General features: G+C 33.7%; 2 protein-coding genes across 2 annotated transcripts; one reads left to right on the top strand and one right to left on the bottom strand.

Annotated features, from left to right (window-relative positions):
* The first annotated feature begins 64,464 nt into the window (after nt 1-64,464).
* On the top strand, nt 64,465-112,584 carry LOC149413588 (uncharacterized). Its single transcript, XM_089644558.1, has 8 exons — nt 64,465-65,204; nt 99,745-99,869; nt 101,304-101,445; nt 102,445-102,649; nt 103,646-103,692; nt 105,463-105,596; nt 105,742-105,870; nt 106,678-112,584. The coding sequence occupies exons 1-8, from the start codon at nt 64,598-64,600 to the stop codon at nt 107,863-107,865; spliced, it is 2,577 nt and encodes an 858-aa protein (XP_089500684.1). The 5' UTR covers nt 64,465-64,597; the 3' UTR covers nt 107,866-112,584.
* A 15,426-nt stretch (nt 112,585-128,010) lies between these two features.
* LOC149413587 (uncharacterized) lies at nt 128,011-135,979 on the bottom strand. Its single transcript, XM_089644620.1, has 6 exons — nt 135,873-135,979; nt 132,876-132,976; nt 131,110-131,326; nt 130,739-130,879; nt 129,655-129,882; nt 128,011-128,455 (listed from the first exon to the last, which is right to left on the bottom strand). The coding sequence occupies exons 1-6, from the start codon at nt 135,912-135,914 to the stop codon at nt 128,342-128,344; spliced, it is 843 nt and encodes a 280-aa protein (XP_089500746.1). The 5' UTR covers nt 135,915-135,979; the 3' UTR covers nt 128,011-128,341.
* Nucleotides 135,980-144,179: the final 8,200 nt, after the last annotated feature.

The raw sequence follows: 144,179 nt of genomic DNA, 5'->3' as shown, positions 1-144,179 counted from the left end.
ATAGGCCTGCAGTACCATTTTTTACAGAAAAGAGAATAATATGACCAGATTTAATAAATTAACAATATTTAATTTTTTTCTACATCTCACTCATCCGGAGCTTGCAGTTCTCTTGAAATCGTCAGCCCATCTCATCTGTTGCAGATCTCTAATTCTCTTTTCCAACCTTCGACGCCATCCGGTGATACGGTGATTCTATCAATCAATTGTAAGTTGCACCATATGCCAGCATAGATAATTTAGCATGGCTCTCGTGGTTTTTTCAGGTGACCATTTTCGTTACAACGTTAATAATTAATTAATTACATCTCCTTCCCTTCCACACTCCCTTCGTTTGGGGGTGGTTTTGTATCTTATGCCTTATCTGTTTTCCCGGGTAACCGTTCCGCTGTAATTCTGTCCGAAACGTTGGCTAAAGAAGGAGGTAGCGAGACACGCCATAATACCCCAAAAATGATTCACTATAAATATACTAAGACCTGTTTATATAATATATGGTGATTAATATAAAATAATACGTTAAAAATGTCAACAACGCCCTTATAATTACTACCCAGATTCAATATACGGAGAACGGCAGTATACAATTGTGATTCCGTGTTGGAGTTGTCGCAATAATACGGCAGATATTGTCTCACTGTTGGTTTGAGAAATGTCATTCTTAATGGATAACGCTGGTAGAACTTAAAACAGCCATTTTTAACGTATGATTGTGTGAGATATGGAGTTACCTAGGTAGTTGTTAAAATAATAATTATTGTTCTTAGAAATATCATAAGTTCTTACCCAATCAATCCTCGTCGGCTTAAACAGGTAAAATGCCAAGAGATTGCAAAGAAAATAATCTTTATAAACGAGTTGCTTTCTTATTTACCTAATCTGAGCTGAATACCTCCTTACGATAAGGCATTTGTTACAAACATTGTACACGACAGTTGCAAGTTAAATAAATATATAAAAGTATTAGTTATTTCTAAGCTGTTTGATAAATTTATTTATTTACGCCTATTAAGGCTTTTACATACATATATAACAATATTTAAGAAATTATACTCGTAAATAGTGCAGGAAATAACTGTTTAAAACACATATATACAAAAATATATTATTGAATTTGATACACACAGTATGTAGGTACAAAATATGAATATAAAATATCCAAAATATTTTTTTTGTTTCAGCCGACAAAATACTGTTAACGTGCAAAATACTGTAATACTGTCAATTTAAATATCTTTATCAAAATATTCCCCTACTTGATGAAAAAAATTTCAATAAGGTATGCTTATATAAAGAAATTGATGTACTAAATATATCAACAACATCGGAGTATTTGTTTCCTAGCTGTTGAATCCGTCGCATAGGAGTGTGATATTGGGACGTTGATATAGAATTGCTACAATAATATGGTAGGTACTGTCTTGTAACCGACCTGCTTGGAGTATTAAAAGAGATTACATATAATAAATCAGGGGTATCAAACATTGAATTAATGATTTTATACAAACAGGTTAAATCGGAAATGATTCTACAGTCAGATAATTGCTCGGTATTTACGTAATATAACCTTATTAAGAAAAACATAACCTCTGAAAGTCAATGAAATATAAAACCAGAAAACATATCCTCTGGAAGTACCTAAATGAAATATACAATTGAGAAAAACATAACCTCTGAAAGTAAGAATATAAAACTCAGAAAAATACTCTATAAAGTTAATCATCAATTCCGATAAAGATAATTTTTTCTGGATTTAGAATTTCATATAATATTCATCAGTCATTCATTTTTTACCGTCCGAAATAATACCCACAGTAAAAAAAGATTTTATTTAAATTCAATATGTACTGCAAGTGGAACACATTTTTGCACAAATTCGGAGAAAGCAATTTAATTCATGTATATCTTTTCATTGCAATTGCAAAAAATAAATTATCAGGGCTGTAAAATGTGATGGATATTTTCCTTGGTCAAATTGGCCAAAATAATATTTTTTTAAGGAGATGTGTGAGATGTAGGTTGGGAAATATCTGGATGTTCCTATCCAGATATATATTTTAATTATTTTTTTATTCCTTGCGAATTTTAACACGACTAATTCCATTACAAGCAATTGTTCGCTTACAAATTGCTATTTTTTACAATGGCGATACTGAGAGTATTATGTATGTGTTTTATGTTTATTGATTTATGTCTTAAATAAATGTAATAAATTTTCACAAATTGACAACTGTGCCCAGGAATTTACCGCTCGATCTCCGGGTCATTTATATAAATCAATGCTGTTTAAATTATCTTTGTAGAACTCTGAACTTTGTAGAACATCTCTACATAACATTGGAAGGCAATTAAAGCTATAAGTTAATTGGAAGATTAATAAGGCTGTTCTTTAATTTAGCCTAAGCCCTTTGCAAGTCCTTAAAAATCCTTGAATTTAAAATGAATCCAACCAGAATTCAACCAGTATTCAACCCGAATTTAACCAGAATTCAACCTGATTTCAAAGATAATTTAACCAGAATTCAACCAGTATTCAACCCGAATTTAACCAGAATTCATACAGATTTCAAAGAAAATTCAACCAGAATTCAACCAGTATTTAACCAGAATTCAACCAGTATTCAACCAGAAGTGAACTCGGTTTTTTGAAAATTCAACCAATATTATATAGTAAACCTGAATTCAGAAGAATCTCAAAGTAATGGCATCCCTAATACCAATAATTGGAATAAAATCAAGAAGTAATATCTGTTCATATTTCGTAATGGAAACATTTATTAGTGGTCAAAGTCAACGTTAAATTTATGTTAAAATAATGGGACATATTGCCTGATCATCATAGATATTTGGCTAGGGCTGCAAAAGATTCTTTTTATCGAGTTTTGAGTGGTTTTTGGTGTAGTTTTAAACACTTAAAAAGATTTACAGGTTTTCCTATCACCAATTGTATAATACTCACATAAGGATATTATATGCAATCAAATTGACAATTGAATAATCCATACACGAAGATCCTAGTGCTAAAAATGTCGCCGAAAACATATGTATTGCTGTTTTATTTAAATGTAATGTCAGCTAAAACCATGAATGGAAGAAAAAATGCCTACTTCAAAGCTCTAGGATATTAAGAATTTATTGCGATCAAAATCTGTATTTAAGACATCAATCTGATAATTTATGTGATAAAAACATCCACATATTTACAAGTAACAAAGTCCAGTGATCCATCAACTTTTTTTAAGAAAACGTGATCATTTTATTAACATATTGTTATGTTTATAGTGGGTGCATAAAAAAATTGTAAAAGATTGTTAAACTTTACACAAAACGATTCATTGTTATATTGTTACGACATTTTTCCTGTCGTAATTCTGATGTAGAATTCCTCATAACGAGTAGCTGTGTGTGATCATATTCTCTGAAATTATTCGGAAAATAACCTTGATGATAAATTACGCTTAGCCATATATTATAATGTCAGAGAATAAACAAATTTCAAAATCAAATTGTCGTCGAGAGAGCTAAAAATCGTATCTTTTCTTGAGAGCTTCTTTGCAAATACGTACATATAATTTAATGTTGAGCCCCCGCATCCCAAATTAATAATATGTTTCTCCTGAACACTTTATGTTTTTAAGTTTATAAAAAATATATATACGTTCTTTTGTAAGATAATATCCATACATTTGTAGAGCCGAAACGGTAATTATATGGAATTCCCTCGATAGACAAAAATCGTTTAGTATGCTCCGAAAATGAACGAAATCGCAGTGTATCTTTAAATGCAACTTGGGCATTAATTATTATCGTTTTTTTTATATTAGCGCGCTCCCTCTAATGGGTCTCAATGCATTGGAACAACACGCTGGCCCCACTTGGCCGTTGCATGCGTTGGCCGCGAAAGTTGGCCTGTCAACTCGTTTATTGTCGGTTTTCGTGCACACATCATTGATGTTGACGTTGACGTTGACGTTGTGAGCGCAAAAATCCTTTGGGATCTTGGCGCTCACCACGTTCACACGTTGGCCCGGTCTTCAATTCGCAATATTCTTTCAGCGGAGACAGTAGTGTTGATTATTGCGTGAGTGATTATTTACGTTTATGAATTACGATGATTGATTATTAACCCGTTTATTACTAGGAGACCAAATTTGGTCCCAAACATCATTGCTGTACAAATAAATTGTCGCGGCTGCGATAATTTCTACAATCTTCTAGGTTTGACGGCCTTCGTGTTCGAAGTGTATGACTCTCGACTAGCAATCCAAAGGTCGCGGGTTCAAATCCCGGCGTTTGCAAGTAAACTTTATTTGATGAATTTGTATTATTTCATAATTCATTAATATAAAATAGTATTTTTTAGGGCTTTTACATGTAGGTGGTACAATTTTAATGACAGTTTTGAAACATAAGAAAGAAATAATAAAAATAAAATTACTTTAAAAAATAATATATGCAAGAAAAAAAAATTAAAAATAACGAGAACATAAATTAAGAAATACAGCGATTTGACTGGTTTACAAAAATATAACTTCCATTTAGGAATAGTGTTGAAATAAGTCTTTTACGTAATCCACAAAATTCGCAAAGTTAATATTAAATATTTCGACCTAAGTATTGGTTTTCCATAGTGTGAAACCGTTGTATTGGGGAATTCGCAATGTAATTGCGCTTATGTGTGTTGCAGTGGAATAGTGTATTTTGACGTGTTTTTATTGTAGGTATTCGTAAGTTTATGAGATGCAGAAGTTCGCAACAGTCGAATTTAGAGTTTAGAATCTTGAATAAAAAAGTTAAGTCGTTTATTTTACGCCTGTCTTCCAATGTGTGTATTTTTATTGTAAGTCTTCTAGTGGGATATTTAATTTAAAATTTATAAAACGCAGAATTTTTTTTTGTATTCGCTCAATGTTATTAATGTGAATTTTGTAAGAGGGAGACCAAACTACTGAGTTGTATTCAATTATGCTTCTAACTAGAGATATGTACAACAGTTTAATGGCTTGTATGGAGTTTTTAGTTGTTCTTAATACGAAGCCTAGTGTTTTCATGCCTTTGTTTACAATTTGGTGGATATGATTGGCGTAACTTAGTTTTTCATCCAAAATAATATCGAGATCTCTCATTTCCGTGACTCTTTCTAAAGCTGTATTATTAGTATAGTATAGTATACTTGCGACACGTTCCAGAGTGGAAAATATTCTCAGTATCTCCCTTGTGTAAAACCACCATTTAGAATTGAAACGAAGCTTGAAATGGCTTTAGCCGTGCTTGGTGACCAGATATGAATATCCAGATACTCTTCCACCTTTATTTCCACCATCTCCTCTTCCCCCTACCTTCAGCATCACAACGGATGCCATAGCATCACTGGCTCCAGACGGTTGGGAGCAGTTGGGACTCATGTGCAGTATTCACATTTAAAAAAATAATGGCCAATGCAGAATAGGGTGATTTCACACTATTTTTAATTTAAAAAAAAATAACAATAGTGAAGGTAAATTTATTTGGCTTGTTCACTTACGTCTTTAAGATTCTGGCTTTATTTTAGGGTACTGTCTCATCTCAACAAAAAAACCATAAAGTAATTTCGTAAGTATATTCAAATTGATATTTTTTTTCAGCACTACAAGAAATTTAGAAGAAGATTTTTAACAGGCTCAGTTTTCATTACATATTTTTAAATTTTGTGACTAGATTAATAATCGATTGATTGATTAATTTTATTGATCGAACGTGTTTCCACTTCTCTTATCATTCTGTCTCAATTCACTTAAAAGAAAGCAGTTTTTTTCGTAGCAAAATAGGAGTCTTAAAAAAAGTTGGTTCCGCATCGTAAAACGCATAAAGTTCGAACCATTAATATGCAAATTCTTCAGTTTTTATCTATTGTTGGAGTTATTATAGTCTTTCATCTGTATTTCAGATTCTAAATAATCCAAGAAAACATCTCTTAATTGCATGTTATCTATTTTATTTTCTCAGTTCCAAGTTACAACGGTAGTGAAAATCGTTGAGTTTTGTCGATTATAATCTCTGTGTAATTAATTTGTCTTGTGAGAAGTTACATTTGGCTAGCGTAACGTTAAGTGATAATACTAGTAATTTTACTATAAACTATAAAATTAGCACGGCTTATTAAAGTAATTATTTTTATTAGTAAAATATACTATTTAAAGACACCGATATATGATCCGTTTTGTATCCGTAATGTTCGTTTTTATTCGTTAATTCGGCAGCTTTGTTGACAGCCGTCTTACCAGTTATGGGTGTCTTCTATGTCATAATGACGTTGTAGCCAGTTGGAACCGTTTCTGAATGTGCGATTTTAGATCTGTTTTGAAATCGATAATTTTGAGTGAAAATATTTAGATTAATTAGTGCAGAAATTATGGGACTAACTACCGTATGTATTCCTCTTTGCCCAGAATACTAATGGAGGGAAACAATTATATCATTTTTCAGTAGACATCTTCAATTTATCTTTAAACAAATATAAAATTTTGTTAATGATTCAATTCAGTTATGTACAATAAATAATGTATATTTCTTAATATTCATATTTAAAAGCCCCTAAAAAGGCGTTAATTAAAAAATAAATTGCGTCAATTAATTAATATATTGCACATAAGCAATAAAACGCATTGCCTAGTAATCTAAAACTTCCGGCAACTACCAAAAAAACACTGGCAAAATCTCTTAAAACCTATTTCCTCAGCAGTTTTATTAATGACTGACACATTCTTTCTTTGGAACTCCAAAATAATTTCTGCGTTTATTTACTTTAATGTATCTATGTTGTCTTGTCTTTAATATAATGTTGTCTTTCTCAAAATGAGTTTTGTAAACTCACTGGGAATAATACATTAAAACTTAGTTGTAATAAATAAAAAAAATAAAATAAATTACATATTTAGTACGATAATGTGATCATAAAAAAAGTCATTTTAAATACATGTATGATTACGAAAGATTTTTTAAATATTTATATTGAGGGATCAGTAGGATTTATAGGTTCAATTAGAAGTTCTACCGAGCCGAAACCTCTGATATGAAAATATCTGGAGTCGGTGAATTATTTTCCCATTTGATCTCTGGTGATCTGACGTGTTGTTTTTGTATTATTTTTTATTTGTTATGCTTATATAATGAACTTGCATAATGTGGATTGACTAGCTGACCATTTGTGGAAAAGTGTGTGGTTGGGTTTAGTTTTTCCTGTGGAGAAGATTTAACCCGGATATAAAGTCGGAAAACAAAAAAAACTTATAATCTTCCACACAGTTTTCCACATAGAATTTGAAAATACCTTATTTTGGCATTTACATTTACGCGTTTATAAATAATAATACTTGTGTGAAAGATAGTAACGCTTGCTAATGCTTACTTCAAACGAATAAAAATTGCCTAGTACTTCAGTTACTAAATAACTACGCCGGTAATTAGATACCATAAATAAACCACTCACTAGATCGATATCTTCCGGCTTTTTTTATGAAATAAATTAGTCTTAAAAACCATAGATATGCCAATATATAGACAGTACAATTCTTATTCGGAGCCTACTTATTATAATGTACACCAATGAAAAACGGTTTATTCCATTGACTTTCAGGGTTTCTCATTGATGGATATACAGAGTCTTCCAATAAGAGGTGTTATTTTGATATTCAATCGTAAAAGATCAATGGTTTCGTTGCTTGTGTGGCACGTAGCGCACTTTTTGTTGAAAGTAAACGTTGTCCAGATCAATACCATTCAACTCCGGCCATAAAAAATCATTAATCATCTCTCGATAGCGCAATCCATTCACCGTAACTGTTGCTCCAGCCTCATTTTCAAAAAAGTAAGATCCAATGACTCCGCCGGACCATAAATCGCACCAAACAGTCACACGTGGAAATGGGCCTCATCACTCAAGATGATTTGCATTTGATTCACTCAAGTGAATTTTAATAATTTCAATGCGTTGTTGAAGCGTGTATCGTTCCATTTTTATTAATGGCGTAGTTTCTACTTGTCAAACGTCAAAAAATGACAGCTTCAAAAGTAACATCTACAGAAATAGCGGGCTATTCAAAATAACACCTCTTATTGGAAAACCCTGTAGTAAGGCAATCATATGACGTCACAATATTTCTGTTCAAATTTTCGATCGGAATTATACTCCCCTGGTAGGTACGCTATTACTATAGAGGTCAGAATAACTAAGATGTGAAAGAATGCATAGTGCAGCGATTCATAAGAATTCTCTTATTCAATTTGAAGAATCAATTGAATATAGCAACCTTATTTTCTACTCTAGTATAATGTATCAAAAACCATGGAAATATTTGCAAATCACTTTCCCTATTTTCTGTGTCACGCTTACCTACCTAAATTTTCTAGAATCTACGGCAAAAGTGCTTAAACAAACGCTATTTTATCTATGGTTCATAAATCAGGAAACCGCAAACATTACAACCATTGCAACCCAAAACAAAAACAAAACATTGTAAAAAAACGTATTTCCCGCGCGAACTTGACATTTCGTTCCGTTTTTTGAATCTCTTCGTTCCGTTTATGTAGAAATTAGACCGTAACTAAAGAATGTAGGGTAATTGAAGAATATAATTAACAGTATACGTAATATCACTTCTTCCGATTATAATCTCGCTGGATCTGTAAGAAAAACGTTGATTTCACGCAATATTGTTTTTTATTATGCTTTACGAAGCCGCAATGAATGACTTTGGACGTAAACACGCTTTTGCCGCGTTTTTATTGACAATGGACGATGAAAACAATCGAATGCGTCAGCGATACGCAACCTTGACAAATTATATCAAGTGTGTTTAGGTAAAATCGTGCAAGCAACATTTTTGGGAACGTTCCTTTTCACTGGATTTATACAAGTACAACATGGTTAAGTATTTTTTGCTGGTTAAAAGATATTTTTAATACTAAAGATTAAATTAATGCGTAATTTTTTTTGCTGTGAAAAATACTCAACCTTCAAATGTCTAATAATTATAATTGCAATATTTTACATAAAAAAATGAAAACAAGTAATCACTTTTACATGAACTTTTTTACTAACTTTACGAATGTGTAAATATTCTTTTTTATCGTCTCCTGTAAAATTTTAATTTGTGGCTTGATGGGTTTTACCCAACCACAACTGAATATGGAGTATACAAAAATGAAATGAAAATGGAGCATCAGCAAGTAAAGTTTAAAAATCTAAAGTTTTAAATATAAATATATTGGTTTTTTTAAGAAAAACAAACATTCCCGGGATACGATTGCGAATAACCTGAAAATATTTTAAAATCTCCTACTACTACTACAGTAAGCGGACAATGTTGCTTGTATTATGATGGAGGACTTAGTCAGCTGAGGAATTGAACACACTACGCCTGGGTGGGACCCAAACGCGATGTCAACTGAGCCACCGACCGGTAACATATACTTTTTTGTGTTACCTTCAATATATAAACATTAATATCAAACTACTTCAAATCTGGGGAAACTCGTACGAAACACACACATTCATATATTTACATAATAAAATGATTTTCATCTCAGAACGGTTTTGGAATTTTTTTAAAAATATTAATTATCACAATATTAATTCCCAGGCTCTGTAGATAAACTAATTAGATAATCTTTTTCAGAAACATAACATAGCTAACAAAATGTATCCAACATTTTATCGATCAATGTACACGTTATTTATATTATCTACCTATAACTATATGCAAATGATATTTTTTAAAAAATATAAATTATTTTCCTGGCAGCTGCAAAATATGTTTAAAAAATGTGGGATACGGTGAAATAATTAACAAAAATCCATAATAAAAACTCTAGGCTAGGGATAGCATGAATATTTATAGCAAACATTATAAAACAATGTGTATCGCATGATATGCTCCGGAATCGCTGGTTTTACATCCCTGGAATACGTGATCCTCAGATATTTTTTTTTGTCGAGCTTTGAAAAACGTGCCTTATTTTTTGCAAAGCAATATTTCGATTGGTGATTTTTCAATTTGTTTGTTTGCAAACGTTTACTGTCGAATCAAGCATATTGATTGTCGAAGTAATAGACATAGATTTTCTAGTAGTTACAAACCGGCTTCGCCCAACTATCAGCACAATTTTCCAGTACCTAATCTGTCATCTATCTTATTGAACAATGAGGAAAAAAATATGACATTTTGTAATTTTTGACAGTTTTGAAAGCATAGCTAACTTTGTAAGTGACAATGCAATCCTCAAATTCCGAGCAAAATTTTTTGCACATATTATCATTACATCAAAACACACCGTTCGGGAGTTATTGCTGTTTCAGAAAACTGGTTTATATTTTATAGCTTTGAATATTCTGTCATCAAACGTAATTTATGAAAAAAGAAAAAAAAATGCAACAGACACTCCAAATGTAGCATTCTTCATAATGTTGAACTTACGTAGAAATAAATACATCTACGTGTATAGACGTATTATTGTGGTTTATAAATGTACATACGTCGTATAAAAAGTGACAATATCACACTGTATATACGTACAGTACAGATTCTTTTGTATGACGCTGTCATACTTTAAAAAATCACAGTGAACGTGTATACACGTAGGTACTCTCAAATGTGTTAATCAGTTTGATTTGGTTTTCATTACGCGGTTCACTGTTATCTTTACCCCAACCTAGAATGTTATTTGTAAGCTGTCAAGACGCGGTTCGAACCATTGTTCGAATCCTGTTTGGTCCATTTAGACGAGGTGCTAGTCTCCACTTTTGACGTCTGGTACTAAAGTTACAGAGCCGGATCTGTCATACAAGTCCAGGAATAGGGGTTGATAGCTCCGGCATAACCTCTTTTACTTTCTGACACGGAGAAAACTGACTGATAATGATTTTTCAAATTTATGAAAAAACTGATAAAATTAAAAAAATTGTGTGAAACCGAGGGCACAAAAGTGTTGCCAACATCGTTATGAATACTGGTGTAAAACGCATCAACACCAAACGCATAACTTCTTAGCTACGCCATTTTAAACCTTTCTTTCTGTTACTAGTTACAACCATCGTTTATTTTTTATTATCCAAAAGAGGTGCCTACGAAAAATTACAAACTCTGATCCGCGGAATTCATGTAGACCAATTTTTAAAAATCTCAAACATCTGACAGTGACGGACATATATATAATATATATAATGGACCTGTTAGTTCGATCATCTCCAGAAAATTTCTCACAAAAAAACTCAACACATAAACACGCTACAAGGTTCACAGAAAACTTATTAATCAAACAAGCAAACAAAATATTTATATTTCAAAAAGGACCACACTACATGGCCATTAAAGTATATAAGAACCTTCCACGTGGCATCAAACAAATAACAGAGAAACTTAAATTTAAATCATCACTAAAAGCATTTTTTTTAAACAAATGTCACTACACTTTAAATGAATACCTTACATAAATTATTTACCTATGTTTTTTTATTTTATTTACATACATTTGTCAACATGTAATTGTTGGGTTATGTAATATAATGTGTATTTGTTGGGTTAGCTGGAAGAAATGGGATGTAATCTATAAGCTATATCCTTTGTACTCTGTATTTTTGTGCAATACATATTTTTTTTGAATTTTGAATTTCAAGAAAGAGCTAGGAGTTAAAACGTCAGTACATCAGTATGCTTTAATTCCTGTCCTGTATGGGAGTTGTTGTAGGTAACAACTCCTTTGGTAAATGATCGCAACAAAAGGCCTCGGCTACTGACTCCCGCCTGTCACTCGGTCTAGTATGGTGGCGCAGAGCTCTACAGAACTTATTTACGTTCCTGTTTAACCCGTTCAACGCCGGGCCTAACGATAATTGTAACTGTTAATGAAATTTTGTAAAATAATCTTTTCAAATCCTGACAAACGATTAAATATCTAAACTAAAATATTATATTTAAGGCGATGCCATACGTAGTAATGCAAAATCATGTGTTTTTGGTTTGAAAATTTGGTCGCCTAGAAATGTTTCAGATGCTTTAATTAAATACTGCTAGTAGAATAGATACATCTTGGCCTTTGAAATAATCGAGTATTTTTTAGATAAGTTTTTTTAAGCCCAGAAAAAAATAATGTAAAGGCCTATGAAAACTGCTTTAAAGTTCGAAATCCCCTACTTAGGAACCCATTTTCGGTTATGATTTTATTGTATAATGTGAATAATTAAGTTATTTATAAAATGATCGAAAAAAAATTAAATATTTATGCCTGAACATCCACAAAATAAAATAAAAGGCACTTTTTGGCCATGTTTTTTTCTTGCATAAATCAAAACATGCGGATTGTGTTAAGCGGGAATTTAAACCTTATCGCCATCTACGTATGGGTTGTCATTGATAGCGGCTCAATTTAAAATATTACACGACGTAGTGCATCGCCTTAAAAAAAACGTCTCGACTACCATACCAAACTGGTGACGTCACTACTATTAAAAATAAAACATATAAACAGGTGTTTAAATTAGAAGGTCATTATTGATTTTTTTAAATGACTGATTTCCTTATTTTGCGTTTTGGGTAAAAACAAAAAATGCGGTGACTTAGTTACAATAGCGAAAGCGACAGTTAAAGTTGTACAGGTTAACTGAATGGGTTAAGAGTGACCAGATAATATAATATTGCTGTTGGAGTAGGTTATTATTTGCAAAACGAGCGAGAATCAGATGCGTCTACTAGAATATTGATTCATAATATTATAACTTTCTCTAAAGAATCATTCATTTCTGCTTTCAATAATAATATTATGAATTATCCAGAAAGATATCTAAGATTCTTCTCATCGGTAATTATTAATGTAATTATGGTCGGCAGTATCAAAATCACGTCATTTGTAAACATATTGAGTATCTCTTCGAAATGTCAACTTTCTTGGTCAAGGGGTTAATTAATATTTGAATTATATCCTTCGAAATCGGTGTCATTTCAAGTTTTGGAGCCAACTTCTTAAAAAGCCAATTTCTGTCTCTCTAAAACAGTAAAATTTCTCAAATTATATAAAAAATTAACAATTTTTATTATAATATGGAATTTCCATATAAACGCAACTGTACAACTCATTTTCCATCATGATCTATGGAGCTTCGTAATATCTATTTAACTCTATAAAAATGGACGTCGTAATACTATAATATGAGTAGGTACCTATCCATGTTTTTCAATAGGTGAAAAAGAAAAAAGATTTAGAAAAAACATCGAAATCTCCACCAAGGAATCTCCATAGATGAAAATTAAAATTTTCAGAAACTACATATTTTTTATTATAAGTTGCATAAAAGTTGTATCTATCTGGTTCCGGTGGAACTACGGTATTCTCATGGTTTGTAGAATGTAGGCTAAAAACGAAAAGGAAGTAAATTGGGAAGTGCCGATCTATTTAAATATTCATAAATAATCACCATACATTGCCAATGCCATTTCAAGCAAGTTTCAAGTATAAAAATATGTATGTGATATAGTGATAGCTAAAGACACAGGGACATGCAGCTCTGTAGAGTGCAGAGAAATCTAGAAGCCTAGGTATTTCAACTTACCTATACAGTGTTATTATTTGTCTTAAGATCAGGGTTTAAAAGCGGTCCTTATATGGTAAAGGGCACGAGGAATGCAAGGCCAACAAAGGTATTGCAAAAAGTATGCCCGCTGTACTGGTACAAGAACAATACGGATGCAGATTGCTAAAGTTGTAGTTCAAGTTCTGAATATCCTGGAACAAGAGCATCATTTCATATGTGTAGTTTCACGTATAGATATCTGGTTAAAATGTATTTTCTGGTTTTAAAATAGAGTTCTCTATCACCCATTCATAACACGCATCTTGATAGTCAGTAGACCGACGTGGATTGCTTATACATTCTGAGAGAGACATTATGGTGGTATACAATATGTATGGTATATAAGTCATCTGGTATATAACCTCTTTTGGCAGGCACACTAAAACAACGCTCTGACTGAACTGGAGAGGCTGGCAAAGAAAGATTGCTAGAAGGAAATAGCAATAGGTATATCATCAGAACTGGAATGATTGATATATCTTTTAAAATGGTACGTTCATGGCTGAATAGCCATCGAAAGATGGTAAGAAGTTTTGCCAAGGGAATATTTTCTAAATTGAACCAGCATTATCATCACTTATAAATTCAATAAAAATACCATGGACATAAGCAAGTTTAAGTAAAACCAAAATTCAACAAACGTGAAGATGGTGGTTCAAAAAACATAAAAATGGTGTTCACAAAGATGAAGATGGGGAAATCAACAAATAAGAAGATGACGAAATCAACAAACATGAAGATGAGGTCGACAAACATGAAGATGAGAAAATGAGAAAAGAACTCTTGGTATTCCAGTGTGGGATTTGGCCTCCTCAACATTTTTTTTCCATCGGCTCCGGTGCTTAGCAATTCATCTTAAGTCTAAAGTACTATTGATTTCTCACCTTAGTTCAATTCCATGACGTCAGTTCACCTCTTCCTCAGTCTGCTCCTAGGAAACTTTAAGAGAACCCACTTGGTCATGATAATAGGTGTTATGTCATCTTACATTCTATCCACATACATCACAGTATTTTGAACAAAAAGTTAATAGTGAAAATTCTATTTAAGATGAATTAAATAAAAAAGGTAAACCAAACGCATGAATTCGCCGATGACAGTGGTGAAAAGCCAAAAATAGCTCCTCTTGTGTAGCCTACATAAAGTATATGTACCCTATCCTGCCAGGATTCATACATTTTCATGTCGTAGGTTAGGAATCTGATTGTATAAAAACATGTGTTAGGTTTATCAAAAAAGCTATGGTTCTCATATACGTACAAGGACCCGTGTAATCGGCCATTGTGGTGATTTAATTACTAAACAACGCAATAGAAAACACTGACTTCTGTTTTAGGACGCTCTTGAAACAAATATTCTGATTCCACGGAGCGTAGAAGTATACAGGGTGTCCGGTGGTAAAGTGCAGTAACTTCGGGAGGTGATTCTACGTGATCGTAGGAGTAAAAAAGATAAATAACTTTTTCTGAAATTCCAACTTTTAGATGTACTTTTAAGCTAATAACGAAAAATTTCTCCGACGTGCATAGACGGCATTATTTTTTTCGTCGTTGCCAAATCTACATCCCGCGCCCCTTCCTGCACCCCCCGCTATTGTAATTCAGTAAACAAACGTCTGTGCTTTGAATTGTCACCTAATTTGACGCGCGGAGTAAACAACTTTGAAAATTTAATTTATCTAGTGTTAAAAGTCTCATTTAAATAAAAACTTGTTAATTTAGTGTCTTTATCTAGTGTTTAAGTCTTACTAAAAATTACATCTTTATTCGGTGCGTGTTTTCCTTAAACATCGAGTTTTATTTAGTTTAAGAGTAACCTAACTGTTAAAAATGTGTTTCTTTTGTGCGTAATTTTAATACTGAATTATTGTGACAATGCCTCGCTTTACCAACGAAGAACGGGCAGATATTCATTATTTTTATGGACTACATGGTGGAAATTTTTTATAATAAAAATAATTTATTTTTTATAATAAAAATTGTAACGTGATTTTAGTGCAGTTCTCTTTTTGAATTTGGTAAAATATCAAAACATACGGCGAACTCTGTGTTGTTATTGTTTACAATTCACATGCGGTTTCCATGGATACGCGCCACTCACAATATCGGTTTCCATGGATACGCGCCACTCACAATATGCAACGTTGCCACGTTCACACTTGCGAATTTATCGGGTAAGTTTGCACCTACACTATGGCTTTTTAGCATGTATGTCTTTTTGTATGAAAAAGAAAAAATTGGAATTTCGGAAAAAGTTATGTATCTTTTTTACTCCTACGATCATGTAGAATCCCCCCACGAAGTTACTGCACTTTACCCCCGAACACCCTGTATAAGAGTGTCCACTCCACCAGTTCCCCAAGCATACAACGATACTGCACGATGGAAAGCTGGATTCCATTGAACGACTGAACATCCCCAGCCTCCGCGTATTGTTACCAACTCTCCAATAATTCAAAGAAGAAGAATGAGATTTCGTGTTTGATTTAAACGTTTTCAATTTAACTGAAATCTATAGACAACGATTTTAACTTTCGTTGAAAGCACGAGAGAGATATAATCAATATTTACCTGCCTGTTTAAAATGATTAGTCGTGACATCGCGTTGTTAAACTGTAGTTTGGTTCTAGCACGCTGCGGCGGTGTACCTAAATGCATACATGATCTGTCACCATTAATTACATGTTAATTAATCCTGATAATATCCAATGCCACAGTGTTGCCGTGCACAAATGCACATGCGCACGTCAAGCCCAGGGTCACCAGATGAATAAGTGCATTTAAAGAGTACACGGCTTATTTGAAATATTAAAACAGAACAATCCTCTGATAATTGGATTTATAAAATACCTTTGCATTCCTATTATTAATAAAAAAATTATCCACATCATTAAAATAATATTCTCATAGCGTAGTGCAAATTATTGATTGATATTTTCAGAGGTGCCCATTTTTGATTCTTTGACTCTACGATTTACATTTAATCTGAGGATAAATTCCTACGCCAGTTATGGTCAGTTTAAATTTTTCCTAGTTCAGTCCTAAAATTTTAAATAATTAAAAAGAAAATGCTAAACTACAAATCATTTTTACAAACCTGATCTAGTATGTATTTCTTTCTAGCCTTATAACTTTTTTAAACATTAATTTCAAACAGGAGGTACAGTGGAAAATAATTTCACTCAGGGGCTTTGTCATCTTTGAGGGTGATGTGGGGAGGTTTCTTTTGAGGAGAAGAAGAAGTGAACATGAGTCTTGAAGAGACCCATGTTGTGGATCATCTTACATTGAAATACCGTTTCAATGTAAGCTTCCTTACGATTTCCTTAAGACTGAAATCCGTTTGTTAATAAATGTGAATCTATCAAACGGACCGCCCATTTCAGCACAGAAGCAAAGGTTTTTTTAAAAGTATTTTGATGCTCAAAATCAAAATTTCGTCATCAAAATGTCAACATGTTTTCTAGAGTGTGCATTTATTAGAAACAATAATTATTCTACATACTGCATTTTTATTTCAAACCTTTCAAAGATGATGGTTTTCAAGCTTTTGGACTTTAATTTATGAGTATCTTTACGCATTGCATGACAACGATGCACTAAAATATAAAAATAAGGACATCCTTAGATTTATGGAGGACGTTATAATACAATTTGATAAATCACACCTTAATCAACAGTTATTTTATATTTCATGACTGCTGTGCAGTGAAAAAAAATGTAATGGACGATTTCATACAATAAATAATAATTAATAAGGGACGACCCATTCGGGTACCTTGTGGTAACCCTAGTTAAACCACGCTTGCGACAGATCACATGCAACTCTATCCGCTGCAGATCCGATGCAATCACTGTGGGGATAGTTCACTTTCTCTCGTACCGGACGCACATCGTTAGGTGCTAATCTGCTACTTCAGGCTTCAGATTCTACTCCATTTAACAATAATTATTATAATATGATAACGTTTGATCCAGTTTGTTTGTGCGTGCCACATCTAAATAATGAAATAATGACAACTTCGCGCCTAGTTCAACGGATCTGAAACATTAATTATTAACTTACTGTTTTTGTATTACAAAGTTTCACTTTTCAGAAATCACAGTGATGGGTATTTTAGTTACCTACCCATCAATATGTTTTAAAGCTACTACTGTGAACTATATTTTATACAAATATCGTAATAATCTCTCCTCTAGAGGTAATTCGTAATTATCTAAGCATATAAAATAATTTAAAAAAACTTTTTTTCAATATTTGTGAAATTGTTAACCTTTTAGATGTTTATTTCCTACAAGTCTTGCTTTTTTAGAAAATTTAGTTAAAAAAATAATATTAAAAACAATCGTGGTGTCTCGTTTGTCGATAGTTTAAATGATTTTTCAAAGCTACTTAGCTCCGATGAAACGAAGTTTCCAGATGAAAATCCGAGAGTTGACGCATAAATTCCAGGTGAAAAATGCACTGCGAATTTCATGACGCCAGATCTCATCAGCTATTGCAGCTTTTCACAAAATTATAAAAAGGTAAAGTTGTTCCTTCGTGAATATACTACTCTTCGACTTATTCCTTATTTATTATTTATTACATCTATATAAAACGAGTTAACTTTTTGTGCATGTGTCACTAGGGATATCCTGTGTCGAGAGGCATATAGTTAAACCAACAGTATCCCAATGGTACGAGTTAAAGGGGATATGGTCGACAGACAGTTCTGAGATAAATATAGAGAGATGTGCCAAATGCGTTGAACGTTTATTATGACATTTACGCTTCAAAAGTGAAAACGTCCCGACAACAAACCTGCTCTAACGGATATTGCTCTTCTCTCTCTTTTCACATCCTCAGTTTCCTTCAGGTCTGTGATGGTAGATATATCCATGATATTTTAAGCTATGAACACTATTTCTACTTTTATTGTATCTAGCCGCACTGCTGATATTTTCATTAATTAGTTCACATTTACTTTTGAAAACTATAACAATTTATGACCATACATAATGTACATAAAATATTTTTTACTTATTCATCTCCTAATACATTACATAACACTTTGTCTATCCATACAATATCATGAAAAAAATATATCTTTTTAAGTCGAAAAGTGTTAGTAATAATTGTTGAAAATTATTCTGTATGCATTGTTAATTAATTAACTACTGTTCCGCTTTTCAACTTTATATTATCTTTTTTCTAATCGTCGTCTTTTTAACCATAGTCAGTTATACTCATAATAGATAACACGGAGGGATAAGAATAGGTTATTAGAAAAACTTACTCATAATCACGCGAGTGCGTACTGCGTATACCGGCCGTAATACCGCAGTATTAGTGACCGACAGATTTTTAAACCGCCCGACCCCCAGGATTAAGGACGTATTAAGACGGAAATCACGGACTTTGTTAACAATCTGCTTGATTTGACAAATATAGATCGGTCGCGTGATTAAAATGTAAAAAAGCAGTAATACCCACTGGCAGCACTATCAGCGGAATATTTTAAATCGAAATATCAATTTACCGAAGCAAATACGAAACGGATAAACAAATTGCCCAAATTTGGAAACAATTCAAAGCAGACCGGGTCAATGAGATTGCAAATTTCATCTGAAGAAACGTGAAGTTAGCAACTAAACGCGGAATTAGAAAATTACCGTGTTTTTGAGGATTAGGTCAAAGTGGTGGCGAGTCTTAAAAAAATTCCATGAATATTATTATGAGTAAATATTTTAAACCGAGCAGTAGACGACCCTACTCGCCTTATAGCTAGCTATATCAGCGCTGCGGCAGCGTATTAGGGAATCTTTATAAATAAGACTGAATATGTCTAAAAATGTTCTCTTTTTGTTCATTTGCACAAAACATACTATATTAATTTTTCTCTTTAACACTTTTATCTAAATTTAACGCTACCCAACCTGTCAGTAACATAGCGATGAAATATTTATATTGTGCTAGCCTATCACCTACCTAAGAACAGGTTGTATGCACCTACTAATAAATATTTTTGGTATGAAAATAATTTTTCAACGCTGATTTGTCGGCACTGAACAGAAAATTTCTTTAATGTCGGCACATTAATATTTTATTCCCTGTTATTGATTCGTGTCGTAGGTATCTCAGATCAAAGAATTAGAAATCTTTCAGAAGTTGCGTTAAACATAACTACATATTTTCTCCCATTTCCTTCGATTCTATCAATAATAAGTTAATTAATAACAAGTTCGAGTAGCATGACTTTTGACGTTTGGCGTACGTAAGTACTCTTACCTTTGACAAGACTCAAGATTAAGAATGTCGACCAATGTATATGAAGTTTTGACAGCGATTGCGAGCGGCCTAGATTAGAGAATTGATACCCTGAGCGGCCTGAGCTATTCGTTAGAGAGATTTCGATACTTTGTCTTCAGATTAATTGTTTTATTTTCTTTTATGAATTATACGAATATAATCTTACTATAAATACTTTTTTCGATTGGTCGTTTGTGCGTCCTGCGTAACTCTGGTTCAATGAACTCAAATTTTCTTTGAATTTGAGTATAATTTTCAAAATCGGTACTGTTTGTGTGAAAAATTTAGACACTAGATAATGTACCTACCTATAATATAATATTTTAACAGAAAATTATTTTAATTGTTTCTTTTCAAAATTGGAACTGATGTGTCGAGAATTCATAAGATTCCGTTATCTTTCACGGGTCTGCACTGTTACATCATGCTGCAATGACATGAAAACAACTACTTTTCAAAATAAGTTTTTTTCGTGTTTTTTTTTATTTACTTATTAATCTTAAGTTAGCTCACATCTTCGTGTGTGCTAATAGTTTTATAAACATATAAACATGTACAATGTTTGGCAAACATAATCTTTCTTTAAATATTTCAATAAAGTCACAAAAAAAGAAACATTAATAATTGAGATAGACATATTTTCTTAATTCATTTTTGAACTTATTAATATTTTCTATCACAGCAATTTCCTTCGGGATTTTGTTATAGAGTTGAACGGCCTGGTACATCAGAGATTTTTGGGTGCTTGTTTTTTTTCTTGTTGGCAATCTAATTTGCTTAGAATTTCTCGTCCCGTTTCCGTGTATCTCGTTATTGTAATTTATTTTTCTTTTCAGTTCCTTAGACATCATTCCTAAGTTAATTTTATGTATAAAAATAAGTACATTCAAATACACAGTTTGCTTCACCGTCAAAATATTCAGCTCCTTTAACATGTCTCTTATCCGTGTGTATATGTTGCGCTTAAGTATTATTCGCATTGCTTTATTTTGCAGTATTTGCATTTTTTTCATTTTCTCTTTATTGCAGAGAAAAAGAATACTTGAACAGTAATTAAAGTGTGGTGATATAATTTAAATATTTAATTTTTATATTTCAAGTAATTAATAATGATAATTCGTTATTTTTCAGATACATTTCGTACTGCAATCACCACAGGAATCGTACACGATTCGCACAACTCGGAGCTGCAAAGGTAAAAAAAATACATATTTCCATATACGTAAATACATAAAATATTTTTCACAATATTTCCTTGCAGTAAACTTTGAAAAATGACTTAATTGAGAAATAAATATTGTTAACAACCAAATCTGAACAGCCTGTTCTCCATTCTCATGAATCTTTCGATGCAGCTCTGAAATTATTGTACTACTTCGGTGGTCCCTCTGTAGGTCAAAAATAAAATAAAAACTTGTATAATGTTCAATGTCGCCATTATTTTTTATGTGATTGAAATTTTAATTAAGATATTTAAAATGCTTTCGGTTCGAAGTTTAAATGTGTGTTCGGAAATATTCCGCATTTTGATATGCTTAACTTTGCAGGCGATCAATGAACACCTTAAATTTTTTTACTTAGATACTACGAAACGACCTAAAATCTTATAACTGATTAGGTACATTAAAAACATCTCTTTTGTACCTGGTAAAATTGAATTTTCGGATATAAATATTACTACAATTTTCATGAATAGAGTGCTCACCGTTCGAGAGTTTTCAATATCGATAACCTTGTAATATTTGATCGATAGTCGTACCTAGCGATGATTTCATACTGATTTCTCGAGCACGGTCGCACTATTGACACCCAAACCGATATTGATAATGCAATAAATCAGAAAGCGACATACATTACGTTGGCAACTCTGGCGCTATTCATGTCTACGAATTAACATTCTTAAACGTTAGACGGCTACGTAAAAGTTAAAAATACTAATAAATTGACAATGTCAAATTGAAATTAAAACTTGAACATACATTGACAGTCTGCGTGTACTTGTTGACATCAAAAATAAAGCCAATTAGTTTTGAGGTCTTTAACAAATTTTAACAAATTTTGTGTTTCCATGTTGGAACGGATTGAATTGATCGCGTCTTGGATGAATTAATTAAGTCTATGGGTGGTGTATAAGATTAAAACAAAATATATATATCAATGGAGTTTAAAGATAAAGACAAAGACACTACCAATACCATGCTATAAAAGCTTTCAACAGTGTAAAATTTGAAATTAAAATTGAGAAAAATAAAAATAAATTCAAACACAAAATTACAAAATGGATTAAAGAACAAAAAAACAATATTACCAAAATGTCATAGAATGAAATAAAAACAAAACCTACACGTAACACACAAAACCAATATAAACACACATCACTCACAAACACATAAGATTATTTTCAATGTATTATTTTTTAATTTTAAATATATTATTATGTATTATGTATTTTTAATTTTAAATGCATTAGTTTCTCTTTAAATGTATTATGTAGATTATATTTTCATATTATAAAATGAAGGCCTCAGCACGGGCAAGCCACCCAGTGAGGCCTACATTACTGGAAAACTTAAAATGTTAAAAATATTGCACCAAATAAAAAATAATAAAATAAATTAGTTCACCCAAAACAGCAGCCTCCTAAATTGTATAGGAATTTAAAAATGAAAAAATCTTTTTTTTCAATTTAATCTTGTTTTTCAAATATAACTAAAAAAATTGAATAAATAAATAAAATTATTTTTTTGGAGGTTCTCATACAAGTTAGTAGGCTGATTTGACATCGCGGTAAAATCAATGGATTTAGTATACGGATTGTCGGAATCACATTCTGACAGTGCTCGCAAATATCCATAGTTGACTGATTTTGTCATTATCGTATTGATACAGGGTTTTATCGATCTACCGTGCATGATACCCTGATATCACACAAACGCATTCTCTGTTGCATAGGTGAGATATGCATGGAGAAAAATGAATAATGCTAATTTATTAAAAAATCTTTTAAAATTATTATTTTGTAATCCTGTTTAAAATGGGACTGTAAGCCGCTTTCAGATAAAGTGATGGTAAATTCGTTATAATGTTGGAACAAGTGTTCATCCAACTACATTTGTCTTAATAATGGTGACCGGATAAATCATCAAAATGATAATTCATCACATCTTTAAAAAGTTATATAAAGTCATGGAAAGTGATGAAACCATAACTTTATTAACTGGGTTAAGTAGTTTAGGTTAGGTTAGGTTTAATTTTTTTTCATCGTTTCTAATAACTTTATATCACTTTTTAAAGGTGTGTTGAGTTGTCACTGTGTTGAGTTATCGTGGAACCGTGAGTCGAACGTCGGCTGATATGTTTTAAAAATGGCGCTATAAAAAATAGCCACGTATTATTATGTTCAGAGTGATTCAAAAATGTCTCCTGCAAATTTAGCTCTTTCGCAGGTAGATAAAAATTTACGCAAAATAATATACATATTCAAATTTGACAGATGTTCGATATTTTTTATCGGACATATGTGTTCGAAATTTGAATAAAAATTTCGAAAAAATCGCAATAAATTTATCTCACCTACCGCAGAGCCGAGTCTAGAGTCGAGAGCCGAGAGAGGTCAACCTTCAGAAGTCGCTTATTTGTTCCATATATGGTACAAACAAGTTCATTTCAAATTAACCGTAAATTAAAATGGAGCGGTCAGTATTCTACGTAGACGTTATTTCCATTTATATAAATATTGCTAAAATCTGCTAAAAATATATATACAAGTTGTAGTTCACTTGACTGTTGCGTACACTCCAAGTAAAATTTAAACATCTATCAAATAGAATATTTTTGTGAATTGCTTTTAAAACTTACTAAAATAAATCAATTTGGATTGAATGAGGATAGGAACCTTCTGAAAACTCTACTAACATCGCCAAATATCGATCGAATTTATTACGTGTCATCTGATATAAGCGATTTCTCTGATAATATTATAATACAGGGTTTTCCAATAAGAGGTGTTATTTTGAACAGACCGCTATTTCAGTAGATGTTACTTTTGAAGCTGTCATTTTTTGAAATTTGACAAGTAAAAACTACGCCATTAATAAAAATGGAACAATACACGCTTCAACAACGCATTGAAATTATTAAAATTCACTTTAGTGAATCAAATGCAAATCATCTTGAGTGATGAGGCCCATTTCCACCTCGGTGGCTTCGTCAAGAAGCAAAATTGTCGCATCTGGGGCTCGGAAAACCCAATAATTATTGTTTAAAAGCCTCTCTATCCTCAACGTGTGACTGTTTGGTGCAGTTTATGGTCCGGCGGAGTCATTGGACCTTACTTTTTCGAAAATGAGGCTGGAGCAACAGTTACGGTGAATGGATCGCTATCGAGAGGTGATTAATGATTATTTATGGCCGTAATTGGATAGTATTAATCTGGACAACGTTTGCTTTCAACAAAACGGCGCTACGTTCCATACAAGCAACGAAACCATTGATATTTTACGATTGAATATCAAAATAACACCTCTTATTGGAAAATCCTGTATGTCCGCGTGTGCGTACGTGATTGCTACCAAGTGTGTGATTGTGTTCAATTCCTAAATGCAACATAAAAACAGCGTAGCAAGCCGAGGAATCCGGTTAAAAACGGGACTGCAGGTCTTTAACGAATAAATTGACAAGTATCCTAATAAACTATCAATAAAACATGAATGTGTTATGGCGATGTCGGAACACGTTCATAAAAATTCTAATATTTTCGCATTTATCAGTGTTCAGATCTATTATGAATGTACTAAAAGTTTATTGGGAAACGGCGGGCTATCCCATTTTTAACAAGATTTTAATAAATCAGCGAAACGGGTTTTTCTCTGTGCACAACGTTCAGAGAGTGACTTTTAATAAAGACATCACTACAATAATAAATGGACACAATCACGGACAGATCAACAGTAATAATTCACCACATCTAGTCATTTATAAGACTGCAGAATTGATATGCGATTCCAAAGTCAATGCAGCATGGTAATGACGGCCAGCTGACCCAGTAATTGTTATTCAAAACATCTTATATAATAATATATATAGCGGATAATTCACTCTCTGACATCTCATTGACTGATTAATGACCACCATTTGAGTTCCACATTAAAGAAATAACGGAATGCAATTCGTTATTAATACAATTTATTATCAGTATTATAAAATATTAGCGCAGACCGGTGAAAAATCACGGAATAGTCGCTAATATTATTCTCTTCGTTGATAAAATAAAATATTTTGCTGTAGGTAGGTACTTTATCGCTTGTCAGAATTCTTCGCACAGCTGCTTACAATTTTGAAAAAAAAATCACTAAAATTAAATGCAAATTTGACTTCATTGAACCAGATTTCACACAGGACTAAAGCACAGCACATTCAACCGAAATTAGCCTATTTGATTACTTGGTAACTTTAAGGGCAAGTTTTTTGCCAGAATTTGAACAATTCATCAAATTTTAATGTAAATTTTCAAGTTCTGTTATTAAATCATTATGGGCCCGTTGTTGCACAGAACTGAAATAATAAGAGAACTTGAAAAGTGAATTTCATATTATTTGAAACAACCCGTCCTTATAGTGATGATAATATTATAAAACCATCAGTTCAATTCAATTTCTATTTTGACGGCCTACGTGGTCGAGGGGTAAAGCTCTAATACGAATCTACTAATCCGAATCTTCGTTGTCGAGAGATAAGGCTCTAATATGAATCTACTAATCCGAATCTTCGTGGTCGAGGGGTAAGGCTCTAATACGAATCTACTACGAAGTATGTTGTTTTGCGTTTTTGTAGTTTTATTAAATACCTCTTTTTGAATTTAACTTTTGTATTCGGGAATGAATAAATGCAAATTTTGGAAGCGGAAATTAACCCACTTCCCGACATCTGATCGAGCTAAAATACAGCAGATAGACTCGTTGTCAATGACAATGCATTCTATCAAATTTTTGTGGCAATCACATACATACACGCGAACATATACATATTTGTTTTTATTTTTGTTATTGTATATTATGTTTGGGTTCGATCCGTAGTAAAAACATTCATTTATTGATAAATTGCGTACCTCATTTTTGATCGACGACTAAATTGCATTTCATAATTTTTTTCGCACAACTAATTGTCAAAGGTTGCCGACATTTTCGTCACAGACAGAACTGCGCGAATTTAAACGGTTTGATTTCCGATATGGAAATGGTTTCGATCAGGTTCGGCTAGCGCGTTCTAATTACTCTACCCTACTTCGCATTGCTGAAACTTACCATATCGTATTAAGTACACTTGAATAATCTGAAAGTATGTTACAGTAATATGTAATACCTACATGTTTTATTATGTTTCTTTTTTGTAACAAATATAAATAATGATCTCCTCACTGGGATCTCCCGTGCTGCAGATTTCATTTACACGTCATCAAATTTTGTAGTCTGGATATAATGAAGTAAATACAAATACATTATCTAGTGTTTTTTCTGAATTAAGGCGATGCACTACGTCGTGTAATATTTTACATCGAGCCGTTATCAATAACACCCCTTATGTAGATGGCGATAAGATTTAAATTCCCGCTTAACACCATCCGCCTGTTTTGATTTATGTAAGAAAAAAACATGGCCAAAAAGTGCCTTTTATTTTATTTTGTGGATGTTCAGGCATAAATATTTAATTTTTTTCCGATCATTTTATAAATAACTTAACTCGCCACATTATACAATAAAATAATAACCGAAAATGGGTTCGTAAGTAGGAGATTTTGAACTTTAAAGCCGTTTTCATAGGCCTTATGCATTATTTTTTTCTGGGCTTATAAAAAGACTTATGTAAAAAATTCTCGATTATTTCAAAGGTCAAGATGTATTCTACTCGCATTATTTAATTAAAGCATCTGAAACATTTATAGGCGACCAAATTTTCAAACCAAAAACACATGATTTTGCATTACTACGTAGTGCATCGCCTTAATTATAAATTTATTACATAGTGTATTTCGTGCATTTGAGTGGTTTCAGTCTGTATTTGGTGTCAGTATATTTTCTATTTTAATTTGTTTATGTGAGATTTAAATGTTATAATATTTTTGTGAGTTTTGAATGAGAGTGGGATTTTGTTGTAGAGTTTAGTAACAGAGTCAACTAGCTTTTTTGCCCAAATGTTATACCTAGTTGGATATGTTTTTGACCCTGAGATCTAGTGTTAGTATATAGCACAAGAAATAATAAGAACAGTTTGGGATGCCTGCACTATGTTGTGTCTAGGATGAACTAAGTAAGTAATATGTAGTGTAGGGCAATTCAGGATAGTGGCAATTCAACACACTCTTGAAAATGTACATATCACGGTAAAGTAAAGCCATAAAAACTGATCAAAAAAGGTTTAATAGGTTACGTTAAGTTAGGTTTACAGGCCTTTTGTTCACCACTTTTAATTGTCAAAGTTGCCTTGGAACCGTCTTTGGGTAATATTTTCGTAAGAGGCGAGGAAGGACACTGAAAGAAAAAATAGTAAATTCAATGAACGGAGGACTGAATACAGTGAAAAGCTTGTAAAAAGTATTTACGGGATCTATGACAGTTGATTTCTGATACCAACCCTGATGTATTATGGAACAGACAGAATAAGGATCAAAATATATATTTTGTAAATGAAACCATGCGCGAATGTATTCAGAATAAGTTGCGAAAATAATACAAGGCACATAGTACATGCCTATAAGTACATAAGTACACAGGAGTAAGATGTCGATGATGCCACATAATGAAAAGGCCTGATCAAGTGGCTCAAAATACTTGAGATATGATGAGACGGTATAAATCGGAACATGAGTGAAGCAATGAGTGTGACAAAGACATAAATGCTTTGCGTTCCATCTTCTCTACTTACCCTACCCTCCAAAATGCATGGTGGTTATGTTAAGTCGATACCCGCAGTGACATTTGAATGTGACAGTTAAGAATCATGTGCCCGATTGACCAGACATTTAAAAAACTCTGATGATATAATCGTTAACGAATTTTTTATTTCACGTAACGCAATAAGTGTTACAAATATTTTTATTGTACGATTTAAAACACCTCCAATACGTATTGACGTCGCTAAAATTATTCAGAATTACTTATACAGTACAGAATGTAACTACTAGAGTCCAAAGCAGCACAAATGTAGGACATCTTCAACTTTACTTCGCGGTCCGGTTTCGTTGCTGTCCTAACCCCAGATTGACCAAGCGGACCTAATATTTGAAAATAATTATGTTAAAGGTCAGATTAACCCATTCGTAATCATCATTGTCGATTTTTAGATCATGTCCTGACCTGCTAAAAAACCCTTAGATGCATTAAACATCTTCTTCTTTCGTATGGTGAGGGGTCAGAAGGTAACATCTAGCTCAGTGATCAAGTCTAGGGCCCGAGGCGTCGCCCTGTGGACCCCATCAATCCCGCCGGGGAATTAATGCAGCGGACATTCGTTGACCACACGTTAGGTAGTCTGCACATCGCCGACTCTTTAAAACTCCACTTGTTCATCATGTGGGTATAGCGGCTGTTTGAAGCTTATCCTATTGATGACCAGAGTTTACGAGGCAGTGAGAACCCATGCTATCTCTCAGTGGGTCGTGCACGATGGGCATTTCGGCCGAAGTGTGAAATTCACTTAACTAACTAGACTATATAGCAGATGATAGGTATCTGTTTACTCAAGTGCCAAACTTTGCTCCTACTTACAGCTATCAACATTATTTATGTCATGAGCTATCGAGCTTTTAGTTTTCATAACGGTCGAGAAATACGAAAGACAAGACGTAATTTTGTTTGTTTCATATTTCTCAACTCTCCAACAAGAAAAATAATTTATTTAACTTTTTTTTTTAAATCTTCCAAGAAACAAAATAAAATATTTGACATCTTTCTGTTTAGTAATCGAATTTTGTAAAAACTGACGAAACCGGCTAGCAAACAATGAATAACTTATTTTCATTCTGAAATACCAAGCACTTTAGGTTGTGTGAATTCAGACAAACGATATAGTAGGTATATATTAGTATATACAAAGTCAGAAAATTATTTTATTTCAATTATAATTTTATAATTCTAGATTTGAGAATTGTGTATTTCTTTTGTTATTTTTTTAAGAGAGATCGTGATTTTTCAGCGGTGAATTTCTGACATAGGAAATTGGCAATATTTGTTTTTGACGCAAATATTTTGTAATATAATTCAGCTTCACAAATTCTACAATTATAATATCCCGTAATAACTTAATTACTAAATGTGCTTCAATTACGTATTATTATTTTCAGTTATTATCAAAAACACAGTTTTTGAAATCAGTGTGATGCCAAAATGACCCGCACGGTCACTGGCGGGTTTAATTGCAAGATGCCAAAATCCGATGCAAATGACGCGAAGACTGGCCATTGTCGCTCTGCAAGGTAAACCGGGACAAGAACAACTAATATCGAGAATCCAATCGAAACAAATAAAACTACAGACACCCGGTACTACACCTTTCAATTTCGTGTTCGAATAATCGAATGTACATAGGAAACAATTCCTTCGATTATATTTAAATATGTTAGTTTTAAAGTGATTTTTTTGTCTGCACAAGAAATCATTTGAAACAAATAAAACCACAGGCACTCGTAACTACACCTTTAATTTTCGTGTTCGAATAATCGAAAGTATTAAAGTAAACCAGTTCTTCGATTATTTTTTAGACATTTCATTAATCTTATGTTTTTTTGTTCAACTAATATTGAGAATCAAGCACATCTTAAAACCGCGTTTTCGATCATTCGAATGCAATTTTTTCGATTATATTTAGATATTATTTGGTTTTTATTTCTGTATTTATTAACTTGAATTAAATTTTAAAAATCGCTTTATGTCTATATCTATGTAACAGTAATATTACAGTTTCGACCGGTCGGTGGCTGAGTTGACATCGCGTTTGGGACCCACCCAGGCGTATTGTGTTCAATTCCTCGGCTGGCTTAGTCCTCCATCACAACACAAGCAACATTTTACGCTTACTGTGGTTGTAGTAGGAGAATTTCAAATATTTTCAGGTTATTCGTAACCCGAGAATATTTATGATTCTTTAAAAAAAAATGTAAAAAATAAGTTCAAACTTCAAAGTGTTATTTTTTTTTAATCACTGGGCTCAATGGGTTAATGCATTTTTATCAAAATCATTGCATTATAACGGCTATTTAATGGTCGATAATAAATAATAGCACGTGAAATGCAATACGTAATAAATAACAACATTTTCTTAACGATCAACATTATCCAGACACACTAGCGCCAAAAAGCAACAAAAAACCGCTCCTTTTTTGTCAAATTCCAATTTTGAATCCTGTCAACCAATCAAAACGTTTATCATGCTATCGATAATTTGTTTTTTTTTTTAATTCCAGCCATTATTTTTCATCACACTTTTTGGCTTGTAACGTAATTGCATGCATAGGTACGTACCAGTACCTAATATGGTGATGGTCGACTTTTGTGTATATGGGATATTGCAAAATTAAAACATGAATTTACACTCTTAAAAAATAAACTCAATTGGTACTTTATACTTGGAAAAGTGTTATATTATTCTATGTGAACTAAGATAACATCTGGTAAGACAGAATTTGTTTAGATGTGAATACCGCTCAACAGTACCAACTGCCCCCGATTAGGGACTTCGAGATCCCCTACTTGGGGGAAGTAGCGAGGTTGAAGGGAGTCGGCAAGGCAAGGAGATGTTGGTGGAGGAAGTTTTGGTACCTAACTGACCATTTTTATCTGGTCACCAAATACGGCTAAAGGCATTTCAAGCAATGTTCCGATCCTGAATGGTGGTTTTTTACCAGCGCCATAATAAAGATCGTCCAGCGATAGTTCTCTTATATTGCTCAAAAAATTTTCAACTCACTGAGTATTGATACCAAGAAATTGAAAACTGATAATATTTATACTATACCATGACCATCTTACTCATAAAAGATAATACAGAGGGATAAGAACAGGTTAGTAGAAAACGTTACTCATAATCACCATACACGTATAGGTACCAACCGCAATACTAGTAGTTGACAAATTTTTAAACCGCCCGATCCCCAGGATTAGGGAAGAATTTACATCTGTCGCCTAGTGAAAATGTAAAAAAGCAGTAATACTCATTGGCAGCACTATCATCATAGGAATATTTTGATTCGAAATATCAATTTACCAAAGCAAATACGGAACGCATAATCAATTGAAAGCATACCGTGTCAATGACATCGCAAATGTCATCTGAAGAAACGTGAAGTTAGCAACTAAACGCGAAATGCGAAAATGACCGTATTCTTTTAATATTGGAACAAAGCGTTGCCAGAATAAAATAATCTTACATTAATATTATTATGAGTAAATATTTTAACCCGAGCACTATACGGCCATCTTCACCGTATAGCTATACCAGCGTTGCATCGGCGTATTATGGAATCTTTCTAAGACTGCCAATGTTGAGAATTGGTTATTTATAAATGGAACGAACTTTTAAAATAAATTCAAATTCTACAAATTTTCTTTTTCTAATCTTTATTTAGCTCATTCCAAATGGAGTCGACTTACACAGAAACAACCTGTTCTCATGAAGCCCGTCGTCCGTCGAATTTCGTGTACGTTCGAGCGTGCTCTATGGAAATACCAGTAGAATAAACTCACCATGCCTACATTGCTTCTGTGCGTTAGAGATAGCAATCAGCCTGTAACAACTTTATTTTGATCTCACATTTATCAAGTTCATATCTCATTTAATTTAGAGTAGTAATGTGTAATTACAATTACTTTAGAGTAAGTATCTTGATAAAAAAAGCCGTACTCATTTTTCTCAGTGTAGGTACATATTATTTTATTTGATAACGATTTCTCTAATCCGCCCTTTTTACATTGAGTTATATATAAATAGAGTCTACATTCCTTGCAAAATCAGTATAAAATATTTTCTCTGTGCGGGAAGTAGAAAAGGGGGTGTGGCGGGTGTCGATGTTGCCCGAATCCTTCCGACCGCGAACAAACTCAACGAACTAGTCGAAGGTGACCGGTAGCCGAGCGCCCCCGAGCAAATGCTCCACGAGTTTTTAACATTAATAAATCAATTTAAACGACTACTGATTATGGTAAAACCCTACTTATCGATGATAGGTTACACCAGAGGTTCTCAAAGTGGTCTATATGGACCACCAGGGGTCGATATCGGCATGCTGGGGGTTTATGTCAGCGAGAAAAAAATTTGGGGGTTCACGAGATTCAAATGGGGGTACATACGAGCGGACCCCCATTTACCTCAAGTCAACATTTAGGAGTTCCGTAAATGACACAATAGACCTAACACAAATATAATAGACTGAGAAATTACTTATTTGACATTTGTATTTTTATATTTTGTAAAGTTGTTAATTGAGGTTTATAAATAGATTCTACGTTCCTTTTCTCGTCAGAATTAATATATTCATACAAAACATTTAAGATTGGAAGCCGCGAATTTTCCTAGTTCCCCAACTTTTTTTTGAAAAACGTCCAGGGTAATAATGACGTTCAACATTTAAATGCACTTCACCCAGACTTCAAAACTAAGTTTGAAGATATTTTGACTATGGAAATGCAACGTTGAAGAATAGGATATCATGTGACAAGAAGAACTGACCGGAATAAGCACTGACAAAGAACTTAAGGGGAAGTTCTGTAGGGCTAGCTACAAAAAGAAATTCCCGTTGCTTATCCTGCTTCATTTTCATTTGGTGTTATACCTCACAAGGGAAAAAAATATTTGGCAAGGGGTCTACAAGGCAAAAAAGTTTGTTTTCACAACCATTGTTTTCCCTATATTTTCCAGTACCTGACTTCTCAGCATGCATGTCGGCATTTTGAAGTAATCGCCGGAGACCTGTGCCCGGCGAGTCCTTGTAACCGACTGATATCTCACAGCGGACAATGATCCGATATGCATGTCCCATATTTCGAACGCCAAAGCTGACTCTATCTATATAACTCATTGCCTTTTTAATGATTTTCGGCTTTAATGTGTTGATGTTAGATTTACAAGCAAGTGCCAAATTTCTGTGTCCGACATATACAATATGGACTGACACCTCTTAAAACAATTTCCCACCTTTGTAAATAGATACCTTCGATATCTACATACCAATTACATTATTCATATTAGTTTACGGACCAACGATGATTTAATTGAAGAACGCTCGACATATCTGAAGGCAAGTCGGCCATTAAAACTGTGAATGTTTTAGACGTCCACAATGAAATGGCTACTGAAATAAAATCAATTTCTATGGCACACTTCATAACGGAACTACTATATTTTTAATTAGTGTGAAATTCGTCAGGTACGCCTCAAATTATAAAATACCAACTTCTGTTTTTTAAATTTTAAACATGTGTTACAAATCTCGGAATAGTCTGATTTCTAGACCAATCAGTTAAAATTTTGAAAATGGCACAATAATTTTTTTTTTTTTTAATATTAACGCAATTACGTAGATAATTTATCGCTTGTCTGAGATGGCCTGTCGTCCCACGGTTCAGTAATCGATCGACAAAACCCAAAAACACTGCGTAGAAAAGTTTCACACTGAACACCGCTGCAGGCCGTTACCTTAGAATAGCGAACTTAGACCGTCGTCCCACGAGTCGGTAACCAATCGACATAAACCAAATACTGTTAGAGCCTGCAAAGAAAGTTCCACACTGAACTGCGCTGCAGACCGTCAATTTATTTTTCTGTGCAGGGTCTTACAGCATTAGGTTTATGCCAAACAGTTCTTCAACTCGTCGTGGAAGGAGATTATAAATAATTGGTTCTTTGTGATAAATCAGGGATTTATTAATACTTCGCATATTACAATGGTGACTCGATAGTAGACCTAACTAGAAGCTGGCTAATTGAGATCTGAAAACAGTAAGTCTAACTGGGAGCATTCCCACTGGCCCTGGCGACTACTGGCTACTAGCTGCCATCTTACGGACTTCCAAGCAAGCTCTATGCACTGCCCTCTATGAGTGCATCTGTGAAGCTCTTACTTCCTAACACTTACCAACCTTTAAAAATCTTAAATCCTTTAAAAAGAAGATTATTTTGAGTTCCCGACAAATTTTATTTTGAAAGTCTAAAATCTTCACAGTTTCTAGTGGGGTGGCCACGTTAAATATTTCTGAAAGATATATTTTTTTAATATCAAACACAAAAGTTTTAACAGACACACTTAATGACATTTTGATTTCAAACGTCCATAATTTAGAAATAATTATATATTTAGAAAATACATTCCTTTTTTAGTGAAAAGAAAACTGTTTCTTCACTTTTTATGCACTTTATACAATAAAAAATATATTTCTTATTGTATAAAGTGCATAAAAAGTGAAGAAACATTCGACTATCAACCAAAAAATCTCTCCAATTTGTAATCATTCACTTTGACAATTTTTTGAATTTTATCCTTGTAATCAAGTATAAATATTTTATTACAAACTCAGAAGTATAATTATTTATCTTTTCAAAGACGAACAAATCACATATCTCTGTATTATAGAAAAAAATGATAAAAAATACTTTTATAACCTATGGTCAGATCTGTCCTTTGGAAGCTCTAATGGAACGTGATGTTTGTGGCTAGAAATGTCCTTCCAAGACTTGAAGGGTTAAAACAAATATTATATTGTATTATACTTGGCCCGGTGGCCTTACTTAGTACATCTTCTGACCAAGTGCCCCGGGGTTCGATTCCGGGGCAGGTTTCAATAAGTCAAGTTAAATAGCGGGTACCAAGCTGTACCTTATAATTTATACCTCACAGCTAAAGCGTCAAGGTGATTTGAGACGTTACCTTATTTTTAATATCCTTGCAACCTCCTGTATTACTGCATCTTAAAACATTGCGAATGTAAATCATTTACTAAACCCACAAACTTGTTTTTTCAGAGATTTATAAATATATTGTATAGTTACTAATAACCTGATAATATTTTTAAAACTCTTACCACCATCATAATGACAGCCCTGAATTATTAAAGCCTAATTGCGATACCTGCCCAGCTATTTCAAGTAGAATTAATTTTGACGGTAAAAATAAACTCACTAGTATTTACCATATTATAATATTTTGCTAGATTATACATGTTAACAAGTCACTTTTTTTACAATACATATTAATATTCTGTTCAAATAAAATATTCTCTGTTATTATAAAATTCTATACCTAATAGAATTTATTTTATATTAATTACTATCCATTATCATAAACACCTCATACCTCGATTTATGTCAGGTCTTAAACAAACCTAGTATTCGTTCAATTATGACTACATTAGTAGATATTTCTTTTAATTATGTATTGTCTCCATAGACATATGAATATTAGTAGACCTGCCCTAAGTGATTAAAAGCGTTTTATCCCCACTCCCCATACCGGTTCCATTGGAGCCGGCTGGGCTCGCGTATGGCCTCAAGTGAAATTTGAAAACGTGACGTCATCATTCTTGTGCGAACTATGGTCGAGGCATCATCGGTTCATTTTACGAAATAACACGGCAAAATGTTGACTTGTGATATGAAAACTTGTAAAAATAGATGTGAAAAAGAGAATAAACCCAATTGTCGTATTACATTCCATAAGTAAGCATTATTTTACTTTATTTTAAGCTTATTCACACCGTATTATATGGATCAGTTTTAGAAACATATACTATCACATCACAATGTAGCGATTCTCAAGTGTGCTCATCGTTGTTTACTGGGGTAAGTAAATTACGAAACATTTGTAAAAGTGTCTTAACTAAATACTCTGAAACTAACTACGACTTTGCAAACAGAAGAAATTTACTTTGCCGAATTTGGACTTCGCAAATTAGTTCATAACGTGGCGAGTAATTTGCGCTCCCATGTAAAAATGTCTATTCATTCAAAAGCAGATTTTACTTTTAAGAACTAAATGGTGATATTATAATGCGAGATGCCTATTTACTGTCAGATTGATTTATTGACGAATCACAGTCAGCTTAACCCCCTTCGTTCTTCAACAGTTGATTTTACCCCTCGCCATTATCTTCTCGTCTATTAATTCCTATGTCTGTGATTGTCTCACTGTACTTCTAACAACTGAATCACTTTCAATAATATTTATGGGTATACATTACTTGTTCTGTAATTTATTACAATTATTCTCCTGTGTACCACTGAATGAATAATCCGATGTATCATTAGATTATAAAAGCTATTTTATGGCGTTTAAATAAATAAATAAAATAAATAATCAACGGAAATTGTTTCTTGAGCGTTGATGAAGGACTTATATAACAGAGGATTGAACCCACGACAACTTGGAAGGAACCTGACGCATTTGTACACTCAGCTAATTAATCCTCCATTGCATCATTTCAAGGGTTCTCAATCGGTGGAGCAAATTTTGGTCGATCACAGTAATTACGATGGTGAATTTTAAAAACGATAATTACGGTTCCATGATAACTTAACACAGTGACAAATCAACACACTTTTAAAAAGTGATTTAAAGTCATTAGAAACGATGAAAAAAATAATTTAAACCTAACCTAATCTACTTAACTCAGTTATAAAGTTTTTTTTATCACTTTCCATGACTTTATATAACTTTTTAAATATGTGATGAATTATCATTTTGATGATTTGTTCGGTCACCATTGAATTGTATTCTAACAAGCTGCGTACTAGCGACAAATACACGATTTTTATAACCTCCAACGAGTATGTTTTGTTTGACACTCAATTAAATTTTGTAAATCACATACAACAAATTACTAACAAAGGTATCAGAACCATCAAAGACTTTGACTCGTCGGAGGTTATAAAAATCGTCGGATTTTTTCATGTTTCTGAGGATATTTTTTTTTTCTTTTAAATCTCCCATTGAACTCCCGAAGAGGTAAGCCACGAACCGCCACTGTCACACATCCATCAAACTGTCGAAAAGGATCAACAAAAATACCAGGATTTATGAATGCATTGGTAGAAGAAACAAAGTGGAAATAATTTATTTTCTCAAGGGCAAGATACCTATTTATGATCCTACCGCGGAGAGGTCCATTTTAACCCTTCTTTCTGTTATGTTCGTCGTATGAGAAAGAGGGAGAGGTTACGAAGGAACATCCATCGGTTATTATCCTTTGTCTCATGGACATGATTGATGACTGCCAATAAGTTACTATTGTTCATATTAAATTCAACACATTGTTCTCTTGACGTGGTCCAAATAAAAGAAAAAAATCATATCTTTCATCATGTTGATGGGTTAGTAAGAATATCAGCGGGCAGATCTTCAGTCGTGTTTCCAGTTCGAAATAACCTTCGTAGAATCTTTAATTTTTAAATTATTTATTTTTATTGGTTTTGTATTGTTTTGTTTTTTTTTGTTTAATCTAATTGTTTTCACAGACACAATTAGATTAAATAATTATAGCATCCTGAACAAAATAAACAACAAACACGCGACACGCATTACAGATAATACTAACACAATCATAGATCATGTTCTTTCCGACATCACACTTTCGTACTCACTAACAAACTGCGATAATGCAATATCCGATCATAATATACTACTCCTAGATGTCCTTCACACATACAGTAACAGTTCATCCAAAACGTCTTCGTATGAATATAAACGTATTAACTTAGATAACCTAAAAAAGGATATCCTTCAGAATCCCTTTCACTTCAACGTAAATGAGGATTCGATATCAAATTTTAACAACTTTGTAAACTACCTCAAAAATAAAATAAACTCCAATAGTACACAAAAAAAAACAAAAAACAAATGTCACCCGGATTGGATAACCAAAGACCTTTTAAAACTAATTAATAAAAGAAATAAATTACACCTTAAACTAAAAAAACAACCGGGAAGCATACCATTAAAAACCGAATTCATAAATATACGTAATAATATTACAAAAAAAAAAAAATTTTAAAACAAAAACACTACACCACCCTCTTTAAAAATTGCGAAAATGATTCAAAGAAAACATGGAATCTAATTAATACCATACTAACAAACAAGTCAAAAACTCTCAACAAATCTTGTAACAAGATAATAATCAATAAAGAAATAATCTCTAATAAAGATGATATATGTAAACATTTTAACGACTACTTTTGCAACATTGGGTCCTCATTAGCTGATAACATAAAAAATAAGCCCGCACACAATACAGCTAACGAAATAACGTTAGAGCATAATAGTAATCAATCACTATATCTTCAACCTACCACGGAGGTTGAAATAAACAGAATTATTAAATCACTTTAACCAAATGCAAGTGCTGGCTACGACACAATAAAATGTAAAACAATACTCAATCTGTCCGAACTATTGGCTCCCCCTATTTCAAAACTAATTAACCAATGCATTAAAAAGGGGACTTTTCCAGATTGCTTTAAAATTGCGAAGGTAATACCAATATACAAATCTGGATCAAAAACGGATACGTCAAATTATCGGCCAATCTCAATTTTACCAATTCTATCAAAAATTTTCGAACATGTAATTTATGAAAGATTAAACAAATTTCTACTAAACAAATCACTGCTATATAATAAACAATACGGTTTCAGAAAAAAATCAAATACTCTTTCGGCAACTAATGATCTAATAAACAAACTAAGAACAAGCATAGACAATGGAAATTACGCTATAGCAATCCTCGTAGATCTCCAAAAAGCATTCGATACCGTGAGTCATGTGATACTACTAAAAAAAATTGAAAAAATAGGTGTAACCGGCCCTGCTCTCCAACTCATTAAATCGTATTTAAATAACAGAATGCAATATGTCAGCTTAGATAACAAAAACAGTCAACACAATTATATAAATTATGGTGTTCCTCAAGGATCCATATTAGGGCCTCTCTTGTTTCAAATATATATTAATGATATCTGTCAGTTAAACTTAAATGGGGAAATTTTTTTATACTCGGATGATACTGCTATATTTTACTTTGGTAAAAACTTAAAAAACTTACTTGAAAAAGCCCAACTGGATCTTAATAAATTAAATAACTGGCTAATTAAAAATATATTAACTATTAACACAAAAAAAAACATATTACATGATCTTAAGTTCACAAAAAGAAAAATGCCGTCTCATAAACCTTTGCAAATAGAAGGAAGAAACCTACAAATTTCAGATAGTGAAAAATACCTGGGACTTCATATCGATAAACACTTATCTTTTAAACACCACATACAAAAAGTAAAAGAAAAAATTATCCCACTAATTGGTGTATTTGGTAGAATAGCCCATCTTCTACCAATACAAGTAAAGAGGGGATTAAACTTTAGTTTAATTCAATCCCATCTAAATTATCTCATAGAAATATGGGGAAACACAAACATCACATATCTAAACGAAATTCAAATAATACAAAATAAAGTTATAAAAAAACTTTTCAACTATAGACCAGATACCCCCACCAAAAGAGTATACCAAGAAACTAACTTACTTAAAATTAGAAAACTGTACGAATACAACATATGCCTATTAATTCACAAAATACAAAATGGCCTCATACACACAAATACTTCATTTATGAAAACATCACAAGTACATGACCACCACACAAGACAACATAATAAATTATACACAAATTCAGCAAAGACAGAGTGTGGTAAAAGAAACATAGGTCATGAGGGTGTACACATATATAATCTCCTTCCTGATAGCCTGACAACTGTAAATAAAATAAGTATATTCAAGAAAAAACTGTTTGCCCTCAAGATCAATGAGCAAAACCAAAATGCTCTTACTTAATAAAAATATGATATAATGATTAATATATATATAATATATTAATATATATATTATTCTGTTTTAACCAATGTACAGTTAAGTTAACAAAGCGAAATATGTATTTCTTTTAACTTAATAAATAAATAAAAAAAGTATATTGGAAGGATTATTTTTCTGTCGACAGTCTCCTTAACTGAATTATTGAACTAAATATATATATTTATATTGGGAGACAGAGCAATAATTCTATCATGTCATAGGGGCGATTCCGGGATAAGGAATTGTCTTTAACCTTAAATTTAACGACTTCGCTGTCATCCGATCGAACTGGAAATGCTGTTAACGAAAAAGTCGTTAATTTTAAGGTGAAGGATTTAGACATCTATAATTTGATAGACCAGGTCTTCAGTGAAAGGGGATTAAATCAAGTCACGTGGAGCGTGGGATGCGACGACCGTATCCCTTTCTGTGATTTGTCAATAAATGAATCTGATAGTATACGGGCAACTCGCATCGGAATATCACTATCCAGTCCTTAAAGACTTACTAGTTTTGCAATGGCGCGTTATTTGTTGTTAAAACAACTTAACTACAAATCCCTAATCGGGTGAAAAAAAGGTTAAGCTTGTTTCCGAAATTGAAAAATTTGGTGCATTATCTAGTAGATACTTTTACAAATGTTTTATAATTTACCCACCTCACTCATTTTCGAATCGCTACCCAAAGCGGTTCGGTTAAAAACGAACATTCATATCCTACGCAGAAAATGTCCCATGATGGACTGCGCTGCAAACCTTTGCCTTACTTTATTTTTCTAAGGAGGGTCTGTTATATTATCGCGGTATATTCAAAGCAGCCATTCTGCGTGCGTGCTTCATGCTACAAAATACGTACCAATAATTAGTAATGGTATTTTTTTGGTTAGACTTTAAGTCCTCGATTTTCAACGTAATTTTTGTATCACTTTGACTGAAATGAAACCATAACCTTTTCAACCGGAGACAGCGCCCAACCATGTAGCATTATAATATTAAATATGCTATAATGAAATTAGTTTCCTGCTGCTTGTTTCATTCATCGTATTAAATCTATCTCACAATTTATGAAGTTATTAATCCGTTCTGCATCGTATCTGCCATGTCTGTAGATCCGATGATAAAGGCCCTCAACATCCGGCCGAGACGAGTCGAGGATGCTGCGACCGTACCAACATCTCTACCTACTAGCAGTTGCTAGATCAGTCTCTAGCACGTATAATGTATAATGATAAACTGGGGAGATCTACGGTCCGGAGCTCGTGATCTGAATGCAGACGATAATCTCTTCTTCGTGATGATTGAAAAACTTGCATGCATTTTTGTTTGTCACGAAAAAACATGTTAATATATTTTAGTAAGAAAAATACGAGATAGTCACTGTTGCATCCGAAACTGCGTACGAATTACAGCTTCAAATGCACTTGATAATGGACTTTTTAAATACTTCAAATGAAACGAAATTGCTTGAGTCGGAATAACAGGTTATGTGAAGGAAACGGGGATTACCAATAGCTTACCAACACTAGCATCTCTGCCAAAGATCACATAACATTATCACTATAATATTACATAATTTCACGAGGTAATCCAAATGAACCAATAGGAAAAACGATATAATATATTACCAAATTATTGCGAGTATCACGTGATCTGTTGCGACGTGTAGCAGTGTGATCAGGGGCGAGATGTGGTCAGAAATATATATTAGTTTTTAATTGAAAAAAAATTATCGAACACTTAAATACATGCACATTTTTTACTCCAAATATGGAGTAAAGATGGAAGTCCAATAAAATTTTACATCTTGACTATGAAATTAACGAAATATCTTACATAGGTACCGACGGTACTAATAAATTAAAAACCAATCTTTTACGGGATGATTTATTTCAACTATAGTCTGGCAATTTCAAATTTTAAAAAATATTAACTAAATATTGATGACACTAAAAAAGCAGCTATTAAAAATTGTCTGGTTTTTAAAAAAGTGTTTAGATTTCGTATGTATAAAATCTGTAATATTTTTGTTTTAATAATATGATAAAAAGTTTATTAAAATACTGAAATTCTTCCTGAATAGAATAAGAAAAAAAACATCATGCAAGTGGCTCATTATTAATCGTAGTAAGAACTGCATTATTAAAGATGATATTACGAATAAATAATATGATATCTTTTTAAAAATGCATATAGGTATTATCATATTGTGAATTATTTTTACTATTTTTTCTGACTTGTTTCACAGACAAATATTTTTCGAATGTTAAAAATGTTGTTTCATAGAATTATTTTTAATATTTTTTCGGGAGCGTTTACAGTATTATTTTAATGCAAACTGAAAGCGTGGTATTATCTCTTTCTAACCCTGTAAATCATATTTCTCACAGTAATGCAAAATGAGATAGCGTAACTTTTATGAGTCCGTGTCAGGCCGAGATATGTATCTCCCAAAAAGAATCTACGGATGTTTGATGTCTGTGAAGAAGTGATTCGCTACGTTTGGTGACTTAGCAGAATTTTGAGGTTTGTTTGGGTCTCGGCGGCGGATACGTCTGCCCACCAACGGCGTGGCGAGCCAGATCGGGAGAGACTTGTGGAGGGAGATCTTTTGACTTGCCCAATACGTCTTTTTTCGAACATAGTCTTGCACCGCAGTGGGGGAGATGAATTCATACGTCTGTCACTTCTGGACATACTGACCCCCAGATTCCTACCCACCCCTTATACCTATTTCCTTACCAGAACTTTCTCTCCTTTCTTTTCTAAAAAGACCCTCAACACAGATTCCAACCGACAGACCCCAAATTAGACATAGACCCTGAGAAGAATTATTTTCCTCAAGGCCTCCTTGGTGGAGCTAATGTAAAAACAAAAAAAAAACAACAACAACAAAACAGTGTGAAATAACGTAATTCTTTTAATTTATGTTACCCATTACTTGTACCGTGTGTGAAGGAAGGAAGGCTCTGTACCTTGAGGTGTGGACCAACAAGTAACAAGTAGAAATAGCACAGACGTGTTTAGGTTTGGTGTTTACCCCTGTGTCTGTCTGCCTTACCTTTATTTAAATGTTATTTTAATACAATATGTTTTTCTAAACGGCCTGTCTGTTCGTTTCCTTGCTTGATTTAGGAGTGTCTCTAAAGCCGTCCTTTGGGAACACCGCCTCTGACTCCATGTGTTTAATCTCATTTTCTCTCCCCTCAAAATGAAACCCTTGAAATTAGAACTAGATAAATCAGTGGTCACTCATGGGATATTATTTTGTAGTGATTATTATATTGGTATTTATTTGTTTGTTTACACCCATATTATTGGACTTTTAAATAGTAAACATAATTATATACTGTTTAAATAAATTAAAGGATATATGATGCAAATGTGAATGGTAGCAGAAGTCGGGGACGCCCGAGGAAGACATGGCACGATCAAGTGAATCAGATTCTCGAGTCGGGCCATGTCAAGAGTCAGAATAATAGAAGAGTATGTATGAGACGATGTATGCATGTGAATGAGGCAAGGAGTGTGTGCCAAGACCGAGTTGTTTGGCGGTCCATCCTCTCTGCCTACCCCTGCGGGGAAACGGCGTGATGGTTAGTTAGTTAGTTAGTTAGTTAAATAAATTAAGCAAATTGAAGCATTTTTTGCCTAAATACCGAATAACGTCCCAACAACTATCGAAGTGGGACTATGGCATCTCTGATTGAAGTATGTTAGGAGGCTGGGAGAGTGGGGAAGGGAAGGAGGTAGGGAAGAGAAAGGTTGGGTTCGGTTAGGTTAGGTAAAGTTGGCTATTTGAATATGACAACCAAATAAGGTTAAAGCCATTTCAAGCAACATTTCAATTCTGAATGATGCTCTTTCACCAGGTTCATGCTGAGAGTTTGAATAAATATTACCAATATTCAATCATTTGTGACCAACTAAAAAAAACAACAAAGATAACTTTTAGTTTAAAGATTTCTTGGCAGTTGGTAGTAATTAGAAGCAGTGAAAATAATGATAAAACTTTCCGTTTTAGACATGTTTCCATATTATTTTGTAAATACATTCCTGATTTTTCCATAATACCTGGGGTTTTGACATGGGGAACTTGAATATCTAGTTGGCTTGATCTTGCCTTTCTTGGACATCCTTTCTTGTATAAGACATTCAACCGCATCACTTTTATTAGTCTCGTCATTAGTTACATCAAAATATTATAGACACCTGTTGAACTTCTATAAACTACTGTAAAGAAGCAATGTTGTTTATACCTACTCTATTTCAGAGGGACAACAAAATCTGATTAGTGTTTTTAAATGATCAAGAGATCTAACCTTTCCGCAAATAATTAACAAGTAAAATATATAAGCATTTAAGAATTTGTAAGCTTTTTAAGGTAATTTCATAAAAATTATTCAGTTTTTAAAAATAAATATCAACTCTACTCTTGCCACTAATCTTTTAATAAATGTACTATCAATAGTGATGGGGGGGAAACAGCAAATATAAAATCAAAGTCCAGTGTTTTTACTTCTTCTTCTTTCGTATGGTGGGGGGGTCAGAGGGGGACACCTAGGTCTGCGACCCATTCTAGGGCCTCAGGCGTCGCCATGTGAACCTCATCAATCCTGCCGGGGAAAGAATGGAGCGGGCATTCGTTTACCACATGTTCGGTGGTCTGCACCGCACCACATTCACACATCGCCGACTCTTTAAGGCCCCATCTGTGCATCATGTGGGCACAACGGCTATGGGAGAGTGTTTTTACTGTAGTCTCCTATCATTTACCCAACATTTACCCAATTACAAAGAAGGGTGACCATTTACCCAATTACAAAGAAGGGTGACCGCTCCAACCCGGCCAACTACCAACAAAATTATTAACGACCGTCAATACGGAGTCCGGCGTAACCGCTCGTGCGGCGATCTTCTCGCGTATGAGATGCATGTTTGGGGGCGGTGTCGGGACCATTACGTTTGCACTGGACATTTCCAAAGCCTTTGACAGAGTTTGGCACCGAGGACTTGTCAACAAATCCTTAAAAAGACCCTCCTCACAGCATCCCCAAAGAAGGAAATTATTTTTCTAGGGGACTGTGTTGAGATAATTTAAACACAAATAAATGTTTTTTTAATCTGTTTGTCAAAATAATAAAATTATATAGAGCCTCGGAACTCGTAATTAATTGTACAGCTCTCTTCTGATTTTTCACAAAATGGCGCTATGTAAATTATTATTATTTTAAACTACCTTTAACCCGCCACATGTTGCTGTGGCTCAGTCTGTCTATGCAGGTCGATAAAAAATAGCGCATGTTGCTTTTATGTCCAACAGGTGGCCCTGGTTTTTTTAAAAAAAGCATGTTTGTCCAACAGATTTTTTAAAAAAAAGTAAATTTGTTGTCGTGATAAATTGGTGAAGAACTTTCGAAGATTTAATATTTTGAGCAAACGAACATTTACATTTTTATTTGTATAGATTGACCATTGCTCACTTGAGGATACACATCTTGGTCATAGAGCAAGGAACTCCTCCGGTATGTAGTTACCAAATTTTAAAATATTGGTCCATCATAGTTTTCTTTTTACGTGCGCCACCAATGGTTTCCGTGCACTTGTTAACATAAAAATACACTGTGATATTTCTGGGTGTACAGTGTACATCTACTACATGAAGACGAGGGGTGAATGGAATAAGAATAAACTAGACAAATCCACGTGTGAACGAGAAGTCAGTGCATTCCCGATTCTACGAAACCGGTACGTACCATTGACATTTTGTCCATTAGCTTAGATCAGTGTTTCTCAATGTGGGGCGCACGCCTTAGCGGGAGTAAATTTGAATATTTTGGGGGGCAATGCGAAAATCATAAATAAATCAAGCATACTTATTCCGTTATTGTAATCGACCCAATACAAAAAATTCAAAAAGCGATTGTTAAAACCATCCTGCAAGTACCATTCTACACAAATTCAAGCGAAATTTTCAAAACATTAGACTTCATGTCAATAAGACAACTTAATGCCAAATCTGCACTACTAAATCTCCTCCAACAGAAACTCCACATTCTGTTGCCACCTCAAACAACAGTAAAAACAAGGTCGTCAACAACAAAAAAAATACCCTGAGCATACCGATAACATACACCACACACGGACAAAGGCACTTCCAGTATTACGCAACAAAACTTTTTAATTGTATGCCCACCACTCTGAAACTACTACTAATGGGAAATATATATACAAACATTCACAAAAATTTTATCACAGCCTGGATCAAGAAACAAGATATCCACTTTATACAAAACATTATAACACCGAACCAAACATAATAAAACTATAAATAAGTCCTATTAAGTACACAAGCTTTCATGGAATTGCCTACTGTCTACACGCGTACATTGTATGTTTATTTATATTAAATATTTTTAAACATCAATGTACAATAACCATTAAAAAAAACCCAACTTATATTTATATAAGAAAATTAAAGCAATACACATATTTATGTGTATTTACTAGTATTTGCTTGTACCACTTAATCATAACCACGTAAACACCTCAGAACAGTTTCTCCTAGTGAGGTGTTCACGAAACATATAACATTACCCACCACAGTGTCACCTACTCAAACCTACCTTACAGCGGCATAAAAAATTATTCACCTTGAATGAACTTAAATTTGTTTAAATTTATGTCATTTTAAAAATTGGAATTTTTTGAAGAATTATTCAGACCTATGAAATAATATTTTAACAGAAAATTATTTAATTGTCTTTTCAAAACTGGAATTACAACATATCGTAATTTTTCTTTTTTTTTTGTAAAAAAATCACATTAGTCTAAGGTGCATAACCCTTACGTAGATGGCGATAAGGTTTAAATTCCCGATTAACACCATCCGCCTGTTTTGATTAATGCAGGAAAAAAACATGGCCAAAAAGTGTCTTTTATTTTGTGGGTTCAGGCATAAATATTTAATTTTTTTTCGATCATTTTATAGATGGCTTAATTTGCCACAACTTTAAAGCAGTTTTCATAGGCCTTATACATTATTTTTTTCTGGGTTTATAAAAAGACTTATCTTTCAAACCAAAAACACATGATTTTGCATTACTACGTATGGCATCGCCTTAATTCAAATGTATGTATTTATGACATTATATACTTTCCGAATGACAAATATCGTCAATGTTTTAATTGGTTTCACCTCGAACCGAGCAAAATTTTCGCCTTCGCCGCTTTTTTTTAAGATTATAATTCACATCCCAATTCCTTCAATTTCAAAACATACCCTATTTGCAGATGTCAGTCCCACTGATATTGGAACAAACATTAATTAAAATATCTAAAAAAATTGCGATACTAATGATTTGTCTATTTTTCACATAAACTAAGCAAATGAAACAGAGAAGTTCGGGAACCGCTGGTTGGTTTATACTTGGTGCTCATATTTAAAATTGAAAATATCAAAGCAATTTATACAATTATAAGTAAATATTGGTTCTTTTCAATGCAGGACTTTAAAATAAAACATAAAAAAATTTAAAATTTCAAAGTAAAACATATTAAAGCAATTTGGGCCATAAATTTCAACACAGTAATTTCGTAATTTTTTATTTATTTTTTATTTGTTTATTATTTGTGTTTTTTTTACAATAAATATACAATGTTTACAAGTCATACTGTTTTAATTTATACCACATTTCCATTAAAAACATTTGCTTGTGGGTGGAACATTTACATGTACATTTTGCGAAAAAATAATATAACTAGGTTACAAAGTAATAAAAATTACAAAATTATAATCCATGCAAATTATTGTATTTGGAAGGAAGAAAAAAAATATTATGGAGGATAAATAGTTAATAGGATAATTTGTGAGATTTTCACATGAAACTAGGGGAATCAGTTTTTTTGCTAACGATTTCCCTAAAATATTATTTTTTATATTTCAATATTTTTTTTATCATTAATGCTTCTAATTTCTTCTGGTAATTTATTAAAGAAATATTTTCCTTGGTGGGTATAATGGTGCTGGGCAAAAGAAGTGTGTAGTTTAGGGCATGCAAATAATATATATTTAAGTATGGTTCGATTTTCAGCTATGAATGAGTATTTATCTTTTTGAAGTGAAACTTCTTTAGGCGCGTAATGGATTTTCGGGGACGGAGTAAAACCGAGTCAGGATCGAAACGAAAATGCGGGTACCCCCACCACCGCTCACCGTTCACTGTCCCTCTCTCACCATATGCGCTTGTTGAGGTGGGGGAGCCGCTCACGAACGTTCTCTCCCGACACGGGACAACAATCGATGCAGTTTTTGCACGATTCATTAAGGATTTAAGTGCTCATGTATATATCTCGCACTTTAGTTACCATAACCCAATTATCACGACATTAGGAAATGATATTCATGAAATTGACAATGAAAATGGCACATGATTGGTAAATTGTCATTGTAATTTCTTTGTAATTTTTAATTGTAATATTGTTATTTATGTAATATTGTATACTTGTGAATAAATTGAAAATTTTTGGAACTATACATTAATCGAACGTCATTCATCTATAAGAAAATATTAGAAAAAGCAAATCCATGCTTCGTCGTTGAATTATTTAACCTCTAATTTTCAAACTAACCTAAGAGAGAAAATAGAGATGATGAAATGAAAATAGAGAGAGAGGAATACTAGAAGTTTCACTTCTGTCTTGCGTAGGCTTGACACACCCACTTTTTTCTCTTATAATTAATCTATCAATTATAAGAGAAAAATATAAATTTCAATTTTATAATTAATTTTTCTATGGGAAATTGATTATAATGTAGTTTTACAAAATATTTATTTATTTATTTATTGCATCTCACTGTACATAAATCACGGTTTTTCTCATACAAATCAACCTCACTAGGACTATACCTGTATCGAGGTTAAAAAATTACATTTGAGTGAAACAAACATAGAGTAATCACAAACATAAAGTAATACTACATACAAACACAAAATACATTGAATATCTGGCTAGCATCCTTCCACCTGTATAACTTGCCGTGACGTTTAATGCATTGGATGCATTACATTATGCATGTGTTTATTTTCTCTTGCTGCATCTAAGATTAAAGGAAAAGCAACTTTAAGTCTATTTCGGTGATTTGTGTAATTCTTTTGACGGTGGGATTTGTGATGTTTTATGGAATGTAAAAGATGTGAAGAAAACTTTAATTCCTTAAAGGCTAGACACATTACACTTTATTATGATCTCATAATTAGGGCGTGGCATATTATATTTATGGAAAGTATTGAAAGATCAACGTTTTAAAAATTGATAATCACAGCTAATATAATCTAAAAAAGTTGTGCAAAAAATGTTTATTTTCAGTAAAATGTTTATAAAAAATAAAGTACATTACGTAAAGTTAAATTATTGGTAAACACCCTTTTAAAAATGGATTGGATTGTACATGTGTCGCTCGGACTCTTATGATGCCTCATTAGTGCATTGCACCCGTGCAAAACCGGGGCGGGTCGCTAGTGAAAGATATAGCACATCTGCCCTGATGATGGACACTGCAATGCTGTCCGAAACGTTGGCTAAAGAAGGAGTTAGCGCAACACGGCATAACACCCCAAAATGAAAATAGCAAAAATGAACAGTTTTTGTTTGACGTTCTTACCTACTAACAATAAAGTGCTTAAGAGGAGGCCACAAGCCAAAAATGTGTATATTCTTGGTTTACCTTACATCGTAGGTAATAGGCATTAAAATCGCTTGGCAAACGGAGTCTAGAAATTCGATTTCAAGCAAAAAAACTGATTTTAACTTTTTTTTAAATAATTTTATAAGAAAGCAAAAAAAGTTAATCAAGTGACACTGTTACAGATAAACTTAGCTACAATACTGTATTTTTTTATGTTGTTTCCTTTACGCGTTCATACATTTCTATTGAAAAATATTTTTTTTATTAGTTTATATATATTTTTTTATTGAATAATTTATTTTTTTATTCGTATTCTACTCAAGCGAAACGATATGAAAACCTTCAATTTATAAGCACATTTTTTGGTATTCATAATGTACACCAATTCGTTATAAAGATTAATCAAATTAGTGATTTAGCACTAAGCTTCGCCTTAATATTAATAATTGACTGAATAATAGGGTTTTCTATAGTTTAAAAGCCCATAAGACTGAAAAATCATGGGGTCGTCGGAAGACCCACTTGGTTACCGACGTTTTGTTTGGCATCTTGGCCTGTCAAGAGTTAAGAAATTCAATTTTTGACTTGAATATCAGTGCAGTTCCGAGATTGTATAGTAGAAATATTCTTATTGGAACAGATTTAACACTTCAGCCGACCGTGAAACCGCAAATCTGAACTATTTTACAGAATAAATCACTCCTCCTTGGTTTAACTGGGTTACTGTGGCGGCTATCATGCATTCTATCTTCTCTAAAGGCACAGTAAAATCAGACTACTTATAAGGCGATTGCAGAAAGACAATAATGATTTGTGAAATCCGTGTCTGGCATAGATATCGCAGAAGTAGTGAAAATGACAATCATTAGAAATATTATAATACATAGTTTCTGACTACTGCGCTAGATTTGGTATTATGGAGCAGACCGCTTCCGAAAGTGCTTGCCTATTTTAGCAAGTAAATTATTAACCACTAGATGTACCCCGCCATGCGTTGCTGTGACTCAGTGTGTCTGTGTTGCTAGAGAAACAATAGCGCGTCCAACAGATGGTGCTTTTTTTTAAGAATGTTTTTACCTTTTACATCAGACATCTAAATAATTGGTAATTAAAAACATACGCGTATTCGAATGAAACCTTGTGTCAAAATTTCAAAGAAATCGCGGAAGAACTTTCGAAGATTTAAGATTTTTAACAAACGGACATTAACGTTTTTATTTATATAGAACAGTTCCTATTAAATATGAAAAAAAACATTTAATTTTTTGCTCCATGTGGTAATTCTACATATATGACTAGAACTACATACATACAGGGTTTCCAAAAAGGGTTGCGGGTATTTGATAGTTGGATAAACAAAAAATGTTAATATTAAAATGTTTATTCTTTATTTATAGAAACTGAACTGAGATATTATTCACAAAGATTAGGTTTTTCAGATGCCGCCCTTCGCAATGCTGTAACTCCTCTAATCCTGAACGGAGATTGGCAACACCGACAATGGTTCCAACAAGATGCGCGCCACTTGCCATCAGAATCAGATTTTTTTTTTAAATCTTCCGCAAATTTTTAACAGTGTTCAAAGTTTGTGAAAATAGCCCATTGTAAAAATGTTCTTCAGTAATACTTAATATAGGTCATTTAAATAAATCAAATGCCGATGTCAGGCCAGAAGTCATTTTTTATGTAAATACCTCACCATAGTCCCAACTGCTCCCAACCGTCTGGAGCCAGTGAGACTATGGCATCCCCAATTGGAGTATGTTGTGAGGTTGAAGGTAGTGGGGAGGGAAAGGAGATGAGGAGGAGGAAGGTGGAGGAGTACCAGGCTATTCAGATCTGGTCACCAAACCCGGCTAAATTCATTTCAAGCAACGTTTCAATTCTGAATGGTGATCTTACACCATAATGACAATGTCTTCGACTCTGGAACGTGCAGCAGGTATACTATATATTATTTTTAGTGATTATATTGTGAAACAACACAATATTAAATTTACTTGCGCACGCCGGTATTCGAACCAGTGGCTTCGGCTTGCTAGTCGAGAGCTTTACTCCTCAACCAAGGAGGCCTGAAGATGTGAAACGATGTATGAATGTGAATGAATTTGTGGTCGGATAGTGTACTTTGGACGTTCATCCCCTCTTCCTATCCCTTCGGGGAAACGTTTATTGTTAAGTGATTAGAGTTTCAATCGTATTGATTTTTATACTAACATATCAATAAGAGCCCCAAAATACTCAGGTAGCAGTGCTGTCCTTGTTCTACCAGTATTTCAATTGAAGATGCTCCGAGGAACTAGCGTCATTGGTATCTTCGTCACCAGTTAATAGTCAGGAAACACGCCAAAAGCGCGCCTAACGTCTGTACACAGTTGACATCATTTGTTAGGCTGGGTTTACACTTGTAAGTAAAATTTACGACTTTCGTAAATTTTTGATAAGTTACTCACAGGAGCGATTACATATGCATCCAACTTATCGTAAATAATGCTCACGGAAGTTGTTTGGAAGTTTAACTTACGAACTTCTCACAGAGACCGCTACACCAGTAATTCTATTTTTCGTAAGATGGCTTCCTGACAACATGCAACAACGCGTTGCCGCCGACTTTGACAGCTGTCAGTTAGTAATATTTGATAAGGGATTAAATTTGTTTATGTACGGTTAGATCATGGATCCCCATATAATACCCATTTCCGCACACAACGGATTGCCGCTGCGATAATATGCACAATTTGGTAAACATTGGTAAATTTGTCGTAAGTCGCTTACGTGAGCAACTTACAGGAAAAAACTTACAAGTGTAAAGGTAGCCTTACATGAGAATGAAACGGTTTGCCGGACTCTTGAACAACATGCCTTCAAGGTCCACTCCTTCCTCCACAGAAAAAAAGATCCTTTTAACAAAATGATAGCATGCTAATTTCCTAATAAAATATTAGTTATTCAGAATATATCGAGAACATGTGTTATTTTCCTTATAAATATCTCGACAGACATAGTCAAATATCTGTTTTCAACAGATACTTTGTTAACAACTCTGTCAATTCATTCGTTAAAGGCCTGCAGTCCCGTTTTTAGCAAAATAACTAATAATTTGACCAGAAAAGGCCCTCCACAAATCTTCTTCAAAATATAATAAAGGCCCTCAAGGAATTTATTAGGAGTTTTGTTCAATTTGATAAAATCTATAGAAGCCCATACATGAACTCCTTGCCCAGTTTATCAAACGAATTTCTTCATGCTATAAATGTCCTGCAGGGCTAACAGTAAAAATTACCTAACACTACAGGAATTAAAAGCGAGTAGGTATTGTAAGGTTTCTCTTGGTTTAATTGACTTCCTCGAGGGTGTTAACCCTTTCATCACCGCACTTTTTTTATCCACATATGAATCAACCTTAGACAATTATTTGAAAAATTTTGTTGTATTATATGTTTTTTATTATTTTTAGGTCTCAAAGAGTTATTATTTATTAATAAGGAAAATAAACCTATCCCATAAACAATTGTTTAATTAAAAATATATATTAATTTACACTGAAACAGCATAAATAATGAAATCCATTTCAAGCAAAAAATTCATTTGAGTGGGGTAAATTTATTAACAGTATTTGTTGCTGGAATAAAGGTAGCAATCTAGCATTAAAAAAATGCCATGAGGACTAAAATATGGGGTGATTTCTGTTTTTCATGTTCCCATGGAAGAATTCTGATATTGAAAGGGTTAAGGCTGAGTGACTCCGAACATTGCTCCGTGGAGAAGACCCGCAACTAGCGCAAAGCCAAAGGGTTGGGAATTAACCTCTTCTATGTTTTTTTCACCTCTTAACAGGGTTGGACTTACAACAAACGTCTGAAAATTAAAGTGGTAAAGGGCAAATAATTATTGTTGAGAATTGCGATACACATTAGAATCATACAATTAATTTGCCAATGCGAAGAAAATTAATCCATTAATATTAATTTGCATTGCTCTACATTGAACTTTGTGGCGGTACATACTAAAACTTCTTTTGGTCAAAGAAATTATTTATATCAAGCACCACTTATGTTTAATATTCTTCCAAATCATATTAAGTCTACCAATTCCTTTGTTAAATTTAAAAAGTTAATTAAGGTTTATGTATTGACAGACAATTGTCTTAATATTTTTTCATACTTGTCCTTTCTTAAATAATAAGATTTTATATAATAAGTCTCATTTGCTAAAAACTGAATGTCACACTATCTGTCTTTATTATCTACTTTGCTTCTTCTTTTGAATAATGATTAATGATTAGTTGTTATGGTTCAAATATTGTTACAATATACTGTCAAATTACCCATCTGGTAACACATCTAATACTCATTTTTTTGTTTAATTTTGAAATATTTTGTGTTTGTATGTAGAATTACTTTATGTTTGTGATACTCTTATGTTTGCTTCACTCAAATGTAAATTGTTAACCTCGATACAGGCTTAGTCCTAGTGAGGTTGATTTTAATGTGAAAAAAGTGTTTTATGTATAGTGAGATGCAATAAATAAATAAATTATTATGATTCTCGTTACATATCTTCTTGTATCTTTATTGTGTGCGGTTTAATAAATCAGCCACCTCTGCACAGTTTTTTTTACACTAACCCCACGGAAAATAATGTCCCTCGGAGCCTATGTCATCTTTTGGGATGCTGTGTGGAGGGTCTGTTTTAAGTAAAGGAAGGAGAGGAATTTCTGGAAAGGTAAAGGGTATGCGGGGTGGGTAGGAATCTAAGGATCAGTGTGTGCAGTAGCGTAAGGCGATGGATCTAGAGACCAGTTGGAGAGGTCAAATGGTCTCCCCAAACCATCCTCTATATTGCATGCAAGTATCTATTATAACTTACGCGGGTTTGAATCCCAATTGAAAAAAATATATTTAAATAATTTTTGTAGTTTGACAATTAATTTATTAAATAGAATAAATCTGTGTGTTATTTTCGGCACGTTACCGAGTTGAAGATACTCTTAGCATCGCCCTGGTGAATGATTACTTTTTTCTACATCAATAAATTGTCAAAGTTAAATTCTTCATTCTATATTGATATATACTTTTAACTCGCGAGTCTCATATTGATATTTTATTTTTTATTTTTTTTATAGTGAATACCTCACAAGAGTCCCAACTGCTCCCGTCTGGAGCCAGTGAGACTATGGCATCCCCAATTGGGGGATGTTGTGAGGCTGAAGGTAAGTGGGGAAGGGAAAGAGGAAGGTGGGGAAGTACCTGGCTATTCAGATCTAGTCACTAAACACGGCTAAAGCCATTTGGAGCAACGTTTCAATTCTGAATGGTGGTCTTACACCAGGGCGATACTGGTAGTATCTTCCACTCTGGAACGTGCCGCAAATATACTATATATTATTTTAATTAATTAATTGTGAAATAACACAAATTAATCAAATAAAATTTATTTGCGCACGCCGGGTTCGAACCCGCGACCTTCGGAATGGCAGTCCAATGCGTTACCACTGGACTATGCCGGCCGTCAATATACTTTTAACTCACGAGTCTCATATTGATATATACTTTTAAATCGCAAGTCTCATATTGATATGTACTTTTAACTAAAATGAAACTTTTTTTTGGTTTTTGTTATGTAATTATGTACATTTCAGTAATAATATGAACTAAACATGTCAATTTGTCTGTCCTAGAACGGGAAACTTTCCTAGTTGGACAGGCAAAGCATCCAATATATAATATGTACTTTATTTGATCAATAAATAAATAAATAAATAAAATAAACTCTCGAGTCTCATATTGATATATACTTTTAAATCGCGATTTCCATATTTTTTTCACCAATCATTTACAATTCGCATGCTGGTAATAATACTGCGAGGAATTCAAGCTGTGGGTGGATACTATATTGATGATGATGATGCTACGAAATGTATTATTCAAAAACAATCACATGTTTAAATTAATGTTATGTTGAAGTCTACTGCTGTTTCCACAAACATTACCACAAACATCGAACATCGCAGGACACAAATAATAGACACCTATTCTATTTTACCGGGCAGATGGTTTTAGCCACGATACATTCCTGATGGTGTCCAGACTCTTCTTCCCCTGGATTTTGAACCCCCGACGGTTGATCCTTCTGACAGTTGATCCCTCGGACAGTTTATCCCGCAGATTCTTGATCCCTCGGAGACTTTAGATCCCAAAGATTTTTATTTTTCTAAAGAAAGACAAACATTCCCGGGTTACGAATAACCTGACAACAATTTTAAAATCTCCTACTACCACCACAGTAAGCGGAAAATGTTGCTTGTGTCGTGATGGAGGACTGTAATGGGATCCAAACGCCAATTCAGCCACGGACCTGTCATCAATTATTTCGGTTGTATCTACCTCCTCGCGGTAACTCAAACATGGAGGATATAGCTACGGCCGTATAACAAAAGTTGACATACCTACTTATATTTGCAGGTGTCTTCTTTTTAGGAGTATGCAGAGAGTAATACACCGACGGATAACAAAAGACGACATACTTGTATGTGCAGCAGTACTTAAACGTAATTCGTTCATAGTAACAGTCTTACTTAAAAGGATTCGTATAGCTATACGGCGAAGAGGGCCGTATACTGCTCGGGTTAAAATATTTACTCACAATAATATTCATGTAAGATTTTTTTAGACTGGCACCACTTTGATCCAATCCTAAAAAACACGGTCATTTCCGCATTTCGCGTTTAGTTGCTAACTTTTCTTCAGGTGAAATTCATTGACCCGGTGTGCTTTGAATTGCTTCGAAATTTAGTCAATTTGATAATGCGTTCCGTATTTGCTTTGGTAAATCGATTTAAAATATTCCTTTGATAGTGCTGCCAATCAACGTTCTCGATCTCCCTCTTAATACGATAGTAATACGTCCCTCATCCTGGAGGTCAGGCGGTTTAAAAATCTGCCACTAATACTGCGGTATTAGGGCCGGTATACGCAGTAAGCATGCGCGTGATTATGAGTAACGTTTTCTACTAATCTGTTCTATCCCTCCGTATTATCTATTATGAATATATTATTTTCGGTATGCTCCAGAATAGTACATACTCTCAGCTTCGCCCTGGTGAAAATTCACCGTACACAATCGTTGCGTTGCTTGAAATGGCTTAAGTCGTATTTGGTGACTCGATCTAAAAAGCCGAGTATTTTCTAACCCTCCCTTTCCTCATCTCCTTTCATCCCCACTCCCTTCAGCTTCAAAACATACTCCAGTTGGGATCATAAAAAAGACGTATTCATTTTAATTTACCTTAGAACGCACTCATCAATCATTACTAAAAATGTTTTTAATTACCTTCGTAAATCATTGTAAATAAAAAACGACACAGAACAATAAATTATTATTATCATTTAACGTCGTGTTTTAATTAAACAAAAGAGTTAAACATTGGTTTTGTTATTTCGAAAATACGATCGCACAACAATAAGCCGATATTTCTTCGGCGGAGTCGATTGTAAACAATCGTGAACGACCATATTTGTAAAATTCAATGCCAATGCGAACTTACATAATTCCGCCATTTTAGTAGACGTTCTTATGTACCTACCTACTGACCGCGAACTTTTATTTTATTTATTTCTGACTGGCAATACTGACATAGGTCCCAACTCCCAACTCCCGACGTATTCGAATTATGAATATATTATATTATTGTATAATTTTGCATGAATGTTAAGTTCACTCGCACATAACATGAAAAGGAGATGAGTTTTGTTATGAATTTCCCGATGCGGAGAGTTATTGTGCGGTTTGTGAATGTAAACCCTTTTATGAGATTTTCAAACTGCGGTCCCTTATTTTATATTAATTAATAACTGGATAATTTGAATTGTGTCTTTGCACGCAGAGGACACCATAGTAAAAACACTGGATATAACATTACATTTTCACTGTTTTGTTCTTATGTCATTCACCATGTATTTTTGTAACAAAAAAGTTTTATATTTTAAAATAATAAATTGTTTAAATACTTTTTCGAAATAAAAAATATTACATTATTAAAAAACATGTTAACGTAACCACGTTAAAATATGCGATTCTAAAATATTTAATTATTACAGCTTTGTACTTCAATAGAGGCATATTAAAAAACATAAGCTAAAATGGCATAAGAGTTATCAATGGTGTGTAATCTATTAATGACAGATGTGTATCCTGAAACTGTCATATTATTGTCACAATAATATATACTAAGAAAAATTGATCTAATGGTAGGAACCAACATTGATATATCAGGGCTATCCAACTGATAATTTACATTAATATATCAGGGTTATCCAACAAAAAAGAGTGCAAGGCTGATGTAACCTTAATGAGTAAGACCAAGAAAGGGACGCTTAGATGGTTTGGGCATGTAGAGCGAATGAGCAAAGAAAGGAGTGTAAGGAGAATATACGATGCAAATATGATTGGTAGCAGAAGTTGGGGACGCTCGAGGAAGACATGGCACGACCAAGTGAATCAGATACTTGAGTCGGGCCATGTCAAGAGTCAGATAATAGAAGAGTATGTGTGAGACGATGTATGAATGTGAATGAGGCAAGGAGTGTGTGCCAAGACCGAGTTGTTTGTCGGTCCGTCCTCTCTCCCTACCCCTGCGGGGATAGGGCGAGATGGTTAGTTAGTTAGTTTAGTTATCCAACTGATAATTTACATTAATATATCAGGGCTATCCAACTGATAATTTATCATCTCTCCTAAACATACTTCCCAAATACACAAACCTGTTCCAAGTATTCATCAGTCACAACTATATACTGCAAACTGTTTTCGTACTAAATCTTCCATGACTGGGATTACTAGAAATCTTTAAACTGTTCATGAAAAAAATTCGACATTTGAAAAGGTTTTGTGAACATCACCAGGAGTAAAGACAATTTTAATTTCATCACACAGACACGTCCACAATACACTTTTGACGCTGCCAGAAATTTGTTCCCCTTTCCCTAATTGGCTTGTCTATTAATTCGATTGTCTATGTTGAGCACGCACTACTGTATATAAAGCATAATCTATTACTATCTCACTCCAACACTCCAGTAGTCAAGTTAATAACATTATTATCCCACATAGACCAAGTTTTTATCAATAACGTAAAAAATGAACCCTTCTCGATCAGTTACGGGTTGCTCCAGGGTAGTGTGCCAGGTCCACTATTGTTTCTTATCTACATCAATGATCTTTACGAACAAAATTTATGTAAGCTGTATACAAAGAAAATAGTTATAAAAAATATAGTTAACTCTAAATTCTCCGTCTAAAGGATCTATTTTTCACTAAAAATACCAATAACTACATTACAATCGACACCGACTGATGTGTTAGTTAGTTACGTGTGTCGATCTCTTCGTATCTTCTGGAATATGTACTGTAAACATAAAACCATGTTTCACCTTCCTGTGTTGAATATTTAAGTTTATAGTTCTGAGTTCGGCCATAAAATTGTCTGACAAGAAAGCAGTAAAATACAGGATTTGTTCTTGTACGCAAGGTCCTTGGGTCGAACCCCGAGTCCGTAAATAAAGGAAGCAACTTATTTATTAGCAGAAGATCGAATTTAATGTTGACATTTTGAAATGAAACTCGAACTTAACCATAAAATTATTTGAAAAAAAAATTATTCAATATTAAACCAATCCTCGATTTCCCATTTATTGAAAGGGATTTCAAGCAAACTTGCGAAGTCACTGGCCTCGAATTGCTTAACAACGAGTAGATGTGGGTTGATCTCAATTAAATTCGGCTATTGTAATATTATTCACATATCGCACAGGACCACAAGATTGGCGAAATTATAAATTAATATCCACTGAAGAGATAAACGTGAGGAAGTGTATTGAAGGCATGTCTGTGTGCCGAAATTAAACTCAAATTTATCTTAACTTCTGAAGAAATTCATAAAACCTTTTCAAATGTCGAATGTTTTTCTTGAACAGTTTCTAAACAAGATTCCATTCAATGTAACTGCGCGTTCAACACGCTCTTGTGTCCTGTTCAGGGATGATCAAAGCAAAACGAACTCTAAGCAGAATTCTTGCCTGAACAGACTATGGAATAATTACAATAGCGTATTATCCAAGGTTGATATTTTCAGTTGCCAACTTACCAAATACAAGAGGTCCATAAAAAATATTTCTCTGATGGTTTGTGAATAATGTTTATGTCTTTATTGTTTATATCTCTATTATGATTTGATTTATATGCATACAACCTCTCTCCATGGCTATAAATGTATTGTTTTGTATAATTTTTTTAATTCATATTCCTTTCTCACAAATTTAATTTACTTATTCCATATTATGCTGTCTCAATAGAGGTAAAGTCACAAGGAGGAAATCCATAATTGGTTTTATTTTACTATATAATACTTATGTACAAACGGATTAAATGTAAACTGTCGATTTCCCGAAAATGAATAAATAAATAAAGATTTCTAAAAGTCTGGTAATGGTGAAAGAAAATAGTTTGCAGTATATTGTGGTGAATGGCGAATACTTGGAGCAGGTTTTTGATTTTGAAAGTATGTTTAGGAGAGATATTGAAAGAAGGGTAAATCCATTGATGGAGTACTGATCGCGGTTGGCGATGACAAAAAAATGTCCAAATAAGCGAAGCTAGCAGTCCACAATGTAGTGCTGACATCTACCATGATGTAAGGCAATGAGGCATAAACTGGCAAAGGAAAGACGAAAGCATTCAGTCGGCGTATCTGTTGAACTCCGCTATTGTATTATCCATATTTCCCCAGGCGCTTCCGACTTATCTCATAGTTCAAACATCTCTCTAAACACTCCTGGCACTAATAAGCACAAATTTTGCACGAAATCGGTCTAGTAGTTTTGAGTCTATAGGGCACAGGCATACGAATAATGCATGGTGCCTTACCCTGTTGTATGGCAGAGAGGCATATAACTGGCAAAGAAAGGACGAAAGCAGAATGAATGGCAAATGCAAAAAAATTCTCCATTAATGAAGGACTGAACGCAGTTGGCGCTATCAAAAAAATGTCCAAAGAAGCGAAGCTAGCAGTCCTCAATGGAGTGCCTGTACCTGCCCTGATGTATGGAAGTGAAGAATGGAATTGACAGAGGAAGGGTGAAAGTAGATTGAATGCTGTAGAAATGAGATCCCTGAGGCGTTTGTCTGGCAAAACCATGTATGATCGTGTGAGAAATGTGGAGATTCGCAAAAAATTGCAATGCTGACGTAATGAGTGAGATTAAGAAAGGGACGCATAGATGGTTTGGCCATGTAGAGCGAATGCACCAAGAAAGGAGTGTAATGAGAATATGTGATGTGAATTGTAGAAGAAGTCGGGGACCCCATAGGAAGACATGGCACGATCAAGTGAATCAGATACTTGAGTCATGCCATTTCAAGATTCATAATAACAATGTATGAAGAATGAGTTAATGATGAATGTAAGTAAGTCTAAAGTAATGGTGTTTGAAAGAGAGGGGACTAAAACAGTGTGCAATATAGTTGTGAGTGAGGAATACTTGGTATGTTTATGAGAGATGGAAAGGCGGGGACGCCCGATGAAGACATGGCACGATCAAGTGAATCAGATACTCGAGTCGGGCCATGTCAAGAGTCTGAATAATAGAAGAGTACGTGTGAGACGATGTATGAATGTGAATAAGGCAATGAGTGTGTGCTAAGACCTAGTTGTTTGGCGGTCCGTCCTCTCTGCCTACTCTTGCTGGGATACGGCGTGATGGTTAGTTAGTTAAGATTTTATTTGCCTCTCTGGGGCATAGGAGTCGAATGTGTTCAATGTAAACTTGAGATAAAAGATGTCTTCCTATTCAGTATTAATCACACTTCTTGGCATTATCTGTTCTGTGAAATAATAAGTAATGTCGATGAGCTCAAGTGATCAGTGGGCGAGAAAAAAACTTAAAATGTGTGCATTTATAAAACACAAGCATATAATTTTGGTTATCAAAGACATTTGACGTGAACTATCACAAAACTGCGCAACGAAAATGCAATGTTATTATCCTAATGATCGCACAGTTTTAGATTATTGTAAATGGAAGTGACAACCTCTGTTATTTGAAAAAAAAACCTTTGAAGTTTTCAAACAATGAACGGCGTCAGCGGATCTTTAAGAAATGTCACCTTTATTGTACAGATAGTAAAATAAGTTTATTATAAAAAGCGAAAATTATGTTCATTTAATTGCCGGTTAGTAGATCCCTCGGATGAGTGACATCTATTGACATAAATTATAATATTTTATGAAATGTATACATCACTCCCATCTGTTGACAAAAGTTAAAAACTAAATTTTAAACCGAGGAGGAGTTGACGTTTTCATTCAAAAAATTGAACGCGTTTTGAAGTAACTAGGCTAGGTTTAATGTTTCGCTAAATTTGTTATTATTTCGGCAAGCTCAAAGTTATATACAAATGCATTATGTCCTGTTTGAAGAAGGCATACAAAAGTACGTATTTATTTATTTACGCCCTTTGGAGGAACGTCTGCACATACAAAACTTAAATTTGAATTTAAGGCCAAAATATTTGACCAAACTAAATAAAATTTTTTTTCATCTAAAATTATAGCAAATATCTACTACGGATGTGACTGCTCTATTGTGTTTAAAATTTGAAAATATAGGCCGTTAAAGAATGATTTTTTTTCACTACTTTAGAGGCAAATTTGACATTTTTTTGTGAGTTAATTCTAATTATTAATTAATCTTTCCCAACCTATTATGTAAGTACAATTAAATACAAATTTGAAAAATCTAACATAGTAAAAATTTGCGTTTTTTGGGTCGGAATTTTAAATTTATGTAAGACAAATTTGGATTCCAATGTAAATCAGTCGTTTGAAAATTAAATTTAAACCCGTTAAATAATTCACATTTTTTTAAATTTATATTTACAAAATAAAACAGATTATTTTTTAATAATTACCATAATTCACAAATAATTTCCAAAAATCCTTTAAAATCGTGAAAAACCGATTTTTTAAATTGCCCATATTTTAGGTTTTGAAAAATAAATATTTAAAGTTTCCAATTTTGTTGGGTATTTTTGTGGTTTTGTATGAAAAACTCCTCGCAACCGTTCACCTTAATTACATAGTGCATTCAAATTTATAAACACATAATGATAAAAATAATAATATTTTTATTCCCTGCTGAGGATTCCCTGGGATTTTCAGTTCAATTTATACCTATATAATAACAGAAAGATATAAGAATATGTCCTGCACAAAGAATTAGAAAATATTTTGTTCCCTATTCTAAAAGTGCATATCCCTAAAATAAATTAAGATATAATATTTATTATATTAATCATATTAATATCTTAATAACTTAAGATATTTTGATTCGGTGGATCCTGCAGACAAGCTGGCATGTGACAGCTTTGTTGGTCTACCTATTTTGTAAAATAAAAAAAAATAAATAAAAAAAATTATGTCTTCTTCAAAGAATGCATAATATCTGATATACCACGTTCAAATAGAGCATATTATTATCTTATATACTTTGTTCAAATAGGACATACCTAATGAGATAATTTTGGGAGTTCAAAACAATTGGCCTCTAAAAAATGTCGCAATTTTACAATTTTTATCTTGTCCAATATTTGAAAAATGTTAAGAATACATAAACCCTCATATTTCTTCAATTTTAGATGTAAAGATCACCGTGACAGAGTTTTAGCTTCATTTCAAAACAAATTTCTGCTTTACAGTAAAGATAAAAGGTACAAAAACCATAGATTCAAATTGCAAAGTTTACAAAATTTATTCATTGTTATGACAAATAGTACCTACCTACTTAATATGTATGTTAAAGTTCGGATCGATAAAGAATTGAGTTCTGCCAAAACAGCTAACTATTATTTACAATTCTAAAAGATATTTTGATTGAGGTTAGTAACGGATTTCACATTCATGTAATGGCTGTTTTGTATCTTTCATTGAAAAATAAATCTATTGATTTCGCGACATTCTTAATCCGCACTTTCCGCTTTTATATAAAAACATTTCAGCGTTTTTTACATTCTTACGGAAATTTCGTAAATAATACATTTTTTTAAAGTTTGGAGGAGTACAAAATGTAAAATTTTTGCATTCTTCGTTTAGCCAACTATTGAAACATTTATCAGCAGTATATTATCGATGTATTTTGTACATATAACTTGTTGATAATACATAACATACTGATCTGGTGAAGTTCAGTTAAACGTAAAGTTATACTACAAAAAAGCGTCAATATTAAAAAAAATTATTCATATAACGTCATTATTTTATTCTAAACATGAAAAAAAAGTATAACATTAATCTACTTACTTTGTTATAAACTGCTTTTTTACTTCTATTTCTACTTCGACCGGTTTTGGAAGAACACTCGCTTATAGCGGGTTCAGACTCTTCAATTTTAGTTGCTCAACTTTTATTGAGTGTAAAAATTTCTAACAAAAAACTTGTTCAACTTTGTTGAAAGAAGGTTCAGACTTGCAATATGCTTTCAAGTGCCGAGTTGATCAACTAAAATTGAAACGTCTGAACCCGCTGTTAATAAGAACGAATAATATAATATTACCAAACTACGGCAACGATACGTTAAAAAACATCGAATTTATTCGAAGTAATTTGTAATGCCAAAACATCTGCACACTGACAGTTCACATAATTATGAGAAGTACATTACGATTTAAGACATTAGTTTTGCCATAGATGTATACGAACTTCGACGGTTCTTTTTTGAAAATAACAGAGGGCGCCACTTCCGTCTACAACAATCGAAACTGTTCAGTCAATCAGATACTAATACGATCAGATACAGAAATGATAAGATACCCAATCTACGTAGTGTCTTAAGAAGAAAACCATTTAGTCAACATGGAAAGTCACAATGTAATGGATTTTACAAACATTTTACTATATTTGATATCTTATGTACTAATTTTCGTTTTATCTATTGTTTCAGATGTCTTCTTAAAACTCCCCAAAGTCAACAACATTAAGAAGCAACGATGAACTAGTCACAAAATGTTTTTTTAAGTCTCAATTAAGAGTTTTTGATTTGATCTACTTTAAAAACTGAGGTAATATCAAACCATCTCAAAATATGGCTTATTCTTCCTATCGATACCACGCCAACAGCGGTCCGACCAGAGTCAACAGGACATCTTGGGGACCAGCGTCGCACACTCAGATAGATGTACCAAACAAGATCTACGAGAGAAGACTGAGTGGTAACTACGATAGAATCATCAACTCATTCGACAGAACCAACGCATTTGAATGCGTGCGAAGCGCATTCGAGCAAGCCTGCAGCAAAAACGCCAAAGAAACACCTGGAGTAAAATACAGACATGACAACAAGCAAGAAACTAATGACAAAAACGTTGCAATCGATGTAAAAGCTAGTCTGGTATCTAGACCAGATGAAATTGATGATTCAAAAGAACCGCAGAGTTTCCAGAAGCATGTAGAAATCGAGTCAAAAGATAGATTTATTGGTCATTCTGACATTATCGTCAATGGGAAGGGAAGTTGTGGACTAAGTAGCAGCTACGAAAGAGCAGATGTGGACGGTGGTCTGGCCTGCAAGGAGACTCCTTGCACTGATGAAGATGTGACAGCCTACTACCAAGACAAGATCTACATGTCCCAGGCCAGGCAACTTTATCCGCTCCAGGAGGATTTGGCTGATTGGATCAACAAGACAATTGGTGAGTGGTTTTGATTGCTCCTTGCTTTGAATGAGACTCTTACATGATTATTTTTCAATATTTTTCTCGTTTTGACATCTGTGTTTTAAGCTGTTCAACTTATTTTTAAAACCGCAGTAATTGTTTGAACAATTTTAAGTTTTAATACCTGCTGGGAAGGACATTTTTGGTTTCATTTTTGGTGACATACGATCGAGCTGAAACTCTTTAGATATACTCGTTGTCGATGACAATGCATTTTATTAATTTTTGGTGGTAGTCACGCATACACACGTTGACATATATGCATTTCTCTGAATTTGGATGACGTTACAGCAGGAAATATACTAAATAAATGTTGGCCCTACCCGTTCAGCATCTGGCAAGGTCGATAGCGCGGTTGACTCGGTTCTAATTTCCGAGTAAATTGTCGGAAATTATCAATAGCTTAATCTGGAATCAGCACTTTTAGACTTTAAGTCAAAGTTAAACAATACATTAACAGCCTTACTAATAAACGTGGTGTAAAAATTATATAGCGCGTAAGGTCATAACAGTAAAAACTTGACTTATTACCATGGCTTTTGTTTAATTAAAACGGTGTTAAGGCGAAGCTTAATGCTAAATCACTATTTTCTATTAATCTTTATAACGAATTTGTTTACATTATGAATAAAATCGTTTCCCTTGAGTAAAATCAAATAAAAAATATTATATTATTGTAGAAAGCAATCACTTTGTGGTTTGACATATTTAATAAAATAAAATACTTTTTTGTTTTAAAACCACGATATTTATTAATTTAAGAACCGACCGGTTTCGCTTTACTTAAGCATCATCAGGGTACAGTATTAATTTGTACCCTGATGATGCTTAAGTAAAGCGAAACCGGTCGGTTCTTAAATTAATAAATATCGTGGTTTTAAAACAAAAAAGTATTTTATTTTATTAAAAAATATTAGTTTATCTATATAAAACATAAGTGTAAACTACCAAATAATATATTTTTTAAATAGAAATGTATGAACTCATAAATTAAGCAACTTAAAAAGATACATTATTATGCCTAAGATTATCTCTGACAGTTTCCCTTGAATAATTTTTTTGCTTTCTTATAAAATTGTTTTCAAAATAAATAAAAACCGCTACTGCGCTTGAAATCGAGCGTTTGCTAAGCGATTTTAATGTCTATTCGTGACGATATAAGGCATACTAAGAATTTACACATTTTTGACCTGTAGCTTCCTCTTAAACCAGGCTCAAGGCCGGCTTTACCACACCACGTGTAAGAATCAAATCAGTAAGATGGTTAGTACGGAAACTTTACACGGTAATAATTGCGTGACCTATGGATTATTTGTGTAGCGTTCCCGTATTTCTTGGACCAAAAGCTATTCTCACCATTGTTTTGGAGTCAATTCAATTTACATGCAAGTGGCTCATTGTCCCAATTCGCTATGGCTCTCGTCCTGTAATTTGTGGCTAATGCATTATAAACTCGGCCAGCATAATATGAAATGCACTTTGTGTCAATTACTGCTAATAAGAACCAGTTGGTTCGGCTAACAAAGTTATCATATATGATGTAATCAATTACAAAAAAAATTCACAGAACGCTCGACTACTTTTTATTGAAAAAAATAGCTTAGACTAGACGGGCAGCAATTTTGTAGTCAACACTTTCATTTTAATCTGTCCACGTCCTTCACGTATGAAAAAGGTAACCAGCTATGAACTCATAATATGTGTTGTATAATATTCCTAGAACTCTAAGCAATACATGGTTTTATTGTGTTTGGAATTATTAATTTAATTGTGCAAATTTGAAGAAAGGCTTCCATCAAATTTACTATGGGACATGAATGAGAAAAATATGTTAACCATAATAATCAGAAGTCAATTGGAGTATAATTCACCTATTTGGTCCCCTTTACATAAAGTTCACTCCAATAATATAGAAAGAGTTCAGCACAAATTTCTTAAGAACGTAAATTTTAAGTTCAGAATTCCTATTGATTACATTTATCATGTCAGTTTTATGAATCATTTGCATCTAATAACACTGTCTGGCAGGAGAATTATTTTAGACCTGGTTGTGTTACACGGAATCATTAACAACTTAATTGATGGTCCTGCCATCGTTGCCACTATTAAATTCCATTTGCCGACTAGGAATACAAGACAAAATATAACATTCTTCTGCAATACATTCACGACCAACTATCTGACACACTCACTGACCAAAAAGATGCATGATCTGGGCAACATGTATGGGGGTGCTATTGATTTATTTATTGACTCCTTTTATAGAATTAAGCATAATCGAATTGCACTTTCACGAATCCTACAAATTAGAGTAGCGTTGGTAAATTAGTTTTAATGTTTTGTCTTATATTTAGTGTTGTTGTAATTTCTTTTTTACTTATGTTTCTGTTACATTTTACTAATATAGCTTCATATTTAGTTTTCTTTTTTTGATTATTTCTTAATATTTTCTCATTATACTTGTAATTACAATTTTACAATTGTGTATTTTGTACCTACTTTACAATGGATTGCATCTATTTCCTGTCAGTATCTCCTGTATAATACAGATATTCTCCTTTGTACACTGCATCATGTTTCACTTTTATGTAAAAGCCTTTTTAGGCGTACATTTAAATAAATAAATGAGTAACTTGTAATGGAACTTTATTAAGTACTAGTGGACCCCGCATTTCTTCACTATTGCTAATGCCTTTTTCAGGCGTCTCCGACTTCTTCCACCATCCACTACTGTATACCACAATGTTACTGTTAAAAAACTACATTACATCAATTTTAATTCTACTCCGTATCTCATTCCAGTGCAGAGATTTTGCGTTAAGTATTCCTCGGATGTCTCCGACTTTTTATACCATTCAAATCACTCTCTAAACACTCCTGGCACTAATAAGAACAAAAAAATCAACGATATAAGTCGGCTACTTTTCGAGTTTTGCAAGCACAAACATAAGCAGGCTGTATTTTTATATAATAAGTGTTCCGTCACGCCGGTTGCTTTTGACAGGCCGTCAGCTAACCAATAGTATGGTCAGAATTTGAACTGCACAGTCTAAATTCACACACGTCAGCTATAACCACGGAGTGCCGTGAGCCGCACAATCGCACAAAAACGTTCTTCCTGTCAAAACCAACGTGTTTACTATCGCCGGTTATTTATCGGAATAATCCCTTAGACGTATTTTATCGCAATCCAATTCAAAATAACGAGTGCTACCGTACAACGATCACCGTTCCAGTGCTGACAGATGATTCTCGAGATGCAGATTTCGTTCGCCACACGGTAAGCTGACTGTGAATTAACCTTACAAATTGTGTTATCGCATTCGCCTGTCATAAGCCATAGGCTTCATCTATGCTTTATCTGTGTGGAATAGCCCTTTTAAATACGACTATCCCAACCCTTGTTCGTTCCTCGAACAATAAGACTAGCTGACGTTTACCCGGCATTGCTCGGGGTCTTAAATCAACTTAAGTCGGATTACAAAACATCGACTTTTCTCTACTTTCTACAAATAAAATATACATTTATTATATACATAAAGTTTCTGAAAGAAATTGTCTAAATTAAAGTGAAAACCGTATCAAAATCCATTGCGTAGTTTAGAAGAATTAAGCGCATAAACAGACAGACGCGGTTAGCGACTATGATTTATACAATTTAGAGATTTAATATTAATTTGTAACAACGTTATTAATTAGATACTACGTCTGTTTTTCCCCTCTTCTACTCCTGGTTTCTTGTCCCATCCAAGGTTGGCTATAATCAATGCAATATTCACCCTGCAATCGTAAAAACTCAGTGGAACTGCTCTCGCACCAGTCAAATAAATATGCCACGAGGGCGGCTTATTCATATGTTAGAGCCAAAGTAATAAATCCAGATATTATATATAATATCCAGCCATTATTTATAATGTCTACCCAATTTAGACAAAGTGATAATTAACACAGAATTAATAAGCAATTTTATATCAGACTTGGGTATATATATCACCTTCGGCAGGGCCGGCTCTGTTCAGACGCAATTGGAGCAGTCCTCTTGCCAATGCTCCAGGCATCTAAGGCACTAATTATACCTAACACCTAATGCTACGTATACATACGCGAGCCGAACTGCTGAACTGAACCTCAACTTATTGGAAAGGAACAAAGCAACCACAAATGGCGCGAAACGCCATTTGCAGTAATTCCCTTCCCTTCCCGTAATTCGTGGCTCGGTTCGAGTTTAAGTTCGCAAATGTATACGTACCATAACACGATGTCGCTTGGCTCTGAGCCGGACCTGCGCCTTCCATCAATGTTCCTCTGGATTTTTAGGCAACATTGTTTCTACATATTTATTTTATTTATTTATTGCATCTCACTATACATAAAACACTTTTTTTTCACATAAAAATCAACCTTACTAGGACTAAGCCTGTATCGAGGTTAACAATTAACATTTGAGTGAAGCAAACTTAAGAGTAATCAGAAACATAAAGTAATTCTACATACAATCACAAAATATTTCAAAATTAAAGAAAAAATAAGTATTAGGTGTGTTACCAGATGGGTAATTTGACAGTATATTGTAACAATATTTGAACCATAACTAATCATTAATCATTATTCAAAAGAAGAAGCAAAGTAGATAATAAAGACAGATAGAGTGACATTTAGTTTTTGGCAAATGGAACTTACATAAAATCTTATTATTTAAGAAAGGACAAGGATGAAAAAATATTAAGACAATCGTCTGTCAATATCTATATATCTCTCCTTATAATGTCACCAAAACATCAGAAATTCATCTTTTGCTATATCTACTAAATTTTATTAATTTTTTCCAGTCGATGGAGAATATTTACATTAGCTAAGAGCTAAGTTTCAATATTTCAGTGCATGTAGCTTGCGATTTCCACCATACTTATTAGGGTTAATGTTTGAAAAAATTGCATAAAATAGGTACTCACGACTTGAAATCGGATTGATTTAAAAATGATTATATCTACCTATGCAATTATTATTACGCGAAGAGAGAATAATTGCATATTATTATAATAGTAACTTGCACATAGCGGTAAAAATAAGCAACAACAGTTATCATATCCCATATCGCTCAATTAAAGATCGCGCACGCAAAAGGCTCCATTCTAATTAGTTACCTGTTACTTTATTACTTTACTGTCCGAATGCGTGATTTACTCATTCGTTAGTAATCTACAATAATTATTACTTAAGGTTAATTCACGAAGACATTGCATTCGAAACATAATACATAATTGATTCGACATACAAGTAGGTACGACTATCGAATATATACTAATTATAAGCAATAATTAGTCGCCGGAAATATCAATAAAAATTGAAAATATCTCCCGAGTAAAAATAAATGCCGCCAAGGGGAATTGAACCCGTACCTTCTGATGTCCGGTCAGGTGCTCTGAACCACTGAGCTATCTCGGCTTATTTCCAACCCGCCAAATAATTCAATATGTACTAGTACCTCAATCAACAATTGCTGCTTATTATATATTTTTTATATATTTTGTTCACAAAGTAAACAACCAACTTTATTTTTGTAGGAAAGGCTTTGTTAATGCTAAATTTCCCACTAGATGGCGTCGAGACACATTATATCCACATTTGTTGGTGAAATATATTGACTTGTCAAATTTTTTTATTTTTTTAATGATAAACTATTGTTAATAAGACAAGTGTAATGTGACCAGATCTGAATGGCCAGGTATTTCCGCACCTTCCTCTTTAATGTCTCCTTCTCTTTCCTACTCCCCTCAGCAACACAAACTACACCGAGTGGGGATGCGATAGCACCATCGGGTCTGAGCAGTTGAGACTCTTGTACGGTATTCATATAAAAAAAACCTATTATAGTAATATTATAGGAAACAATTAAACATACGCAATCACGCAAGTATAGAATTGGCAACGACAAAAGCACATGCGAACGTAGTGAATTCGCATTCTTAAATTAACAAAAATAACATCGAGTCGAAGCGAAGCAGGAATTGAAGTTAACGTTTCCGCATTTTGGCGCCTAAAAACAGCAATACCAACCTCACGACATTATCAATTTCCCGCCAAATATGGACAACCGACAACAGCGTAACAATACCATACATTGAAATACAATATAGTACATCTACCTACCTACAAAGTTTTATATCACATCTAAAGAACGATATTTTTTTACAATATTATGAAGTTGTTATTAATATGTATTATATTTGTCATTGGTTTATAAATGGTTTATTAAGGCGAAGCTTAATGCCAAATCACTATTTTGATTCATCTTTATAACGAATTGGTGTACATTATGAATACAAAAATATATTTTTTAGATAAATTGAAGGTTTTCCTATCGCTTCTCTTGAGTAAAATACAAATAAATATATAAATTACTCAATAAAAATATAAATGCAAACTACTAAAAAAATTTTTTTTCAATAGAAATGTATGAACGCACAAACGAAACAACTTTTTAAAAATACAGTATTATAGCTAAGATTGTCTGTGACAGTTTCACTTGATTAACTTTTTTGCTTTCCTATAAAATTATTTACAAAATAAATAAAAACCAGTTTTGTGCTTGAAATCGAACATTTATAGACTCCGTTTGTCAAGCGATTTTAATGCCTATTACCTACGATATAAGGTATACCAAGAATATACACATTTTTAGCTTGTAGCTTCCTCTCAAGTATAATATATATTCCTACAGGTTTTACCAGTAGAGAATTGGTTAGTCATCGTAAAATATGGTTTGGGGGCACAAAAATTCATCTTAAGGCGATGAACTACCTAGTAGATTTTTTGTGATTTTTTTTAATAATAATAATAATATTTTGATGATTTTTACAACGCCGTTTTTGTGCAAAATCACCTCAAGAGCGCTGTACAAATATACAATACATTTCTACAATGATCTGTCGATCACTAATACAAAGCTATATGTACGGTGACCTGATAAATCATCAAAATGATAATTCATCACATCTCTAAAAAGTTATATCATGCAAAGTGATGAAACAAAAACTTTATTAACTGGGTTAAGTAGGTTAGGTTAGGATAAAAAAAAATTTCATCGTTTTTAATGACTTTATATCACTTTTTAAAGGTGTGTTGAATAATCACTGTGTTGAGTTAGCATGAAACCTTTTTTCTTGATTAAATCAAAACAGGCGGATGGTGTTAAGCGGGAATTTAAGCCTTATCGCCATCTACATAAGGAGTGTTATTGTTAGCGGGTCGATTCCAAATTATACACGGCGTAGTGCATCGCCTTAAAATCGATCGAAAATCGTAATGAGTAATGAGTAAGATTAAGAAAGACACGCTTAGATGCACGAACGAGGCATGTAGAGCGAATGAACGAAGAAGAGAATAAATGACGAAAATTTTAATGGTAGCAGAAGTCGGGGACGCCCGAGGAAGACATGGCACGACCAAGTGGATCAGATACTCAAGTTGGGACATGTCAAGAGTCAGAATAATAGAAGAGCATGTATGAGACGATGTATGAATGTGAATGAGGCAAGGAGTGTGTGCCAAGACCGAGTTGTTTGGCGGTCCGTTCTCTCTGCCTACCCCTGCGGGGAAACGGCGTGTTGATTAACAAAGCAGAAGCTCTGAGCTCTTGTCACTTGACATTAGTGATTAAGCGCCCCTGAGGTGATATCTCACAAAATCGGCGCTATAAAAGTTGTCCAATATTATTATTATTATTTTTATCGTGGTATTAAGATTTATGTACCTAAAGACGTTGTCACCATGGTAACGGTTTTTGTCACTATTTCAGGTATACAATATGTAATTATATTAATTAAAGTACTCCATTGTTCAATTTGGAAGTCATTTTTTGAGATTCATCTGATTCGCGAAGTGGCGCCTAATTTAATAATTTTATCTTTCTTCCTTATCTCATATTTACAGTAGATGTCTAGCTGATAAAATTCTATATTATCTGTTTGTGTCGCATAAATAACTAAGTGATACTTCTTTTACATAACCCTACGGTGTATAAATATATATATAGCTTGACAAATGCGTGGCCTCGGTACCAAAATGCTCCGAGTTCAAAAGTGTTCAAATTGCCCTTTAATTAGACCAATCCTCCATAACAGGTATGTACCTACCTAAAATTTATTCTAATCAACAGTTATTACTAACCCCTAAAGCTTCTTACATTTTCTAATCTAAATACAGATTCCGTAAAAAAAATTTCGAATTACATACGATTCCAGTTAAATTCGCTGTTTTTGGAGGTATTTCAAAATAAAATACTCTTCTTGAAAGCAGATGAAATACTCTTTTAGATTTTAGTATTACAAAGCGACATATGCAACCAGAAATATTATATTAACGTAAGCAAAGATAAAGTTTTTATAAAGTCGCTTACCGATGTATCAGTAATTTTATCGTGTAAACAAAAACTTATTTGATCAGTCAAAAGTATTATAAAAGTCATCGTCACTTCACTTTTTTCGTTTGATTTAAAAACATTTATTTAAAAATTTGCAACCCGTGACAAATATTTTTCAAAAGCTAAACGTTTACGTTATTTTTTTATTTTAACCGAAAACGTGCTATTTTCTCTTTCTGACATTGTTTAAATCATTCTTCTCGCACTAATAAAAAATGAGATTTATATATGTATTGTTTGAAACATTTACAGAGTGTTATAATTATTACATTTATATTATTTGGGTGGGAATGTGCACAGATATTAACACCCAATTAATATGTTCACAGCATGCGTAAACAAGGTTTAGTTTATATCAGGCGGAGATGCTAGAAGTGAAAGAAAAAAAATACATATATAGTAATAATTAAAAAGAAATATAAAACATGAATATTAAATATGAAATATAAAATATAAAATATAGTAAATGTACAGAGAAAGGATAAGGAAGAAAAGTAAAGAAAATAAAAAAGCAATTATATCTCTTAACTGTTCACCATAACATATCATTGTAGAAAATTGTTTTTTAAAATATGCGAGACTGTTTGCGAATATATCTATAAGGTCGCATTCAACTGTATTGTACAGACGACACATTCTAGATAGTGGATTGAAGTATGCAATATTGTTATTAAATATTTCAATACGGAATATATTTTGGCTCCTTAAATTATGTCTATTAGGGACTTTAATATGAATATTGCTCAGACAATTAGTGGTAAGAAGTTTATCATGAATAATTTTATATAAACATATTAAGTCCGCAAATTTCTTTTTTTTTCCAATGTTGTAATTTGAATTTTAGTAGTCGTTCTTCATAAGATTTGAGTGAGGCATTTAATCCAAGTTTAAATGATAACAGTCTTAGGATTTTTTTTGCACAGATTCAATAGTTTTAGAATAGTTTATATAATGTGGGTTCCAGATAACACTCCCATATTCCAATTTTCTTCTGACCAACGAGTTGTATAATGTTATAATGGATTGGGGGTATTTAAATGGTTTCGATATTCTATGAATGAATCCAATCATTTTCATTGATTTACTTATAATATCATTTATGTGTACATCAAACATAAACTTTGAATCAAGAGTAACTATTATGAGACCGTGTCAGGCTGGAAGATATATCTCCAAAAAAGCCCCTACGACTGTTTGTTGTCTGTGAAGAATATCTACCAAAATTGCCCAAGGGGTTAAACCTTATCTGAGATAAGTGCCATGACTATATACATATCATTCTGTATTTCTGTGAACTTACACTTTGCATTCAGCCCAGTATACCCAATTTCTACCTATGTATAACAAGTTTTTAAGTTCCAAAAAACATATATGCTATTTTTTAAGATAATATCTATACATATTTGTTATGCCGAAACGTTAATTATATGAAATTCCCTCGATAGAAAAAAACGCAAAATAAGGTTAAAAAATTATTTAAAATACATTTTGTTCTGTTATTTATCATGTTATATGCATGAAAAAATTCACACTGTATTTTTAAATGCAACTAACGCATTTGGCAAAAGTTTTTTTCTATTATTTCAAACGAGTCGCGTTTCATTAAATATTTTCACCATTTTCGCTTAAGGCGATGCCATACGTAGTAATGCAAAATGTGTGTTTTTGGTTTAAAAATTTGGTCGCCTAGAAATGTTTCAGATGCTTTAATTAAATACTGCGAGTAGAATACATCTTTGCCTTTGAAATAATCGAGTATTTTTTAGATAAGTTTTTTTATAAGCCCAGAAAAAAATAATGTATAAGGCCTATGAAAACTGCTTTAAAGTTTAAAATCTCCTACTTACGAACCCATTTTCGGTTATGATTTTATTGCATAATGTGGCAAATTAAGTTATTTATAAAATGATCGAAAATTAAATATTTATACCTAAACATCCACAAAATAAAATAAAAGGCACTTTTTGGCCATGTTTTTTTCTTGCAAAAATCAAAACAGGCGGATGGTGTTAAGCGGGAATTTAAACCTTAGGGTTGTTATTGATAGCGGCTCAATTTAAAATATTACACGACGTAGTGCATCGTCTTACTATCGTTTTTTAATATCTCTAACATTCGTATTTACATATCTCCGTTTCAAACCATCTTTGAACGCTTACTACGGGGCCTTCAGAATCAAGCCATGGAGCCGTACTACGTACGTAGGTACTAAGTACCAACCAATAAATCATAATTTTAAGTTCGTGCATTGAATATTTGAAAAAGCTATTTTATCATTATCCTTCGCTAACTGTAATGAATTATGGATCTACTGAATAAATGCAGGAGTCATAGATAAAATACATTTATATCAGAAATTGGTTGTTTATTTACTTATGAAAGGCACAAATTTTCACCCTTTATAGACTGCATGTCGCTGATCGGCAGGTATATTCTTGACATGCATTGAAAATAAAATTGTTTTTGCCTGGCTGTATCAACATTGGTCTGTTTAGTGGCTAGAAATGTACAGCAAGGTACCTACGGACCTTCCTCTTTCCATGGAACTAAGAAGCCCTGGACAGATCATTAGTGCGAATCTGTATCAATAGCATTGAAGCCAAATTTAGGGTGAGAGTAAATTGCCTGGCATCACAGACATAGGAATTTATTGTCTATGCCTGGCATCCATTTTGCACAACTAACTTTTGAACTATGATTTGTATGCAAAGTGGTGGTTTTTAGGTCCATGTCTCTTCATCATTACCTTCCCTACCTCTTCAACCATACAATATAACCTATTGGGAATTCAAATGACTTAGTCCCACTGGCACCAGTTTGTTGGGATTCTTCTACAGTAGTGATATAAAAATAAAACATGCGCAGTGTTTACACATAACCTTGAAAAACGATATTAATATTTTTTGTAGACATCAATTATCAACTTACTACAGTATTTTGTAGGTAGACAGATTAAATAGGTGTAGTGTCAATCAAAGTATGTATTTCTATTAAAGAAATCATACACACGGAAGTTTAAATCGATTATTCAACTGCAAGGTAAACCTAGCTCTCGATTATATCTTTTATAACGTATTAGATTGAATTGGTGAAATAATAATTACATAGATATAAAAATGTGTACCTATTTGGCTATTTCAATTAGGTGTCTATATTACTTACCTTGTTATTTAGAAGCTAATATCGTGATGAACGCATTAGTAAAGCTTTAGTTTGGTAAAAGGCGTCATACCACAAATTGATATCTTACGAAGTTAACCTCGAAATATGGGTTTTATTATTTGATAACTAGGTACAAAGGCACTAAAGGACTTTGGACACTTTTTATAAATATCTTTTTTAATTTCACTTTTGTTTTAGTAAATGAATTAATGCAAATCTCGTAAGTGGAAATTTACCCACTTCTCGTCATCCGATCGAGCTGAAGCTTGGTTCATAGACTCATTATTTAAAAGTTTTAAAAAATATATTATTAAATATATTCATTCTAAGGCATATTGGGAAGCTATCTTTCTCTTGGTCATGTTCACACTATTAATTATTTAATGAGACACATATAACGAGAAACCACAATCAAATAGGTACATAAAAATAACAGTTTAAGGGACCACAATACAAATACGTACAATATATAGACATATATAAGACAGTCAACATACTCATAAGCACACACACACTCAAAATTACTAAGTGGAATAAGTTAATAATAATTGTAATAGTGTGGAATCAAAATCTGCATAAAGTAGAGTAGCATGTGTCGAAGAAGGTTCCATGATAACTCAAACACAGTGACAATTCGACACACTTTTAAAAAGTGATATAAAGTCATTAGAAACGATGACATTTTTTTTTAACCTAACCTAACCCACCTAACCCAGTTAATAAAGTTTTTGTTTCATTACTTTCCATGACTTTATATAACTTTTTAAAGATGAATTATCATTTTGATGATTTATCCGGTTACCGTCGAAGAAATATCATTCTCTCGGGCACAAATGCATGACTTGGGTTCGAACTTTCAGAGCCGTTTTCGCAGTCTCTATGCCGCCGAACGAATTGAAATTTTGGAATCGTACTAAGAATTATGATTTGAAGCGGAACCCATAATAAAATATGCATAAAGTAGCATTTTTGGGATAACCAACATTTCTGCCATAGATCATCCGTAAAGATGACATAGGCCTTGTGGGAAATTAATTCTCCTCTCGCCTCCTGTGTGGCGTTAACTTAAAACATAAGTGTCTGGAAGCAGTGGGAATATGTCATACCCAATTGGGGAATATTGTGAGACTAAAAGTGCTGGGGAGGTAAAGGGTATGAGAAATTAAGTAGGTACTAAGTGATGCAGATGATTTTTCTGCAGCATCATTTTTTTCTGAAGCAATGAATAAGTAGATACCTAACTTTTTTCATGTGACATAAATTTGTGTAACTCATGACGAAAGAGGTACAAGTTACAACCGGGGTGGTCGGTGTCGCCATTCTCGTCGCTTTGTTTTCTGTCCTCTTGTCGAACACAATCAAATAACAATAATATTGTTGTTGTATCGCTGCGTCGACACCGGAATCAATGGCCCTTTGTTCCGGCGGTCACGTCTCACAATGGCCGGTTTTCAACGCAGCAGCCGCTCTAGAACAATGTGAAAAGGTAATTAAATTATGCTCAAGAAATGCGCTATAAAAATCTCAATTTAAACCATTTTTTTTCAATTTGTCATTTTGTTAATTTAATGAGGGCAGGTTGTTTGACGGACCGTTAAATTTTTTTATAATTTAGAATTTTTAATTTCTAAATTTGAACAATTGTGACTATAATATTTTATATATGAAAAAAAAAATACTTTTGGAATATTTGTTTTTTCTGATCTCTGGGACAATATCTTCACGTGGTATCAAATTAAGAATGTAAAAAAATAATAAAATATATTTCAATGAAAAAAGGAATTTGTTATATATTTCAATAAAAAGGGAATTTTTTATATATTTCAATGAAAAAACGAATTTGTTATATTTTTCAATAAAAATGGAGTTTGTTATAATGTTTCAATAAAAAAAAAGAATTTGTTATATATTTCATTGAAAAAAGGAATTTTTTATACTATATTTCAATAAAAAAGATTTTTTTATATATTTCAATAAAAAAGGAATTTGTTACTTAATCCCAGAATATAAGTAATCACCGTTAATTTTGATTTGAAATCGCTGTCCTGTAAATTTGTTTTGAATTTTCCAGCGATTTTTGGCATTTTATGCCTAGTTTACAAACCGTTTTGAGCGAACGATTGCTATAAAGTACCAAATTTATAGAACCTAAACATATGAGATAAATAGTGAAATCTAGGTGGATTCGTTGACTTTAAACCGTAGTAAGCAGTCTCATATGTTTCCATATTAATGTTTTGAGGAGTGATATTAATGAAATAATATGATAAATGTATATATATGACATCAATCGCTCGAATGGAGATATAATTTTTATTTTTTTTATTTATCCCGTACACGTTCCTAAACCATTCATCCTATTGCGATGAAAATTTCAAAGTTTTTTCTGATTAGTGCCAGGATACATCCGAGGGAGGCTCAACGCATTATCTCTGCACTGGGTATCGATTCTCCAATCCAGGCCGTTCGCAATCGCCGTCGAAAGTACATACATTGCTCGATATTTTTATTCCTGAGTCTCGTCGAAGGTACATACTTAACGCCAATCGTCTAAAGTCGTTCCACTCGAACAACGAGTGGATCGAACAAGTGGAATGACTTCGTCGAAAATCAAGGCCCTGGGACTCGAACGTCAACCAATGTATGAACTTTCAACGGCGATTGCGAGCGATCTGGATTTCAGAATCGATACCCTGGACCCTGGACTGAGATACGTAGTCGAATTAAATTCGGTATAATGTGGTTTTTTAATTGTAAAAATGCGGTATACAGTAGTTATTGCTAGAAAAGACGAGGACGCCCGAGGAAGACTTGACACATTATCTCTGCACTGAAATGAAATATGAAGTCGAATTGAAGTCGATAAAATAAAGTTTTTTTAATAGTGACAATAATGCGGATTTAATCAAGTGAAAGGTATAACAAGTCTGGACGCCCGCGTTAAACATGGAAAATACTATAAAAACCCAAAACGTAAAGTACACTGAACATGAAAACAAAATCATAGATGCTAACATTCATCCTGAACAATGTGCAAACATATTTAATTATTTTTTTGCCAATGTTAGAAAAAATCTAGCGAAAAATATTAATAAACCTACTAACCCATAAAAGCAAATAATTGTAAATTTACATACTCATAAATAATTGTCAATGTTTGAAACAACGTCTGATTGTGAAATCTTAAAAATAATTGAAGGCATGAAAGGAGGTTCGTCTCCCGGATTCAATAATATTACGGTACATTTTCTAAAATCCATGAAAATTCATTTGATAAAACCCATTACTCAATTCATAAACTTACGTTTAGTAAAAGGAATTTTTCCAACAAACTACAAGAACACTATAATTTCACCTATTTAAAAAGCTGGAGATCCACAGCAAATAACTAATTATCGCCCTATCTGTCTAATCTCAAACATAGGAAAGATTTTTGATCAAATCGTGAAATAACAGTTGGTCAATTTCCTTGAAAACAATAAAATCCTACACAAAAACCAATTCGGTTTTATAAAATCACTCAGCACACAAAATGCTATTGCTAATGTAACTTCACACATTTACGAATCATTAGATAAGGGCGAAAAATGTGCAGGTATTTTTATTGATCTCAGAAAAGCTTTTGATAGCATATCCCACGAAATTCTAGTGAGAAAATTGGAAAATATAGGTTTAAAAGAAAATGCGATTAAATTGATTACCAACTATTTAAAAAATCGCCCACAAGTCGTAAGAATTAATCAGGTTAATAGTGATAAAGAAATATCAGACTTTGGAATCCCGCAAGGTACTGTGCTTGGACCAATTCTTTTTACAATAAACGTTAACGATATTTTCTCTCAACCATTACATGGACATATTACTTCGTATGCCGACAATACAGTACTAATAATAAAGGAAAAGACTTGGGAAAAAGTAACGCTAAAAGCCACAGAAGACATAAACACTTTTAAGAATTTCTTCAACATTATTTTACTGTCACTAAATAGCGATAAAACATTTGTCATTCCATTTGCAATACAATCAAAAGACACCCATAAACACTTTTTCATTATCATACATGACAATTCCAAAACACACGATAAAAATTATTGTAACACAAACTGCTCAGTATTAAAAACAACAAACACAATCAAATATCTAGGAATAATTATAGATAAAAATCTGAAATGGAAAGACCAAATATGTCAAGCTGTAAAAAAGATTAGAAAACTGATATATATATTCTTAAGAATCAGAAATTTTTTGTCGATAAAAAACCTATATTTAATATACTTTGCTTTGGTTCAATCAACGTTACAATATGCCATTATTAGTTGGGGATCCGCATATAAAACTAACCTCCTTACAATAGAAGTCGTGCAGATAATAATTATTAAAATCATATTTAAAAAAAACCTTTCTTCTTCTTCTTTATGTGCCGTATCAGGTCCCCCCGACGTTGGCGATCACTCTAGAAAATGTCTCTTTGTCTTGCGCTGCCCAGAATAGCTCCTCCACACTTCTAATGCCGGTCCACTCTCGTATATTTCGCAGCCAAAACATTTGTCTCCTACCAGGCCCTCTGCGACCCTCTACCTTGCCTTTCAATAATAATAAAAAACTTTTGGACTACCCAAAAGACCGCTTATTCGAAGAATTTCAAGTACCTCATTTTAAAGATCTGTACACTAAAAATTCATTAATTCAAATCATAAGAGAAAAAGAAAAGTACCAATTTCTAACTGGAAACCGCACTCGACTTAAATGCACAAAATTAATATACATACCAAGGAAGAACCTTTTTCAATCAACTCCCAATCAATTCCCTGAGGATATCAGAATCATAAACGACATAAGCCAAGCTTTGATCATTTTGAAAAAATATTTTAAAGATAAATTATGAAAAAAATGAAAAGTAAATATTCTACTTAAGAAGCAACTTCTTCTCCAAATATAGTATACATATTAATAAAATAATAATAATTGTCTTTATCTCAGAAACTAATAACATCATATTTTTATTTATATATTATAGCTACTAGTAGTACATTTTACTTACAATATATTATTTTCTTACTTCTCCTGATTCTATATGTATATCTACAATAACTTAATGTACACTCCTCTTTCAACCACAAGCGAATGTGCTTCTCTGGAAGAGTAGTATTAAATATTGTCATTATAAATTTTAAAACTTATTTCTTACATGTACTTTTTCCTTTAATAAATAAATTTTAAAAAAAAAATGTTAAATGTTTTTTGTTTCCCTCAGTTGTTGAATGCTTTTGTTGCCTGGTACCAAAACTGGTACTTTAGCCCTAATCATTCAAAGGTCCCCGAGAAACGCCGGGTACACGACAACTAGCATATTATATATTTGAGCCCTTTCAATCACGTTCAACTTTTACTAAGTAATTATCGTTCGTTTGCTAATTCGCCACACGCCGCGAGATGGCTGGACGAAGGTTTTCGCAGAAATATTAATCTCATCTATTTTTTGCTTGGCTGTTCCTCAGATATTCACATCTAGATACTCGTGAGTTGTTCGAATGGAATGACTTCGTCGAGAATCGAGGCCTTGGGTATCGATTCTCGAATCCAGGCCGATCGCTATCGCCGTCGAAAGTAGGAATAAGAATGTCGAGTAATACATTCTTATTCCTGAGTCTTGTCAGTGGTACATACTTCAGTATAGCTCTAGCAAAATACCAAAATTCAGAATTAAAACATTGCTTTAACTGGCTTTATGTGTGTTTGGTGAGATCTGATTCCCACTCTCTTCTTGTAAGACTTCGGTGACCTTGAGAAAAAACGACTCGCAGAATCGTTGATAATTTATTATGTTATTGTAGAAAGCAATCACTTTGTGGTTTGACATATTTAATAAAATAAAATACTTTTTGTTTTCAAATCACGAGTTTTTAATAATATTTAGAACCGACCGGTTTCGCTTTACTCAAGCATCTTCAGCGTCGACCGAGTTGTAGCTGTAAACATCTAAAAAAATAGTTTTAATACTGATATTTAGCGCAAGCGATTCTGACATTATCATTCAGTTCCTTTATACATTAAATGTGGTTAAGGCTCCATAGTAAGCGTTCAAAGATGGTTTGAAAGGGAGATATGTAAATACGAATGTTAGAAGGAGCGCGCTAATATTAAAAAACTGTAAAAATGAAAATCATTGTGAAAATATTTAATAAAAGACAACTCTTTTGAAATAGAGCAAAAATCTATCCACAAATGCTTTAGTTGCTTTTAAAGACACACTGTGAATTGTTTCATACCTATAACATATTAAATAACAGAACAAAACGTGTTATTAATGATTTTCGTGGCTTGCTTTGCAATTTTTTTTAACCGAGAGAATCTGATAGTATTATTACGCTAGCGTCTGGACGGTCTAGGCCCTCTGATTGGTCGAATTCAAATAGTATGTTTCGGGTAAATTCCGCATTGGGGATCTGCAGGCAAAAAACGACCACCCTGCCCCTCAAATTTAACCAACCGTAAGGTTGGACTTTTAACTGCTAGTTTCATATAATTACCGTTTCGGCAATACAGATATTGAATTAAAAATATTTTTTGCGGAAATTATAAATCGGTATAAATAAGGAACGCGGGGGCTTTAAATAGTTTAAAAATAATATTATAATAATTTAATAACGATTTTTAGTATGGCACCGCTATCCCAAGCACAGTTTTTTTTATTGCACAACAAAACATTCATTCCAGTTACAGTACAATTTTACATCATATTAGCATTTAGATTGTAACGATTTGAAACTACTCGCCCCGGTGTCAAGCGCTTGGAAGAACTAATTAACTCAAGAAGCGTGCAATTGTGAACACAGCCACGGCCGGGTACTTAATCATAGACATCTGAGATTGCAAGCCAGTTCTAGGGAATTCGGACAACTGTCAGGACGTACGTCACGGAATAGATTCCAGAGAGATTTGCGCCATTAAAAACGTGAGCGATTGTCATCATGCTAATTAGATTTTACAAAATGGTTTACTTTAAATAATATAAATTTGTTCTTCACAAGATATTTGGGAAGAGCTGGCGCCCTATATAATCAAGCAGGATTAATATTTGAGATGTGAAACTTATCCTTTTAATTTTTACTACCCGCAGATTAACATTTTAGTATTGTATCTTCGCATCACTAGTCAGATTTTGTTTAACGATCTGAACATGCCCTGATCTTAATAATGAACGTAGAGTCTCTTGCTATTTAACTTGATATTAATGTAATTTAATAGATGAGTATTTTGATAATTAAACTCAATAAATTTTGTTCTCAGCATTCACGCAATTCTTTGATTTCTGATTCCCTTATTTAATATTGAGCAACACATGAGTTTTATGTTTACACACTTTTCAGAAATTACACACCAATAAATCTCGGTACATTTGGCCTCCCAACGTGGTTTAAACCTAGTGATGTGTTATTTTGTGGGTAGGATGTAAATTTGTGCTCAATGTTTTTTAGTGTAGTTAAAAATCTCAAGTGTTAATCTTGCTAATTTGTGAATTTATGATGACAGTCGCTCGCGGTTTTGATGCTCCGGGGATCTGTTTCGTGATGATATTCCATTAAATAATCATTCTACAAATTTTATATATTTGAGTGTCCCCTCTAGAACTCTAGCGCTCTGCGTTTTTCACTGTTTATTGACTTACAGTACGCTGTAGTCAAATTTTATTTTGGTACGAGGCAAGATTATTGTCGTCGTGTATATTTGGTACATGTGCTAATTATTTATTTCATACCTACATAGCATAGTTTCTTCACGTCATGTCGGAACCGCAAATTGTTACGAGGAGTCAGGCCAAGATTCAGGATTCTGTGACAATGCTGAATAAAAATGAAGCTTCGCCGGAGGGACAGGCGGAAACGCAATCCTCTTCCTGCAAGCCATTCCCCGTGCACAAATGGAATCTGGTTTTTGACGGATCCACATGCGTACGCAATTTCATAGAACGTGTAGAAGAACTAGCAGATTCTCGTGGTGTAAGTACCAATAATCTATTTTCTAGCGCGATTGAATTTTTCACAGGCGATGCTTTGAACTGGTTCAGGGTGAACCGTTTTACTTTTAATTCATGGTCAGAGATTGTTGCGGGTTTGAAGGAGGAGTTCGAACTCTTGGACCATGAGAAACGTCTTGTAGCTCAGTTAAGAACTACATGTCAAAAACCCAAAGAAAACCTGGGTTCATTTATAACTACAGTCTTACTATTGAATAATCGCCTCTCTAAGAAATTGCCGGAAGAGGAAATATTAGAAATTCTAATGTGTAACATGTTGCCAAGATACATACATAAACTTTCTCTTACAGAGGTGACTAATATTACTGCTCTAAAGAAATTTGGAAAAATGATAGAATTGGCAGATAGTCGCACGGATACTAGAAACCATCCTGCAAATTCAAATTCTTACAATTCCAAAGCCAATAATTCTGCCAACAATACTCCATCTAATATTAATAACAGGGAGGCTTCTCGCAATAATAACAATTATAATCATAATGTCAAAAGAAATCAAAGGTATTTTTATAACAATAATCAAAGCGCTCAAAACGGGAATTTCAGAGAACCAGTGAGATGTTTCCGCTGTGGTCAACCTGATGTAAAGGCTCCTGACTGCAGATGCAAGAACCGAAAAAACTAGCAGCCCGGGTTACCTGTGCAGTGGGCGAGGAGACATCTTCATCTACTGTGCCGTGTGACCCGGAGTGGTCTAATTGGCTTGCTGTCGTGGAGAAATTCTACCAGGACCTTAGAACGTCAAAGGCGGTGAGAGCGGGTAATGATGGCCGTCCTCACATATCATTTCAGGTTCTAAATACTAAATTTTCTGGTTTGCTAGATTCAGGTTCTCACCTTTCCATTTTGGGAAATAACTTTCACACACATTTGGTGAGATTAGGATTTAGTTTGGCGATTTTAAAAAGAAAATTTTCTCTAACTTCTGCGACAGGTCACTCAGTACAATGTACACAACAGATAACAGTTCCGGTGCTGTATAAAAACATTGTCAAATATTTTACTTTTGTAGTTATGCCTGAGATCACTTCAAATGTAATTCTAGGTATAGACTTTTGGCAACATTTTAATATTTGTCCGGAAATTTGCAAATATATATCACCACGGGAATCAAAATCTGAGCCGAAATCAGTCACAGAGATAAAAGGATTAGAAAACAGCTTAAATTTATCGAATAGACAGAAGCATGAGCTTAAATGCGTTATAGACGAATTTAAAGATATCTCGGGAGACAGGTTAGGTAAAACCGATTTGGAATATCACGTCATTGACACAGGTGATGCTCAACCGGTAAAACAAAGATATTACCCAGTTTCACCACACTTGCTACCGGCGGTACATAAAGAATTAGATAGAATGTTAGAGTTAGGAGTCGTGGAACCAAGTCATAGTGCGTGGAACAGTCCGATCTTACTTGTTCCCAAGAAGGATGGGTCATTTAGGTTATGTTTGGACAGTAGAACTTTAAACTCGCTGTCGAAAAAAGACAGTTTTCCTATTCCTTATGTTTCAAGCATACTAGATTCCTTAGGCGGTGCTAAATACCTGTCTACTATTGACTTGACAGCAGCTTTCTGGCAAATTCCTTTGGAGGAAAACTCTAAAGAGAAGACGGCTTTTACTGTTCCGAAACGAGGATTATTCCATTTTGCTAGAATGCCATTCGGTCTTCATGGAGCGAGCTCTAGAATGATGCGCTTAATGGATAAAATATTTGGACCTGAATTTGAGGGCAAAGTATTTTATTACTTAGATGATATAATAATTATAAGCACTTCATTTGAGGAACACATGTCTCTTTTGAGGAAAGTTCGACAAAAACTTTCTGATGCGGGTCTAACTATCAATATGGACAAATCTGTTTTTTGTAGAGACTCGTTAAAGTTTCTGGGTTATGTCGTCGATAGTCAAGGTTTAAGAACCGATCCAGATAAAGTTAAAGCCATAGTGGATTTTCCTATACCGAACTCGCAAAAAAGCTTAAGACGTTTTATAGGCATATTATCTTGGTATAAAAGGTTTATTTGTAACTTTTCCATAATAGCAGCTCCGTTACATAATTTAACAAGAAAGGAATTTACGGGAAACAAATTTAAATGGAACAGTCAGGCAGATATAGCTTTTAAAAAACTTAAAGATATTTTAGTGAGCGCACCTGTTTTAGCTTGTCCTAACTTTGAAAAACCTTTCATCATATCATGCGACGCATCCAACACCGGGATAGGGGCGGTCCTGACGCAGGTAGACGATTCGGGTAGAGAACACCCTATATCATTTATTAGTAGGTCTCTGAGTGCTCAAGAGAGAAATCATTCAACTACAGAGAAAGAGCTAAATGCAATGATTTTTGCTCTGGAAAAATTTAGGGCTTACATAGAAGGTTCTGTCATACCGGTTAAAATAATAACAGATCATTACAGTCTAAAATGGTTAGTGAATATTAAATCTCCTACAGGCAGATTAGCAAGATGGGCTGTCAGGTTACAGCAATACAATTTTATTATAGAACACCGTAAAGGAAAAGATAATATAGTACCTGACGCATTATCACGTGATCCCGTAGAATTAGCTGTAGTAGGACAAACTTCACTAACCAAAGAATCGTGGTACGATAAAATGTGTAGAAATGTTCTAGCTTTTCCAAATAAATTTCATGCTTGGAAAGTTGATAATGGAGTATTGTACAAACACATACAGAGTATGGAAGCGCTACACAGAGTGTATGACTGGAAAGAAGTGGTACCTAAAGAGTCTAGGAAAGATATAATAACACAATATCATGTACCTCCTTCGTGTGCTCATTTTGGTATTATGAAGACTTTGAATAGAATTAGTCAGAAATATTACTGGCCGAAGATGGCGGCCGACGTAAAATCATTCATTAGCAAATGTCACACTTGCTTGGGTCATAAGAGTACGAATCAGTTACCACCAGGTCTAATGGGTGATCCCAAATTGGTTCAACGTCCTTGGCAAATGATTGCCACAGATTTATTAGGTCCTTTCCCCAGCTCCTACAAAAAAGGCCATACATATTTGTTAGTAATCTCTGACTTCTTTACAAAATACTCTAAACTTTTCCCATTAAGAAAAGCTACTGGAAAGAATATTGTTGAGATCATGGAAAATGAGATATTTTACAAGTTTGGGGTGCCTGATACAATAATTCTGGATAATGGTCCCCAATATATTTCAAAAGACATGAAAGCGTTAGTTAGCAAGTTTCATATAAGACACCTCTTTTACAACTGTAGATACCATCCGCAAAATAATCCGGTTGAAAGGATTAACAGAGTGTTAGTGTCTGCTATTAGCTCGTACGTCGGTGGTGATCATCGGAGATGGGCAGATTGTCTAGATGAAATTGAACTCGCTATTAACACGGCAGTACATGAGGTAACCGGATATACTCCCTTTTTCTTGAACTTTGGTAGGGAAATTATTATTTCAGGAAACGACTACAAGTCTTCAGACTTCAACCCCGAAGATATCAGATTTGCCGCACGGGATTCTTGGGCTTCGGATTTGGACGAATTGAACGATATTTTTTCACAGGTTCGTACGTCTCTAAGGCAGTCGTATGAAAAGAACAAAACTCAGTATAATCTACGTCGTAGGGACATACAATATGAAATTGGTGACATCGTTTGGCGCCGATCGTTCGTTCTTTCAGACGCTAGTAAGTATTTTTCAGCGAAATTAGCTCCCAAGTTTATTCGCAGCAAAGTCATTAAGAAATTGTCTCCAGTTGCTTACATTTTAGCTGATTTAAATGGAAAACCTGTGGGAACCTTTCACATTAAGGATATAATCAAACATGAAATCTCAGATTAACGTCGTGTAGGTCAGGAGGGTATTTTAATTATTTTATATACTTTTGTTTCCATTATGCGCAATAGTGGAAGCGATTAAAAGATTCCATTTAACGTGAGAGCATGACTAAAACTTATGTTCTCACATTGAATGCAATTTTATATTTGTTTATGATGTTATTTTGTTTGTCCGTGTCCAGGTATTACTAATATATGTATTTTGCTATTTTTATACTTGTTCAGTGTGCAAGGGTGACATACCCTTACCCTTACGCATTGAATGTGTGCATATGAATGTACATAATACTAAATTTTGTAAATTTATATATTCAAGTCATCAAATATTAAGTTTGGATGTGTGTGAGTACATAGTACATCCGTTTGGGATTTTGATGATTTTCATATGTACTTTTGAAGTTTTCATTTTGAAATGGTTATGTAATTAACTGTTTTCAAGATGCGCTTGCTAGTCCGGAATGGTGGGCGTATCTTCAAGATAGTTTATAGTAGAATACGGTTGGGTTTTGTGTTTCGTTGTCTTGTTCTGTTTCTTTGTCTTGTTCTGTTTCATTATGCTATTATTAATAAGTTTTTTATGCCCTTTGGGGATGTTATATACTATAAGCTGGAGAAATAGTGCATTTTCAATTGCATGTGGTACAATACTGTGCCTATATTTTATCAAATTATTAATGTTAATTTGGGGTTATCCCATTCATTAATCTATAGTATCAAATGAGTATGTATATTCCTTGCAGGATCTGCTGGATATTAGTTACAATTTTCTTATAATAGAAAATGATTTATAGTTAGTACTATTTATTATGTTGCTTTGAGTTAGAAGGCAAACCGAAGAGTTCATTAAGAATCTTTGGCATTGGGTTACTATTTTCATCACATGATAGCAATCAGATGCTTAGAATATCTATTTAGTAACTTTAGGAAGTTATGAAACCCTGCCAACGGTTTTCTATGTAATTTCTTTTGGTAGTGCTTATTTTATCCATTTGGGTTTTTTTTTTCTTTTTGGATTCACATTTTATGTTGTTTTTTATCTTTACAAATTAGAATAAAAATAAATATAAATTAATTAAATAGAGAGATTTGAAATCCTCAACACAAAAAAATGCATGTGGCATATGCCAACGTCGGTTTACTTTTAATTTTATTTTAAAGATAATAAAGCTTCCTTCTTCGGGTTGCGGGGGCCATTCTTGAGCTCGGAATGACCTCAACAAGTCGAACTAGCATTCGATAATTCAATCAATACCTTGTTCTTGATCGAATCATGGAATGTTAATTGGTTCTTTATTCTTAGAGATTTACAAAATAGAATAAGAATAATTCAATCTTACTGCTAATTTCATCATCGGATTACATTTTAACTGAAAATTTAAATTTTGATTTATACTATACTACAATGGGGTATTACAGAATTTGTTTATTCACAAGCTAATTTATGTCTCAAATTTTATCAATATCAAAAACAAAACTTATTTTCACTCAGATCTATAGGAAAGATAATGTTCATCTTCATATAGAAATCTTAATATCTATTTCACAGTTAACAGCTTAAATTTTTAAACTTTGAAATAACTTGTTAGTAAAATTATAATAAAATTTATTTATAAAGATATTTAAAATATCATTCTATTTTAGAGGAGTGACATCTAGGTGGGCTGTTTTGAAACTTCAATTTATAACTTTATAACTAAACAATCAGTTCTAACTTAAATTTTTTTTCTAATTTTCATCAGTAAACCATTTTATAGTATAGCTTAGTCTTCGCAACATCAAGAATTAACATCAACGTTAAATCGCAATCATCACTACAAATTCAAGACCTTAACATATACTGCCCGGTGGAATTCATTGCTGCTTTTGGCCAAAACAATTACAATCTACATGGAAGGAAGAACTTCATATTCATATGGACATCTTTATACAAAATGGACCTGTCATCTGCACTGGACAATATCAAGAAGACTATCAAAATTGAACTTCAACTTTCTTCTTCTACATTGATCTTCGGCTTTCATCTGTACACTCTTTGGATGCTCATCCCAGCAGTTTCAAAATTCATCATGGCCAGATTAGGAGGAGGATTTTCGCCTTCATACAATCACCAAACAAACCTCTAAGCTGATAATCACCACTTCTGCCTTCAAGACCTGGACCCTGTACGTGACCTTCATATTGGATACAAATTACCTGGTTTCAAGGATACATTCTGAAATCAATTCTTCCAGAGCATATCACCTATTGGCATGATCAGCAAGCTTCCTGTCTTGAAATGTGTAAAGGCGCCAGGAGGGCCTCAAATTTCCTTGGAAATTTTTTTTGGAGGGAAGGGAGTAATGTAACGATTTGAAACTACTCGCCCCGGTGTCAAGCGCTTGGAAGAACTAATTAACTCAAGAAGCGTGCAATTGTGAACACAGCCACGGCCGGGTACTTAATCATAGACATCTGAGATTGCAAGCCAGTTCTAGGGAATTCGGACAACTGTCAGGACGTACGTCACGGAATAGATTCCAGAGAGATTTGCGCCATTAAAAACGTGAGCGATTGTCATCATGCTAATTAGATTTTACAAAATGGTTTACTTTAAATAATATAAATTTGTTCTTCACAAGATATTTGGGAAGAGCTGGCGCCCTATATAATCAAGCAGGATTAATATTTGAGATGTGAAACTTATCCTTTTAATTTTTACTACCCGCAGATTAACATTTTAGTATTGTATCTTCGCATCACTAGTCAGATTTTGTTTAACGATCTGAACATGCCCTGATCTTAATAATGAACGTAGAGTCTCTTGCTATTTAACTTGATATTAATGTAATTTAATAGATGAGTATTTTGATAATTAAACTCAATAAATTTTGTTCTCAGCATTCACGCAATTCTTTGATTTCTGATTCCCTTATTTAATATTGAGCAACACATGAGTTTTATGTTTACACACTTTTCAGAAATTACACACCAATAAATCTCGGTACAAGATAAGTGACTCTTCAATAATTGTTTTAGGTCATTTAGACTATTTAGAGAACAGTCATTTACATCCAAATTCTTTGCTAGTTCGTTCCACTCCCCTCGTCATGCTATGCTTTGCCAGGACGTCGGTTTGGCTTTTGGTAGGTACTCTGAATAGGTCATGGTATCGACTTCGGCTGTAGTGGTGTGGTACATATAAATCACAGAATCCCATGAGGAATGGGCTATCGATAAAATTATTCAAAATTTCGAACGACATAATAGCTAGACTTGCTTTCCACCTAGTTTCCAGACTCGCAACACCTCAATAATTGTGGATGCCATAGTCCTACTGGATTCCATTTGTAGGGTGCAGTTGAGAGTCTTATGCAGTATACATGCGAAGAAAAAAGCATCCCTTTCCTATTTGTTTCCACGTTCGAACTACAATCATACTTAGTTTATCTAAAGGTATATCATCCCTACGTTCAGTGGACATTCGTTCTTCTTCTGCAGGTTTTATTTCAATAATTAAATCATTTTCTTAATTGATGCCAACAGACAAGAACTTATTATTTTTTTTAATGATAAACTAATATTTATAAGACAGGGTTTTTTAAGCATGGCACAAAAGATAACAAATTATTATAAGAATTATTAGTCTCTTGAAAATATATCATAAGCAGTAATTTATTTATTTATATATTTTAGGAAAAGTTGACATCTAATCTGTAATTATACAATAATAATATAATTAATTATGCCCATTATGAACTTTCCACTGATGAATAGTTAAGGTGACTGACATTAGGTGTACAATGTCATAGAGATGTTTTCTTAAAATAATTTCTTTTTAGTTACAAAATATGAAAATAAAGATGATTAGCAATGGCTATGTAAATGTTGATTGAAGTACTAGTACATATTGAATTATTTAGCTGTTGGAAATAAGCCGACGTAGCTCAGTGGTCACAGAGCACCCGACAGGACATCAGAAGGCACGGGTTCAATTCCCGTCGGCGGCATTTATTTTTACTCGGGAGATATTTTCAATTTGTATGGATATTCTAATATACTAATTATTGCTTATAATATTATTTTTTTTTATGGTGAATACCTCACAAGAGTCCCAACTGCTCCCGTCTGGAGCCAGTGAGACTATGGCATCCCCAATTGGGGGATGTTGTGAGGCTGAAGGTAAGTGGGGAAGGGAAAGAGGAAGGTGGGGAAGTACCTGGCTATTCAGATCTAGTCACTAAACACGGCTAAAGCCATTTGGAGCAACGTTTCAATTCTGAATTTGTTAGACAAGAACTTGTTAAATGTTTAATTAATGAAGTTATTTGACGGATGCGCAGTGGATTAACCGGGATTTTCTTTATTTTATTCCGGATAATAAACATTTTAACAAAGCTATTAAACTATAATATGGACCCGCCAAAGCTATAAATTAAAGCACAGTTTCTCAAGCTCGGAGTTGGGAATTGAAAATATGTGGACAAATGGCTCAATCTCATGGGATACATTTTGGAGATAATAATAGATAACCCTAGACCCTAGACCTCCTGGATTTTCATTAAATTTTGTATTTAGCTTGAGACACAAGTAATTTTAATATACAGAATCATTGTTTAGTGTTATTAGTTTTATATTTCTCTAAAACTTTAACCATCTTACTAATCAGATTATCATACGCCGATTCAACTTTGGTATGGTAAAACCGGCCTTAAGGCGAAGCTTAATGCTAAATCACTATTTTGATTAATCTTTATAACGAATTGGTATACATTATAAACACAAAAAAAATGTGCTAAATAAATTGAAGGTTTTCCTATCGTTTCGCTTGAGTAGAATACAAATAAAATAATAAATTACTCAATAAAAAATATAAATGTAAACCACTAAAGAAAATTTTTTTTCAAATGAAATGTATGAACGCGTAAAGGAAAAAACTTTAAAAAAATACAGTATTATAGCTAAGATTATCTGTGACAGTTTCACTTAATTAACTTTTTTTCTTTCTTATAAATTTTTTTACAAAATAAACAAAAACCCGTTTTGTGCTTGAAATCGAACGTTTCTGGACTCCGTTTGTCAAGCGATTTTAATGCCTATTACCTACAATATAAGGTATACCAAGAATATACACATTTTTGTATTTACCTGTAGACCACGGAGGCCGTCAAAAATGTTCGTAATGTGAATAACCTTGAGAATCACTGATCTACATAAGACCATAGACGACGATTAGTTACGACCTACCCATTTATTTCATCATCGTAAAAGTAAAATGTGTGACAGAACTATTAATTCCCTTCTGGCAGAAACGATCTGTTCCTTCGTGGTGGTCAGACGCTAGTTGTTTATGAGCCAATCTTTACCACACAATAATTAAAAAATTTATTGCGTCCCTTTGGTATGGCAATAGATACTTCGAAGAACCAAAAATAAAATGTGCTTATGTTTAGCTGGATAGTTTACTGGTGAAATATAAATGAAGTCATCTTCACGATCACGGCGTTACATCACAGGGTGGGATTTGGCCTCTTAACCTTTAGATTGCCTGGTATAAAACGCAAATCATTTCTTGCTGTTTTTCTTCACTTTAATGTTATAAAAAAATATTACATAGTGAAGACATATATTTTTATATTTAATTGTTCTCTACAGTAAAAAAGAGTCATATTATGAGGCTTTCGTGTGTATATGAATACAGTAGCGATGGGTCGTGACTCATTTTATCAAGAGCGAGAACTACAATACCAGCTCAATATTTTCGGACGGCTCAAAGAGTCGAATAAATTGAACGGGCGCCGCACAGTGGGCTGAAAATCGCCTTTCATAGACATAGAGACTTGAATTTTCAAGGGTATTTTTTTGGCTAGAAATGGATTCTGCTGATCATTACTATGCTATAAAATTTCGTATGAAGCAATTGCGTGTACAAATGAAGGAGTTATCATTTTTTTTAGAAAAAAATGTATGGAACTGACATTAAAAATGAGGCTATCTCTGGAAACATAAGGTTGGCCATTATATCCTTACACACAGATATACTACTATTTATTTGTATTTTTTTGACATACTTCGTATTGTGGCGCAACTTGCGCTTTTTTTTTAAATTCTCATGTTGAAAAAATACTTTTTTATGTTGATGATTAATTTTAATGCTTAAATGCTTTACATATGAGTATGCTTTGTCTAGTTTACAATATTTTAATTACACTGCAAGCCAAAACAGTTTAAGAAATCATAAAAGTTAGTTTGTTTATTAGCATTAAAATGAATCATCAACATAAAAAAGTTTACAATTGTCCAACTTAGAAACAAAGATTTTTCTGATTATTTTACGTTCAAATACTTTTTAGGACACGTATAGCTACAATGGTAAATTTTAGCAGACCCATATTCGTAATTGCATTACTTTAAGGTTCAGGTCACGAATAACCTGACTTTATTTTTACTCCTCCCAGTACTATCATTTTAAGCAGAAAATGTTATTTAAAAAATGAAGCAGGACTTAGTTAACGAAGGATTGAATCCGCAACGCGTGGGTGGAAACCCGAAATAAAAAAAGGTTTCTCGGACCTAAGGTCAGCAAATAAAGGTTAACTGTAAAAAAAAACGAAACAAGGTTTCAAATTGTTTGTTCCATGGCTAGAATATTTGCATATTATAAAGTACACTAGGGCAGACCTGTGAAAAATCACGGGATATTATAAATGTTTTATTTGTGAAGCTGAAAGTATTTATTAAAAAAAATCCTCAGGATTATGGTCGAGGGCTGAGGCTCTCGACTAACAACCCGGAGTCGCGGGTTCAAATCCCGGCGCGCGCAAGTAAATTTTATTTTATTTCACAATTTACTCATTTAAAATACTATATTTGTGGCACGTTCCAGAGTGTAAGATACTTGCACAATTCAAATAAAGAATTATTAATAAATTAAATAATTTGGTTACCTCCTTTATCGATTGTCTGTTATGATTTATGCTAATCAGTTCCATTTTTTTTAAATTAAAGCTTATGAAACTTGAATAATTTTACGTAATATAATATTATTCTAGAAAATTCCTGTTGTTTCGGAACGAGGAATGACGTTAGTACGAAGTTAAATAAATGCCATCAACTTCCCATGAAAGATAAATGTCTCCATATTAAATTTGCTGTTATATTCCCACGCAATCAAATATTCTAAAAGTCTGTAATGAAACATAAAAAACACTACCATATGCACTTGTAACTTAACATCTACTGTAGAACAGTTGTTGCACAACAGTGTATAGGGATTTGGGGACCGCTACTACTCCAGGATATGAATAGCCGGTATTCTCACAGAGCTGTTATAAACAAACCAAAACGACAACATACAGCAGAAGAAAGCACAAGCATTATTAATATATTTCAGAGGGAACTGAGCTAGGAAAAGAATAACACAGAAGGGAGTCTGTTCAATGAAAGAATGTATTATTATGGCTACTGACTCGTACAAAATTGTTTGGTAAATTAACGTGCGCTGTTAGATGAAACAAGTAAATACTCACTGGAGAAATATACCAGGGCCGCATTCACGCGCAGGATATTAAAGCTGCAGCCTACTGGCCCGCACCACAAAGGGGCCAGCACTAAGAATCTTCAGTACATTCATCACATTTGTTCAGTTTGCAATGTTTTCTGTGTATTTCAAATGCGCTATATATATTTATCTTATTTTTTTTATTTTTCCGTAAAAAAATTCCGTCAAAAATGTGTGTATAGGTAATGTTGTCAAAAACGCAAACCACATATTTTCTTAACTTTTTACCCAATCGTAGAAAAATTGAGAAAACTCGAAAGAACTTCGAAAACACATTCGTTTTGTCTGGGGAATTAGAAACAAAACTGTAACGTCACTTTTATCTCGTTTATATAATAATAAATAAGACATAAATTTTAAAGTTAAACCGATTGTTATGATAGCAGCGCGAAATATGAATCATTCATTTTGGCAAAAAAAAATGATTTTATAAATGGATTACAGTATAAATATTTCAGGCAAACTAGAAAGAATTATTATCTATCTCCTTAAAGTAAAAAAGTATGCATTTAAATTAAATTAAATTATCATAAAAATAAGATACAAACACTTTTTAAAAATACGACTCCTGGTCACAGGGGTCAATAAAAATATCAATTAAAAATTTTCAAAATGCTCCTCGAGAGTCTGGAAATAGGTTTCTAAGTAATGAGCAGGTAAAAAGTGAATTGTGCCTTTAAAATAAATAAATAGATGAAAACGGATATAAAAAACTCATACACATTTTGTTTTATCAGACCATGTATGCTGGAATCTATTATAATAATAAATTGTGTCTAATTTGAACAAAAAGATATTTTAACAGCGATATAAATATAAATAAGCACTATTTTAAAACATTTAATCTCACTTTTCAACATTTTAGTAGTTAGTTATTTCTGTCGCAAGCCACCAATCTGAAAAAACAGTTAAACGCTTTTCTCATTGTAAGCTGTTAAAAGCATCTGTATATATATATATGTTTATAAGAAGACAATATGAAACAGGTTGAAGTTATGAGTCAAGACGAAGCTTAATGCCAAATCACTATTTTGATTAATCTTTATAACGAATTGGTGTACATTATGAATACCAAAAATATGTTTTAGATAAATTGAAAGTTTTCCTATCGCTTCGCTTGATTTGAATAAAAAAAAATTACTAAATAAAAAATGTAAATGCAAACTATTAAAAAATATATCTTTTCAATAGAAATGTTTGAACGCATAATGAAAACAACTTTAAAAAATACAGTATTATAGCCAAGATTATCTGTGACAGTTTCATTTGATCAAATTTTTTTCTTTTTTATAAAATTATTTACGAAATAAATAAAAACTAGTTTTTTGCTTGAAATCGAACGTTTCTAGACACCGTTTGTCAAGCGATTTTAATGCCTATACCTACGATATAAGGTAAACCAAGAATATACACATTTTTGGCTTGTAGCTTCCTCTTAACTAAGTCTTCATTTTACTTTTTACTTTCGCCTTTATATTTCTCAATTTATTTTTTAATAACTCCTTCACACTCCAACCACCATATTTATTAACATTTTTTTTAAATGTTTTTAAATCCTTAAATCTTTTTAAATTTATCGCATGGCATATTGTCATGCAAATGATATCCAACCAAACCTGCGCCATCTGCTTCGAACTCTTCAGGTTACCTGCCAACGTAAAAAATAGACTAAAATAAAGCAAAGTATCGATGAAAATTAAACTTCATATCCCTAAATAAAAGCTGTTAACCATCAAGAAAATAATATGCAATTTTTGCACATATTAAATAAAATAAGATATTTTTTAAAGTTTTTCAACACACTTTTAAAAAGTGCTATAAAGTCATTCGAAACGATGAAAAAAATAAATTTTAACCTAACCTAATCTAACCTAACCTAACCTACTTAACCCAGTTAATAAAGTTTTTGTTTCATCACTTTCCATGACTTTTTAAAGATGTGATGAATTATCATTGTGATGATTTATCCGGTCACCATTTGAACTTCAAACGTTGTGTTATTTTTTAAACTTTTTCATAGCAATGTCAATACATCGTGTTGATTAATCATTATTCTAAAGGCGGTGCAATAAAGTTTTCTTTAACTTTATATTTCTCCGGTTACTGGGGGTTTCGAATTTTCCCAGATCCCACAGCCCAGGCCCACATCTCAGGTTCTGCCTCGGGGTCTTAAGATTCTAAATACAGCCCTGTATTCAGTCTACATTTGTCGTTCGTCTGCCTGACTGACAAGCGTCAGGATTTGTATCAGCACTCCGTTGTGGACTGCTAGCCTTGCTTCTTAGATCAACAACTGTCCAATAATTTGAGCATTCTTTTCACTGTGGACAATTTAAAAGCGATAAAAGTTAAATATGTGTTTCCTATTGGGAATTACTCAAGTTCAAACGGTTTAAATGTGGGAATTTGAAATTTATTTAGGGATCCAGCTTTTCCCAATCGTCCGAAGCCAGTGGCACTATGGCATCCTTAATTGTGGTAAATTGTGAGGCTGACGAGGGTGGGGAAGGGAAGGACATGGGGAAGACGAAGGTTAGGAAACACTTACCTAGCTGTTCAAATACGATCACCAAACACGACTAAAGTCATTTATTGGAAATGTTGGTCGTTCACCAGGGCGATATTGATATCACCAATTCTCTGTACAGGATAAAGGCATTTATTTATTACTATCTAAAACATCCGGCGTTGCCCGGGATTAATTATGATTTAAGGTGTAAACGAGAAGAGGGTTTTTATTAGAAATCTCTTTATTTTGTCAAGTATGCAAATTTTCATCAATAATAAGGCTGTAGATTTAAAAACAAACACACAGACAATCCTATTATGTTATTTTTGTGTTCCTACAAATAGGTCTCCAACTCGTCTTGGAAGGAGTTAATAAATAAGTGGTTTTTTTAGATTAATCAGGGATTTATTAATACTCCGCGTATTATAAAGGTGACTCGATAGTCGACCTAACTAGAAGCTTGCTAATTGGAACCTGAAACAGTAAGTTTCTCTGAGAGCCTTCCCACTGGCCCTGGCGACTACTGGCCACTGGCTCCATCTTTCGGACTTCCACGCAAGCTCTATGCACTGCCATCTTTGCGTGCATCTATGAAGCTCTTACTTCCCAACAGTTATGTACCTACATTATATAATATATAGATATGCAGATTTATATGATACATAGATGTAGAACAATCATATAACTCATTTTCTGTATTAAGTATATTACTTATCTACTTTAACTACTTACACTTTATCACATCTACCAAACATAAAATGTAACTATATTTTACTTTCTCATTGTAATGTACTTACCACAACTTGTAATACCTATCATATTATTGATTACTTATAAATTACTACAGTAATGTACTGTGCACTCCTTTTCCATACACAATCGAACGCTTCTACGAAGAGTATTATTCAAATCTCTTAATAAGTAAAAATCCAATGTATATAGGTCTGTAATACAATGTATATTAATTAATTAATTATTAATATAATGTGTATTAATTGTATATTTTGTTTGTATGTTCCAGGAATAACATATTTGACTGGAGACAACTTTTTGGACGTCTTGGACAATGGCGTTGAACTCTGTCAACTGGCTACCGTCATCAGGGATAAGGCCAAAGAGGCCACTGAGAAGGGCTTATACACTGGGGTAAGTCTTATGCGCCGGCTCAGAGTTGGTTATAAATTATTGATAAACTGGTCTCAAGCCCTGATTACGGCCGTTTTTATCATACCTACGCGTGCCATAATAATAACTCAAGTTTTTCACTATTCCTACCTTACAACTAAGTAACAATTTACAACTTTTAAATATATATACCATTTACTTATTAGATTATTACGCTCCCACTGTTAAGCTGGCCTTGAGCCCGGTTTAAGAGGAAGCTACAAGCCAAAAATGTGTACATTCTTGGTATACCTTATATTGTAGGTAATAGGTATTCAAAATGCTCGACAAATAGAGTCTAGAAACGTTCGATTTCAAGTACAAAACTGGTTTTTATTTATTTTGCAAATAATTTTATAAGAAAGTAAAAAGTTAATCAAAATGGTGATTTTCGGTTTGGTGAGCTTTGCCTTAAGGCCGTTCTAACCGTACCTACGCCGAGGTAATGTGTCAAGTTTTTCATTATTCCGACCTTAAATAATAATATTCACACCGCGATTATAAGTCAGAGGGATGTTGTGTACCGGTCAATAATTCTTTGCAGGCTGATGCATACAGTGTTAAACCATTAAGTTAACATTTCCATTAAATATGTCAGTTTTGTCGATTTCAAACTGTGATCGATGATGTGTATTTCATAAAGACTTATAAGTCTATAATGCAACCGGCGCATAATGTTAAAATAGCCAAAATATAGCTTTTTTTAAATTTAATTAAAGATTATTATTTTTATACCTACCTAAAAATCTTTGCATTTGCAAGTTTGCTTCTTCACCAATTAATTGATTCAGCAAAGTTTTAACACAACCGTTTTGCAATTCATCTGTCTGTTAATTTTTTGTAAGTTTTGTTTCCATTTCAAGATGTTGACCGTTTTAAAGGTTCTGTGAAAAGATTCTCTTTCAAATGTGAAATTGTCATGTTTATTTAAACCTTCTTATTCGCATTTTTTCAACATTATATGTAGTACCTACCTGCCTGAAGAATGTTTGGAAAAGACTTGTAACTTTTCGTTGGACAAATTGTATAATTCCTTTTTTGAAATTATAAATGTTACAGTATGTGGTTCATAATTAAATAGGTGGATATTTGAGTACTTACTTACAAATCTTCCGATTTCAGAGAAAATTTGGCTGTTGATTTATTAAATGAAAGAAAATTTGAAACATTCTTTTTTGGACTCGATGTCTAACCTAACCTAACTACTTGTTTTAAATTTATAATTTACATACCTACCTACCAATCTTTGCATTGCAGGTTTGCATCGTCACTGATTAATAAATTTATGTGATAAAAAAGGCGCAAGCTGGTTTAAGGTTTTACAATTATTATAAACTATATTGTCTTTGATTTGCCAATATGATATCTACGCTAAGTGCAATAAAGATCTCACTATACAATACGATTTTTTTTCAGGTGGTTCCAAGTGTCCGAGACAGATGTTGGCAGCGGGCTGCCAGGAGGAGTTTCTACTCTCGCGACAATATGGAGAACTTCATCAAGTTCTGCCGGCAACTGGGTGTTCACGAGAACTTGCTGTTTGAAAGTGATGACCTAGGTTTGTACCTTGCGTTAGTCCTTTTTCCAAAACTGGTGTTGGCCTTCTCTCCAACTAGTGATTTGTTAGTGCCAATTCTTGGTTAAATCCCCAGCACTGAAATGAATTGAAGAAATCAACAAGGTAGAAGACATTGGCGAACCACACACCGCTCTAGTATAAGTAACAGATGATTACTCCTTCAAGGCTCTCACAAGGACTTTTTTATTTTATTTTTTTGGTATAAACGAAGCTATATTTAATATGAAACGTATCTAGATCCTCCAATGTCCCTGCATACGGTGTTAGGAAGCAGTATGCAAGTACTTACTATTCACACACAAATAATACACCAGTAAGAGTTAATGAAAACAAAATGCTGCAGCTAGAGCAATGTAATGTGCAATGTGTAAGTATTTACAGTAAATTAATAGAATACAACAATTCAATGAGATGAGAGAAAATAAGTGCCAGATAGCGCATTTCAATGATCACCCCCGGCAGTCCAACGAGAAGAATAGACAATCTTAAATGCACATAGCCACTCCGAACACCAAGCTAGTCAAACAACGCAGTCATCAGAGAAAACTGGAATCGCAGTTACCAAAAACGTCCAATTTTAAGGTTAATTAAATTCCTTGTCCAAGCAGAACCTGAATCACTCCTAAAGTCGTTTATTGTACGGTTGAATATTATTTATTTATTTGTATCTATTAATTTAAACGCCATCATCATTTACTGTGTAATACAGTCCCAATAGAAGGTTTTTATTTTTAAAACATCAAGAAAAAAATAACAATATTTTTTAGGTTCACAACTTTTCTACAAGAAAACAACAAATATACGCAATCGCTCTTTAAATATTACATTTCCTTATAATATAACAGTGATAAAACCAAATATCATAAAAAGAAAAGGTGAGGTTAGATTAGGTTAGGTGTGTGTTTTTTTCTCTCTGTATTCTTTAATGTTCTATCATTATTAACTATATAAACATGACCGTTGTTCTTCTGATTCCAGTCCTGCAAGCCCAGCCTCGCAATGTGATCTTGTGTCTTCTGGAGGTGGGCCGCATCGCCAGCCGCCTAGGCGTGGAACCACCGGGCCTGGTGCAGCTGGAGCGGGAGATCGCGCTGGAAGAGGAGCAGGCTCTGGACCCAAGGCATAAGGATGACATGGCCGCCGCGCTGGCGTGGCAGTTCCAGCAGGAAAAGGCTGATGACAGGTAGGGGTACAGCACACAACACTTGACATTTGGCCTCCTCCACAAAGTTGCTGGCTGTGGTACTTCGTCATTCGCTTCCAGTTCTTCAATGGCGGATAATCTGAAACGCTCGGATCAGCCGTTGCCGCTGGTGTAGTTGGCGACCGTACCAGCAGTCGATCCTTGTTTACTTCTGTACAGTGTCGAGAGTTTTCTACGAAAGTTGATTAATTATTGTAATTAAATTGCCTCAATATTGTTTTTTGCCTTAGTGTTCCTCCATTAGGTCTGGACATAGGTTTCAGGATATAGTATTAAAACTTTAGGAAATAGAGTTAAAAAGTGGGTTGTGCCAATAAATATATATATAAAGTGACAAAAATTGTCCTATTTGCAACAAACATTTGGTTTTATCAGATTTTGTGATTCTTGATGCTTCTGGAACTGTCATACTACGCAAATGACCTCCGACCCGTGGAGGAAACATCTTTCCTCCATGCGGCCAACCATACCAGCGCCATCTGATTTCCAGATTACCTGCCATTCCCATTAATGTATTCCATCCACCCCTTCCTCAGTTTGCCTCTGGGTCGCTTATATTGGAGCACCCACTTGATCACCATTTTTAGCGTCCTGTCATCTTTGCGTTATTGCCCATCGTACCATTTGGTACCTACAGAATTTTACAATGGTCATGAGACCGTTAGCTCCATAAGATTTTCGAATTCATGGTTCATTTTTAATCATTATCTTGATTATACACTACAAGTGTACCGGCTTTCTGGCGCACCAGAGTGCCAATCTTATCAACTCCCTCGGGTGACGTGTACACCGAAAGCCAAAATAACTTAAGTTTCAACAAGGAAAGTTCTGACTGGATGGTAGATTGTCGGTTTTTTCGAAGTTGAAGAGATTTGAGCTTTATACTTGGGGAAAATTTTATTCAATGACTTTATAAATATGTGTAACATCTATTGGTATTACCTACTTATTCTAAATCCACTCTGTTGTTTTCAGATCTGATGCAAAGCCAGAACCACCACCGTCACCGATTGAACATGAAGGTGAGCTGATATTCTTAAAAATAATAGTCATTTATATTACCAAGCCAATTGGCGAAATTTAATTACAAAGTGAAAAATAGTAATATATTCTACATTTATGCTTAAGAGACATTACTCACCTAACTGAGAATTCTTACGTTATTCTTACCTTAAAAAAGCTTGCAGTCATTGCAAAGTAGAAAGCAAGAGATGCAAAGGAAGATTTCCGATGCGTTGAATTAATATAGTATTTGGAAAATTGGTGTCCGCGGCTTTCCATGCTGTGCAGGATCATGACGATTTGGGAGCCTGATTCATCAGAGCAAATGGAGTGGAGTAACAATTCTCAACATGAGGCAACGACTCAAAAAGAAGTAGTGCGAAGTAGGCTTGGATCGATTGTGAACTACCCGATCATTGTAATCCACTCACGAACCACTAATGAGCGATGATTACTTTTTCAAAAAAGATTAAATCGTCAAAATCCTTGTCCCGTGATAGGTACCGGTGAACAGTGGCCAATTTTGAAGATTTGGCGCGACATCGCTCTCGGCGTTCGACCATTTGGCATCATTGATGTTTTTTTAAAGTATTAATAAGAAATACCACTTATTTTTTGTTAATTCTTATTTGTTGAAATGTTGATAATGATTTTAATGCTTTTATAAAAAGTAGCGTGTAACTTGGGCGCTAACTTTGTATTTTATAGATTATAATTCCTTAAGAAAACAGATAATAAAAATACAGTGAACAATTTTGTACATTATAATTCTTTAAAAAACCAGATAATAACATTTTTTTAATTATTGTATAGATTATAATTCTTTATAAAACAGATAATAAAAATACAGTGAAAACTAAATAATTTTATGGATTATAATTCTTTGAAAAAACAGATAAATTATTTATTGAAAACTAAATATTTATTACATAATTTAACATAAATTCAAAATGTGATTTCCAGTAGTAACCCTATGTTTATAATTATTTGGGTAAACTGTTTTGGAAAATAAGTACTTTGAACCAAGGCAACAGTTATAATTTATGAAAAAAGTATTTTTTTCAGTTATTTAAATAAAGCACGTATCTTAAAGAATATCTCAAGTGATTTTTAAAAGTACTTTTTTGTATAATAAGTTCACAAACAACCTGATTTCGCACGCCTTCAAGCTCGCCTAGATACAGCAGCAAAGTTGCGCGCCCGAACATCTCGGTTCTGTGCGTAATTACCGAGTAAGTAAGCTTCGGATGTTATTTTCAATGGTTTTTTAATGTCAGTGATTAATTGAAAACACATTGGTAAAAAAAAAATCATTTCGGGAACACGCCGATCTGGGGTCAATGTCGCGCCAGCGCTCAAATTTAAGCCACTGTGCGGTGTGGCGAGCGAATTATAGTGACTTATAGGGCGGCGCGCGCATCTAAGTCTATTCTTTACTCCTCGGAATTTTCCATGTGTAGATGTACCCAATCAAAGTACGGTTATTCCAACCCGAACACTTTGCTATTGGGTCTTGAGCGACCCAGGTCGTGCAAAATGATCATTCGACCCAGCTCTTGTGCAAAATAATGATAGTTGTAACATCTTATGAAATCATGATGTTTATTACCTTGTGCTATATATATTCATCATAACTAAATATGTTCGCCGCACTATGGACAAGTTGGCTTTTGTTCCATAATATTTTTCGGTTTGTTGCGATTCGTTTATTGTTATTGTTTGTTACGATTGTTCGTTGATTCGGTTTGTTACTATTCGTTATAATAATATTTGGTTTGTTATGATTCCAGTGTCTCTCCCAGCAGCCCTGTTTGCTGAGAGTGAGGGGACTCCTTCCATCCACACAGATGACACTTGGTCCAGAGGGACACCGGAAGAGTTGGACTCTGCAAACGTCAAGCCCCTAAGCGAATTGGATAAAAGGGTAGGCGTAAATATGTTTTTGAACTAACCGTCTCCATAAATTTAACTTTCAGACAGCCTTGCAGTGTTCATCATCATGACAGATGTTATCTAATAAAGTAGTTAGTTTACTAAGATATTATTTGATAAGTTTTTAAATCTTCTAGGTCCATATTGTGACAAGATTGATGGAGCGGAACTGCAATTGCTCTGAGGGGCGCTGCTCAAAGCTTCTGAAGGTGAAGAAGGTTGGAGAAGGAAGGTACAACATTGCGGGAAGGAATGTCTTCATCAGGGTAAGTTTTCTATAGAAAATCTATGACTTTCGAATATCCAACAAATAAAAATTATTTCAAATTTGTTTTCCCTAAGTAGGGGACGTTTTAGGATATTGGACACTTGGTCAACCTCAGCAAATATATCTTGGAATAAAATTATTTAATTTTTTTATATATTCATCATTTACTTGAAGAAGTCCATATTTAAAAATATCTATCTGATTGTAATGCATTTATGACAGGTTAGATTCTCAGCCGTGTCTGATATATTCAAATCGAAGTTTCACTGTTTTATTTATTCTCGAAAAAAATTACGTAATTGTACGTATTTTTATTTTATTTTATGATGAGTATTTAAAATGTGCCATTTTTGATTTGCCGCCAAAATATGTTTTTATTCATGAATTCGGCGGCGTTGACGTCACGCTACGCCGGCGTTGGAAGTAGCCGTCTTACTAAGCAATTACGTTGTAGCCAGTTGAAACCGTTTAGAAATGTGTGATTTTAAATCGTTTGTAAAAACAATAATTATGAATGAAAATATTAAACACACATTCAACCTTCCACACATTTTAACGGTAGATTTTTTTTTAAATACCCCATTGTACGTATTTTATTTCGTTATATAATTTACATTTTATATCAATCACAATCACAAATCATCCGACTTGTTAGCAAAGCCTCCCTTACGCCTATTTCGTAGGAGAAATTATTACGTAAAGTAAGTTTAAGTAAAACAACACTTTCCTTCATTGGTGATGGTTGGTCCCATCCCTATATTACTCAATTAATATTTTTACAATGATATTTCCATTGTGATTTTAGCTGCTGAAGGGGAGGCACATGATGGTGCGGGTCGGCGGAGGCTGGGACACCCTGGAGCACTTCCTGACACGCCACGACCCCTGCCAAGTTCGTGTTATCTCACCGCAATCCTCCGCTTCCGTGCAGAAAGTCACCACCGTCAACCTGGTCCGCCAGTCACCCGCCGTCAGCACCCACTCCATCAACAGCATCTGCACAAACAACACCGATAAAAGCAGCGATAGGCTGTCAATCACCAACAGTGACATTTCCCCAGCTGAACAACCAAACCAAGAAAGCTTTTCTGACAAGGATTCTAAACAAACACGTGCCAAAAAACGTTTGAGTCTTGGAGACAAGTCCCCAAACCCATTTAGATATCACTCCGACGAGTATAATTCCACTTCGTCAGATGGTAAAATCTCCTCAAACAGCTCTAAACACAGCGCCGAAGAATCATGCTCAGAAACTTCGTCCGTCAATGGATCAACTCCCATTAGCATCGCAAAACAGATGCAAACCATCAAAAGTTATTTGGCAAGTGGTAAAACTGTCGCAAATCCTGTCAGAAGGGCTTCTGTCTGCAATTCTAAATCTTCAAGTGGTAGAACGACGCCGCTATCTACCGGAAAAGTCACTCCTAGTAACATAAGACCCAATGGACGGACTTCTTCGCTTGGTAATGGAAAACTGTCAGCTGCTGATTTGAAGTTAGAGTTAACACCCAGTAACACCACTGTAAAGTCCAGAGTTGTAAACAATAGAATGGCTTCACCTGTTGAAACTAGCGGTAGATTGCTTTCAATTGCCAAAACCAGCACGCCTAGTAGATCATTGAGAACCTCAGCAAATGAGGGGCGCAAATCTTTCCCTTCCTCAGCTCCCGCCCTGGGATCCGGCGGAGATGTAATCTTAAGACGTAGAAGTGTAAATATTCCGCTGCCATCCACAAGCCCTAAGCCCTTAAAATCTCCTTCTTCCAACTCCACTAAGTCCTTGAAATCTCCTGTTACAAGTAAGCCGTTTGTTTCTGGTAGAAGCAACAGTCTCAAATCATCCATAACTTTAAGTAAACCTTTAGTTTCTCCGTCGAGTATTGAGAAGAGCGTAAGAATGGCTCTGCCTACACAAGACACAGAGAATAAACCCTTCCTTCATATTAGGGCCAAGTACAGAAGCCCACCTCCAAGGGATGTTCCACCAAGATAAAGCATTCGTACAAAATCTACTAAGTTTCCTCTTAGATTTAAACATAGAAATGTCTCTTTTCCTGAGCCTAAAAAACATTATTCTTCTAAAACAAGGTTGTCTTTCTTTATTCAATCTTATGAATGAAATATATCTTAAATATTATGATGTAGTCATTCAATTTATTTGCATAGAATTGAAAATACTGAAGAGGATCCACAAATGTATAATTATTAAAATGGGGATCGAATCTCCAATTTGCTGTGCAATATATTGTTTCTGACGAAGACCACTCTGAATTAACCGGTAGTTTTAGAATGACTTCCCCGATTTTATGTAAGTTGATCTTGCATTTGACCAAATAATAAAAATAGTTGCCAAGAATGATATAACGATAGAAATGAAAACTGATAAAAATTAAAATAACATAATCTGATCTATTATGACAAAATATCATATTTTTGTAAGGATTGGAGAACTTTCATCCACAATAATGATTGTTGATTTCAGCATTTTGAATCTGGAATCCTTGAACCTAATGTAACCAAACCAATAATTTCATTAATTATTCATTTGTGTAGTTAGTGCAAAATTAAGAAAGAATTTTCTTCTTGTTGAGCTGTTTTGTGAATACTATGTTACTCTTGCCTGAGCAAAATTTGAACCATTATACCCACAATAGTTCTTAAGGGGAACGGCTGCATAGCCTTTTTCATAAAAAAATTATATTTGGATTTGATGCCAAAATACCCACGCAAACTGAATAATATTTTTATTTATTTATAATATTTATTTTGAAAGGGATATATACAGGGTGTCCGGAAACTCGTAGTACAAGCGGGAAACTGGTGAATCTACATCACATTTGGAGTCGATTTTGTAGTATATTTTTTTTTGATTTGAGCTTTCGTTATCGAGTAAATCTAGTTAGAAGTTGATTTTTTTTTTTAATCAAATTCTTATAAATTATTACTGAAGATCAAAGTACCCAACTAATTAAAACTATTTGAAAGAAAAACAAATGAAGAAACTCGGATTTGAAGCATTATTTTGAAATCACCCTTCATTTAATCCGGTGTAATCATAAAATATTTCTGCTCTGCAGGGTTAAAACATCTGTTGTTCAACCCTTAACACCAGAAAAAACTTTAACCCTAAAATAGCCGAAAAATATTTTTTTTTGTTTTTTTTTTTTTTTTTGTGAAAATGCTCAAATCAAAAAAATTTATGTTTATTTGGGTTCCCCATGTGGTGTAGATTCTCCAGTTTCCCGCTTGTACTACGAGTTTCCGGACACCGTGTATAAATACGAATGTTAGAGGGAGCGCGCGAATATTGAAAAACGATGATAATAATAATAATAATAACAAATCGTGAAAATATTTAATAAAACCTTACTCGTTTGAAATAGAGCAAAATTTTCTCGAAAAATGCTTCAGTTGCATTTAAAGATACACTTGATTTTTTAATCGGTATAACATATTAAATAACAGAATAAAACGTGTTTTTAGTAATTTTCGGAGCTTACTTTGAGATTTTTTTCTATCAAGGTAATGTCATATAATTAAAGTTTTGGCATAACAAATGTATGGATATTATCTTCAAAAATAACATATATTTTTTGTAACTTAAAAACTCGAAGATTTAATGAAAAACTTGCTATAAATCAGTAGGAATTGTGTATGCGGGGGCTTAAAGAATTAAATTTTTTCTATACGATTTCAGAGGAAACTTTTTTTGTGAGTTTATTGTAAATTAATCTTGCTCACCTAAAATAATGAATAAATAAAATAAAAAATATCTCTGGGTAGTAAATAAGTGTTTTTTGGGTAGAAATTTGTAATTTATACACGACAAATTTGTGTTCCAACGTAAATCGGTCGTTTGTAATTTAAATTTACGCTCATCAAAATGCTTTTTTTGGTTAATTTTATTTTTATATTTCATCATATTTTTAACTATCATTAACTCATAATAATTACCAAAACTGAGGAATAATTGAATTTCCTAATGGCTTATATTTGATAAATTAAATCACAAATAAATAAAGTAGCACGTATCAGTACTAAATATTTTCTAAATCTTTTGATTTAAAAAAATATTATTCTTTTTGGTGGGGTATTTTGGTATCAAATCCAATTTTAAGTTTTGTATGAAAATGAGGTGACGAGTTGTTTCTGAAAATTTGAATAATTCATCAAATTTCAACGTTCATTTTCAGTCCTATTTAAGTTCTGTTATTATATCATTATAGGCTAGTTTCTTGACAAAACTGAAATAAAAACAGAACTTGAAAAAATCTTTCACAGAACTAGAAAATGATAGTGAAACTTTGGTGAATTGTTCAGATTCTCCGAAACAACCCGTCCTAAGTAATATTGTTGATTCCATAAGAACTGTGGAAAAAAATTGTGATAAAGTGAAAATCAAATATTTTTACATGATCCTATCCCATTTATCACCCATAAGCATTGTGCTGCGAATACACAAACTGCTACATACTCGAAATAAAGGCAGTGACTGCTTGAAGCTGTCGATACCGTCGTTATATAATAAAGGCAGTGACTGCTTGAAGCAGTCGATACCGTCGTTATATAATAAAAGTAGTGACTGTTTGAAGCTGTCGATACCGTCGTTATATAATAAAGGTGGTGACTGCTTGAAGCTGTCGATACCGTCGTTATATAATAAAGGTGGTGACTGCTTGAAGCTGTCGATACCGTCGTTATATAATAAAGGTGGTGACTGCTTGAAGCTGTCGATACCGTCATTATATAATAAAGGTGGTGACTGCTTGAAGCTGTCGATACCGTCGTTATATAATAAAAGTAGTGACTGCTTGAAGCTGTCGATACCGTCGTTATATAATAAAGGTGGTGACTGCTTGAAGCTGTCGATACCGTCGTTATATAATAAAAGCAGGGACTTCTTGAAGCTGTCGATATCGTCGTTATATAATGCCTGTAGCAGTTCGTGTATTTCCATCCTTAGTTATATAATTATACAAAGTAATTTTTTTAACTGTATATGTGGACACATTGAAATGTTTTCGCATTAGAAGATTGTCGACTAATAATTTTTGCAGATACAAACAATTAAAAAATCTTGCCAATGTTTCAAAAGAGTTCACCCTTTCATATTATAATGATTATCACAATTTTTCAAAATAATCACTTTTCCAATATTTAAGAAAGATATTATCTGCAGACTTTTCGTATCCAAAATGAATTGACGTGAATTTTCTTTACAGAATATTATTTGGATGTGTTTTTAAAGAGAATACCTAATAAAGAAACTTTTTTTTATAATCCATAAGACATCTCTCATAATTCATAAGAAACTACCATTAGAACTTAAGTTTTGTAAGGATAAGATATCAAATTAACCAGTAATATTATTTTGATAATAACGTGGCTACTAAAATTATTTTTATTTAGTTTTAATGTATTGAATTTGATTAAAAATGCAATCTTCAAAATCAACAATTTTTTTAACCATAATTTAATTTATTTACAACCCACCCACTGGGTTTTAAAATGTACTAGTTATTTTTTAATACTAAGTAACGGTATAATAATGTCGTTATATTATATTAAAAATTATATAAAGTTGGTACCCTAATGGGCAACATGCATTGTTTTTCAGTTGTTAGGAAGCCTGTTGACGAGAGACTTTAGTTGGGGCTAACTATTTTGTCGCAGTCGCCGTCTTCAAATTTAGTGCGCACACGAGAGACTTTAATTTCAGTAACTATTTTTAAAATATCACTTATGTATGGGTAGAGGAAGTATGGTAGACGGCCTATATGGTCGTGGGGTAAGCCTCTCGACTAGCAAGCTAGGTTCAAATCCCGGCGTGAACAAGTAAATTTCATATGATTAATATGTGTTATTTAACAAATTACTCATTTTAAATAATATCTAGTATATTTGCAGCACGTTCCAGAATGGAAGATACTATCAGTATCACCCTGGTGTAAGACCACTATTCAGAATTGAAATGTTGCTCAAAATGGCTTTGACCTGTTTGGTGACCAAATCTGAATAGTCAGGTACTTCCCCACCTTCCTCCCCTTTATATTCCCCTCAAATTGGGGATGCCATAGTCTCACCGGCCTCAGACGGTTGGGGGCAGTTGGGACATTAACAAAATCAAAAAATATGTGTAAAATTCGAATTCGGAACACTCTCTGAAAACGTTATAATTGTTTAGCCGCGGAAAAAGTTGGGATTGCCGGCAGCCGCAACTAAAAAGTCTCTTGTGTGCGCACCTTCATGGCAACTCCATATACCGTAATACATTTTTTTGCAACTAAAGTCTTTCGTCTGGGGGCGCCCTTAATCGTTTTATGCAATGTGCATGAAAGTTTTTCTTAAAGTTACTTTTATTATTGATAAAACAAGCAAATTTAACTAACGAGTTGCTTTATCTATAAATAGAACATTCGCGCGATCTGTAAAAACTTAGACGAAAAATACAGAAAATTACAAATTGATGCATGTGCCCATTCTTGTAATTTCCTAAATATATTCAACAAACAATTTTTTAACATTGCTGTTTTATAAATTAGTATCATTTTATGTTGACTATACATTTTTTCTCACTTCTTTAAATAAACAGCATTTGGTAATTAATGCCTATTCTAATTTATTTCATATCATATAGTACTTCTAATATAACTTTTTTAGCGCGTAAATTTGAACATTTTCAAATATTTCTACCACAAATTTATATGTAAAATGTAACTAATTAATTTTAATATGTTGATTTAACATTTGGGCACATAGTTATTTGCCTTTTTGAATAATATACAAGTTGAACATCTATTTTTATTTTGTTTTATTATTTTGTACACATTTTTGTATATCTAACTACTTGACACCATTATATTGCAGCACACATCACTTTAGACACATCAAGCCACTGAACTGATAGAAGTGTATAATGGGCATTTCCATATGCCGCAGTAATCTCATATTTTTTCTTGCTTCTGCTCAATGCAAAAATATTTTTTCAAATACCGACGTTCTTTTTTGGCCAGATAAACAATTTAACTGGCATATCGGGGGGTATGTCACAGTGAAATCGATGACCTAAAAATATCTGGTTGAAAGGCGTAACTACAAATGATTTCATACCAATTTCCCGAGCACGGTCGCGCTGGCGATAGCCAAACCGATATTGATAATGCAATAAATAAGAAATCGATATATGCAGGCAATACTAGAGCTATTGTCTATGAATTGACATTCCGAAACGTCATACAGCTGTTCATGGGCAATGTTGAATTGAAATACTAACCTAAGTATGCATTGGCACTCTGCAGCACGGTCGCATTGATGATAGCCATACCGATATTGTAATGAAATAAATAAAAAATCGATATATACGCTGGCAACACTGGATACTACTTAAATATGCATCGGAACTCCGCATTTACTTTTTGACACTAAAAAGGAAGTTAAATAGTTAGTGAGGTTTTTATTTACAACTAATCATGTGAACAACTTTGGTTTCTCCAATCCCCAACCAATGCAACGTCTTTGGCCCGAACAGACTCAACTCGCCTCGTATACGACTTCTTTCAATTCTAAGAGCTTCGTTAGATTATTTGAGCTTCGTTTGTTAATAATCCAGTAATTTTGCATAACAAACAACATTATTAAAAAAGAGGCGTGTTGCCGAAACTTATCTGATACTATGGAGGCCTCGATAAAATTTGTCCATCGGCCGTCGGAACATTTCTTATTAATTGTTGTCCGTGCTCGCAAATATCGCTAGCTGACCATAAATGACGAATTTAGTCTATATCGTATTGCTGTTGGCTTTGTCGATCGATCGTGCTAGACCTCCAGTATAGAAATCTTATTTAAATTGGCGTTTTCTTTAAAATCGGGAAATATCACACTGATACACAATAAATCATGAACTTTGCAACTTCGTTAGAAATCAATAGCTAAAATCATAAAAAAATACTACAAGGACGGGTTGTTTCGGAGTTTTGAACAATTCTTAAAATTTCAACGTTCATTTTCGGATTCTGTAAAAGTCCTATTCCAGTTATGTTATTATATCATAACAGGCTAGTTGCTTGACAGAACAGAAATTGAAAAAATCTTTCGCAGAACTTGAAAATTAACCTAGAAATTTGAAGAATTGTTCAAATTCTCCGAAACAACCCGTCGCAGTTGTTTTGAAGAAAATCAAATGTAACATTGTCATCAAGTATTTGATTGACATTTTAGAGATTCCCGTTGAACGCTAATTTTTGGAGCGTTTTAGCTTTAACTTTCGGCTTAACAACATGATAGTTGTCCTCTTCTGCTGATCATAACTTGTTCAAAAGCTGAAAGGCACTTAGGGGGTTTTTCACTATCTCTGATTATGTTCTGACCAAGCACTAATCCGCGGATTAGTCATTTTTTTCGTTTTCACTATATCTGAATAACGCTAACGCTCGGGTTAAAGTTAGATTTGACTAATCAGTGCTCGAACTTCACGTTAGGCGCTATTCCTCGAATCAAAGATGGCGTCAAAACATTCCGAGTTTAACAGCTGAGAAGTGAGTCGAATTTTGTAGAATGAATTTGAATGCTTGTATGATCCATCCTGAATTATTTGATTGTGTTCAAAATAAGAAACAATGTATTAATTCGACACGAATCTATCTAAAATGACCTGATAATCAACATAACATAACCAAAAAATGCACACTTCGCGGTGTGCGGACTGTGACGCATGACAGCCGTGGCAGTAGATGGAGAAACTGCAAACATTTTGCGATGTTGCCAGACTATTTCGAGTGTTATCTATCCGGCAGCTCGAAACAATGGTGAAACGGTCGCCGTTGAATAACGAAGTTATTCTGAACTTTAAAGCCAGCCAACGGATAGCTATTCAGATATTTAGCCAGACATAGTGAAATACCCCCGAATTGGCATTTAACTGTAACCTTTTAGCTGTGAAAAAATCAAAATGGCGCTGAGTGGCCAATTGATAACATTGTTACAATTAAATTTCTATAAAACAAACCAACATTAGTTTTTAAATGTCAATTGTAAATTTCATAGATCTTGTCCTGTATTTTTATGCGTACCTATCAAAATAGATCATATTCATATTGTGTCATTATGAGCTAAAAACATATAGGTAAATTAATTTTATGAACGATTTTTTTTATGATTTCCGTATGCCAATAGAAAAAATATTTCACGTGATTTTTTCTCAGCCAATTAAAAAATCGTGTAAGTGACCCATTGCCAACAAAGCTATTGGATCTGCCTTTTTTTATATTAACTCCACACAGGAGGCCCTGAAGAAAATAATTTCCCTCGGGGCCTATGTCATCTTTGGGGATGCTGTGTGGAGGGTCTTTTGTGGAGAGGAAGGAGTGAACATGGGTCTTGAAGTGTCCCATGTTGTAGGAGGGAGGAAACACAGAGGCCGGCAATTCGTTCCACAGCCGAGCTGCTGAACTTAAGAACGAATCCTGTCTGCCTGTTCTAAGGAACTAAATTAGAGAGTTATTTTTTAAAGTCAGTATTTGTAAAAATAATATTATCTATAACATCAGCCATATATAAGTGGGTAAGTATGTACGTACATATAAGTATACATTACCAGCAGCCAAATTAAAACCCAAAAGATGTTGAGCCATCGAAATTTTTAAAACATAATATTAGACAGTACAACACTTAAGTTGTAATCAATATCTCACTTTTCATCTAACTAAATAATCATTTTGCATATTAAATATGAGCTACTTATAATATTAGTATCATAAAGAATTAATTTAAAAATGACTACTTACTCAAATGTCTTAATCGATAAACATTTAAAGTAGGCTCTCGTTCCACAAGACTCTCAAAAGGAAAAATAATAAAGTAAGTCACATTGATTGTTGAAATAAGAATAAGAATATAATCAATGTTACTATTCAACAATATCCCATTAAAATACCCACGGACAAAGATCATTATCCACTCAAGCGACTTTTGGCATATTATGCCAAGTTTCAAAAAAATTTTGAGCGATCGATTACCATAATGTGCCAAATTTATAGAACCTAAAAATATGGGATAAACGGGAAAATCTAGCCCCGTTCAAACAACCCACTAGAATAACCAACTAATAATTTATTATCAAACATAACGTTTCGGTCTGAATCAAAACAAAATGAACACAAAATTACAAAACTTAATAATATAACGCAATACTATTTAAATTACATTATTTTAATATATCTGCATTTTTGTTGTTGTTGTAATTTGTAAAACATTGCTATTCTGATCCGCAGCATTACACATATGTACAACATTTTTACTAAAAGCACTAAGCCTTATGTACAGGGTTTTCCAATAAAAGGTGTTATTTTGAATAGCCCGCTATTTCGGTAGATGTTACTTTTGAAGCTGTAATTTTTTGACATTTGACAAGGAGAAACTACGCCATTAATAAAAATGGAACGATACGCGCTTCAACAATGCATTGAAATTATTAAAATTCACTTGAGTGAATCAAATGCGAATCATCTTGAGTGATGAGACCCATTTCCACCTCGGTGGCTTCGTCAACAAGCAAAATTGTCGCATCTGGGGCTCGGAAAACCCAAGAGTTATTGTTGAAAAGCCTCTCTATCCTCAACGTGTGACTGTTTGGTGCAGTTTATGGTCCGGCGGAGTCCTTACTTTTTCGAAAATGAGGCTGGAGCAACAGTTACCGTGAATGGATTGCGCTATCGAGAGATGATTAATGATTTTTTATGGCCAAAATTGGATGATATTGATCTGGACAACGTTTACATTCAACAAGACGGCGCTACGTGCCACATAAGCAACGAAACCATTGATCTTTTACGATTAAATATCAAAATAACACCTCCTATTGGACAACCCTGCATAACCCATTTACAGTACCTACCCTCAATTCTTACCTTAAACTATCACAGTCCTTAATCTAAACGCTATGCAATATATTTTTGTATCACCTTGCACAACTGTTAACTGAATAGAAATAAATAAATTTTCAATTAATACGAAAATATAAAAAGGCTGTACGAAACTGGCTGCCTCAAGGAGATATCACAAAAAAAAAACGTAAAACGATAACCTTATTGTATAAGGATCTCTCCACTGTTACGTCTATGTCGTATATATTATTAACCCTTTGGAAGGCTGTGGTAGAATAGCAACCACATTATATTTCATCATTTGCAAACGTGCAGAAGCAGTTTCCTTACCACAAAATGTCACAATGTATAGCTACAGACAATGGTTATTAGTTATCAATGTTACTCTGTGTCAGTTGCTGTTGAGAATTTCGGAGTGAGCTGTCAATGTTACTCTGCGTCAGTTGCTGTTGAGAATTTTGAAGTGAGCTGTCAATGTTGCTCTGTGCCAGTTGCTCTTGAGAATTTCGCAATTTTGTCGTGTTTTGAATGAAGTTTTTCCAGAATGTCGATAAGTGTGTAATTTGAATAGTTTTGAGCTAATCTCTTAGCGAAAGCCTCCTAATGTATTTTATTTTAATCTTTAAATGTAGGTACCTGAAAAAAAAGATTTTTACATTCAATATTATTCCATTTTTATCATTATGTATAAAAAATACAAGAACACATCATTTTTAAAAATGGTCAAAGTAAAAAAATAACGAATATGCACCATTGCTTCTGGTCCTTTTCAAAATATGTAGATAATTGCAGCCTCTAGCAGGCCTTTCAAAGGGTTATCTCACGTAATTATTAAGTACTTATCACTACTAAATCACTTAGAAATAAGCATATACCATTTAGGACGTAGAAATCATATTTTCATACCAAAATAAGAAATATTTCTGCACTACCTACTGTAGATTGAAAATATAAAAATATATTGCTTAATTTCTAAGCTTTGCCATATCAACATATGAATACAAGGTGTACCTGGCAAAATTAACGTGACCAGAGACTCCTGACAGAGATTTTGGTCTCCGGCGATATTTTTGTTGTTTTTTTTTACATGTAGCTTATACTCCATCAAACACTGTAGTCATTTATACTAAATAAAAGTGTTTTGTTCACAGTTCTGTTTTAATTTATAGCACCCAAATAATTAAAGTAAATACAAATGTAATAAGTAGTGAAATTATATATTATTGACTTTAGATGTCGCCGCCTCTGTTCTAAAACCAAAAACGCCGTTCTGTTTAGAAAAAGAATGATTTGGCCATTTAAAAATTAAATTGTCGGTGATTTAATTTTCTCCGTTTGTTAAATTACGATGGAAATAGGAATCAGAAAAAAATATATCCTTTCTGTCTCGTGAATCATATTAATGTTGTACTTCTAGATTTCGGTAAGAAATTGAATTTATTTTCTGCCAACTCTTCGGGATCATAAAAATCCTACGTCAGTGGATTGGACTTTTGTGCAGATCATTGATTTTTCTCATAGACATAGTAGACAGGAAGATCGGGATGAGGGGAACAAACCATGTTGCGAGGAGCTGGGAAGTGACCTAGTCAATAAATGTATCCCACACTTTTGAGGCAACTCGGATTCTATCGAGTTTGCTTTCTCATTGTCTGATCAGACTATCAGATCGGAAGAACCAAATACACGTCCGATTCTTTGTGATCTCAGCAGTCTATGATCTATCTAGCGAAACTCTATGATCAGCAAAAAATATAATCTATTGCATCCTCATCATGATAATGTTATTATATAGTTATGAAGGTATTTAATTTTTTTTTATTAATGTGACAGTTCTTTCGTCGTTCAATGCCATTTTCAAACTGTGGTTAGGCCACGATGAGACTACTTATTTAATTTATTTTGCAATTGGCCTTGAACGCCGAAACAGCTGTCACAAAATTAAATATTCTTGCAGATATGATTTACATTAAATAAAAAAAAAATAACGGAGTTCCACGAAATAAAAATAATAATTAAGTTACATAGGAATTGATACTTGTTTATTTTTACTTCCAGGGTACGCTAGCAGCTCGCTTGGCCAAGAGAAGAATATGTACGAAGCCCAGCGTATTTATTGGCACCGCAGTGAGCCCGAAGAAAAAATATACCTACTACAACAAGATTTTCCACCCTGAAACATTGCCGCGTCAACTTAAAATGACAAGAGTTTAATATCCTCCATTTCAATTGCCCTGATGAATCAGACTCCTCCACTCTTCACGGTCCAACCTTGCGTGGATAATTGGGGAAACCAACGTCAGTTGCCCTCCGTGCTTATTTTATTTTCATTTGTCTATAATGTACACAACAGACAGGGGTTAACACAAAAAAATTAACTTAAAAAGTTTATTTTATAATACATAATACATATTTTTTTTGGTTTGACTGAGGATTGAACTTTCCTCCCCAAAGACTGGAGACAACAATGCTAACGACTAAGCCAAATTCTATTTGGATAGTACCGACATTTATTTTGTATATAACCTATTGTCAATTTTTATTTAATTTTCAATCAATTTCAGAAGAATGCGTATATGCGCGCGTGTGTGTGCATGAGTACCACCAAAAGTAGATAGAACGTATTGTCATCGACAATGAATCTACCTGCCGAGTTTCAGCTCGATCGAATGTCATGAAGTGGGTTAATTTTCACTTACAAGATTCCACTTCATTCATTCATTTAAATAAGAAAACAATTCTAAAGAAATAACAAAGATTGAACAGCTACCGTCCTATAACGGTGTACAATAATATGTAAGATTAGAACAATAATATGTAAGAATAAAACAATAATATATAAGAATAAAACATAACATGTAAGAATAAAACAATAATATATAAGAATGAAACAACAAAATGTAAGAATAAAACAATAATATGTAAACAACAAAAACAAGACACTAAAAATATGATGAAATAATGTGAGAACATATGATTGGTTCAATGTTCTTGTTGTAAAGTTCATACAAAACTTAAAATCGGATTTGAGCAAAATAAAAATATACAAATACCCCACCAAACTGAATAATATTTTCTTTATCAAAAGGTATGGTAAATATCGGGTACAGATGTGTGCAACTTATTATTATGGAGTCATATTCATCATCCGTGTTTTAAATTATAAAATATACGTATTTAAATGATCCAATTTTTCATGATTTTACAAGTTTGACATTTTTTTAATTTTAATTTTATTTATTTTTTAATTTACGGGGTAATGCTATTGATGTATTATACTAGATTAGCCCTGTTTAGTTAAATTCATTTAAAAAATAACCTCACGTAGAAGTAATTGCACATTACAACTCTCCATCGAATTCCGCAGCCTCGTTTGGAAAGCCTAGATAATATAAATACATGTAACCATACAATGTGAAAAAGAGCACAAATATGTTCCTCAAATCTCATCATGTAGTTTGTTCATTTGTCAGTCAATAGAGAAGCCCCAACAGCGTAAGTCACAAAGATGGAGATGAACTTAACAACCCAACTCTATTTAAACTCTTTGTACAAGCGTTCAAACTCGTAAGCGAAACCATGGAGAATTTGTTGTCAGAGGTGTTGTAATATGGACATAAAGCTAAAAAGAAACACTTTCAGTAAATTTTATGTGCTGAATCAGGAAAAGGATAAATAAATAACACAAAATGATTTTAATTTATTTTATTTGTGTTTTTGAATTCTGTACATGTCATATAGAACCAAAAACGTATACATTTTTACTATTGTGCATAGGTTTTTTTTTAAATTTAAAAAAAAAATTTAGATATATAAATTTATTTATTTAAATTTTAGATTTATATAGAATGGTATACAATTATTGAAGAAAGCAATCACTTTGTGACGTGACATCATTTTTTTTTCTTTTATGCCCAGCCGGGCTTTTCCATCCTTTTTAAAACAGAATATATATATCGCCATTTAGGCTACTCAGAACGAGAATCGACGCCGAAAAAATCTAAAAGACGACTGGTCGCCAATTAGGCTACTTCAAAACATCAATTTTAACACGTAAAAACATCAATTTTAAACATGTCCCACCTAACTGCAAATTTGGCTACTCTAGGCTACATTATGTATGAGAAACGGCGACATTAGGTCAAGATCCGTTGGCAACACTGGTACTGACGTTTATACATTCCGAATGAAGAAAAACGAACATTTGCGCTAGTCTCACGGAATTCCGAATACGGAAAACGAATTCGGAAATCGAATACGGAAAACGTATGTATGCGGCCAGCCTAAAAATTATGGAGACCAGAACAACACAACACATCATTAAATAATTATACTACGATCATTAAATGAAAAGTTATTTTATTTTCAAACACTTTTTTAGAATTAAAACATTGTGTCAACTAGTTTTGGTTATATTCAACCTTCTTCAAGATAGCATTATTGAAAACTAATCTAAGAAGTAATTATGTGAATTGTGCAGAGATGAGATTGAGTGGGAAGGAAATGGACGGTCTAAGCATAAACGAAACATGGAACCACGTAAAAGTGAGTCTATGTGCATCTGCTAGAGAGGTGTGTGGAATATGTAAGTACGCAAGGTAGGAAGAAAGGTGATTCTTGGTGGGATGATGAGGTTAAAGCACTGGTTTCAGAGGAGAAGAAAGCATGGTTATATCTGATAGCGGCTCACAGTGCTTCCAGTGAAGAGAGAGATCGAGCGAAAGATAAAGAGAAAAGAGTAAGAGTTGGAGTCCAAGAACGAAAAAAACGCTTGAAAGAGGAATAGGGAATCAAAATGACAGACCACTTCCAAGAAAACATTAAACTGTTTTAGAAGGAAGTCAAAAGGTCCTGGAGTGGTCCAGAAAACGGAAGCATGACAGTGATATCGAAAGATGTAAAAAGGTTGACGAATGACGAAGAAATAAAAGAGGGATGCATGAAGTATTTTGAGGAAGTTTTTGAGAGTAACCCGAGTGACACTGATTCCACCGGAGAATCTGATTTGAATGATGATGGGGCGAATGTTGCCGAAATCGGCATGGATGAGATAAAAAAGATCGCTTAAATGTACAAAGAATGTAAAGCTTGGTTTCGACATTATTGCTGCTGAATATTTTAAAGGAAATAGCCGTATAATTTTCACATGGTTGTGCAATCTTTTTAACCGATGTTTGAAGTAGGGTTACATGCCTTTAGATTAGAGAAGGGCTGCGATTATGCCGTTATACAAAGGTAAAGGATCACGTATGGAATGTGGGAATCATAGGACTATTAGCCTGCCAAGTTCAGTTGGCAAGCTGTATGGTAGAATTTTGATTGAAAGGGTAAGAAAGGAAACAAAGGATAAAATATGGGATGTGCAAGGTGCTTTTATGAGTGGAAGAGGGTGCATGAACCAGATCTTCTCAATGCGTATGCTAGCTGAGAATTTTCTGGCAAAAAACCGGAAACTTTTCTGTGCCTTTGTAGATCTACAAAAAGCTTACTCCTGAAGAGAGTGTTGCGAACTTAGACAGTTTATTTCCAACCTTCACGGCCTGTAAGCAATTGGATAGATAGGATGTCAGCCAATTTTTGATGTCGGAATTCAAAAGAAATGTTTCGTCTAATCTCTTAATGAGGAAGTCATGATCAATCGTGTCAAACAAGAGTTAAGTCTGACAGCATACGAAAGAGTCCGGTTTCAGTTGAGTGGAACTTTCTGTATGCAGATTAACGATTGGCGAATAATTTATTTGAATTATGACTGGTTATTGGTTCAGCAGCAATTTTCTCCAGGATTTTTGATATGATAGGTATGTTTGAAACGGGTCTATAATTATAAAATAATGTGTAAAAACAACACTCGGCGAAATAGAAGTACCTAATCGATCTTTCCATAGGGTTAATTTTAATTATTTCTGATGAAAGTATTACTAAAACCTCAAATGTTTCTAGGGGGACCCTTCGGAAAGATACTAATTCATCGTGTAGAAAAATCGAGGGAATTTCATATCTAATTAACGTTTCGGCATAACAAATTAATAGATATTAACTTCAAAATATATTTTTTTTAAGTTAACGAGAAACTTGTTATAATTCGGTAGAAATTGGGTGTGCAGGGGCTTAATAGCACCTACAAATGATAATCACCTGCCTTCATCGACGATATATTTGTGGAATTTGGAAGGTAGTTATTTTTTAAACAATTATTAATCATAATGTATGAGACGCCTAATCTAGTCGTTTAAATATCGACGTGGGTGACCGGACAACTCATTAAAATGATAATTCAACACACCTTTAAAAAGTGCTAAAAAGTTATAAAAAGTGATGAAACAAAAACTAGGTTAAATAGGTTACATAAGTAACTATAGGTGTGTTGAATTGACATTTTGATGAGTTTTCATGGAACCATCGACGTGTGCAGGTGAGGTATTTCAAACAGATTTTATGAACATTTTCATCGATTTCAGAGACTACCAGGAAATCAGGACCCGAATAAAGTGTACATTAATAAGTTATTATCAGGACAGGATTTATGGTTTTGACGGGATTTTTGGAGTCAGATAAAAGAAGAAGATATTTTACTTATGGACCGATGAACAAAAACACGCTAACACTAACCATTGCTTACTTTGAGCTGTAGATATAGTGCTTTGACCTTATTTTTACCACACTGCCACAGAATAAATCAACTGATAGAAGTATCTTATGGGCTTATATTTGTGCTCAAATAAAGGTCATTTGAGCATACAGAAGAAAGATCAAAAAATTTCGAAAATTTTGAATTTGAATAATTTTCATTCAATTCCATTGGCCTAGGAGTTGAAAGGTTTTTCGCAATTTTCATAACATCGGTTTTTTTTCAAGTCGGTATAAATCACACTTCTAGATTATCTGTTCAGCGCTACTCCACATGTTTACGGTTGTTTACCCTAAGACAAATGATTTATGAATTGTTTTTGTTACTATACAATCAATACCTATTTGCTTTGCGACAATCCAGATGCTAAAAAAGTAGTTCGAAGGCCTAGATATTAGTAATATTATACGTGTTGTCTTTGTTTTTTAAAGAGGATAGTTTTTTATTATTAAACTTAATTACTGTTTATGTTAGTGGTACATCTGTGCTCTCTACTGTCATCAGGAGATCGAGGGCTTTCAAAATGTCAAATGTTTTAGGCGGGATTCATTTACGAGTTAAGTTTTAAATATCGCTCTTATAATTCCATACCAGATTATTTGTCCATTTTAGATTGATTATCAATAATTACTAACATCAACATCCCTCATCGCTCGATTAATATGTATCCATACTGATAAAATCAGGTAATTTACGTATACGAGTATTTCGGAGAGATGGAAAAACGTAATAAATCACGTAAACGTCATATTTGACATTTTTTACTGCTAAAATAGGAACTACTCTGCGGCTTACCAAAGCTTAAGCCTTTGAGCTTTGAGTGAGGAATGTACCACATGGCTAGGATACGGACCGAATGATATACCGGGTCATAATGGTTTTTGGCATAGTATTTCCTTTCCATTGTCAAATATTAAAATCATTTTCAACTGATTCTATTATTTTTTAAATACTTATTTTTACCTTGCCTCGGGATTCGGAAATTAGGAGTCGTTTTCTCAGGCTCTATGGGACCAAACCAACCGAAACCTTGGATTAATGATTCAAAGAGGGTTACTTACCTTTCCTAACCACCACTACCTATTTAGATAGATACCATTTGAAAAATGGAACAGAAAGGGAAACATCGAATTCTTTTGTTTTGAGCGGGAAGAATCAAAACGATTTTCTTGGATGTTGGTTGGTATTGTTTGTGGTGAAGAAAATATCGCATTTAAAAGAAAAATAATCTCTAACAGAAAAGTGACAACATATGGATGCAGGATTAACCGGCTAAGTATTGTCTGGTTTAATCATTTATATTTCTGGTTTGAACAAAAATCTTCAAAGAAAATTGAAATTACGATATGACATTTTATGAAGTTGACCTGGCTAATAATCATCAACTCACCTTGTGGAACACAATGTGGACTCAGTGGACCCTCTATAAACCAACTAATGAGTTTTTTAACTAAGCTTCCTTACATCCCACCTATTTACAATTCCTTCAAATAGTAGTTCTGTGAACAGTAGACCTCGCATCCAACTAAAGTTTGTTTCTAAATTTATTTTATTTAATATTTCAAGTTTTATTTGTTGGTCCTTACCTACCTACTTAATTTACTGACCATATTGTATTATGCAAAATCAAAAAGGGAATTATAAAATTTGTCCAAAGAAACGTCACTACTTATCTCAATTTTCATTATTATTTATTTTGGCTTTCACCCATGATGTGATCTTGGCCACACACAATTAACTTTTTTTTCAATAAATAATACAGCAAATGACGGAATATAAATATACAAATGACTATAAAACGTAAACATAACATACCGTAAGATGTATAAACATAATATAAGATAGTTAACATAAACTAGTAAATATTAAATCAATGAATTGGACCAATTTAGGAGGAATGCTAACCGCAAGAAACATTTCTTTTATAATGTGAATATTTACATTTCCGTATGCTCCACAGAAGTCTAAAAATACTGTAATACAAAAATACTGCATCTATAACAAGAGAAAAAAGGTTGTCAAAGGTACTTTTAACCTATCCAAATCCAAACTGGCAAGGGGGAATCATTTGATTTTTCTCTACAAACCAGTCTAATCTCATCATTCTTTCAGATACTTTGCTGTGTGTGTTGAAGAGAGAGAGTTATCGGTCTATAGCTTGGGCTTAGACTTGGATCTTTGCTAATTTTACAAATTGGACTGAATGGAATTATTGGAAGGAAGATATTGATGAGATAGAGAAAGTAGGTAAGGATATTGTCATCAGTTTGGCGGATGGAAATGGTTAGGCTTTCATCCTTGCCCGGAGCTGAGTCTTTTAGGTCTTCCGTGGCTCTTTTTAACCCGTCTATGGAAAATGGAGCATCTAACCACGATGAAGAATTTGGGGTGTAAGATAAAACAGGTACTTTATCAAGATTAGGAGATGAGGGGGAGCTATTTTGTTAAGAAAGTCAGAAATCAAATTACCTAAATTGCGAGATGACTTCGGCAGGGAAAAGGAAAACCTAAACCTGCTAATCGTGGACCAAACCTCCCCCGCCGGAGAAGCCGGGGATATATTAGTACAGAAATTATGCCAGCTGTGTTTTTTTTTAAACGGGATGCTTATTTAGAAACATCTTGAGCATTCTTGGCTTTCAAGAAATTTTCTATTGTCCTGTTGGCATTGTTATGAAAATAATTACTTTTGTTTTATAAATAATTATTTTCCTAACTAAAGTTAATAATGTTTCATATTACCCCGGGTAAATTGCAGTCAGTTCATTATAATCGACTGGCTATGTATAGTTTCATCTTTTCTCCGGAAATAGTTTAAGATTTGATCTACAGAGGGTTATTGGTCGTTCGGGTGACTTTTTGGGAACGCGCTGACAGGCCACGGCACGTTACCGACTGGTCACCAAAATGTGGATTATTTATTAATAAAGTGTAACGGATCGGTGTTCAATTTAGAAGTATTATGTGATCGTTAAGTTTACAGCCGGTCGAGGAGCGACCGCGCTGATTTAATTGTCTTATCGGGAAATTCAAGTTCGGAATTCCGGTTATAATGGCGGGCGGTGATACCGTCAATGTAACATTCATATCCGATAGATATTAAAGTCATCCGACTACGTTCGAGCTACACAGCGGAGGAAAAAACGTCACATCGCACTACCGTATCTTCGTGTCCGCTTATTTGTGGAATTTGGGGATTCCACCGACCTCATGTCGAGGGTCACCGGGACCAGGTGGTCTGCATCCACGCGCACTCCAGCCAAAGGGAGGAAAGAGCTACGAGACCAGACGCTGATGCCATGAGGAGGGAGATGGAGGGCTCCTCAGGCCCGTGGAGTCTCCATCCCGTTTCCAGGAACCCGAATCGTCGCATCGAGTGATCTTAGGTACTAGATAGGTAGCTCAGGTGTAGAATTGGTCCACAGGTATGTGTTTAAACCCAGGTATATTAATTAATAAATCTTTAATATCAATCCACTTCTATTTTCTTTATTATGATTCCAAAGCTCTAAGTAATGTAAAAAACAGTGCCCATCCCTGATGATGATGATTCTCAGACTCTACCACACTGTTCAGCATACTTTGTCTTCACTGGCATAGTTTGGCGTCCAAGTTTCCGTCAAAGGAAATGAAGCTGTTCACTGTGCAAATTGATTTCATCTATGTACCATATCTTATATTACCTACAACAGGTATATTACCTACCCCACAATAGCAAAGATTGCGTAGCAACCTTTCCATTTCGCGTAGCAGTATTATCCTCTCCTTCAGCACTCAAAGGCATTCTTTTTGCCTACAGGGGATGATTTCAAAATATACTTGTCAGCAAATTTTAGAATGGAATCAGACCAATATTTGTAAGAGGAGGTGCAGTTATATGAAAAAGAGGTAGGCAGGGTGAGGGTATGACCCTGGGTAAATTCTCTGAAATGGGACCAATCGCCCTTTTTATGATAAATTTTGTCTTTCTTTTAAAGAGGTTAGTATCTAACCGTTGAGCCAGATTTACAATAATTGAATAGTGGTCACTGCCGCAGGGCTCTGATGAAGTTCTCCAGGAAATAAGTGGATATATACTTTTATTCACCGCACTAGGGCTCTGCCCAGGGAGACTTGACCTTGTCGGGGATCCATAATTTAGAAGGCACATGTTCAAGGAGTCCATAAGGTTAATTATTTTATTTCCTGAGGGATCCGTTGATGAAGAACCCAAGAGTGGGGAGTGGGAATTGAAGTCACCCAGAATGACCAGAAGAGAAGATATTATTTTAAGCATGTGGGTCCTTAATGAAATGTTATATGAGGTAGAAGGGGGTATGTAGGGCATACAAATGTAATATTAGATACAGTAGCTGCCACTAATTAGAAGGATGAATTTGGGGGTTTAATGGAAATAAAGGTGAAGGACAGGGAGTTTTTGATTAGAAGGGATGTACAACCCTTTCCATCGATGCGGTCGTCTCGCAGACAATGGTAGCCACTTATCTTGAAGAGCTGAGACGGTTTCAACCAACTCTCAAAGATGGCAACAATATAAATTAAAATTATGTGTTTAATTTTTATGACGAAATTTTTCATTTCAATGATAATCTTCATTATTCTCGTTTGATTGAATTTGACAACATTAATAAAATCTTGAATATCTTTTTAATTTAAATTCATTCATGCACAAACATAATACAATTTAAAGTATACATACACAGTGAAAACTTCCATGGATTTTACAAAAGGTTATTTTGGTGACTTAATCCATAATTTTTATTTTCACCCAACCGTCGTCAACACGTTGATGTAATCAGACTTTTGTTTACATTTACATAGTTATAACATTATATAAATTCGTTTTTTGCCCTGAATTTAAACAAAGAATAATCATGTCAGTATTAAAACATAATATAATTCGGCACAATCAAAGTAATGTGCTATGTGGGAGTGTCGTCGAACAAACGTTTTGACGAAGCTTAGAGGTTAACAAATACAGCTTTCAGATTTTCAGCGGCAACCGTCAATTTCTTAAGTCTCTTGGGGCAGCAATTCGGGGGAATCTTCCCAGGGCATGCCTTAAATCTCGCCACCTGAAATAAAACAAAAAAATGTTTTTACAGAGATACTGTTCCGTTCTGATTTTTGTCATTTTTGTAGTTACGTCACATCAGTACGTAACTATACTGTTGAATCTGAATATCTCGATTTTTCTACAAGTCATTGATCAATCTCCATTTTCTCAACACCCAGAAGATATTTACCGTAGTAAAAGACGCCATAATTCAGTAATTCGCCGTTTTGGAAAATGATTAATTCAGTGTTTTAAATATGTTGTCGATCGATTTCGTTCTTTTCAATGCGTGAAAAGAGATACCGACGTAAATCTGAGTACCTGCTGATATTAAACCGCCGAGAGATACCGCCGTTAAACATAATTGTTTGCAACAAGGGAACGCCGTGTATGTGTGACCATTGATTCATGTTTAAAGTGACTTATAATTTCATTTATCGAATGTTATATGGTACCGACTCATTTGAATTTCAATACATGTGCTGGCCGGGACATTTAATTACATCGCGATTCTACCAAATTTCATGTCTCCTAAGAACAAAGAGAGGTTCTTCCTCTGGAAAACTCCTTTATTTGACCAATTACGGTGACGAAACCTAGAGCGCCATTGTATAGATACTCACAGATAAAAGATATAAGGGAGAAGAGACGGGCCACGAACATAATACTAGTGGTATAAGCATAACAGTCCGGCAAACATAGTTAAGACCGCAAGTCACATCTACGCACAGTGGCGCCACGCCTTTGTTTATACTACTATGTAGTTACCTAGGTAGATATAACCGGATAGGTATCCAATTTTAAACACTGAACTTCTAACACTTTTGAAGTAAACTGAAGATGAGGACGTCGTAAAAAATATGAAGTTACACCAACACGACAACCAACAGTCAACAAACATAAAGACGAGGTCTACCAACCTGAAATAAGGAAACCAATAAATTCGAAGATTAGGAAATCATCAAGCATGGATATGAGGTTTATAAACATGAAGATGAGTAAATCATAACAATTATGAATTAACACCAACAAAAAAGTACATTCTACCATGAAACAAGAATTCCTGATGATGATGTTCAAAATTGTATGCGTAACAAATGAACCAACTTGACCTGCTATTTAGATATAATTATCATATTACAACTTAATTAAAACTAATTTACTCAAACGTTTTGAAACGTCACAGTAGTGGTCTTAAGCAGTTAAATAGTTGGTTACCTGAATAAGCTCGTCAGACTCCATAATTTTGGCGAATATATCGATGCACAGCTTTGTCGCGGAGCCAACAGCACCAACGGATATACCAACATCAACGGGGTTCGCAGACTTGTTGAGATTTTCAATGAGGGGCTTCAAGGAAGGTGGAAGTTCAAAGTCGGGATGGTCCAGAATGTTCTTGAAGGAATCATCACTCAGCTCACAGGTATCGAATTTTGTGTCGTCTTTCTAAATGTTTTGATTTACATTGTTTATTTATATTTTACGCCCATACGGGCTTCTACAAACATGTGAAAATATGTAGAGAATAATCCAGTGGCAAAGTAATGAAAATTAAAATTTGAATTTAAAATTATCTGCACGCTGAAGAATATTATAATAGTAACCTTAATAATTTGTATTATTGTGGTATGTTATTATAGCCTTCTTGTAACTATATTCCGTGCAGTTGCACAATATCTACAATTTCTGCGAAATTGATAAACTAAATCAGGATCAGTTGTTACCCATGTTGTAAGAAATGATATCTAAGCCGAAATTAAGAAAATAATATATTCAGTCTCTGAAAGCAAAATATTTCTAAAACTTTTGAACCTGTGATGATGAAACATGAATTACTATAAAATTAAACTGAACTCAAATCTAATTGAGCACGATACAACTGTAAGATTACTAAGATCTCAAAAAGTGCAAATTATGTTTGGAGGGATCATCTCTAAGGTGCCTTGGTACAATTGTGCGACGCACCCCTAAATATAACGATCTTTTTTACATGCAAACCTTAAGGTCTACTACTATTTTAGGTTTTCACTTTATTCCGGCTCTATGCCACCGAATAGTTTGATATTATGAACCACCAAGGGCATTCATAGAATATGATTATCAACTTCTAAATTTGACGAATTGTTCAAATTCTGTGAAACAACCCGACTTAGGAATGTTTTTCGGGAGATGATTCTATGAAAAACTATTGATAGCCTATTTTTGGATGCCAAGTTCTTCCAATTGGAAAAACTAATAATGCTTCTGGATGTCCACGCAATCCTGTTAGGTTGGTGTACGTGTAAAACTTTGGGTTAGGTACCTTAATTTCATCGACTGGACACTCAGCGGACTTCATACCAGAACGGACGGAGGAGTCAGTTGCGAGAATGCACAACTTAACCAATTCATCAACGGCCTTCTCTTGTTCTGCTGGACAACCACTCAGAGTACTTTCCACAAGCTAGAAACAAACATATTAAAGTCAGTAATTACGATATAATTGAATTATATGTACCAAGCAAGGCTGACAGACCACAGTGGAATGTTGATAGGAGTGAAAAGTCCTATCGTTGCAACCATCCTATTGTTGCAACCAACTGAATAACTAAGCGAAGGTACAAATTCCTTACGAATTTCATGGAAAAATACAATCGTATAAGAAATAGTAAGTTAATATGCGGTTGTTCATACCCCATTGAAAACGCAGGAGGGAGACGCGGGGAGCACAAGTCCAGCGTAGCTGACCACAGCCCATAGGGACAAAAGGAGCACCAGTGCGTTAATCCTTATCTGATCTTCTACGGGTCTTCTTGTGACTTCCTTGGCCAACCTGATGAGCTCTGTCTTGTATTCCTCTCCAGCTTGGGAGATGCCTTTGGGAGCTTTCCACAGATATTTTATGAGGGTTCTAAAAACAAGAAACAATTTCTTAAGGTTTATCTTACCTGATGGATATGGACACTGTAAAGCTGTCCTATCGTTGACTAAAGGGGGAGGAATCGCAACACTGCTGCCCCAATAAATGTTATACCTACCTGATGGATATGGACACTGTAAAGCTGTCCTATCGTTGACTAAAGGGGGAGGAATCGCAACACTGCTGCCCCAATAAATGTTATTCTTACCTGATGGATATGGACACTGTAAAGCTGTCCTATCGTTGACTAAAGGGGGAGGAATCGCAACACTGCTGCCCCAATAAATGTTATTCTACCGACTTCTCCTGTAAATGGTGCAGGAGAAAAGGTGGAGATATATAACAAGAGAGGTGGTATTTATAAAAAAACTTGTTTGTTTAGTATAGGGAATGGCTGTTTCGGGTAGTATCGAACACACGATTTTAATTGTATTTAATTTAAATTATTAAATACTTAGGTATTACATATATTTACATTAATGGATGAAAATATTATTATTATAGGATTTACTGAAGTTATTTTTAAATATATTTTGCGTACTCAAAAGTGTTTAATAAATTATTTTTTTAAATGTATTAGTAAATGATTACTTTCTTCTCAGAAAAATCCAAGATTCAAAAAGAAAGCGGGAGTAGGGCTCCCGCTATGATGCTATTTTTAGCGAACCTTAAAGGCTGTGCAGGAGGTAAAGAACCAGGTTGTCTTAACCCAAATAAAAAGCCAAATAAGAAAGAGTTGTCAGAAGAGTTCTGTGAAACTGGCATCACATATGCTGAGCCGTCAAGGAAACAGCACTAATCTATTTTTTGAGCACGCAGGTAAATTTTTCAATTCTGCGATTATACGTTAGAATGTCCAGCGATCAGAAGCTATTCTTTTAGAAAGTAAAAGTAGGCTTGCACCAACATTCAAATCAGTTGATGACAGTAAATTCCTGGAAGGTAACATCTATTTTCAAAGACAGCTTGTAGAGCAAGTGAGGGATGGAGTCACTGTAGACATAATTCAGCTACTCTTAGTTGTAAAAATTGTTCACGGAGAATTTGCTGGGGCAGCTCTGATGACTGTGTGGGCCCCTGTGAATAGTGTTGACACAGAAAGATTTTTTAGTCGCTATAATCTTGAATTGACAGATCGTAGAACGAACATGACACACTTTACTGTAGAACCATGTGCCATGTTGAGTTTCAATCAATAATACAATAAACATGTTTCAAGTGTTTCTCTTGCCGACTCCCATTCCTTGGCGTTATTCTATTTAGCCATAAAAGCTAATTTTTTTTAATAATTAATGCTACATTTCTTGAAAATAAAAGCTATGAATGGGTGTCTGTAATTATTAGTTATAAATAGACATTCCTTGTGGAAAATTCCAAATTTTTTGTGAATGTTTTGATTACGCCATAAACCGATAGTTCCTTCTCACCTACCATGAACCTAGCATTTGGGTAGGTCGAGCAGTGTCTTGAACGGTCACCAATACAGTATAACCATTTCGAGCGCCTAGTAAGTGTCACATCTTATATATTTTAAACTCACGGTAAATTCATATTTTCACACTTCGTGGGAGGGCAGGCGCTTCTCTGGGGCCAGCATTGTTGTGGAGTAGATTTCAATGCCGAGAGGCTGCTTAATAACACCTACAATTATAAATATCGTCTGTTTTATCGACGAAATAGTAATGGAATTTGTTAGGTTAGTGTTATGAAATTACTCATCATTATATTTTTTTCGTATCGTTGATTTGTATAAGATGCCGAATCTATTATTTTACACGTCGATGTCTGCCTTCCATATAGTTTATATGAACTGAAAAAGAGTAGCATTGAGGTTAAGAAGTCTGGTTGGCAGGACGTTTGACTTGCAGTTGCAAGCATGAGAGTGTGATTTATGAGAGTAGACGACAGACAGCAAGTAGCAATGTTTGGAAGCTTTTTGTTTTGCAAGGAATCCGCCATATCGTTCCCTATGATGCCAAAATTCTTTAATATCAGTGCCGGCGACCCGGGCGTTTGTTTTTTTTTTAATTACATAGTTTTCTTTACTCGTCTCACTAGACTAAGTGTGTTCAAAGAAGGGTAATTAAAATATTTTTGACGATTTTTTTTTGAAATTACATTTTATATCGAGTATAAACCTTTTTTTACTTACTTCTGTTACATTAAGGATACTTAATGTAACAGAATAGCAGATACTTTTAAGAATATAACAGATACTTTTTTTACTTACTTCTGTTACATTAAGGATACTTAATGTAACAGAAGTAAGTAAAAAATACATCAAAAACATCCAATATATAGATACAATACATCCAAAACTTATTCTTTATCGTATTTAGGAATAACCCACGAAAAGCAGCAAGGCTTTTAGCTTCTTTAACATTTGTCGGTAATTCATTAAAAATTTTAAATCCTTTAAAATAGAGATTATTTTGGGTTCCCGACAAATTTGTTTTTGGAAGTCTAAAATCTCCACAGTTTCTCGTGGGGTAGCCATGTATTCCGAAATTAAAATTAACATTCTTAAATATGTATTTTGTGAGAATCTTATTTTTTTACTTTTTTTTCATTATTTCTGGCTTTCACCCTTCAAGGGTGTTTTTGGCCATCATTTAAAATTATTGAGAAATGAAAGGTGAATTTAAATATTAATTTTATTTAAATAAGCAAATTTCAAAATTATAATGAAAATTGGAGTCGAGTTCAGACTTAGAAGAGATGAGATGTTGAATGGAGGGGAGGCAATTTTAGATAAGGCTTGATAGAAGAGAGGATATTTGTTTAGAGAGAGACAACCAAAAAATATGTGATCTAAAGTTCCCACTTCTAGACCACAGAATGTACAATCTGGGGAGTCAAGAACGTGAATTTTAAAAAGGTGGTAAGGAACGGAACAATGTCCGATCCTCATTCGAATAAGTGAAGAAATTTCTTTTTTGTTCAGAGAGAACGAGGGAATGTTCAAAATTATTTTTGATTATATATTATTTTTTAACTTATTATTGTAAATTATTCGTTTTCTCACACTTAACTTTCCTAGTTTTTTCTGTATAATAATTATCTAAAAATACCTACTACAATTCAATACTGCTCGCATACCTCTATTTTGAATAATTTGCAATTTCTGTATTTGTGTTTGATTGCACAAGAAAGGAAAACTAGAGCAGTAATTTAAATGACATTCTACTATACTATTATAAACTAATTTACTTGTATTTACATCTAATTTATTCCTTTTTCTTCTTAAAAAATTAACAATTTTCTCAACTTATAATTGAAAGTTAGAGTTTAGTGGCTAGTTAAATAATTGGCGATCAGTTTGACACAAAACTCAAGAAATAAGGCCTCTGAAGATGGACAGTGAGATCTGTCTGAAACGTAAGTAGTTAAAAAGTCCTTTTAAGGTGAGGTGGTGAGCTGATATATTGATAATATTTTGTAGATAATTTTCTTAGTGAATAGTTTTTTTGACGTGGAGTAATTTCTTTTCAATCATTAGCTGTTCGGTTGGATGTTGGTAAGGCTTTTTAATCCGATTCTTATTTTTGTTTTGTGTTATCTGCGACTCCTCCCCATTCTGATATTCCATACGTTAGAATACTTTTACAAAGTGCATAATAAATATTTTTTAATTGATTTAATGGCACAATATTTCGCATTGTGTTTTAAATGTTATAAACAGTGTTATCTAATAAAGATAATTGTTGAATTTTACTTGATCCCCAATAAAAGTAATCACTAATCACAATTTTGAAATTTGAATTTGCTCTCCTGTAAATGTGCTATTTTCGAATTTACTCTTTATACAAGTTTAGTAACGATACAATGTGAGTATCGTATCGTAGATCGTATCGTATCGTAAATTTGTATGAGATGCCGAATCTATTATTTTACACGTCGATGTCTGACTCCTATATAGTTTATATGAACTGAAAACATAACATGTTATTTAGAAAGTGAATGAAGTGTGTCCATAACATGTAGTGTTAGTTATTATATATTTCGATGTCCAGATCTTTTTTTTCTGTCAAACACATCAGAAATCTTTTGAACAACCAATTTAAATTATTTGGGGTGATGTAGTTTTTGTTTGTGTTAGGAAGATATTGAATATGTGTGGTGCCAGGTAAGATTGATGTTTATTGCGAAAGTAGACTTGATTTAGGTACTTGAAAAAAATACATATTATAAGCAATAATTAGTCGCCTGAAATATCCATACAAATTAAAAAATATATCTCCCGAATAAAAATCAAAATAATAATAATTGTTGATTGAAGTACTAGTACATATTGAATTATTTATCGTATTGGAAATAAGCCGACGTAGCTCAGTGGTCCAGAGCACCTGACCGGACATTAGAAGGTGTGGGTTCAATTCCCGTCGGCGGAATTTATTTTTACTCGGAAGATATTTTCAATTTGTATGATAATTGTTAAATTTCACTTTGTTATGAACATTGTTATTTTTGACTTTACTCTTTATACGAGTAACGATACAAGGTGAGGGTAAGTTTTTGCATAAAATATTTTACTTACGAATACTATGCCGGTGAACAGAAACACTTTAACACGAATCATTGCTTACTTTGAGCTGTCGATATAGTGCTGTGACTGCTGTGTCCTTATAGCAGGCACGTAATATACTACACTGCCACCGAAGAGATAACCCGGTAGAATTGTATTGGGGACTAGCGACCCGCCCCGGTTTCGCACGAGTTCAATGTACTAATGTGGAGTGATATTATATAAGTATTCGAACGATTTATACACATGTACTTTTCGATCATTTTTTGAATATTTCTGTACTTCTGGCGAAATAAGTTTCAAATGTAACTTTCTGGAGCAGTTATTGGATTGTCTGAGACCTAGGAGTTGAAAGGTCTAGGAGTTGTCGACAACTTTTTATTTTTCAAAATTACACATAAAGATCGCTCTTCTAGGGCACCTATCTGTTCAGTGTACACTTCAGTTCAGTCTTATGTTTATATATGTCCACGATAAATAATAATTAATGAATTATTGCTTTTATAATAATATTTATTGTATTACGTGGTAAACCAGATGTTAAATGTGCTGCAAATAGATTTTTTTAAATCCGTGATAATTTTGAATCAGGTCGCAATATCGCCCGTTATGTCGATGGTTATAAGGTTTAAATTCCTGGTTAATATTATTTACACCAGAAACACCTGCAAACCTCTTAGGCTGGCCGCATACATTCGTTTTTCGTATTCGATTTCCGAATTCGTTTTCCGTATTCGGACATCCGAATGCACGGAATCAGTAGAAAATACATTAACTGCCGCACACGTTCGTTTTAGTTCCGAACGGAACAAATTCCTTACGCACGTTCCGAATGCGAGCCGGCGCGTTCGGAGAAACCGAATGGAAAAAACCTAATGACGTCATGTGGAACGCAGCTATTGCATACAGTTTGTTTGTGCCGACGCAAACGTACGGAAATTTCCGTTCGTAATTCAGTGTTGCCAACGGATCTTCGCTCTGAGTAGCCTAAATGGCGATATATCGCCCTTGTTGGCAACACTGGTACTGACGTTTATATATTCCAAATGAAGAAAAACGAACGTTTGCGCTAGTCTGACGGAATTCCGAATACGGAAAACGTATGTATGCGGCCAGCCTTAGATGGAAATATAAAGTGCACTCAAAAATAAAACCAAAATTGTTTACATCCAAATACTATTTTATTATATCTAAATAATGAACTTTCTCGGTAAGGTCTCAGATAAACATGCTAGTCTTTAGCGTGCCAGTGGATGTGTATCGTGTCGCCGGTAGTAACTCGCATGCTAGTAACTCGCATGCCATTCCATCCACAACGTTTGATTATTCGTGGGGGGAGAGGGTATCTATCACCTGTCTGCGTGCAACTTATACTCAGACTAGCTGACGTGTACCCGGCGTTGCTGGGGGTTATTTACCACTAGATTACAAAACATTGACTTTCTTTATTTATTTATTGCATCTTACTATACATAAAACACTTTTTTTTCACATAAAAATCAACCTCACTAGGACTAAGCCTGTATCGAGGTTAACAATTTACATTTGAGTGAAGCAAACATAAGAGTAATCACAAAAATAAAATAATTCTACATACAAACACAAAATATTTCAAAATTAAAGAAAAAATAAGTATTAGATGTGTTACCAGATGGTTAATTTGACAGTATATTGTAAAAATATTTGAACCATAACTAACATAGACTAAATTAGACTAGACACGGCATATTCATTTATTAGTTACATTATTAAACGACAAATATGACATTAAATTACTTTTTTAAATTGTTAATATAGAATCTTCTCTCTTGGCCCCAATCAAAAACAATATTAATCGCCATCTACTAAAAAAACACAAAACTTTCATAAAAAAATAAAACTAAAAGGAAGCGGCCTTTGAATACAAAACTTGACCAAACTGAATAATTGTTAGTATTAATTAGACATAAGGAGCAGTAAATATCTAGTATAGATATGTGCCACTTTATATATTTTTGTTTTAAATTATAAAACGTATGCCATTAAAGAAAGAGTAAATGATGATAATTATTTTTTTAAACTATTTTACTCTGAGTACTATGTAAAAATAATGAAATATAAATAAAATATATATTAAAAAAGTATTTTGATTGGTTTAAATTTAGGACAGGTTGTTTCGGAGAATTTGAACAATTCATCAAATTTCAACTTTAATTATCGGGTTCTGAGAATGTTCTGTTATTGTATCATTATAAGCTAGTTGCTTGACAAACAAACTTAACTTAAATAATAACAGAACTTGAAAAAACTTTCACAGAATCCGAAAATGATCGTTGAAATTTGGTGAATTATTCAAATTCTCCGAAACAACCCGTCCTTAGATTGTAAACGATAGATTGAAATATTATAATTTTAAAATTTCGACCAAAAACACGTTTGTCTACAAGGTTTTATTTTATATTTCATTATATTTACATAATAAGCGAGATTATTTATTTAATAAATATGATTAATTCACAAAAATGTCAAAGTTGTAAAATCATGAAAAATTGGATTATTTAATGACCTTTATTTTATAATTTAAAACACGGATAATAAATATGACGCCATAATTAAATAAAGTTTCACACTCGATATTTGCTATACCTTTTGATAAAGAAAAGAATTGTTCAGTTTGGTGGAGTGTTTGTGCCTCAAATACAAATTTCAATTTTGTATGAACTTTACAACAAGAAAATTAAACCAATCATATGTTTTCACTTTATTTCATCATATTTTATTCTCTTGTTTTTTGTTGTTTACATATTATTGTTTTATTTTTATACACCGTTATCGGAAGGTAAACTGTTTATTCTTTATATTTTTTAAAAACATCTATTTGAATTTAGATTTTGTTTTCTTAATTAATTAATGAATGAAGTGGAATCTTGTATGTGAAAATTAACCCAATTGATGACATTCGATGCAGCTGAAACTTGGCAGATAGATTTTTTGTCGATGACAATACATTCTATCAACTTTTGGTGATACTCATGCACACACACCCGAGCATACACACATTTTTCTGAAATTGGTTGAAAATCAATTAAAAATTGGCAGTAGGTAAATACAAAATAAATGTCAGTACTATGCAAATATAATTTGGCTTAGGTGTTGTTGTTGACTCCAGTCCCTGGGGAAGAAGGTTCAATCCTCAGTCAAACCAAAAAAAAGATGTATTACTAAAAAAAAAGGTTTTTTACGGGTTGATTTTTTTGTGTCTGTCCATGTCTGTTGTGTACATTATAGAAAAATGAAAATAAAATAAAAATGTGCAACTGACGCGTCGTTTTCCCCAATTTTCCACGCAAGTCAATTTTCCAAGGGGACTAGAGAAGTGGAGTGAGGAGGCCATTGAAATTGGGTTTATTAAACACTAGTCATTTAAAGTTGACGCGGCAATGTTTCAGGGTGGAAGATCTTGTTGTAGTAGGTATATTTTTTCTTCGGGCTCACTGCGGTGCCAATAAATACGCTGGGCTTCGCACATATTCTTCTCTTGGCCAAGCGAGCTGCTAGCGTACCCTGGAATAAAAATAAATAAGTGAAAATGCCTATGTAACTTAATTATCATTTTTTTGTGTTTATTTCGTAAAACTCCTTCATTTTTTTTTATTTAATGTAAATCAAATCTGCAATATATTTAATTTTATGACAGTTTTTCGGAGTTCAAGTCCAATTTTAAACTGTGGTTTGGCGACGTTGAGAAATCACTTAAATAAGTCGTCTCATCGTGTCCTAACCACAATTTCAAAATGGCCTTGGATGAATAGCTGTCACAATAATTATGAAAATTGATTTAAATTAAAAATTAAAAAATAAATAACAATTGTATTATTTCCTGTTATTACAGGAGTATATAATAGGAAATAATAATTAATAATTACACAATAGATTATATTTGTTGCTGATCGTAGAGTTTCGCTAGATAGAGCTGAGACCACAAATAATCGGACAAATGTTCCCTTCCTAATAATGATGATGGAATGCGAGTTGCCTCAAAACTATCGGATACATTTATTAACCAGGTCACTTCCAAGCTTCTTACAACATGGTTTGTTCCCTCATTCTTTTCTTTCTGTCTACTTTTTCTCATGTATGTGAGAAAAATCAATGATCTCCACCGAAGTCCAATCCACTGAAGTAGGATTGTTGTGATGCTGAAGAGTTAGCAGAAAAAAATTCTATTTCTTACCGAAAATTACCCAATCCAGAACTAAAACATTAATAGGTATTATCCATGAAACAGGCTATAATTTTTTCTGATTCTCATTTCCATCGTAATTTAAAAAACGATGGAAATTAAAATCAACGACAGTTAAATTTTTTGAATGGCCAATTCTTTAATTACAAAAAAAAACAGAACGGCGTTTTTGATTTGGTTTGGTGGAACAGAGGCGGCGACACCCCTCGCGCCAGCCTTGCGGATAACTTAAGTCAATAATATATAATTTCAATACTTATTACATTTGTTTATTTGGTTCATTTAATTATTTAGGTGCTGTACTGGACATCTAAGCCAGTGACATCGACTGTAAATGCCGGTTTCCTCTGGGGGGTACCTTGGGTGAGGATTTGCAAAGAAACAACTTGCGAATGTCGTCGGACAACTGACTGGTTGTGCCAGTTGTTTGCATATTTATTGAGTTCAAATTCAACACGTGTTAATGTAATTCTTATCTCTAAACAGGATGCATGAGAGCATTAAGGAACCAAGAAAAATAACCAAATTTTAATTACTACGGTTAAATCCCATTTGACACATGATACGTGTCCGGTGATAAGCTTCAAAAGGGATTCGGCGTCGTAAAATGTGTGATAACAGTAAATATTCATTTCCTTAATTATTTTAGTAATTATTTAGGTACATCCATCTGCTGTCCGGGACAGGTGCTATAAATTAAAACAGAACTGTCAACAGAATACTTTTATTTTTGAGTTCAACAGCTCGGCAGTCGAACAATTCAACAGTTTTTTTTAAATTTTTATCTAGGTAAAAGAAAATTACATTTTCACTTATTTACATTTCACCTCTTTCTGTGCATTTTCTAACAAGATTTCTAAATCTTTACCCCAATAGAAAATTGAAGTATCATCTGAATATAAAAAAATGACCGCTTAAATCTAATTTGGAGAAATCATTTATATAAATTTTGGAAGAGTAATGGTCCTAGTATGGATCCCTGCGGAACTCCATTGTTTGTTGGAAGGTGGTTGCTATTTTGATTATTGATGCTAACGAATTACTGTCTGTTTCTATGATATGATTTGAATTGAATAAGAGCAGGACCAACTTCACCAATTTTCTCGAGTTTCTTGAGAAGTATGTCATGGCTTGCCCTATCGAAGGCTTTTCGAATGTCAATTAGTATAGATAAAACATAATTTCCACCATCAATGCTGCTTCTAAGTTTACGGATTAAGTCATTCACTGCTGCAAGTGTGTTCAATTTTTCCCAAAGCCGTATTGAGTTTTATATAATAACATTTTTTTAAAGAAAGTTGTTTAATCTTTCGTAAATTACACTTCAAATATTTTAGTAGCATGTGTATCGCTAATTTGCTAAGAAAGCTATTTGTTTAGTTATAATTAAATAGTATTTGTAAATAAAAAAATTTGGTTTTATTTTGTAGTGAACTTTATATTTCCATCTGTGAGGTTTCAGGTGTTCCTGGTGTTACACTGTTAACCAGGAATTTAAACTTTATCGCCATCGACATAACGGGTGTTATTGTTACGTGATAAACTACGAATTTAAACTTTATCGCCATCGACATAACGGGTGTTATTGTTACGTGATAAACTACGAATTTAAACTTTATCGCCATCGACATAACGGGTATTATTGTTACGTGGTAAACCAGGAATTTAAACTTTATCGCCATCGACATAACGGGTGTTATTGTTACGTGAAAAACTACGAATTTAAACTTTATCGCCATCGACATAACGGGTGTTATTGTTACGTGGTAAACCAGGAATTTAAACTTTATCCCCATCGACATAACGGGTGTTATTGTTAACGACCTGATTCAAAATTATTATAGATTTTTGAAAAATCTGTATGTAGCACATTTAACATCTGGTTTACCACGTAATAGAATAAATATTATAATAAAAGCAACAATTCATTAATTATTATTTATCGTAGACAAATTTAAACATCTGGTTTACAACATAATAGAATGGCTATTATTATAAAAGCAATAATTCATTTATTATTATTTATCGCAGACAAATATAAACATAAGACTGAACTGAAGAGTACACTGAACAGATAGGTGCCCTAGAAGAGTGATCTATATATGTACTAATGAAAAATAAAACAAAGTTGTCGGCAGTTTACGCTTTCGGTCTCAGACAAGCTATGAAATTGAATAACTGCTCAAGAAAGTTACATTTGAAACTTATTTCGCCAGAAGTACAGAAATATTGATCTTATTTCGGGCACACAGATACGTATATAATCTCTTATCTTCTCTAAATAGTATAACATTAAGTCGCCATCCGTGTCTGTCTGTTTGTGTGCTTAGTTCTTCTAAACTACGCAACGGATTTTGATAAAGTTTTCATTATCATATTGAGATTTTTTTTCCGGAAGGTTTATATATATAATACGTGCATACTATATTTATACTAAGTAAAGAATACTCGATGTTTTGTAATCTAGTAGTATAATATATTTTCGGGCTCTTATATCGCTAGCGCTGGCCTAAACCTTATAAGATATATCAAAATAATGTAGTACGGAATTATATATCTTAAAAACACCCACAGAAAAGTCAGTGGCGGTATATGTCTATCTCATAAGGATAACCCGCGTAATCATTTGTATCTTTTACATACGCAGTGGGTTATTTACGAAGCTGTTTTGACCAGTATGTAGCGGTTATGTCACCGCTCCTAGGGTCATCAATTCATAACCAGACTGCACGAGTTAAACAGCTGAGACAGCAATCAGTCTTACGAAACATTGAATAAAAATATCGGTACCACAATACGTAAACTACTGATTTGCATACAGGGTGATGCAAACGCTCATACAATAAACCGAGTCAGTGGTCCTGCGGGTTCGACGTCCAGACGCTACTCCAACCCGTGGCAGACGAGAACAAAGGAATCAGCAGCTATATAAGCGGTGGAGGACCTAAGTACGTCAGTCATCATTCCACATCACTTCAGTCAACAAGTTCGACGCGACATCATCCTACTAGAGATCTCCGACTCGGCGTAACGGAGGAATCGGCCATCATGGCCGGTTCCCCCCGCATCACGCTTCGATCCTTCTTCACCTCAACGCCCTGGCCCAGGCTATCATTCCTGGCCAGCGCTAACCTCACGCGCATAGACCCGGCGACCAGCTCATCGTCGTCTGCGCCTCGGCTCCGCGACCATCGTCGCTAGCCTGTAACTCCCGCTCATCTGCCGACCAGGTCCATCGCACCTTCGGCTACCTCGTTCACGCTGAAGTACCCAGAAGACTCCTCGCCTTCATCAGTGCTGAACAAGTCCACGAGTCCGATCTCCATCAATGCGGTGTCGACCCACTGACCCGCATCTCAACCATTCTACCGCAGTCATCGCCGACTACGCCTGGTGTCATCATCATCCTCGACCCAGAGCCATCTCCCAACTGCGCAACTCAACTACATAATGTATTATCCGGACTCTCAATAAACACTGTGACAACAACATCATATCCGCCCTCCTGCCCATTGTTATCATACAGTGCCGCCTTACGCAATAAAAACAAAATTTTAGTCGTAGGAACCAATGACTCGAGTAAGATTAAAGTAATACCCAAACAAAAATTTATTATCGTTTCACGCTTAGATCCCGACACGACGACGGAGGAAGTCATTTCCCATGTCAAAACGAATACAGCTCTCAGCTGTAATGCTGAAAAGTTTATGGCGTTTTCTAAAGAATACTCATCCTTTAAAATAGGAGTCGACGAGCAGAACATAGATTTACTACTAAAAGAAGAACTATGGCCCCGAGGAGTGGTTGTCCGTCATTTTAGATATTATAATAAACGCATTTCAGGTCAAGAAAACGCGAAAAAGCCGACCGAATCAAAATGACTGCTACTATACCAGAACGTGCGAGGACTCAGGTCTAAGATGAATCAATTTCTAGAAAATGTTCTTAACCAAGAACATAAATTCATCGTGATTACGGAGTCTTGGCTAAACGATTCGATATTTAACGCGCAAATTTTCGACAGCAGATACACAGTTTTCCGAAAAGACAGAAGCACTCAACAAACACGAGGTGGTGGACTACTGCTCGCTTTACTA

This window comes from Hesperophylax consimilis, chromosome 21 (genome assembly GCF_061612785.1).
Source record: "Hesperophylax consimilis isolate HC1 chromosome 21, BYU_Hcon_1.0, whole genome shotgun sequence".
Classification (NCBI taxonomy): domain Eukaryota; kingdom Metazoa; phylum Arthropoda; class Insecta; order Trichoptera; family Limnephilidae; genus Hesperophylax; species Hesperophylax consimilis.
This window is presented reverse-complemented; position numbering and strand designations above follow the sequence as displayed.

Bases quoted from the DNA above. Each gene is read 5' to 3' on its own strand.
- LOC149413588 (XM_089644558.1), top strand. From the start codon at position 64,598: ATGGCTTATTCTTCCTATCGATACCACGCCAACAGCGGTCCGACCAGA. The intron at 65,205-99,744 runs GTGAGTGGTTTT...TGTATGTTCCAG, and splicing joins TTGGATCAACAAGACAATTG to GAATAACATATTTGACTGGA. The intron at 103,693-105,462 runs GTGAGCTGATAT...TTATGATTCCAG, and splicing joins GTCACCGATTGAACATGAAG to TGTCTCTCCCAGCAGCCCTG.
- LOC149413587 (XM_089644620.1), bottom strand. From the start codon at position 135,914: ATGATTCGTGTTAAAGTGTTTCTGTTCACCGGCATAGTATTC. The intron at 131,327-132,875 runs GTGAGTTTAAAA...TCTTGTTTTTAG, and splicing joins TGTGAAAATATGAATTTACC to AACCCTCATAAAATATCTGT. The intron at 128,456-129,654 runs GTAACCAACTAT...GTTTTATTTCAG, and splicing joins AGTCTGACGAGCTTATTCAG to GTGGCGAGATTTAAGGCATG.